Source organism: Acipenser ruthenus, chromosome 23, assembly GCF_902713425.1.
Source record: "Acipenser ruthenus chromosome 23, fAciRut3.2 maternal haplotype, whole genome shotgun sequence".
In the NCBI taxonomy this organism is placed as follows: domain Eukaryota; kingdom Metazoa; phylum Chordata; class Actinopteri; order Acipenseriformes; family Acipenseridae; genus Acipenser; species Acipenser ruthenus.
The window spans coordinates 19,859,570-20,003,748 of record NC_081211.1 but is presented as its reverse complement, the minus strand read 5'-3'; the positions used below and the strand labels follow the sequence as shown (position 1 = coordinate 20,003,748).

Here is a 144,179-nt window from a genome sequence, read left to right as displayed (position 1 = left end):
GTTATAACCTCGTCACTATAGGATGATAAACTCCAGGATGACAACATTGTCAAACCCATTAGCTTTTCCAACAATGCAGACCAGTATAAAGGTCTTGGAAAGGTTACACCATTCAGAGTTGCCACTGTTATATTCCAGGAAAGAAAACTCCAGTCTGGTTTAATTATTTATCCTTCTGTATTACATTGGAATTATTATTACATTTTTGGTTTTGTCTTCAAAGAACAAGGAAACCCATCTGCCGTGGGAGTAACTATAGTGTTTTTTGTTTTTTTTTATCAGCTGCAGATATGGTGGAGGGGAGGAGGATTGCAATTATTTTACCCCCAATTTTCTCCCCAATGTATAATGTCCCTCACCACCGCAATTACCCACAGCTAAAAAAAAATGAAGTTCAGTGGGCGTCCTCTGATCCCACGACCAAGCCAATTGCCTCTTTACACTCAGGAACTCAAGAGCTGATGCTGGTGAGTTACCGGCCTCTGGAAGACAAAGGCCAGTCCTGCAGGTGTCTGCTTGAGATCACCTGGCCAGTAGGTTTTGCTGTATCGTGATGAGGAGAAAGTCTCGCCAGTTTGGTCTCCCTATGGTCGCATTGTACCATTGTGGTGACATGTCTATATTTTGACATTACCAGTGGTATGAACTAAAACACACTGGCAATCTACTGCAGAACCAGTGTGCTACTGTCTCAAAACCACTTTGGTCCACAGTCCAGAATCCATTGTGTCGCCATTACTGATGTTAGCTGATATCATGGGTAGTGTCTTGAGGAGGCTGCATTATGTACACTACAGTCATAATGCTGTGTCCTACCTTTACTCCTGTGGATTCAAACCAGTGTATAATTACTGACTAGTTTTATTAAGCTTTTTAAGGGTACTCAAGTTATTTTCAGTTGGATCAGGAGGAACATGGAAATGGACAATGTCACAGTGAATGATTTTACTGCTGAGGATAATGGTGATAGAGCAGCTGTAACGGTGCATATATAATACAGAGTTTAAGGAATTGTACAAGACAGAATGAATGTTTTAAGAAGTCCATGAGCTGAAGTGAATGCGGTAAAATGCAATTAGCCACATGTACTAAGGGTGGTTCAACATTTTTAACATTTTCAAGAATGTACATACCACTTTTTTTTACCCTCCCCTTTATAGTAATACAGGATTATTCTACTGTCAACATTTTTACATTTTGTGAAAAGCACAAACAGTGACAACCCTGCCCCACCCCTCCACGTTTTATCCGTTTACAGAAATGTAAGATCATCCCTGAAGCTGCCAAGCACAATCAAACAAAGAATATTTTAAAAACTGTGCTGTAATGATTTCAGTGCCCTCACTTGCAAATGTCCTTTTTTTCGCAATAGCTTTGTCATACTCTTCACTGAATTGTCAATGTGTTAGTTCTGTTGTAAATGATTACTTTTGGTGGTGGGAGTATTTTTCCATCATACGTAGTGGACAAACTGGGAATGCAAAATCTAATCTTCTTGACTTTGTAACAGAACTAGCTTGCAGAACTAGTCTGGGTGTTTCCGGAGAATTCATTTTTCCCTAAGCATATTAATAGCAAAGTAGTTATAAATAAACTAACACCTGATTATCTTCTATAAACTCTATAAGGAGGGTGTGTGGTCCAGTGGTTAAAGAAAAGGGCTTGTAACCAGGAGGGCCCCAGTTCAAATCCCACCTGAGCCACTAACTCATTGTGTGACCCTAAGCAAGTCATTTAACCTCCTTGTGCTCCGTCTTTCGGGTGAGACGTAATTGTAAGTGACTCTGCAGCTGATGCATAGTTCACACACCCTAGTCTCTGTAAGTCGCCTTGAATAAAGGCGTCTGCTAAATAAACAAATAATAATTCATATTGAATTCAAATGAAGTAACCAGTTTATTATGATACATTTAATACTCATCTCTCCCATACACCCCCTTCTCACTCACTCTCTCTCTACCTCAAATTAAAACAATCTTTATTGGCATGACATGTCATACATTATTATTTTTATCATTTAGTCATTTAGCAGACTTACAGAGACTAGGGGGTGAACTGTGCATCAACAACTGCTGCTGCAGAGTCACTTACAATAGGATACATGCATTGTAAAAGTGAATGTAGCTAATGTACAGACATTTTTAACATCAGTATATACCGTATTAAACATAACACTGCCCTGCGCTTTGAATGATTTATATTGTCCAATTCTGCGACCTCTTTCTTTTCCCCAAAAAGTTTCTTGCTCTTTCCTCGTGAACCCTCCTTCTCTTTCTGCCAGCTCAAGGCAGTTTTTCTCTACAATGGAGAATTCAATCTTTCCGCTGTCAATCTAGCTCCACAGTCTGCCTCTCTGGGTTTCCAGTTTGATTTGTGTCTGCCAGTTTCAATCTGCAGGTTGTGTACCCGTCTCCCTCCCTCTGCCTCTCATTGAAGTTGGGATGCTCCGATCTGCAGTGTGCACATACCACGAGCCTGCGTCTCCTCTACGTTTAAATGTATTCTCTGACGTCCTTGTGCCTTGTTCAAAGAAAGGTTTTACTTGAAAGCATGTTCTGGTGTGAGAAAACTGTTTAAATGGCTGGCGTCACAATAATCAAACTACAAATCCCCTCCAATGAGACATGCCTCAAGTCTCATTCATTTGGCTGATTTTTAGGCCTCAGTTTTAGCAGTCTCGCTTCAAAAAGAAATAGTAATGCGTATATACAGAGTATATACAGGTACGTGGGTGATCTGACCATGACATCTCTGTACACCAAAAAATGACCTTTAGAAAGTGCAGTAGTATAATTATATGATGGTCTTTGTAAAATAAATAAATAAATAAAAACAAATCTAACTAGCAACTTCAAAAGATTGTTCCCCAGGGAATTCTAAACTTTAGTACAACACTGCCCTCTAGTGGAGTATTCCATACTTCAACACACAAGTGTTTTAGAGTGTAATTTTAAATCTGGACTAATCAACTAAATGATTTGTACTGATGAGATTGGACTAAGAGGTCAGTGGGTCAGACTTCAGTTGATTGATTTGCAGGATACCAATTCATCAGGTGCTGAATGCTCTGAGAGCATCCAGAATTAAATAGATTTTGTTATATAGAGATTAATATTTCATTAGTCCTGCTTGGGGACTGAAGAGCAATTAAATCTGACTGTGACTTTAAGGTTAATATTAAGTTAATGGATACAATTGTGTTTGAAGGTCAGATTATGTAAATGTCTTTATTTTCTTGTTATTTAGGCTAATAATGGTTTGAATTCAAAAGGTTGCTTCATATAAAGCTAAAGGTAATTTCTAATTAGTTAGTTGTTATTAATGAAGGTTTAATATTAATGCTGAAATGTCTGATAGGTTCCAAAGATTTTGTTCAAATGTGTAATAAGTGAAAAGCATAGTGGTAGATCCTCGTTGTTTAACTGTTCACCACTATTTTATATATAAAACAAACTTTATGTAGTTGTATCCTTAACTTCTAAACACTCAATAGTGATGCATTTAGAAAAAGTTCAAAGACAAATGTTTGGCTACAAACTTCTCTCAATGTTATTGTACATATGTTTCTTGTAGTATTTCTAAAACTCTAGACATTGCACAGGAGCAGTGATAGGTACAGTGGCTACCTGCTTTTGCTATAACACCACTGAAAGAAACCACTGTAAAAATCCACCATAACAAACTCTAATTTGAAGTTTCCTAACTGAAGGTCGGTCAATTAGAAAGAGGAATACACATTTATTTTAAAGAGTTCCAGAAGTGTTTTCAGGGACGTAAAACAACTCAAAATGTAGATTCTGTGCTGAAATAACCCATAGCACCACTTCAACTCTTTCATTGCTTTCCCCTAATTAAATAGCTGGCAAATGCATTAGCAGCATAGAATGTTAACCAAAATCTCATATCTGTAATGCCAGTCTATCCTGTACATGTTACACTAAAATATACTTCCCTGGTGTCTGTTTACTGCTTGTAGTAGCCATTCCCTAACCTGCTTGCCAGTATGTTACTCTGTGAGCCAAATAGGCGTAGACTTGAAGTAATGGGAGATTGTAACCAGGCTTTTATTATCCATTATACAATATCGCTATATTATTACTCGACCCCATTTTCTTGAGTTGCTGTTGCTGCTTCCTGGTACCAAATCATGTGTAGTTCAAACTCACTCCAATGGTCTCGCTGAAATCAGACCGTGTGACCAAGTGAAAAGGTACCAAGATGCAGCAGTTTATCTATAGCATTGTATTTGAAATAGCATTTACTGAATTAACTTGTGAAAAGATTCTCAGCACAAGAAAAGGGGTCCAGTAATAATGTTAAAAAAGCTAAAGTAAGAAAACTGATTTTAAAACCGCCTTTTTTATTTTATTTTTTTTTAAATGGTGTCTTGGTTAGAATTAACATTTCTACTGGAAACTTGTACAGAGCTTATCAAAATGTGATTAAACTTGGTTAAATATTTTAAAACCACTCAACGTTCAGGGTTAACAAAAAGGAAAATATAAACTGGGACTGGCATGGATATTGTGAATATGACCAATATTTACAAAGCTTTACTCAAACCTTGATATTTCACTTAGGATCCAATAAACAATTGTAGTGATAAGTGATGCTTTAAAATTTCTATGGAAAACTTGGTTGTGTTTCTGGAAGGAGAATCTGCCCACTAATCAACCCATCATCTCCAAGCGCCATAAAAACTCAATGTGGCTTTCATTCATGTCGCTTCTTTTGTTTAGCCCCTCAGTCACACACGGCGAGGCCAAACAGGGAGACGACCGTCTTTAGAGTTTGGAGGAAGGGCTACCCTCAGCCATGGATTCCCTAAGGATTCCTCCTACCAGCGAGTAGGGTTTTTTTCCTTACCTGAGTGCCGAGTGGTTTGTATTTAGTTTCTGCAGGGTGCGTGCCAGGCTGGAGATGTCAGGTCCATGTTGAGGGGCGGGCCCGTGTTTCAGCTTCTTACTTTTCATTCATCCTTTTCCTGTCTTTTTGGGGTAGGTGGCAGTGTGCCACTGCGGCTGTTGCATTAACCATTCATCCATCTTCATTTTATCCAGTCATGATTTGGAGACTTTGTCTTTTGGGGGTAGGTGTCCCTACGTGCCACTTCCTATCTGAGGCACTAAACTACATGATATTGTTCATGTATTCGCAAGTTGGCCAGCATTGTGGGTAGCTGTTGAGCACCCATGGTCAAGGTCTCCGGACAAATTCATCATCCGTCATTAACTCGTCTGTTGAATTGCAATTTAAATCATCCACATGGCGGATTCTCCATCCTGAAACATTCCCACCCTATTGTCCTGGAGTAACATTAATCAGCGTGTTTGACACAATATTCAAAGGAAATATTTAGCATGTGCAGCAGAAACAATTATCCCCCATCCTTGGAATTGATCTCATAAAAAACAATTCTCCCTCTGGGGCTGAAAATGTTTATTAGAACTGGCAAGCTGCCAACAAGAACAACCAACCGTTGATTATTCTGATAAGAATGTTGTAGTGTGCTAATTGCTTCAATAAGGTATTTTAACCCATTTTTCCTAAATGACATTTCTCGGCTTTAACCCCGATTTGTGCTATGACATTTAAAGTACTAATGACTCGTGTTATGAATTAATAAAATCAAATGTTCTCCCTTTGCGGTTTCCATGGAGGTTGGTCTATTTTCTGTTAGCTATAGAAGCTAATAAAACAAGTTCCTCTGTCAGTTGTAATAAAAAATAAAATAAAATAAAAAAAACATTGTTTTAATTGGTTTACATGAAGGTTGTTCCCATTTGGATCTATTAGCTCTATAATAACTGGCGAGGAATTTTTTTTCAACGGGCTGATCCAGTTGATATTTCCCATAATAACTGGCCAGTTATTACAGGAAACACGAGCTCATTAACACCAGCAATAGAGCGTGACCCCAGTGCAATGTCAAACAGAAAGGAATCCCAACCATACCTCACATAGCTACTGTCTTCTCTCGCCCACTTCTTGAGGGACATAAACTGGACTGCCAACAAGGCATGCTTTCTGATAAAGTATGACAATGACTATGGACACAAAGGAATTCTATGTAAATGTAAACCTGAACAAGATTGTGTGACACTGAAGTTTTCTATGTGCCTGTCTTGTAGTCCTAGCTTTGAAACGGCCAGTTTGTAAAGACTGTGCTGAAAATGCTTGTAATATTTGAGACTACAAAACAATCTTGCATGAAGAAAGATACATAACTCCAGAGTGCCCTAAGGGCACACGCCAGTATCATTAAGTTATCAAACAGCTTAATCTTGCAAAACAAGAAAGAACGTTTTATTAATCAGTTGTGATATATTCCATGTTTAACACTATCTGCGTTTCACAGACACAGTTAACCCTAACCAATACTTTAAGTGCAGCAAAGAAACCAGGACCAGAGGGCACAATTCAAAGTGGAGACTGAAACTACAGCAGAAGACACTTTACACAGAGTGGCGAGGTACAGTATGGAAACGGTTACTTAGCCATGGTGTTGATGCTGAATCATGGGGATTCTTTAAGACCCAACCTTGACAAAGTTTTGAGATCAACCAGCTCAGGACTGGCCTCTTCTTGTTCATACAGTTCTGATGTTCTTAGATGCTGATTGACTAATCATGGACTGCACAGGGTGCTTTACAACCATGGATGACTGCTCCACAATATGGGTCTTTTGGTTTAAGGGTGAAGTCTACCTGTCTACCCAATTGGATCGCCTTGAATAAGAGACACCCTTCCTGTAATGAGGTTTATAAATAGGACAGAGGTAAGATGTATGAAATTGTTTTATCTCACCCAAGAATGCCAATGGTTCCATGTAGATAGAAAAGTACACTTGCAGACACTGTTGTGTCATCAATTCAGGTGACAGATCTTAATACCACCATCACTGAAATCATGAAAATAGAACTACTTCATGACAACTACTCTTAACAGTGCACACATGCTTCTTTAGTGGATTTCTTTGTCACAACAACCACTGGTATTAAGGCGAGGGTATTAAGACTCGCCATTGTTTGGATCAGTTGAATAGACCTGTTTGTTTCTGATGATGTTCCAAAAGTACCTCACTCTAGTTATTTTTAATGCATTTATTTAAACATATTTGTACAGACTAGATCTATGGAAAAGCAGTATCTAAATGAATTGGGTCTTTGTATATTTTGTCTCTGGTTAAAAAAGCAGTAGTCTGTGCAGGAAGCATTTTTATTTGTTTCTGCTATAAACTGTCGCTTATGATTTAAGTTTCTTAAGGACAAGCGCTCCTTAAAGTAATTGTAGCTAATAAAATTATTTTGTAAATCATACCTTTCTATTAGCTACAGGTAGGGCTCAAGTTTTGAAATAAACATGGTATAGCAAACATGTATTTTCATTTTCAAACATGTCTGGTACTAAGGGTACTTCTCAGTTTCTTTGCCTTGTTCTCTGGATATCTGTTACAACACGAACTGAAAGCATGGCCTGCAAACAGATTTCTTAAACCAAGTTTAATGCGCTATCTCATTTGAGACACATTATATATATATATATATATTATATATATATATATATATATATATATATATATATATATATATATATATATTATATAACAAATGGAACTGCACAAGAGGTAAAATTTATGGAATTGCGAGGTCGCTTGTTCGTGCCCAGCCTGTCCTTACAAGCTTAAAAATCACCAAACAGACGGAACTGTATTTGAAATAACTTTATTAGCTATAATAAGTGATTGTTTACAGGTACAATACGGAATTATATATATCTCTTAAGCAAACACAAAGTAAAAATAAACAGTCCAGCCAGACACCAGATAATCTTAAATAACACAAATAAAAAGACTGATGAGAACTGAAGTTTCTTTAAGAAATTGACTTTTTTTTTTTTTTTTTTTTTTTTAGAATGCTTCAATGTAATTTGTCAACATAGAAATATATGAATACACAATTCGGATTGCCCAGTAACATTATCCATTTCTACAACATGCTGGTGTGTTTCATATGTGATCGTGGTTTGTCAGCCTGGTGAACTCATTTATCCTGATACAAAGCATACTACTGATCTACAAACTAGCACAAATATCTTTAAATTAGAAACCACCCCCTGAAGAGAAAACATTACACCTCAGTCATTTCACCAGTGAAACTTTGATTATTATTGGATGTGAAGCTTTTTTTTTTCAATTTTTGTCAGTGTTTAAGTATATAGAAAACTACAAAGCAGTATGCAATTCAATATGTTGTGTAACATTTTTCAGCAGGCTTCACTTGACAATATGCACTGAATTATAAAAATGTCTTGCATCAGAAAGGTGTGAAGATTTTCTGGGTTTTAAGTTTCTTATTTATATATATATATTTGCTTCACATAACTATTTACTTGTGTACCTATACAAGAGTAACACCACTTAAATTAACATTCAAATAAAAAACAAATTCTAAGGAGTCAAAGACCACATACTAAATGGTACATTTATAATACCACCCTACTTAAGAAATAAGGTTACTTTTTTTGTTCTTCAAAACAATAGTAAACTTTTCAATTCACCCAGTATTGGCAGCAATAACAGTGACATGTCTGTAAGTTCAGTCAGTTATGGCTTTTAAAAAATAAGTCACGGTGTAGTCAAACTGAACTTAAGGCAGTTACTTTAAAACAGAATTGACCATCACCATGTTAAGATCAGCACACTTGTTTGGAGTTCCATGTACTAGATACAGAAAGCTGGCAATGCCCAGTTTGTCAATAACTAAAGTTGTTGAAAAGTTTTAGTCATGTTCAAAAACTTGGGGTGCCCGATGGCTCATCTGGTAAAGACACAACCACGCGGTGTGCAAGGCAAGTCATACAGACAGGGGACTGTGCGAAGTTGCCGATCTTCATGGGGATTCGACAGGGAGCGTTAGAGTGGCTATATAAATAGTGCGACAGTGGACCCTGCTGTTTTTTTTTGTTTTTTTTGTCAAAGCAATGTGATCAAATTCCCTTAACTTTTATGCCCTTTGGTCTACAGCAGCAGAAAAAGAACCAAGTTTAGCTTCAAAGAGTACATCTGCTCATCATGCAAAAGGTTTCCAAGACTAATGACTTGGAGTTGTCATTAGATTTTCTTTTGTAAATGTTCCTCCATGAAGAGTAAAAGGCTTTCTTCCATTTTGATTACTCGTGTAATCTGGTTTAATTCAGCTAATGATCTCAGCAAGAAAACACAGCAATTTAGATTAAGCAATGCTGTAAAATGACCAGCAGTTAGTTGGGTGGGTGCACCTGTTGATGCCTGAATTGCTTCAGTGTCATATCATACATTATGGGATAATGCATTTGTCCATTACAAGATTCATGAAAATGTATATTTTTATATAGCACAAGTCTCAATCATCTTTGGAAAATGTCAATTTCTGAGAAAAATGATGTCTCTGAATAGAAGGTCTTAAATCATGTCCCATTTAATTTTCATAAATAGGTTAGAAATCAATCTATACCTTGCCTGAGAAATTGAGAAATGGCATGAAATAAATATCCCATCAGTACATCGGCCTTCTGATTTGCACTAGCATCCCATTAAAAAAAGTACTAAATATTGTACTTTAGGTGATTTATCTGGATTTTAGTTTTTTTCAAAATGGCTATTTACAAAGTGTCCTCTAAGAAAACAATCACTTTACTTTGCTGGTGATTGTCGAGAACAACTGCTTTATCACATTTAAAAGAGGGGACAGTAAACAGACAGAAAAACAGTAGGGGCATGTGTACCAGTGTTAAAAACACCAGATTCACTAAGCAATACTACAGAAATAGTAGTACTTTCCAGAAATACAGTACTTTCCAGCTAAACTTTTCAGTTACTATCAACTGTTTTTCAAATAATCTTCAATATGACATTTTGCCTGTTGCTGGACCAAGTGTCTCAATTTATCATTTTGATTTTGAGTACAAAATGTGAATTGGAGTGAACGTTTAGCGAATCTTTTCTTGTGCAAGTCCAGTTTGTTAACCATGGAAACAACAGCGGATCCAGTCTAGAAGATTACTAGTGCCCAAAAAGGAGCGATGGTTCAGAACTAAGCCACTACAGCAGCTCCCAGTCCCAAACCCGCATTAGTAAATAGCACCGATCTGGGGTTCTGAATTACCCTTCTTTTAGTGTATTATTAGAAGGTGCCAGGAGTTTGAGCTAACAGGCCCCTGTTGAACTGCTCTGAACATGTCACAGCCAGCACAGAAGTGTTAATACAGTCATTTGTCTCACCTGAGTCCATAAATAATTATTTGTTGTCAGTTTTCCAAGCAGCTGCAGTGAAGGATTGATTTCTTTGATCCAGCACAGAGCACAGACAGGAGTCTGAAACTCGTGGCATACACAACTGTTTGGAAAATCAGTAGTGCCGAATTTAGAAATTCTAAAAGAAACTCCAACATTGAAAAAGACTTCTAGTCATTTTTTATTGAATTTAAGGTTCATCCCCTGGCACCTGGTTATTTTAATAATGCACCTGTGGGTAGTTCTGAAACCCAGAACCAAGGACAAACTGCTTCACAGTCTACACACTAAACTGGATGAAGAATATAATAGTAAATACATTCAGAATATATTATGAATGAGTAAGGCCTACTTGAAAAGGAACTGAAACCCAGCTGATATTTCACATCTCAGATTTACAGGTAGCTGTGTATGAGCAGCAGTCCCATCTCAGATTTACAGGTAGCTGTGTATGAGCAGCAGTACCATCTCAGATTTACAGGTAGCTGTGTATGAGCAGCAGTTGAAACCAATCATGAAAGAAATGTAGATTTGAAATATTTACTCTAGTCTGTTCCGAGCCCCCTGGAACTGGAGCTGAGGATTGGGATATAATGAGCTTTACTGCAGTATTGTCAATATAAACAAGCACGGACGACTAACTGAATTCCCTATATAGTCCTTATATAGTCTATTATTCAGATACAGCCATGTAGTTGGATAGCACTACTAAAGTCATATTTTGTTTAGGATTTCAGAACTCCCCTTATTTAGGTATACTATTAAAATGACCCGGTGTCATGAATTTGAGCAACCTGGTTTCTATGCTCTGAAATGGTTACACTTGTCTCTGCATGCATACATCTCACTTGAGTTTTTAGGTTTACAATTAAGAGTTGTTCATGCAGCCAGAGGATAGAATGATCTATTTAACAGGGACCTGATTGCTCAGACTCCTGGCTTCTGAGCATTTCAGCGATACACTGTGGGTAGCTCTGAAACCCTTTTAAACCCTGGGGAAGTAACTAACAATCCCCAAGTGCTAGCTGTGATGAGGATGGTGATGTATGTGTGGATAAGGTCACCGTTGTGTTAGACTAGTATAATAATAATAAAAAAAAAACAAAGGCTTCTAGAAAAAATTAAAGCAAGTGTTCTTGAAGCAAGTGATGTGCAAAATGGCTCAACTGTATCCTCGATTTTAAATGAAGACTTAGTTCTGCGAGAAGAATTCTAGGACGTTGCGGAGATGGCCCAGTCTGTCTTGGAGCAGTGTCAGGGACAGGACTGTGGTCTGGTAGGCAGGGTCCAACTGCAGGACTGACAGTAGCCACCAACACCAGGCTGGACCATCTGGGGAAGCCTGCAGGAGAACAAGAAGACCCTACTCAAGAGATCTGAAGGCTTGGATCTAATACATTACACATATTTAGAAAGCATTTATTTTCTTTCCTGACCTCTTCTTAACCCCATTAACACAGCACATGTTATTAAAGGAATGCTTTTCAAGAAGATGATCTAGACCAGTGGTGGCCAATACACCAAAACATTTTGGTGGATCTCAACGGGCTCTGCGATCCAGCAAGCAATGACCAACAATTATTAGCGGGATTTAATGTAATAGTGTCCAATACGTAAGATAGCAATAATAAAACAAACCAACCACAACACAATAAAAAACATGCAGTCAAAGCATTTTTATATTAAGCATGGGTAGTTATAAAACAGAAACTTACCAGAGTCTTAAAACCTGGTGTAGGCAGAGCTCTATGCTAACTTTTTTTTTTTTAGGCACATGTGTGCCTAAATTAAATTTAGGAGCACACAAAACAAAACACACAATTCTGCTCAAATTTATTGTTGAATATCTACAAATCTTTTTTTCCTTCCTTTCTTACATAACACTTGTGCAGTTTAATATTTTTGCATGAACAAAATTATAAATGGACAACTTTTTTTGCCCAACTTAAATGATTTTTAACTGCCTGGTAGCATCTTCCTCAGAATGTGCTACTTGCCTGTTTATGGTAGCGGGATTGCCTGGCTGACGTTTCTGGATGTATGCCGCTCCGCACATTGCGTGCTGTTTTGAAGTACTGTGTTCATATATTCACATTTGTACTTCTGGCTCCCTGTTAAAAAGGCAGTCTTGTCTGCCATGAGTTCCTGACATCCTGACAAAACGTGCAAAACATGTATTTTTTTTAACATTGTCAAACTTAAGCCAGGGAAAATCTTTTAGCCACTGAAGATGTATGTTCTTTTTCTACTTAGAACTGCGAACATGCTGTAACTAACATAGCCCTTCTCGAAGTTCCCAGTTCGCTTTCATCTTCTGACATACCTTCATTGCTCATTTTCTGTAAAGATGCCATCATATCTGAATTTTGTTCATGGAGGTTTTCTTTTGTTTGAAACCTCTCCAATCACATGAACATAATTTGTTATTTCCTCATCTTGGTTTGACAAGTTTTCAAACTGTCTGGAAACGAGTAGCCATCGCACTGATAAAGCAGTGAAATTGGCGGGGTATGAGATTTGTAGTTTTTAAATGTGTGATAACAGTGGGCAGTGGACACCAATAAACTACATTCCCATAGTACATTACGATTGAGCGATGAGAGTCTAGATCCAACTGAGGTTTTTTTTTTTTGTTTTTTTTTAAATATAACATTTATTTTTTTATAGTCGACCTTTAGGATTTTCTAGTCGCACATGTGCGCCTAAATTAAAATGTACGTTCGCACAAGCATTTCTTTAGTCTCATATGCAGAAACTTGGGATATTTTTATCTATGCTACTGGACGACACAGACGGCTCTCCCCATCAGCCAGAACAAAAACAGTTGTATGCTTATATGTTAGTACCTTTTCTAATTTGTCCCGAGATCCACCAAAAATCTTTTGCGATCCACGTATTGACCACCACTGACCTAGACTGATGTTGGCTTCTTTAACAGTCTAGAACAATTTCAACAGTATACAAACCCTTTTTTTTTAAAAAAAAGGTCCATTTTTTGCTTGTCAATGTGTCAGACTAACAGGCAGAGTGGAAGTGATGGGGAATGGAGCACAGGAAGTGATGGGGGTACAAACAAGCTTTGGTTCAAACTTTCTAGTTAATTAAGAAACCTGCATATTACCAAACTAAAAAAAGCTGAGCCGAGGGGACCAGCTATACTACTGCTATGCTGTTGCTAAGCTGTAACCTTGGTTATCACTGAAAAGCTAGTTGACGAGGACTTTACTAACGACTGTGTCACCTGTATGTCCTCCTCTGTGTCAGGCATCAGGCCATGCTGCATGCTGATCTGTCCCTGGATCCTGCCTGTCAGTCTGTGGAACCAGTCGTGAGCCTGCTGGAACACGCTGTCATGTAAACACTTCAGAACCTCCAAATCTGCTCCTTCCACCTACACCAGAGGAAACAAGAGAGAGGAAAGTGGATCCCGAAGCAGCGTGCTCGCTGGGCCTCTGGATCACTGAGGAACGGGCCTGGCAGACATGGCCACTGGTTATTTAACACAACAGGACATTAGTAAACCTTGGTTTCACCGTTTCTTTACTGGGCATTCCTAGCCCACAGTTCTTCATTATTCACAATTTAATCCTTTCATAAAAAAGTCAGCTCCTCAGTTTGGAATTCAAATGTGGAATTGGGGGCTCAGAAATATAAGAACTCGAAACTGGGATTGAAATATAACACGCAAGCTTGCTGGAAGTTTCCCTGAGCGATGTCTTGCTTATGAAATTATTACTTGTATTATTATTATGCATAAGCATAATTACGAGAAAGGTCAAATGCAATGTGAGTATTGAAGATTACTCTATTGATGTGTGAGCTGCAGAATAACAAACGCCTGTACGTGGCACTTAAGATATTACTTTAAGTTGTGCAGTCATTTGCTAAGAAATTTCCATACCCATTTTTATAAAACTGAATTATCAGTTCTAAATGTATATACAGTAACTAAAGAAATAAGCACATTTACACCATGAGCTAAATTTTGACCACAGTGCATTGTGTAATGCTAAAATACAACACCATAGGACCCTGAAGAACATACAGGATGCGAGCCACGTACCAGTAAAAAAGCCATTTCTATTGAGGTGTATTTAAAAGGGCCAGACCTAAACAAGGTTTTGAAATGAAAACTACTGTACATTACCATACTTTAATTTATTTTATTGTCTGATAAAACCATGTTTTAAAAACATGGTGCTACCATTTTAAAGAATTCAGATTCAGCTTCAACTAGCCTATTTAGGGACTGCTATACACCCATGAAACCAAAAGGCACAGTTTCTTTCTTTCTTTCTCGGACTGTGCAGAATGATAACATTCACGTTTATCCTCAGGTTACAGGGTTGATAATACTAGGCATGCCAGCAATGAAACGAGACAGAGGAGGCTGTGTGGTCCAGTGGTTAAAGAAAAGGGCTTGTAACCAGGAGGTCCCCGGTTCAAATCCCACCTCAACCACTGACTCATTGTGTGACCCTGAGCAAGTCACTTAACCTCCTTATGCTCCGTCTTTCGGGTGAGATGTAATTGTAAGTGACTCTGCAGCTGATGCATAGTTCACACACTGCAGTCTCTGTAAGTCGCCTTGGATAAAGGTGTCTGCTAAATAAACTAATAACAATAATAACAGAACGAATGGCAGCATATAAACGGTATGGGTTACTGGGTATCTGCTCTAACCCAAGACAGGAGGCAGTTAGGAAACCCACCTCCATACTTAAGAATGACCCACATCCATACTTAAGCCATTTCACATTGGCTAATGAGTGGTCACTGTCTTGATGAACCTGGTAGTTTAGTGATCTTGTTAAACTGCTCTGCAATGCGCTTTTCCCAATACATGTGGTCCTCTTACTTTTTGATCCTCCAGGTATTCTATATCCGCGGTGTGGTAGCCGTCTCTATGGCTGCGTTTCAACACCCGGAAACGGCTCCTTCCAATGCAATCAACATAGGACCTGCCGTCAGGAAGCACGTCAAGACCCAGAATCTCCAACATGCAGCCGTAATCTGCAAACCTGCGAGCAACACAGAACAAAAGTCTCTGCAGAAAGTATAATGCTATTCATTGCCGAAAATTGCAACATCCCTGTTTTAATAAAGGGGTCTGTTCCTTTAAGAGAATCCCAACAGGCTGTCCAGGTGAATCGATTAAGGTGAGCTGCTGGGATAAAGGGGTTGAAGGGAGAGTGCTTGTGGCTCAAAGTAATCACTGTAAAATTAAAATAATGCAAGCGTTCTGGAAAACTAAGGGTTTAAGACTGAGACCTCAGTCAGAAGGGTCTTACTGGGAAAATGTATGGGATCTAAAATACCAGGAACATACATTTCCGGGACATGGATTGAACCACAAGAGGAGACTTGTCCACCCAAAGATGTTCACTGAAATTGGAAGCCTTCTGAAGTCAAATGGGTTTTTTTTTGGCATGTTTTGTGTCTTCCCAGTTGGTTTTGCAATGACTATTTTGAGTCAAAATATGGTTAGTTTTGTTTGTGATAATTGAGAAAAGTGTGTGAGGAATTTAAAAATACACATAATGGAACTTTATCTGGAAGTTAGTCATTGAACAAAACACTATTTTTGTTGTTGTTAGTTTTCCCCTTACATTTTGAATGAACAATGAATTACTTGTGTATGTGAAGACTGGGAAGGGATGAAAGCTCAATGCATCTGTTGGGATTAGCCAACATGACAAGGAGCAAACTGATCCTAGTCCAATGATCTGTTACAATGATCCGTTACAAAACTATGTTAAAAATAACATTACGTTTGCAACAGAAACCCACAAAACTAGGGATCCTAACATGACATTTCCCCAAGACTCCTGATAGTAATGTCCCTCAACCTCTCTTTAGTCTTGATGTATCTGACTCACCCTTTTCCGTGCTCATAGGTGCACATTCCAAACTTCTTCGTGCCCGTCTCCATACACCTGCGCATCATCAGGCGGTACCGCGGTTCAAATACGTGGAGCGGGCATGGCACGCCAGGGTAGGCCATGGTGCACACAAAGATGGGGATGTCTTTCGTTAAACTGCAAGAGAAAAATCCATCAAAACACATTTCTATATTGAAGTTAAACGAGCAGAAGTGATACATGTGTTTTGTCTTTTATAATGTTGTCTACCATTATGGATGTAAATTAAACCATTACAAAGAAAATGCTTAATTTAAAAACACTTTTGCATAAGAATGAATGACAGATTTTCCTAAAAGTTTGATTGTGTTTGATTTTATATATAAAACAATGAAAAAAGTTGAATTTGTTTATTTAAAAAAACAACTTTAGCAAGAGGTCTCGTCATTTTACTCTCTCCTATTGTGCAAATAACTTGAGGTCATAAACCTATAGTTAGAATTGTAGGTTTTAACTGTGTGTGCTCCCCATCCCACAAAAAAGGACTTCCCATTTTGATCTAGTTGGAAAGTTTAAGCAACTCATGTCAAACGAGGGCCGGTTTACAGTACTGATGCATTTCTGTAATGCCTCATCTGAGCACGAATATGCAGCGCTTACATTCCCTACTATAGAAATTGTAAGTGTTTGTAAAGCAGTGTTCTTCCGGGCCATCACAGCCTTCTGTCTGGCCTGTCGGATGTCAGTTGTCCTTCATTACAAATGCTAGTTGCAGATACGCAGGGTTGAAAGGTCGCCACTATCTACAGGGCATTTGTGTCCCCTTACAAGTGATATTTATTGGCAAGTCGCCATAAACTTTAGTTTTGGTAACACACTCTGTATGCACATTTATTCCCATTCATGTCAGTACACTCCAGAACCCAACAGTGATTTTTTTTTTTTACAGTTTAATATAATTTTTTAACACTCAGCGCGGACCAGAGAAAACCGTCACAGCGACGGCTTTCCTGTGTTGAACAATCCCAGTCCCTGTTTACATACAAGATGTTCCTGTGAATGCTGGTTTTAAGAAAATAGATCATTACAATTGAACTTTCTTGTTAACCTTTGAGGGTAAAATACATACAGCAGTGTGGAGTAGTGGTTAGGGATCTGGGCTCTGGACTCTTGACCGGAGGGTCGTGGGTTCAATCCCAGGTGGAGGACACTGCTGCTGTACCCTTGAGCAAGGTACTTTACCTAGATTGCTCCAGTAAAAACCCAACTGTATAAATGGGTAATTGTATGTAAAAAATAATGTGATATCTTGTAACAATTGTAAGTCGCCCTGGACAAGGGTGTCTGCTAAGAAATAAATAATACAGCACGCGTTTAAATGTTAGCTGTTCACCCTGGTGAGTGCGTGCCACAAAGTGGGGTGTTGCCCCTCAATGGAGAGAGGAGTGAGAGGAGAGGGGTACTTACTTTGAGAGTTCTGCCATTTCCGAATCATGTACTTGTTTCCTCTCTTCAAGCTGAATGGGAAATAGTTTGGACATGATCTCCTCTAGCAGGAACGTGTGATTGTATTTTCTGTTTTTTAAGAACTGCGAAAAGAGTATTTCAAATGATTTTTTTTTGCTTTTTCACTTGTTACAGAGTACCAAGATATTAGAATCTACACCATGCCTATGTTGATAGTGTCTGTGGTGACCACACACCATGTTGCTATATGGGGGTTGTTGGGATAGGGGTGGGGCGGTATCACATTTTCACAGTATGATAACCTTACGGTTATCATAATATCACAGTATTAACTTTTAAACCTTTTCTTTAAAAAAAAAACAAAAAAAAAACAAAAAAAAAGTGCAAATAAGCACAAATCTGTGGTTAATAATCTGTACTCTATTGTACACCATGACAGTTTCTCTCAGCAATTTTGACCAATTAATAATAATATCCAAAACAGAATTCCAAATTAGCAACACACTCAGAAAAGATATGTTCTTGTGCAAAGTACTTTCATAAAACTGAAACCTCTCTTTTACTTAGTTAGGGCCATGGGTTCATGGAAGTCAATAATAAACAAACAAAAAATGTATACTTTTATAAATGTACATATGGTTATCAGTTTTTGTGTCGATTTGAAAGCAATTCAATTGCATTTTTCTGATAGTTTCATAATTTCATAATCTTAAACCGTGATATACCGTCAAACCGGTTTACCGTCCCACCCCTAGTTGGGACCAATTTTCTCTGCATAGAGAACACCATCACCTGCCACTTTACATAAATGACTCTCGTGGGTGGTGGGCATTATTAAATTGATAATTTGGGGATTTATAACACTATTCAGACTCAAAATATCCCTTGATTGTTTGGTGCTGTGTTGTTTTCAGCAAGGTATTCCAGTTTTGGCACATGAACGCGAGCCAGATTGTGCCCTCCAGCTCTTGAACCCTGCCCTTTCAAGAAGCACCACCAGCAGAAGGTGGGTTTGGCTCACACAGGGCACATGCATTTGCAGCTTTGTAGACAGTAATCCCCAGCAGGGATAGTATAACTGGAGCACTTCCCTGTGAAACGTTTGTGTAGATTCCGTGCTCTGTAGGCAGTCCTACCTCGTGGAGATTCTGTTTGCAGAGCGGGCAGCGCAGGTTGTGGTCCAGGCTTCGTTCCAGACAGTTCTTGCAGAAAGTGTGTCCGCAGGGGGTCGTGACTGGTTGAAAAAACAACCTAAAAAAGTAGGAATGCCAGCAGTGATTTTACCAGTTCAGTTTTACAACCATGTGCACCGGTACATGTAGTGTAGTGGGGGCTGTTTTCATTGCTATTGGTTGATGGGTCAATAACTGTCCCATGTGGCAGTTATTGGAATATATATAAAAGCTTGAGGGTTTAGATAATTCATTTATACTTCAAGGGCTGTGAATTAGTCACTAATCTGAACTATTCAGCGCTTTCAAAAAGGACCTGTTAAACAAACCCTGTGTTCCTTGTGTTCTGTTGTGCTAAACTAACGTCTACAGCTACAGATTTAGCCTGCAGCCTGTTGATAACAGGGAGCTATACAGGCTTTCTGCAACCTACAAAACCTGAAAAGGAGTCAGAAAAACATACCAGTTAAGACCACAAGGTGTCAAAAGACCTATTTCAGCTTTGATGACCATGACTTTGTGGTAATTATTAGACATACCAGAGAATCTTTGAGACTTTGTTTTTACAAAATCATTTAAGTAAAGATTTTTTGTATTGCACTGAACAACTAAACTTTGAATATTTATTTTTGTTTTTAATAACCTGCTTTATGTTCTGTAACAAATTACTACATAAAAAATATATATTTAAAATAAAAACAGAAAAAAATTAATGCTACTTAACTCAATCATATAAAACCATGCAAATACAACATTGGGCCACTAGATGGCCTCAGGCATTTGTAGTTTGTGGAAGTCAAATTTGAAAAGAAGGAATGGGTGAACAAAACCAGTGAAGGAAAGACACTTAAATATTCAGAGCAACTACCCACCCACGATATCATCTTAACAGACTAGAAGTCACATTTTTAAAATACACTACACGGATCACAAATTTGCAAGTAAAATAATTTCCTTGCGCAGAGCGAACACTTTGGAATTAAGGCACAGGACATGCAAGCTGACACAGGTTTGATGGAGACATATCTCATCGCTATCAAGGGGTCCTTACCTAATGCAAAGCGGGCATTCAAAGTCAGACATGCTCAGAACATTGAGAGGGGAGTCTTGCTGTTGGGAACTGCCTCCTGCTTTGTCCTTTGTATCTAAATAAAAAAAATAAAACAAACAATCAAACATTACGATAAGAATATGATGACATACCTCTTCCTTGCCATGTAACTTGTACCAAATAGCTGCATTTTTCAACTTCTAAACAGACACTGGTACTGGCAATTCTTAATTCATAACCATTTAGATGTTTAGCACATCTCTGTTGCTATAGTATTTTCAGTAGTATTTAGTAATCCTAACTATAGATATTTTTGTTCTGTACTTGCATCTCTGAGTTAATGACTGAATATTCAAAATGCTTTAAATATTCTATAATGTGATACCGAATGCCTGTGAACAGGCGCTAGTTGTTTGCTATACCAAGGAAGTGTATAATAAAGCCGCAAAGCGCGACAGGCGGTTGGATTAACATGTGATAATGTGATAAATCTTAACCTTTAAGAGGAGCTGTGCTTAACTTGCTCATAGCAAGCACAGGAAGTTGGATTGACACCCTTGTTGGGAAATAAGGGTTTTTTTTTTGTTTACATTGCAAAGGGGACGCAAAGAGAAGAACATAAAACAATGAATTAACAACGCAAAGTCAATTCACAATAAGTTGCCAAACTTACCTAAACCTTTATGTTTATTTTGCAAAACTAAAATCTGAATTGCTGCATTCTGCCCAACCTTGAATGAGTACAAACCCTTTCGGTACAGAACACTATTAAAGTCAATTACCAGCTTATGAAACCTGGGTTACACCTACAAACATGTTGTTTCATTATCTCAATGCAGTGCCTCGTTGCCATTGATTGTGAAGCTATGCAAGGTTTCAGGCAGGAAACTAAATACACCTTATAATATGATAATTTGATTGACAGGAAAATCTGTGCAACCAGCACCAAAGGTCAAGCAGACACTGGATAAGGAGGTAACACCCGGCTTCAATCAGTGTCAGCTACCAACAGCAATCATGCCAGGTACATTTTAACCTATAGTCAGTGCTGTGCTTTGAGTTTACTTCCTCCACCTCATTTTCGGCCTACTCATTTCTCTATGCCAGTGCTGCCCAAACCCAGTCCTGGAGAGCCGCTATCCAGCAGGTTTTATAGGTAACCTTTAATCATCAATTTCTTAACACCTGGAACAATTTCATTGTGATCAATTAAGCAGGTGATTAATTAAATGAAGTCATTTAGAGATCATTTGATATAAAAAATGAACTACCCTTTTCAGCCCTCAATGGCCTAGATTACATACTGGGACAATGTCATGACTTCTGTCCCCTGTCATGACGTATTTAAGGTGGTACAGCTGAATTATAATTTTAGCTGATTTTGGTTTCTTTAATTTAAAAATTCCTGCTTTGAAACTTCATGTTGTATTTGATTTTTGTATAATGTATTACATTTGTATTCAAACATAAACTAAACAAACCAAAACTAAGTAAAATTGTAACCCAGACCGTACCACCTTAAATAAGTCATGACAGTAAACAAGTCATGACATTTTCCCAGCATGTAAACTGGCCCAATGACCAGAGTTCCCTTAATTGAACAAGTTATTTGCTTAATTGATCAATAACTTCCATGTGTTCCCAGTCTTTAGAAATTAGCGATTTAGGGTGACCTACAAAACTTACTGGATAGAGGCTCTCCAGGGCCGTGTTTGGGCAGCACTGCTCTACGCTGTCGGATAGCTGTCAATCAGTTTCAAGGGAGCTTCAAGTGTCAAAAAGCAAGCAAAATGCTGTTATACAAGCAACTGTTTTTGTTCTTCAATACAAATGTTTAATCACTTCGTTGACTGAAAAAAATGTTCATTATAGCGTTTACCTTTTGTTGCTATAGCAAATGAGAAACAAGGAATGTATACATTTGATTATGCAACTGAGGGGTTTGAATAACCAGTGTGATTGGCTAGCTGCATTCTAGAAGGGAAAATTGTGACTCATAAAAAGCCTTTACGGGTGTGATTATCATGTTATCAAATCATTGTCAAGTCAATGTCGAGGCACATTGTGGACATAATGAAAAAGCTGTACATACCGGCAGCTTCCTGCTCCATTTCCTCTTGCATCTGCTGACCCTGTGTCTCCTCACTCACTGGCAATGAAGACACAGGCTGGCAATCCACTTTATTAGCACTGGAATGCTATTTGGATAAAGTTAAAACAAGTTACTTTACTTTAACAACTCTGCTAAACCAGTGTCTAGTTTAATAGCACAATGGTCTTTTCATATGTGGTCTGTCTGTCTGTAATTCTGAACTGCCCATTTAAAAACAGGAGTTCAGGAGTTACGCCTTGTCAACTTCTCTTCACACCACTATTAAAAAGTGAGTGACACACTAAGGATCCATTGCCACTGTGCTCTGCGCAGCAAGGCTGAGCAATGGCATGCACTGAGCTCGCCCTCAAAGAGACATAAAGCTATTGGTCGCTGGTGCTAGAAGAAAGAACTCCTGCTGCGCATAAATTACTGTGCATTCTGAATGAATATAGGGACATTGTCGGACAGCAAGCACTGCATTCATTGTATATATTGTTTATATCTGGAGATTCAAACATACAGGACATTTTGTTCCAGATGTTTAATTCCCCACCCTTGTGTGTCTTTGTATCCAGGTAAGGAGGTATATTTAACATCTAGCTTGCACTGCCGCTAGCAGATTCCCATATCATGATGCCCCACTAAGGTGTCTCATCACTCCCCAATATCAGGTATTTTAATTTTTATTATTACTTATTTGCTGGATTCTGTCATTTCTCATAATTACTATCAACCATTCAATAACTAAATACAGCACAGCAATATGTCCCTGCCTATAGCAACATTCAATCAGGCATTGAACATTTCAAATGCTTGATACCGTTATGAATGCTGTAGCGCAGGGGTTCCCAACATTATTCAATGAAGGTCCACTTAACTCATATGCTCCTCCCTCAGAGGTCCATGAACATACATCAACACACAGCTAACCACACTGCCATCTGGCTGCAGTGTTTATGTCTTTGGCATCCATTGTGTCTGGACATTTTTTGCCACATGCACACGACAACTCTAATCTTTAGCCACACCAACAACTAATCTTTAGCTGCACCAGCAAAAAGCAAAACAAACGTTGTCAGTGCTTAGAAAGTGTGCCGTCTTCTACTATCGGCTTTATCTGTGTGTTGTGGGTAAACTTCAGACTAATAACTAAAAAGACAAATGGCAGACAAATGGCAGATACACGTGGGGTCCAGAACAAATTGCTTCAGGGTCTGGATCTGGACTGCGGTCCTCTGGTTGGGAAAGCCTAGCGTGTTGAATGTATGTTGTCCTGTGTCTGGAAGCTCGACAGAATAATGTCATTAAATGGGTTATACCCTAAAGTGCATTAGTGATGTAATGCACCACTAAGAGTTGTAACTTGTCCTTACCTGTATGTTGTCTCTTTTCATTGGTGTAGTGTATACAGACACAGCGCTGAGTAAGCCTTCCACAGTGTCAGGGAGGGGCAGAGCATGTCTTTGTAAAATCTGAAAATAAACATGCTGTTCACTTCTAACAGGTAGTACTATAAACTGACAGGTCATGTACATTATCACATAGCACAGCACTAACCACTATAAACAACTTTGGGCTTTTATCACAAAATGTTAAGCACCGTTTTAAAAGCTGAAGTCTGTGGACTAAAATAAAGGCCCTGTGTAGATAAAAGTGCTGCTACAGTACAGCTTACAGCATGGAAGCGGTCTTACCTTTTGTATCTCTTCCCTGGCAGCTGTAAACTCTGGGTCTAGTGTGAGACAACGGTGATACTGGAGCAAGGCATCTGTGTTTCTGCCCATCTCCATGAATATTTTTCCTTTTCTAAAGAATCCCTGGAACAAACCAGTACGATACAGTTGTGCTTACAGAGAATTTGTAGATTCACAATTCAAAATGACAGAAGGTCACATGCTACCAAGAGCTCAACTGAATTTGCGTACAGATCTCACAAATGTGAGATTATGATATAGAAACCCTTAAAAAGCAAGTAGCTCAATTGCTATTATTATTATTATTATTATTATTTTTATTATTATTATTATTATTATTATTATTATTATTATTATTATTATCCTATCTTTTTGGTATTTTACTTTACATGTCTATGATAGGAAAACATAACTGAAGAGCAGATCATAGTCACATCAACAATACAATCTGGCAATTGGCAATACATCTCCATCAGAGTGGCCGAAGACAGAACTGAAGAAAAGAAAGTCCAGCTACACAATTCAGAAGACTGTAAGCTTACTTTTTCTCTTTGCTGCCTTAAAATACACTACATTGTATTGTATCGTAGGTTTCCTTACCTCGGTCCACAAAGGTCTTGTTTGGCACATAGCTTCAAAATCCTCCAGAGCTTCATTAAACTGCTGTAGTCCCAAGTAGGCCTCAGCTCTTGAGCTTCGTAGTCGGAAATCATGAGGTGCTGTATTAATGCAAAACATAGGTTTGGAAAAGCACTCAGAAAGCAGACGCCGCAATCATGACTCTTTTGCTACTTTGAGGTATTTTTATGAACTTGTTTTTTCAATAATAAGGTAACATGGTATGTACTGTAGTAAACTATGCAAGCTCCCTGCTGTCCAACCCATTCAACACTGCAGAACTTTAACTACTAAATACAATAGTATAAGAAAGATGACTATTCAAAACAGCAGACAAGTAAACTTACCTATTATACTAATCTGTATTTTCTTATTTATATATTTTTTAAAAAACATCCTTGCTAATAACTAATAAGAAATTAAGAATGTTTGCCTGTCAATATTCGCTCGTTTCCTAGTTGCTGATTGATCTTAAAAGTTTGTCAAGTCAGGCCGTAAAGGATCCTAATGATTCAGCAGCAACAACATGACTTGGTATCCCATTTCATGCCCTCGCCACTTTGTGTGTAAAGAAGTGTCCCCTGCCCTGTCCTAAAATATTAGTAAGGGTTAACTTTGTCATCTCTGTTTAATATTTTAAAAACCAATCAAGTCCCTAATTCATTTTTGTTCTGAGCTAAATAAATTCAGTTCCCTCTGTCTTCACAGCTCATTCCTCTAAGCCCTGGGATTAATGCATTATACAACCTTCTCATAACCTCCTTTGATTTGTACCTGTTTGACTTTAACCAAGCATTCCATTTGCCTTTTGAATTGCGTCCCCACACTGTCTGGTTGCTCACAGCAATGAGACCATGACGACACCAAGGTCTTTCTTTTGGGTCTAGTTCTGAATACTGATTTGGTATACTACAGTTTTGTGACCATTGAGTTACACTTTACATTTGTTAACATTAAAATGTGCCAATTTTTACCCAGGTTCTGAATACGGTTTAAATCCTTCTGGATTACCTGGTTGACTGACAACATGTCAGCCAGTGAGGCACTGGTTCAAGTCCCTCCCATAATCATTTACCAGCCAGCCTGGTACACTGGGTCCTAGCTGGGGACTGCACGCCATTGAAGTCAAAACCCTGTGCACATAACACTCTGGTCATGGCTGCATTTCTTTAAAACAACTGACTGAAAGGGAAGCTTGACAAAATAAATCTACATAACATAATGTGATGTAACAGTCTATTAATAAAACTGCAGTTCTCCAAGTCTGCTGTTGGTAACGAATCCAAAGGCACTTTCTTAGAGCCATTCCTGGAAGTAACAGGCTGCATCCAACTAGTCCTTAAGATCAGCTGGTTACTTACGCAACTGGATCTGCAAAGAATGATGTGTTGACAGGACGCTTGAAGAAAAACACTAGATACATATGCATTACTCGCTTCGCTGGCTCTTCCAGAAAAAAGTTGTTTGCATAACATGTAATACGAGAATAAATTATACAAGAAATGACCAGCACCCCTGTCCATCTCATATTGAAATTGATTTATTTTCACACTAGGCTCCGTAGAAGTTTCGACAATGAACAGTGACAATTATTTTGTTTTTATTGGAGCTGCTGTTCAATTTTCCCCCCAAATGCAAATAACTGATATTTTACATTTTTATATATACTCTTACCATTTTAAATATCTATATAACTATAAAAAGAGGCTCTGCATCTTTATCATGTCATCAATGTTAAATTACAATTTAACAAGTAGGTTTCATGAAAATAGCTACTTGTTAATAACCGTGACTTGCTACCCCTGTAACAGAAGAACATATTTTTGGTTTTGGTTTTGGTTTTATAATACATATTGCTCATTTTCTGGTTGTATTACATGAAATTATCTTAAGAAAAATGTTTGTTTTTCCCCCAGGATAAAGGTTCATTTTATTTTGGCCTCAAGGTTGTCACTGTCTTGTTTCCTTGCACCAGGTATCAGTTAGTGAAGCATGATTTGAGATGTACTCCTCATGTCGCACTGGCAGTATCTCAGAGTTCATACTGGTACACTAAACCCTCCCAGCTGAAAGAAACTTTTCTCTTTGCATGTATAGAGCACATCTAAAACACTTTCATTGATCAGACATGATACCTTCAGTGAGATACCTTGATCAGTGCAATTAGCCAAATGGTTTGCCACAACTTTTTGGTGGTTTCTGATCGCTTTACCGCAACATTCACTGTAAGTAAAATAAATAATTGAGAAGTCTTGTGTAAACGCTGCTGTAATGTTGTGTGTTGAAGAGATATAAACTATGTGTGTGATGACTAATGAAAGCCTTTTGGGTTAAATGTATTTAACAGTGGTGTGATAAGCCTACATACAGTACAAACGGTGTATGTGTCTAATAAACATGCATGTTTTAATCATAAACAGTTGCGTGATTTGCAACATATTAGCATGGACGGTTGAATTGAAAGGTATGCCTCTGGTCCTATAATAAGCGCTCAGCAACATGGTATCACATTTCTATTTTTTTTATGCGTGCAAACGCTCAAGAAAGATCGTCACACGCAGAAGTGATGATGCGAAGTTAAGCTAACGTAATGGATCTTCAAGGTGCATGTGTTTTTGACTTCCCCCGATTTGCTTGATTTATTTAGATTTATTTCTATTCAGTTGTAGTTTCATTTTGTATGTCTTGATTATAACAGTTTTGATAGTATATAATGCAAATGCAAAACTACCGAAACAATTATGTTATCTAACGACAAATAGGTTAACCTTATAATGCTGCACGAGTGGCAGATAAATAACAAACGGCTTATGTGCTTTGGCAAACGAAGAGCCTTCCCATGCATTACACTGCACTGTACAGCACAGCAAATTACACAACCGGGTGCGCAGTGTACACTTCCTTGTGTTATACAATGTTTGTTTTTGGCATCGTACACCTTCGCGTTACATAATCTGTTACCATATATATATATATATATATATATATATATATATATATATATATATATATATATATATATATGATTCAGTTCTTACCAAGCTGCATCCCTTCGTTGGCCATTTGAAGCGCTTGTTTAAATTCACGGTTTTGAAGGCGCTCTCGTAAATTGCACTTGATTTTTTGCAGTTTTGTCTCTTCAGGGCAGCATTTCTCCATGACAGCAAAAAGCACAACATTGTTTCTTACGCTTTTCACATCCCACAGTTTTAATCTTTCTTTGCATACTGGGCATTGTGGAGGTAAAGTCTTTCCTAAGCACCTTTTACAGAAAGAATGTCCACAGGAAACTGTCACGGACTCGCTTAAAAGACACTGACAACTCGGACAAAGGAGGAGTTCCATTTTCATCACTGGACACGACAGGTTACAACAATTGTGCATTTGGTTTCATTTAAAAATGACTGTTAAGGTCCAAGCTGTATAGCGAATGATCAGGCTCCCATAGAGTCGGTACCTTTATGTCATTTGCAGACAGGAGTATGCGAATAAACGGTCTATGTAAGAAAACAAAGAAGCTTGCGCGGTTTCCCCAACTATGTACTTGCACTGTGTGAAAACCAGTCGTGGTGCGTCTGTCCTCTCACAAAAACGAAGCCTCCATTCGTGACAACAAAGTGTTTGCTAGTGTCCAGTATTTTAACTTTGTTTCAGTTTTTTTTTTTTTAGTAGTCCATTGCATTGCAAAGCATGGAAACAAATCCAGCGCAGTTCGTTTTCAACTAGCTCTTTTTAACTTGCATCCCGGTGCAAATAAATCCCTTCACCATGATATCTACTTTTTGAGACCACTATATTCCTGCAGGACATCATCAGACCACGCATCTAAAACATACAGTAAAGCAAGACTCCTATGTCTGACCCTATGACATTATATAAATTAACGAACCATGTGATCTTTACGGACCGATTTCTATTGGTTAAAATTCCGAGGTCCACCCTGTTGTGAAACGTGTTCCTCGATCGTTTCATAACATCATTTGCATTGGAAAATGCAGTATCTTGTTACGTGATTAATTAGTAACATATCTAGCTAAAAAGTATTTGCAGTTATACAATCATATGCAACGACTCACGACTGAGAACGTATTGAGGATATGGAAAGCCAAATTATCGTTTATAGATATCTTAAATTCATTTATAGATATCTAAATGATTTAGAGATATCTTCAAATATTTACAGATATCTATAAATTAATTTGAGATATCTCTAAATGATAATGTGGCTTGCCATAGGACATAGGAAATGAAAGTAATAACATATATATATATATATATATATATATATATATATATATATATATATATATATATATACACACACACACACACACACACTAGCGTGAGAAAGTGCACGTTTGGAGAGGGAATCAAAAATGTATCTAATACATTTTTAATTTACGTTAACCAAAACCATGCGCACCGTTTTCATCATTCAGTGTTCTATAAATTACAGTTCTCTAATCAGTCCTGGCACTTGGTATTCTCTAGACAAACTGAAAACAAGTTCTAGAGAAATATGATGATAAATTAATACTGGAGCAACATTACCAAGAACAGTGCTTGCAGACATGAAAAGAAATGGCTTTGAAGCTTTTTGATCACCTTTAAAACCAGGATTCAACACCATTGTAACTCAGAATTGTATATGTGTTACAGCTCACCTTTATAATTCAGCCATATTGTAGGTTATTAGTATTTATTTCTTAGCAGACACCCTTATCCAGGGCAACTTACAACTGTTACAAGATATCACATTATTTTTACATACACTTACCCATTTATACAGTTGGGTTTTTACTGGAGCAATCTAGGTATAGTACCTTGCTCAAGGGTACAGCAGCAGTGTCCCCCACCTGGGATTGAACCAATGACCCTCCGAGCAAGAGTGCAGAACCCTAACCACTACTCCACACTGCTAGGTTCTGAAGGCTGATGAAATGGCTTCTACTATGTGTTTCCAGCTGTATTCTTTTTATGCCAAGGAAAAAATAACTGCTTTCCAGGAATCCTCTCAGGCATTGTTCCCTGGGCATGTGTTTCTAAGGAGCATTTCATGAAATGCATTGTAGAGATACTCAGTGTTAATCGCCTATTTGGAAGTTAAAACTGTGAGTTTATTAGCAAGACGTCTGGATCACAATAACTGTAAGGGTTATTTTTTTAAACCTGATTTTATGGTTCATATCCTATTACAATAAGTAGATACTAAATAGATATCTGCAGTATTACCACTGCCTCTCTGAAACTCAGCAGTGCATAGATGACTCAAATTCATTTATTATGTGTACAGCAGAATTATTTGGACATGAATTGCAAATTGTTGAACTTTTACTTCGATAGCCTTGTCTACGTTTTCCAAATTGAAATAGAAAATACAAGCAAAGAGCTGTTTAACAGATGAAAAGGGGAGGCAGTGATAATTGCTAGTGCTAATAAGAAATAAGGAAACAGAGTTCTTTGTTAGAAGTGGTGGGCTTATAGACAATAATTTATAAAATACATACAGGATTATTCTTAATACATTTCTGTTATAGCAGTCTAACTGCACTGGCACTGATATACTACAAACCAGACCTTAAATTCAGTTCTGGATTTATCTTCTGAAACGCTATATTGTTAAATCATAAAGAAAACCACAGGCCATGCTCACAATAGCACACATTTCAAAGGTTTCAAAAAAACAAGGATCTGTAAGATGGGAAATGTGCCTACAAGTGACGACCAAAAATGTAATATTTACTGTGGAAGTTGTTTAACAGTAAACAAGTTCATTTCTACAAATAGACAAGTTCATTCCTGCAAATGTACCCTGTGGTACAGTTAGTGCCACTGCAGTTTGACTGCTATAACATAAACGTAATCAAATTATATGGGTCTCTCATGTGTTTTAAGCCAGGGTTTGTGAAACCTGATTCTGTCACTGCAAGTGACAAATAGGTTAAGCACACAGAGTGAGAATAATCCTCTGTAATATATTGTCCAGGCCTATACATTATATTACATGACTGTTACATTGGCCTATATTGAATTACATAACTAATTACCTAAGCAATATTTTAATTAGATGCAAGAAGTAGGTCAGTGTTTATTTATTTATTATCCCCTACAAGGTTTTAAATCCCCAGCAATGAGGATATAGTGTCACATGTTACAGTGTTATCTGTGTCACAATGTCTGTCTGTACATCCATCCATCTGTATGTCACACTTACATATTTTCATTCCTCTTGAGAACCACAAGTTGTTCCACATGCTGTAAATCAGTCATTTTAATATACTTTACCAGGATAATAACACCTCTTTCCTTACCTAATGACAATTACATTTTCATGTTCATGAAACTCATTGTTATTCTATACATTCTGTTGATATGTTGTGGTCATCAATTATTTAGCTCTTCTTTTGAATGGGCAGCTGTACAAGGCTTTTTGTGCAAGGCCAAAATGCTTTCATTTGTTAAAACTATACAGAAAGTTAATTAATTGAATGGTTCCTTCTGGTATTTCTCAAAAGTGCCCTTCTGGAGTTGTGGCATTTTGAGAAATGTGCAACTCAAATAACCTAAAAACAAAAAGTTAACTGCACTGTGAAAGAAGGGAAGTACTGTAAACAGAGAATGTCTCTGGTGTTGTTTTCTTATTTATAGTATAGCTTTCATTTTTTTTTTGTTTATCAGATGTTCTATCTGTGTTTTTTTTTTTTTTCATTAAATCCTAAATCAGAAAAACCTAGGTAAAAGGAATAAATGATATCCTTTTAGTGTGCTGTATTTTTCAATGTAAGTATCATCCAGGTCATATTTGGCTTTACATAAGTCCAGTTTTGCTGGTGCTTTAGAAATCTCAGTAAAAACCCTCCCTTGCTCACACAGTTCTACTGAATGTAAAAGCCTTTTTACGTAACGCGTGTTGTTTAAGGATATCACCATTCTGACTTGCGACAACCATTCTGGAATCCTACGTACACGTTTTTAGTGAATGTAGGATAGAGTGCCAGGTATAATGTAAACAGAGGCCCCTCTGTCTGTCCTCAAGCGCTGCGTACTAGCGTGTAACGTACTGTTATATAAGCAGAATACTTTATGTACGTTTATGGAGTGCTGTAGTTATTTCACTCATGAGGATGGCTGCAAAATACGCACTCAACCCTTTTGGAAAGTTATTCGGCCAATTCCTTTCAAGAATAACTACAGTGCTCTGTGAACATCCAGTATCCTCTTTGTAAATATCACTTCAATGTTTCATCCATTTCTTTATTTTCAATAGTGGATTTGTTTCTATTATTAAATCTTGTCGTGTTAGCTACATGAATGTCTCCTATTAAGAAACCATACAGACTTGGTGCGATTTATTCATGCTGTGATAAGTGCACCTGGTCATTTCAATAACATACTAAACAAGAGTTTAAACCCAGGCCTGGGTGTAGGATGTGTGTGAGTGTTATGCCCTGACATCTTTTTATGCAATTAAAACTGTTAAGCACTAAATTAAATGTATTGTACGCTTACTATCTGTTAACTGTATTGTTTCAATATTTAAACCATTCTTTTTTTTGTAATGTAATTGAATATAATATTTACACACTTATAAAAGTTCATCATAGTAACTATGATAAAGCAGAAGTAAGTATTGTAAAGCCCACCGAGGTACATGGTAAAGCATATGACAAAAACATGGCAAATGATGGTAAACTATAGTAAATGCATAGTATAGCAATGGGTGAAGCATGGGGAAACTGCTAAATTAGTCTATTTTGATTTTACTTTATCCAATTTGGTTTGGTTTCCATTCATTTTCAGAAGTAGAAATTGGGTTTGTCCTCGCCTCAGCTGAAAAGCATTTAAAGGGTTAATTTTATTTATTTATTTATTTATTTATTTATTTATTTATTTATTTATTTTGCCACATTACATAAGTTCAGTTATAACAGAATATATATGTAACAATCACCCAGAAAGCCAGGTTGCATAAGATAACCTACAAACTTCCATTTCTCTTTCAGTCTCTTCGCAAAGGTCTATGACTTACAATTCATTATTAAAAAAAAAAAAAAAAACAGACTAACGTAAGAAGTGGTACAGACTTGCATAGGGAAGGAAGCACCTGCCAGTCTGGTCAACACTGCTGTCTTGTCCATGGTGGTGGAAACAGACTTTAAACAGGGAGATGCAGCTTCTATATATCACAGAAAACGAGTGAGGGCTTGCCATTTGAATTAAAAAATTAATAAGAGAAGGGCAGACCATTTACAAATAATAAATGTGTGCTAGTGTTTTCAATTTGTTTGTCCAGCCCTTGTACGTAGCGTGTCTTTACGAGCTGCAAGTGCTAAAGAGCTTTTGTGTTATTCATATCATAGGCAGTAGAGGGCACTAATGAAATATGTTAGAAATGTGCACGATAAAGCAGTAACGTGTTGGCTACAATGTCTGTCTTTTAAACACTAAATTGTAGTCCAAAGAAATAAACTTGCTCATGCAATAAGACACATGTTGTTTAATACAGTAATGTGTCAGTGGTAGAGAAACGAGAACAATTTCATGCGTTACCGTATCATAACAAAACTGTAGCTTAATGTATAGCCTTTAACATTCATATTTGTATTTGGATAAGATAAAATTTGAAACTGACTGTTAATTTAATTTAATTTAATTTAATTTAATTTAATTTAATTTAATTTAATTTAATTTAATACCTTTACAGATGCAAAAACACATATCTGCTATCAATAACTGCTTTTGGTGAGTGAAGGAAACTGAGACATGAAGTAAAATATTATTACCTGCAAAATAGTACTAAAAATGTAAACAAAAATATTGGTTAAAATACGTATGGTTGTGTAACGAATATATTAGTATACAGTGATGTGCTGTGATGGCCGAGTGGTTAAGGCGTTGGACTTGAAATCCAATGGGGTCTCCCCGCGCAGGTTCGAACCCTGCTCGCAGCGATATTTTTGCCAGGTTTTCCCACATTGAAATATCGTATGTATTTGTATTATTATTTTATTTAATTTTTTTGTGGTACCACTAAATTCGTTCATCGCACGTTAGAAAAGTGTCAATAAAAGGTTACAAACCTAAAACGCAGAATAGTAAAATGGTGTCAAGCTTTCAATTTTAATATAATCCAGCAGAGGTCACACTTTTCTTTCACAAATTACTCTATCTAATGGGTATCATTTTTGTGACAAATTATAAATAAGATTAGAATATGTATTTATTTGCTTTTCACATGTTACCTTTGAAGTAAAATAATTAATTCAGAATTGTAGTCTGTCTTGCGTGATTTAAAACGATAGTAACAGCAAACCCTTATACTGATTATACAGTGCAGTGTTGCACAGGTATTAGTGTTCATGCATTGTGATTAACACCCTTCTGCCTCTCTCCCTCTACCAGAAAGCACTCCTGTGATGATATCATCCATCCATTTAATGAGTCAAACTCCTCAAGCGTTTCTGAACCGTCGTATACATTTCTGTAAATGGCATGTGGTATAAAATGAAGGGTACTTTTCAGACTATATACAGCCCTTGTTTATCAGTAGTATTTAAGTGAACCAACTGGAAGTGTGATAAACCATTCCCCCCCTTTCTTTTTAAGATTGTTTATTTTGACAATCTGTATTAGAGCTTGGTGAGATGACAGATGCCTGTAGCGGAAACCAGGGGATGCAAACAAATGGGACAGTCAACAAGGTATAGTTTTGGATGAAGTAAAATGCACTGAAGTAAAACTATGACAGAATGATACCCAGAAATCCTATTTTAGTATCAGCTTGAACTATGATTGTGGATTAAGCACAACACACATGCTGTATAAATACAGAACTGTAACAATTGAGAGGTTCATTTTTAATAACCATTGCCAGAAACTACAAACAGATCATTTTGGTTTGTTTGTTTTAAGCCTTGGTCTTAAAGCATGTTGTTTGTATTTTAACTTAATTTGACCAAAATTGACACCACAGAAAATATAGTCTCAAGGGAAATGAAATGAAATGCAGATTTTACATACAAATTCCTGGTTAAAATGAAAAGGAACTACAACCTTAGACAGCAGAAATAACAGCAGGTGGTTGTCTGAAGTACTGAGTCAGTATCCCACTTTGGTAGAAAAAGTATTGCGCGTTCCTGAATTTTTGTAATGTTATGTTTAAGATGCAACCATTCCTCAAGGTAAACAGTAATCATAATAAGCACTGTACTCACACTGTAGAAGGTTCAACATAATTTTTATGTACATTGCATTTCACACATTTTATTAAACAAATTTCATAACAGGAAAATAAACACAAACATAGAACAGAGTTTATATACACAAAAAAAAGACTTCTGAAATGTCTTTAACAAATGATTCTTCATAAAAGCTTTTCTGGAAGAAAATACATTTGATTTTTTTTTACATAGTGATTCTTGGTTGTACAAAATTTTTCCTTTACAAAAACAGTACTGAAAAGTAAATGCATTTGTGGTTCTGAAATAAAGTTTAAGGTCAGAAAACAGCCATAGCATAGTCGACTGAACACATTCACTGCCATATCCTACCATTACGTCATCCTGCCGACTGCTTGAAAAATAGAAAGAAGCATTTTGGTTTATAAGGTTCTGTGCTAGATTTTTTTATTTTTAGGGTGCCAACGCATTAACAATTCCCCCCCTCCCCCCAATGGTCTGAAATCCACACCCACCGCACCTCTGCATATATTTATGTGCTGGGTTTTGAATATGGTGCCAATACAGGGAACACAGTTTATCTACAGTGTATAATGTGCTGTTAATGACTGGGAAATGCTCATGAGGGCCAGTTTCTTTATACCATGCAGGGAAAAAGAGTATAGAACATTATTTGCTATGCCTGACTGACGGGAACCTCAGAATTTCCACAATACAAATACCTGTAGAAGTTTAGCTACTGTTTTTGGTATTTGACACATTAGCACAAATCTTGGACTGCCTAATGTCAAAGGGAAGGTAGTTCAGGAGCCATTTTCTCTGTAGTTAACATTTGTATGGCCTCATGTGGAAACTTAAAATTAATTTTACTAAAGAAAATCTAGACTAAATCAAACCATAATTTATAAGCAGAATTGTTGATGCATTTGTCATCGATCACCTCTCCCGGTCACTGGCAGCACTACACACATACTGGACTGCCTAATGTTAAAGGTAAGGTAGTTACAGATTTGTGCTAATCGGAGCCTGTAAAAAAAGTTAAATAAATACATAAGGGAATGTTTCTTGAACAGCATTTTGACTGCATGTTCTATGTTCCAAAGTAAAACTGTATCTTGCTTATCTGCACGACACTAGCTTTCCTCTCCCTTTCTTCTCTCGTAACATCAGATTTAAATGTCCTTTAACTGGCAGTAAAGTTGTTTTTATTTGAAAGAAATCCGTTGATGGGAACGTGAAGTATTTCCCTTTCGAATTGCATGGGAAGAGATTGTTTTTACAGGCTAGCTTAAGAGCACAAAACTGTTCCCATGCAGTTATGTCATCTCATCAATGATGCTACACATGGCTGCATCCTTGTCACAAAGTTGATCCTTTTTTGCAGAGACCGTTTCCTTCTCTTTGTCCATCTGTCCAATCACTTCATCCACATCCATGGGTTCGCTTTTCAGTTTCACTGCTCCCCCGTCTGCACCCTCCGACTGGGGCAAGTCATCCGGAAGAGACGCTAGACAGCCCTGGATCATTTCTAGCACCCTTTCTAAATGCTTCTGGAAGCGTTCAGCCGTCTCCCGCCGCTGCCGTTTCTGTACCTCCATCATGACCCGCAACGTCTCTCTGGCTTGGTGAGGCCGGTACTCGTTTATGAGATGATGCATGTGGACAAAGAGCAGTTTCAGGTCTTCCAGCTTCTCTTCTCTTTTGATGCTTCCTGGGCTTTTAATAAGGATGTCTAAGAGGTCCAGAAAGTTGACCAGGATGGACATGTTCAGTTTCTTCAGTTCTTTCTTGTGATCAAACTGCATAGGGTAAAGACGCTCAATGCCTTGGCTCTCTAAGGGGCGGATAATAAGTTCGTCACACTGAAACTGGTTGCCAAACATCATGTAACTGTCCTTGACGGGAGGAGGGGGCGGAGGCGCAAGGCACTTGCGAATATTCTCCTCTGTATATTCCTTGATGTACTGCATCGGCGGCAGGGGAAGGGCGCTGACCTGCTGTGGCTCACCCATACTTGCAACTGCAGAGGGAAAGAAAAGACAACTTTATCATACACATACACATTATATATATATATATATATATATATATATATATATATATATATATATATATATACACATATATACATATATATACATATACATACATATACATATATATATATATATATATATATACACACATATATACATATATATACATATACATATATATATATATATATATATATATATATATATATATGAGAGAGAGAGAATATAATCTCTGTAGGTGTACATGCTATAACATCACAGTGAGCTGGGATTAAAGTAAGACTCTTTTATAGCAGTTTGAGCTTCAGTCATGCTTGAGTTTAGCAGACAAACCTACAGAGTAAAAGTGACAATAAAACCTTGACTGTCTAAAATAGCTATGCAATACACCCCGTTTCTATTTCTGGTTTTAGGCTTGTCAGTACTAGTACAGAAGAACTCTGCTGCCTTTCCAGTTTGTTTGCATCGCCTTGTGCTTTTAGCCAATCATACTTCCTCTATTCTTGAACTAAATGCTCCAGCAAATCTTTGATAACATTACACGCTCGCTAAACACAGCTTGTCAGCGCCGATAAAAAAAATGCATCATGTTTACGTAGTACAATATATTTAGTGAGTAGACTTCTGTGGAAAATATTTTTTAAACCTATGTGGGCCAGACAAGGAAGGCAAAACGTATTTTACATAAGCATGTAACAATTTCACCAAGAAGAAATAATAAAATGCTTCAGGCCACAATTTACGTAACTTAAAAAAAAATCAAATAAAAAGCCCTTTTCTCATCAGTACCATTTGTATAGCCTTGTGTGGAAAACAAAAACAAACTAAAAAAAACAAAAAGAAAAACAAGTTGGTTTCACACATATCCCAGTAGCACTAATCTTGGACTGCCTTACAGTAACATGGGATAGTCCAGTAGTGCTAAGCGAGGTTTGTGAAACCATTTCAAAATGAATTTTACTTTTTAAAAATCTACACTAAATCAAACCAGATATTAAACCTATACCGGTACGCAGGCTCGTTGACTCATTTTGTCATCAATCACCTCTCTCGCAGTCTCCGGCGAGACAACACACACACCGTCAGCACGCCGAAGTGCTCTAGATATTATTATCGAAAAAAAGCTCATACCTTTTTGTTCCTTATTTTATAACTTTTCTTCAGGTTCCTTCCAAATATAATTTAACTTAGTCACATATATCGGAACAAAACACAACCCTACTCCTCCTTTCGGGTTACCAGCTAAGCACATTCGGCGGACCAACTGATCCATGCACTTTAAACGGAAATACATTTTAATTGGATGCTTTCTCTCAATTTTTAATCTTATTGGTTTTTGTTGGAAGGCGGACTTTATTTTGCAAGTGCTTATTGGCTACCGTACGTGTTCATTACGGTGATGTACTGAAAGGAGAAATCTGATTGGTTCTACCCGCTGATGGCAGGAATGTGTATGTCTACTTTCTGGGATTGAGTTCTTCATAGGAGTGATCAGAGTTGACAACTCTGTTTATAGTACGTGCTTTGCGCTGTTTTGGTCTTGTTTGGGCTTGTTTTTGAATAAAGAGGTCGCTATTTTTCTGTCATAAATCTGGCAACTCTTGTAGTGATGTGCAGTTCTATTCTTTTCACTGATTCGATTCGTTTGATTCAGTTCAGTTTAGTGAATCAGTTCAAAGGTTTCGTTCGTTTGATTCACTGATTCACTGACGCGAAACAAACACGTCTTGGCTGAATTACTTGGTTTTGAAAATGTATTTAAACGGAAAATGTCCAGAAGTGATGTACCCTTGAGCAAGGTACTTTACCTAGATTGCTCCAGTAAAAACCCAACTGATAAATGGGTAATTATATGTAAAAAAAATAATTTGTAAAAAAATAATGTAATTGTATGTAAAAATAATGTGATATCTTGTAACAATTGTAAGTCGCCCTGGATAAGGGCGTCTGCTAATTATTATTATTAATAATAATAATAATAATAATAATAATAATAATAATAATAATAATTGATTATATGTGTAGTTGAGCTTACAGATGGAATAGTGTTATAGTTGTTTTTTTTAAATCATTATATTTTCGTAAAAATCTTAAGGAGAGTATAACTATTTATTTTAAACTGTGTAATTCAGCTTCAACTGCAACCTATTTATTGTTAACCTGACATTTTACAAAAATGAAAAAGTAACAGCCGAATGAAAAGCCCTACCATTAACTGTTATATAACACTCGTATTTGTTATCGATGTAATTATAACAAGAACTACAGCCTCAGTGGTGGATTATTAGAAAACTGACGCCATTGTGGATCCAAAGTAGAGTCAGCGTCATGAAGTAGAGCATTTAGAGCCAACATGGCAGACATAGGATTCAGTTTCAACTATACCATCTCAACCCATCCGGTTGCCTGGTTACGACGAATTAGTAAGAAACCTTAAACAAATAGCAGACATGTACATTTAAATAAATACAACTTTTCTGGAAAAACCAAAGCATTTGTCTGGTGATAAGAGCCGAGTTTATTTGTACTCATGTGTATAACAATTATAACGAAAGTGTTATTTATTTATTTAGCTATTTGTTTGTTTATTTATTTATGTGGGCTTTGTGCAGATTTTTTAGAAATTTCAGAATGCGTACAGTAGGGTACAGGTGTGGTGTTATTTTGTGATACGCGTTAAAAACGTGGTACACCGTGTACTGCGCTTGCCCGGGCATGCGCAAATGATTTTAGCTCAGAAACAAAGACAATCTGAAAGTGGTACTATGTACTGAGTTTGGCCCTTAAAGTTATTGGCATAGGTGGAGAATAAGGGGCAGCAGTGTGGAGTAGTGGTTAGGGCTCTGGACACTTGACCGGAGGGTTGTGGGTTCAATCCCCAGTGGGGGACACTGCTGCTGTACCCTTGAGCAAGGTATTTTACCTAGATTGCTCCAGTAAAAACCCAACTGTATAAATGGGTAATTGTATGTAAAATAATGTGACATCTGTATAATGTGAAATAATGTATAATGTGATATCTTGTAACAATTGTAAGTCGCCCTGGATAAGGGCGTCTGCTAAGAAATAAATATTATTATTATAAGGGGCCAAGCAACTTATCTGGTGGAGAATTGGTAATGGAACTTGTCTGTGTCGGTTGGTAATGGAACGTTCAGCCTGTGTTGGTTACTGCTTCAAAAACATAGAGATGCATTTAAATACAGATGAACCCTAGGAGGAGTGCTGCCATAGACAGCATCATGAGGGGGAAGCAGCAGCAAACCCACCAAAGGCTCTTTTAAGAGCCACCCAAATCTTTTCTAAAAGAGCTAAATGTTTTATTTAATTATATATATATTTTTTAAAACTACTTATTTTCAGAATCTGATAGTGAAATGCTGTAATGAGTTCAAGGGGAAGGGGCGGAGCGATCAGAACCGCGAATTTTGACCTGATTTAAATTGATTCCATCAGAATTCTCCGTTATGAATGGGCCCCTTTATCATTTCTCTTGGCCCCTTAATCTCCACCTATGCCAAGTTATTTTTAATATCAGCTTTTCATAATTCAGCAAATGTATGTGACTTTAACATATTGTTGTTGGGCTGGTAACTCGACTCATGTCATGTAGTTTGTTTGATATCCTTCACGAACTGCACATCACTAAGTTGCAGTAATATTTCCTGTGTACTGTTTTAAAATTGTACATGCTGCACATAGTCTGCTTTTTAAATGAGTAAGCATAGAGGTTGCAAAAATAAAAATAATGTTGCTTAAAAAAAGAGCAGCTTTGTTGGAAAATGTGGTTCTAAAACCACTGTGGTACAACAACATGTCAAGTATATATATTCATGATTTAGCTAGCTGATTTCACTGCCCACAGTTGCTGCACAAAGCATTTTAACAGAACCCATTTCATTGAACTCCAAAAGCCAATAATAAATACGTTTCTCTCTCTTCAGCCCTGATGTCTTTTTTGGGGGTTCTTACTGGGAGTTTTGTGGTGGTATATAAAGAACCCCCAAAACCCTGCTGCCAATACATTTTCTACTGATTTTAATGTAGTTATTTGTCTGTGCACTTATCCATTTTGGTCCGCATGTATAAAAGTCCCCCAAGCTTTCTTTGTTCAGTAGAGTTTTCAAGTTAGATCTCTTCCCGTGCCATCCTGGAGGCAGACATATTATAATATGTATGTCTATATTCAGTATTTCAGAATTTTGAATGAGGGATTGAGACAGTAAACCACGAGTTGCTCTAGAAATGCTGATTTGAAGGCTATGATAATACAAATATGCTAATATTATTTAAATAAATAGTAACTTTTTTGAAACTCAAACATTCAATCTGTGGAAAAAATGATCTTACCACCTTCTGACCTCCTCCGCCCCCCTGTCACCTCCTTCTCCACTCCTTCATTCTGCATCCTTCTTTCCTCCCCCTCTTCCCTACTTCTCCCTCCACCCCCTCAACCTCACCTCCTTCACTTTCTCACCCTTACTCTTCCACATTCACCAGTGTTACTTTGAAAACTGCTGCTACATATTTTATCTTCAAAGGGAGGACTGCCCTTTTATTTTTTGGCTGAATCTGGTTGAATCCCATTATAAGTCCCTAGTGGAATCTATTAGCAGCAGCTACTCTTATGATTTTAATGAGAGTGTAGATCTTGCATTCAGAACCACAATAGGTCATGTATAAACAGATTAAATGTGTTACAGTATATCAGCTTCGCTTGCAGACCTAACACTGCACAGAGTGTGTGAGAAATACATTTTCAAACTGATACAAGGTAGCCACCAAACACTTAACATGCAATACAAGTCTGTTAATGTGGAATGGACAGCCCTGTTGATGTTGCTTCTTAGTGTATCAAACAGCATTAATATCTAAATATCTTTTTTTTTTCATTTTCTCTTATTACTGCAAACTGCGTTTTATTTGATTTATTCTATTTGCATGCCACCTCTAACAGGAAAGATGTATGGTAGCTACAATGGCAGTTCAATAGTTTTATTTGTACACCTTCACCTTGTATTTTTATGATGTTCCATTGCTCAAATGCTAAAATATATATTTTAAATCACGTTTTCTTGCATCTTGGCTGTTCAGAAATGAAGAGCCAAGAAATGAAGTGATATTGTGAATTTCAACTCTGGTGTCACATAGAAGTAAACAGACCTCAGGATAATTGCAAGCATCATAAAAAGTACCTAATATCAGGCTGGGCCCTCATTTGCTCTGATCACAGCCTTCACACAAAGTGGCATAGAGTAGACTCCATGAGGTGCTAGAAGGTGTCTCCAGAGATGCTAATACATTCAGTCACTAGGATTTCAGACTTAATATCTTGTCCCTCTGTCCATCACTTACTGTTTTCAGCAACATCTGTCTCTCTTGGTATATCTCTCTCTACGTATTTCATCTCTAATTGTATATTTTTATTCAGTTGAATAAATGTGATTGATATTAACCAGAGTGTGACAATAACCAAAGCCATATTGTCAGGACCACCATTATATTGCCTCTGGGGCATGTCAGTGTGGTGTTGATGAGCTGTGTAGAAAATGCACATTATTCGTCTGACAACCCAGCCTGTACTGTATAAAACAATACATATTATTTAAGGGAAACTGTCTTCAGAATTTGTAGCTGTATCAAGACAGGCGTGGATGAAGATATAACCACAAGGTTAATACGATTTGAGTGGGGCTGGCAAATTGACTTGTGGGTGGATGTTCCCTACTATAGCGACAGGTATGAACCTACAATGTAGACTGTCCAGTCACTTACTGAACACTGTACTGTATTCTCCATCTTAGTGCTGCTTTGAATAACCTTTTAACATATTTAAATGCACAATCTGAGGAATTTGCTTTCAAATGACATTTCAGTTTATTTTTGGAAAGGTGTCTTTTTAATGTAAAAAACGATGTTTTCATAAGGAAGTGGTTTAGCTGTGCCGGAAAGCCTAGAGCGCCTCAGACCTTCTGATTGTTTGTAAGATAACACACGTCACCTACATTGTGTAATTGCTATTCTAGATACTCTCATAATACGAGAGTTTACCTTTTTGTTTCTGACTTCAATTATAGATTTCTTCATGACGGATACTTTTTATTTAGGATGAATAGTATCATTTTGGAAGAGTTCTTTTTCAAAAAGTCTCAGCAAAAGCGAAGAACCTCTCCCTGCAATTATAAAGAAAGATATTTCGTTTTAAGTAAGGCTGAATTGGCGTACTTTGAGCATCGTCCTGGGGTAGGTACAGCTGGTACTCTTGTGTTGCCGCAGACAGTGTAGACTACTCCATTGAAATGTATTAAATGTACATACTACAATTACATGTGTAAAACAACTGTAAGGAAAGTTACCATGCAGTGTAGATGTTAAACTGTACAACTGTGGCAATGTAGATGTAATACGTTTAAAATGGCTCTTTTGTTTAATATATTTCTGATACTGGTAAAGACTTAAATCTGTGAGACTTGATTATTTAAAGGCTAATGTCTTTTTAGCATCTACATGTTTGTGCAATAGTGTATGCAGTCCTGTTGTATTAAAATCCTTCATATATATTTCAAATCCTATAACGCAATGTGTATGTTTTATACTTTTGGTGCAGTATAGGCATTTGGTTAAATTTTAATATCTTAACATACAGATACTAAAATCTACTTGCTCTGTTTATTGGCATACTTGATTGAATTTGCTGTTTATCATATACTGTTAATATAAAAAAAAAAATGGTATATATGAGGCTTAATAATTTGTGTACTGTACAGATCTGTACTGTATAGTAAAAAAAAAAAAAACAGACATTTATTACTGTACATAAGCTTTAGTTACCTTGAATCAGGTGCCTTTGTAGGGCCCTTGAGACACATTGCGATAGTCTGTTGGAACTTTTGTTTTCTATTTTGCTAATATAATATTTCATATAAAAGTGCACTTTAATGCATTTTTCCTTTTTTGTGAATCCTGTTTGCTGTCCCGGCCATCAGCTGCGCTGTCACTCTATGAGCCAAAATGGGGAGGCTTTATTGTAATCTGATGTGATGGCCAGAGTTGAGTGTGAAGATTAAACAGAAAGGGATGTATACTGCATATATTCATCAAAATAAAAATGAAGTCACTATTTAAAAAAAGAGGTAATAACAATGTAAGAAATATTGACTACATGAATTGACTGGTAGTAGTTGAGGTGTTATTTTATATTCCTACTCAGGATCCCTGAGCAGCTTTCCAGGCTACTTGATTGGACTTAGTGATAGTGCTGGTTATAGTGCTCACCTCCCCGCTTAGACCACAGTCTCAGGGGGGTTTGTTAAAGAAATCACCCTGGAGCTCAAGGCCAGATTCACCATCCATATTCTATCTCTACCTGGGCTATGAGGATTTGAACCTGGCTATGCATTGCTGTAAGAGATCATTCTTGTTTCTTTCAGAAAAAGCCAAATTTGAAAGGCGCCATTGATCTATCAAGAATCAAATGTGTGGAAATTGTAAGAAGTGACATCTTGATTCCATGCAACTTCAAATACCCCTTCCAGGTGAGTCTTATATATATATATATAACTTCAAATACCCCTTCCAGGTGAGTCTTATATATATATATATCCTCCAGTGGAAAACCACAGCGAAGGAGAACAAAGACAGCAACTCCCGCTAAAATTCAAGTCCATATCCACATAAAGTTCTCAATAAAAGCAGTAGTCATTATTTCATATTTTTAAAAACTTCACAGCAAACATAGCTAACACGTTTCGACCCATAAGACCTAAAAATATGAAATAAAGACTGCTGCTTTTATTGAGAACTCTATGTGGATACGGACTTGATTTTTTTGTTCTTCTTCGCTGTGGTTTTCCACTGGAGGAAATTCTTGTATGCAGTTGTCCCAAGACTGCATGCAGTTTGGTTAAAAGTCATTTGAACTCCTGATTTAATACAGTCATGTTTGTTTCCAGGTTGTCCATGACAATTATTGCTTGTACGTGTTTGCCCCAGATAAAGATATCCGACAGAAATGGGTGTGCGCACTGAAGGAAGGTAAAAATCAAATTTAGATTTATATTGTTACATTTATAATCATGTGAAGCTTTTGGTGTTGTTGTTTGATGAAGATAAAATAAAACCAGGTTAAAATAATCCACAATCCAATTTCTAACCTAATTTTTAACCCAAGATAGTAAAAATGAGAACTCCACATGTGGGGAAAAATAATCAATATCTCTTTGAGCCCACAGTACACCTCGGCCTATATTTTACAGTAATTTGTTAAGCTTATCATTTACAAGAATGCTGTTTGAAAAAAGTTTTTGACGTTGATGTTGACAGTGCCAATGTGTGGGTGAGAATGATTAGCACAGCAGTGGCTCAGATCTCTACTTTTTAATATATCAATCAGTCATTTCTAACTATGATAATCATGGGGGTATTTGTTATCACATTTCTGCAAGTGGCTGCCAAGCCCTCTTAAGATCTCATTTGCTATGATAAAATTGAATCTGTATCAGAATGCACTGTCAACTCTGTAATCCCACATGACCTAGTTTGGAAAGCATGTGTGTATTTTTTGTTCTTAAATGTTTAACCATTATCAAAGTAATTCATGTCAAATATAGAGGTCAGCTTTATATAGCAGGATGTGTCCAGTGTAAGGTTATTGATCTAATATTTATTCACATTGCTGTTTTCTATGAACATGTAAATGCTGCGCGCATGTAGTTCCCATTTCCTATTAATATTGCAGTGCGTCATGAAAAAGTAACAGCACTCTAATGAAGGTGTTCGTCTGATGGCTTTTTTCATTGGTTACAAAAATGCCAATCTGTTGAAGTTTAAACGGAATCTAACATCCCTGTTAAGAAATATAAGTGAAGAAGATTGTTTGGCTGGTGCGCTGACAAAATGTGTGTCTACTTGACATTGTGCCATTTAAAAGGTTTTGAGTCAGTTTAGGTGGTGTTAGTTATTGGTAGGGCTGGAAGTTTTCGGTTTTAACCGATTGTAACAAGACGATGTTACCTATGTGGGTCATCATAAACCTCGATTCGGCAATATATTTGTAATAATGTCAATCATTCACTACCTGTTCTACATAAAGAATACGTCTTTCAGAAGGCGGGCAGTGTGCAAAGACATTGCTACTGACCAATAGGCAATTCGTGTGGAACTGCGTTCGACTGACTTGTGACAGGTAGGCTGAAAAAAAAAAAAAAAAACAACTCACACCTGAAACAAACTCTTGTAGTGTACGATTATTTTTGTTATTGTTTAGTACCAATAAATTCAGGACCAGTAATTATTTTTAAGTTAGGTTAACATTTATATTTAAAAAATAATAATAATTTGTGTAAAATAAAATGATTAAACAACATCAGTATTAGGACCAACGATTAGTAAAATAATAATTATAATAAATAAAACAAACTTACTGTCACTATTAAAAGGCTAATAAGTCAATTAGTTAAACTCTCCTGTTAACTTTAAGCTTGCTTTGCAGTAGCGTATTAGTGTTTGCCTTCTAATTGTGTGTATAATTTATGTTATTTAAAGGTCTTGTATTCAATAAGCTTTCTTGATAAATCAGGCAGTGAGTTGAGAAGTTGGAAGCAATGTGTAACGTGTGAGTTGCAGTAATAAAACTGTAAGATTGTAATATGTCTGCTCTGCATTCAGCTGAATTATTGATATGAGAGTTATTTCTTCACCACATCCGAACCCCAGCATTACAGTGTGATAAATCCGCAGGCAGTATGGGGCGTAAAATGAAATACTTCTCTGATTCAAAATGGATGCAGAGTTCTAAATTGCCTGTCCTAATGTGAACATGCTCACTTCAACACAGTAAGTTAACGTTTCTATATATGTATTACTGAAACCTACATACAATTTATTATAGAAACGGAATACTGATGTGTTTGAGTGTTTATGTTTAATAACTGAAAATAAACGATTTTGACAAATAATAATAAAAACCGAAAAAACACCCCTCAAAAAATGAAACCTGAAAAATTCTAGCCCTGGTTATTGACAATAAATCACCTTATATTTTCCAGCCATTGATGTATTGCTCTCTTTTAGGATTTGACATATTTCTCACCCAACCTTTCTGTATTCTTGTCTGTATCAGATCAACTACAGTATATTTTGATCATTAAAAAAGGGTGACAAATGAAGGTGATTTCCCATGTGGATATCCAAGCAATTTTCAAATGTAGATTTGAATTAAACATTTACAGAGTCTCTTTCCACAGTAATATGTGGCAATATTGTTCATGTGTTCTCATCATGTCATTTGGAATGTCTTTTAAAGAAACGAAGAACAACAACACTTTAGTTCCGAAGTACCATCCGAATTTCTGGGTGGACGGCAGGTGGAGGTGCTGCTTTCAAACAGATAAACTGGCTGCAGGATGCCTTGAATACAACCCCAATCAGAACGGTGTGTTACCAGATATAATTACCATAACTTATACAATTCAACATGACTGTTCCTTCTATACCAGTACTTTATGAATAAATATGAATAAAGTACTGGCTGCTATTCTTGACACTGTTCTTCACTGTCAAAAGAACAAGCGTCCTACCTGAATAAGAAATCTGACTTTGAAAGAAAGCATTATTTAAATATGTCAATACATCGCCCACCATACTGAGCTGTCAGTATGATACATTTGACAACCATGACATATCAACAGTATGCACAGAATAATCCAGAAATGGCAATAGTTTAATGAAAATTGGAAGTGGTATTTAAGACCTGGGAGTCATTAGGTAGGCAAATGGGGTGTTAGTCATACATGTGTATTAAAATGAAATTGTGACATTTACAGGTAGACAAATGTACGTTCACACGGACAACCCCCATATATCCACAGACTCTAAATGACGAAAGCACAACTGCCTGCACTATATCCATATAACTCTTACTTGTGAATTGGGCCCATAAACAGTAGCCCATTTTGTGCACCACGCTGTAGACAAGTGTGATGAAATGAGACCTGATAACTTCTATCAGGTTTAAATGATTTAAACTCTAAAGAGATTATATTACATTTAAAAAATCTATGTTTACCATATTAAACCCTAAAATCTTTTGGTGTAAGGGGTTTACCATTTAAACATACACATTTTCAATATAAAAGTAGATTTTATTTAGGGTTAAGTTTAAAATGGGCCATTTCCAGTTTTTAGTAAAATACAATGCTGTTTAGGATCTTTATCGTTGTAATGTTTCTGCCTTTATAGCTTTCATTTATATGGGTGTTTTGTTTACCCCCTTATTAACATAACCACCTATAACAGAATTACAGTGAAGTCCACAATACAACTGGAAAGGCAGAGATATTTAAATGCCACCATTTTACGTCATTAAAAACTATTTTTGTTGTCCAACAGCCTCCAAAAAGCCACTCCCTCCCACTCCAAAAGACACCAGGGTGAGTACCGCTTTTAACTCACATGATCTGTGACGTGTGGTAGGGTGTATTTTGGTCTAACATTACACTACCTGGTAGTTGTTTGAGTGACTCAGTGGTACTGCAGTTTGTAGTTTCAGGGACTCCGGTATTGCTGTTAAGCAAAGTGTATTCCATGCCTGGGATGAAATCTGCACACAGGATAATTTATACTGGGATGTTTGACAAATCTCTATGTATCATTTAATTGATTTCTTATGTGATTAATAATAAAACCTGCAATTGTAATAACAACCTGAATACCCATGGCAACCAACTCTTACAGTGTACTTTTAAAGTAATTGACCTGTTCATTCTTTTAAATATCCCAATTTGTATTATAATGATGTGTCACTTAAGATGTAGACTGTTTTTCTTCATGTATTTTGGTAACAGTTGCTTTCGCACATCAACTCGACTTTAACAGTTTAAACGGTATTACTTGATGTAGTCTACCACGTCAAGGTGTTTTATATAAAGAGGGACCTGTTGAATGAGGGGCTGGTTGCTTAAGTTGCAGTCTTTTATTTCTTTGTTTTTAAAAAGGTGCTTTTGTGACTGTTCCGGAATATTTTAAAATGAATTTAAAATGAAGAAACCGGCTTCTTTGTGTGTGTGTGTGTGCGTGCGTGCGCGCACGTGTGTGTGTGTGTGTGTGTGTGTGTGTGTGTGTGTGTGTGTGTGTGTGTGTGCAGTATATACAATGTGTGTAATGATGATCATTCAGTTTTTACAACTCAGGAATCTATCCTGGAGTAAACATGTACACAATAATAAAATACATGTCTGAAATACATGTTTTCTGCTTGTTTACTGTCATTATGTATAGCATTTTCTGTTGCAGCCATTACATGCTGGTTTCTTTTTAAAACTCTGAAGTTTAAAGCACCTGTGTGCTGGTTCTCAGAATGTGTACCCTCCTAGTGAATCTGGTACACCAGAGTGGAACCATTAAACCCTCCCCCATGCAACACTCTTCCCCTAGTGGTTGTAAATGATACCACAAAGAACAAATTAGGTTCAATCCAATGGGGTCAGGGTGTTGCAGCGTGAGAAGTTGATAGCTACACTGAGTTTGTGATTACTGCAACAGAAAATGATACAGAAAGTGAATCTAAACAAGAATACATTAAGTTAAAAAAATAAGATAACTTTGAAATGTCACTTTTTGGTTTAAGTTGCGTCTTAAATCACTTGCCATTTCTATCTTGATTTTGAAGGATTTTACACCTCTTTTCTGATGAAATGTCACCTTGCTTGAGGTGCTTGATTGGCAGCACTAGACTTGACTGACATTGAGTTTTCTGTTTTGCAGAGGCTGTTTTCTGATCCGGGAGAGCTGGTGGTAGTTGCTCTTCATGATTTCATCCCCCAGAGTGCCCAGGACCTGATGTTGTACAAACAGGAGGAGTACATTATTACAGACCAGTCCGATCCAAACTGGTGGACTGCTCAAGATAAAAACGGGTAATTTTAAATTTCATGCAATTACTGTATAGAGAATAATCCTGTTTTATAACCTATACAAATTTACCAGATTTAGGTCAAATAACAGTCTGGTATAATAAAGTTTCAATTTCACAATATAAATGACAGCAACAAGTTGTGTCAGGGTGCAGCAGTTAAAGATCTCCTTCCTGTCATTGTTTTAATTCCCTATCAATTCTCTAGAGCTGTTGTATAGAAACCCCCTATATCTGATATCCTCAATAACTTATTCTAAATAATGTTACCAAGGTTCATGACACCTGAATAAGCAGTTATCCAAATACTGTATTGTGATTGTGCATGTTTTCATGTAATATTAAGCAAAGTGAGGTGAGTCTGAAATTGTGGGTAATCCAGATTTTCCAGGGCACCATGCTGTAAATGCTGTGATTATTCAGATTGCAGAATGAGCTGTACGGGAGGAAGCCTGTGGGACACTGCAGCTTTAAAACCTGTTTAATTCTGGTGTGGAGGATGTGGCTTATCGGATTAGCACCTCCAGAATTACATAAAGTGCTTCCTTGCAGTTAATGAAAAGATATATTCACTGTGTGTGTTGCAAATGGAGAGAGATCCTTTTATTAAGAGGATAAAAACGGTTGAATGACAACTGAAACATCCAGTGTATTTTTCCATATTTTGAGTTGTCTTAAAATTACGAATGTAGCTAAAACGCATTCAAAATATCGGAAAAGTTAGCAAATAGGTGGATTTGACTGCTGTATATGTCTTGATGCCAGTTTGTTAGACTAATCCACAGTTTCTTTTGATTTGTAGATTTAATCAATTGGCAGATACGAGTATACTGAAATTAGATTAGTTTCTGTTTAGTTTTGTTTCTTTTTGCCAGATTTACACAGGTTTGCTTTCCAGACATTATGGTAGTGTTTTGATTAAGTGTTTTTTGTCAAAGTCATAGTCAAAGTTTAAACTGCGTGGTATGGTGGTAGTGAAAGTGTAGGTGGAGAATTGCTATTTTTATCTGGTGGGAGGGAGTCTGGTGTTTGAATTGATAGTGGGGGATGTGGGGAAATTTGTGCCTGAGGTTTAGACATTCCTTCAACTGGAAACAAAAAAAAAAATAATAATAAAAAAAATCCCCAATTGTGTTGGAGAAGGAAATGATCTTACCATTAATCGTATATCTGGTTTTTCTGTTCTGAAGCTTTCATGATTTGTTTAAATAAGATATTTTTTTATAGCAGTTCATTTTGAACTAACTAAACAACTTATTTTTTCAACAGAGACACAGGGTATATCCCAAGCAGCTACGTTATTGAGAAGTCACCTGACAATTTAGAGGCACACGAGTAAGTTCAATGTCATTTGATTGTTAGACGGCTGTTTGTAGCCATGAAACCTGCCACCTTCCAAGAAAACACTGCATACCCCCAAACGTTCCAACCCAAAGGAAATAAATGTAGTATGAAAAATACATTTAATAAGCAAGACATCTACTGTAATGGTGCCCCAAACTGTTTACATACTACCACAACTGGGTGGGGCTTTTGTTTTTGACAACACTAAATAGCTTGGCACCATTTCAGAAACCAATTTATTGGGGTTAAAATGACCAACCAAATCATACTGTGGCAGTAAACAGATTGGGGTAACACTGCTTCTATGAGTCCTCTGGTTCATTAAAATCCTTTGCATACATTTGAAAAGGGGACTGTTGTCTCATCAGTGATATCATGTGTGTCTACAGTGCAATAGTTGTGAGCGAGGTAAAAACACATGTTTGGTTTCAGTAGGACTTGTGTCATATTTTCCATATGTGGCTCCACCATGACCCTGTCAAGATGTGGTTTCCAACAATATACCATAGGTCCAAATGGCAGTTCAGAAAAGAGAAACAGACCTTCTTCTGTGAAACTGCTCATTCAAAATGGTCATAGCATCACTATACCTATGGAGCACCTAGACTTATTCCAGGCTTGATCTAAGCCAACATGACACAAACATATAATATGCAGGTACTAGGGATTGCGAGAAAAAGATTGAGACCAAGTTGGTTGTGCACCAACACTCCATCATGATATACCACTCAATGCAGTCTGATATATACCACTCAATGCAGTCTGATATATACCACTCAATGCAGTCTGATATATACCACTCTATGCAGTCTGATATATACCACTCAAAGGCTATATTAATTGCCATTACAGTATAATATGATACACCGTGTAAATACAGTATGTCTGGCTCAGGGAAGAAAAATCAACTGCAAGATTAAGAAAACCTAAAAGATTAAGGATAATATTGGCCTTGTACTGGTACTGAGTAATGTGATTTTTGTTCAGAGATTTACTAACTAACATACTGACAAAAGGCTTTTCCTATTAAGAAAATGTTTCTTTTGAGGCTGTTCCTATGAAAAGAAAAAAGAAAATCTAAAATATCAAAACAAGAGATCTTACCTAGTGCCAAAAAATAATGTTCTGAGCTTTGGAGCAAGGTAAGAAAATAGTCCTTGATTCAATATTATTTAAGAACATTATTATTCCTTATTATAGGAAAAACAGTCTTGTAAGACATTTTTATAATTGTGAAAAGAATGTTTGCCAGTGTATCTGTCACGAAAGTAAAGGGGGCAGAAATTAAAGTTGAGAAATGTAGAAATGTAGCTCTTAGGAGTTTTTATAGAAGAAAAACTAACTAGTATGTTAGCTAAATAATGATCTAAGCAGAAATGGAGACTTACAGTAAACACTCATATAGTAAACGTTAATCTGATAAACATGTAAACTGATTAAGTTTCTCTGTTCCACTTTCACCTCACTGAGTTTCTTAACTGCGCAATTTACAGTGAAGCCTGTTTCACAGACCCTGATTAGCACTAATCTTGGACTATTCAATGTTATTTTAGGTAACGTAGTCTGAGATGAATACTAATTGGGGTGTGTGAAACCAACTGTTAGTCTTAGAAGTTACGGATATAGTGTATGCTGTCAGAAACTAATAAATGTTTTTTTTTTATTATTATTTTCTCATTCAGGTGGTACAACAAAAACATTACCAGAGCAAAAGCTGAACAACTGTTATTTAATGAGGTATTGAAAATGAGTTAATACATTTTAGATTTTGTTTGTTTTTAAATGTAAAGTAACTTTCTGCCACTCCCCTTCCTCAATTGTGTAGATGTTATTATGACATGTTTTTGAAAGATAATAAAAAAAGACTCCCAACAGGTAGGCGCACACACACACACACACACACACACACACACACACACACACACACACACACACACAAAACCAGGACAGGCAGCATGCTGCAGACGTGAAACCACACTTGCAAAATGTGAGGCTGCAAGATGCTAAGCTTCTAGATTTCAAGCACGAAACCCACAGCTATGGTTGGGGATTTCCTGTCTTGGGTATGTTGCCTGTTTTAAAATGTACTGTATGTGAGTTTATCAATAGTAAGATCATTTTAAATGTATCCAGGTACTATGGTAAGCTTTGCAAGTAGGTGCTGAAGCTACACATGAATAAAGTATAGAGTACATTTTAATTACATTTTCTATATCCTTTGAATGATACTTGATACAGCAGTAACTATTTTTTTTTCCAGAAGTCTGAGTTCAGTAACTGTTTGACTCTTTGGCTGCTCTATGGTCAATGTGTCTATGGTAACGAGAACTGAAGAGCAGCTCCTGAGCTCATTGTCAAAATATTTGAACACATCACTAACACCACTCAGAATGATGACAAACATAAAACAATTAAATGGAAAATAAAAAAGAAGTATTTTGAAGCTACTTATTCCTTAGATGTATCCTAAATCTGCAGTGCCCTGCTCGTTAATTTCATAGACATCCTTGGTATCTGTTTAGTGCATTCTTTTCTTGTCCTTTGTGCAGTTTTCATTATATTAAAGCAGATGTTCGGTGGTAATTATTTACAGTACATTCTTTGAAGAAACAGCAATTGACCCTGATTTATATCTCTCTCTACTATATATAAATGTGCTCTATTATTCTGTAGGACAAAGAAGGTGCTTTCATGGTGAGGGATTCCCGGCACGCTGGACTGTACACAGTGTCTGTGTTCACTAAAGCACACGGGTAGGTTTTTAAAGGAACAGCAATAGCATCTCATGTATACATTATGTAACAATATGGATTCTTTTTTCAATCGTCAAGGGCTGTCTTCCTTTGTCATACTAGTTGTGGTGCCTCCTGTCTACGTTTTCTCATTTCCATTTCTGTGTTTTAGTTCTAATGGCGAAAACAACCCCAGAGTGAAGCATTACCAGATCAGAGTGACCACGTGTGGGGAAACAAAGTTTTACTTGGCAGAAAAATATACCTTCAACTCCATCCCAGAACTGATACATTACCACCAGCACAATGCAGCAGGTGAGCATCAATGACCTGGCTTACTGAACGTGCATTTTTAGAGAGGAAATGGAGGTGTTTCTCAACTTCATTTTAAAACACGTATGAGGATTCAAGCACCATTTACGATTTGTCAAAATACCAGTCCTTCTTGTGTATGTTATGCCGTGTATAGAACATATGACAGAATTGTAAAGTTAAAACAACATTTGTTTGTTTTTTGTTTTGCACAAGACGGCATCTCTTAAACCGAAACAAGACTGCCACAGAGACACAGGATGCATTAACTTATACTATATAGCAGACCCTTCCTTCAATGTGATACAGCCATCTGAATTGTCTTTGTATGAGATAGTTTGGCTTGTATCAGGTGAAAGTGATGTACAGCGTTCGAGCGAGGTAGCCACTAACTCAACCCATTTCAGTGTGTCTGCAAGAAAGATGGAGAGGAGAATACCAACCTAATTCTCTGAGGCTTAGTAGGCAGTAAAGAGAGAGATTTTGCAGCCCTCATTTTCAAAAGTGGCAAGTTTATTCAAATAACTGATCTGGACCAAGTTGAATAAATCTGAAAGTTAATATTTTACTTTTGAAGGTGAATGTCTTTGTTTTAAAGTGGATAATAATTAATGAACATACATGTACATCATGATTCAAACATTGTTTATTTGTACAGGACTCATAACAAGGCTAAGGCATGTGGTGTCGTCGGGGAGGGAGAAGGCCCCAATGACGGCTGGCTTTAGCTATGGTAAGCATATTTGTTTAATAAAAAATCCAAAGGCCTCACACGTCAATATAAATTATTTTTATCTTGTTTTTCTTTATTATCCAGGAATGGAAACAAGACTCCTATCGTATAGCAGTTTGACCCATTCCAGGTTTTAATATGATTGATTAGCCCCCAATGTATAGGTAACAAGTTCAGGTGATTCTTATTAAACTCATAGTAAAACCAGGAATGGATCAAACTGCTATGCAGTGGGAGTCTTATTTCCATCCCTGTTATCTATTTTAGTATAAAATTGAGCAGGGGTGTGAAATATTGAGGCTTTAAAGAGTTACTTGGTATCGGTATGACATCACACTTAACTATTGTATTCTTCTTAAGATGTGCTTTCTATATAATTTTCTATTTCAATCATCACATCCTGGTAACCTAGTAAAGTAAAACACGCCTGTGGCCTCAAATGGACTTTTCAAGCATGTCTTCTCTTAAGTTCAGCTGGTAAACCGGATTGTAACCATAAAGCTGCAACACACCGCATTCCTTTTAATGATATAGTGAAACCTGAATTAACTTAAAACACGCACTTACATAGCAGTAATTAAATTAGACATACAAGCGTGACAAGAAACCTCAAAGCTTTCACGTTGATGTGCTTGTCATCTTTCATTGCTTAGTGCTTCAATGCTAAGTGCTTAGTGCTACTGAGACCTAAATGAACCAGTGGCTGCTTATTCAAGGGGCCTCACTTACAAAAGGGCACTAAACATGGTGCACTATAATTGCAATTAGTGTGCACGTTCATGATTTCCGTATTTACTATTGCAATTTTATCTATTATGGCACAAAACAGTGGGCATATTATGTCGCATGCTGATTTTATTGTGCCACACTATGGTAATCAGAATGAATATGTGATTTGTATGGTAATGTATTTAAGCACCTGCTCTGAATAATGAGATGAGCTTTATTCGAACTGTATTTAATAAAGGGTGATAAACATAGCGATAATTAGTTTGTTTGGAAAGCAGGCTTTAAGAACAGGTCGATTTTTAAACACAGGTACCATGATAACTATAACAATATAATAATAATAAAAAGTTATGTTCACATCATACTCCTAAAATATCACTTTAGAATTAAGCACCAGAATGCAGCAACAATTTTCATCTTTGGTGTTGTCTTTGAAATACTAGAACAAAAATATTTACATATTCCAAATCGAAGTATAAAATACAGGCAAAGAACCAAAACATCTTTGGCAAAAGAAAAGGGGTCCAATGATTAATATTGCAAGTGCTGAAGTTCAAAGTAACACTGCTCTCTAAATCATGCAATCAACAATATGAATAAATAACATGTTGTATTATGCCATAAATGTTGCCCTTTAGGAACTAATATGAAAGCATCTGTTTTGATGGTAACAATCTTTCTGTGGATAATTTGATGGACTAACATGGTCATGTAAACTGCCAGAACAATTTAAACACCTTGCACATTTTTGGCCAGGCTTGTATATAACAGAGTTATCCCTAGAACCCATGTCATTGAAGCAGTGTTGCAAAGTCTACAAAATAACCCAACCCTGTCAATCAGGTTCCCAACCTGTTTGGCTAAAAGCCATACTGAATATAAATAAATAAATAAACACTACTAACCTAAACAAGGTTACCTTACTATAGCTAAGAAATCGAAATGCACTGTGCCACAGCTTCAGTAGTTTATTCATTACACATATTGCATATTTAAAGACAGTGTTTATGTATTTTAACTATAATTGACTTGTATAAATCTAACAATTTGTCTTTGCTGTCTTTTCAAAGCCTAATAGCTTAAAATCCAAAGAGCTGTATTGTGGAGCTCAGTGAATCATGTTGGCTAGGCTGCTGTAAAGCTTTGTGATCTTTCTTTGGAAATGTATTTATTTATCGAAGTTCTTCCAAGAAGTATTAAGCTGTTTGATCTGACTGCAGTTGTACAGCTGTCTAGATGGGTCTTTGTGAGCTGTGTGACATAGCTGAGCTGCAAGCAGAGGGCTCTGCATAGTTGTGCAAGCACAGTGGTTTCTGCAGGGTGGGAATTAAACACCATAAAGTCAGCCTGTGGTTTTATAACATGTATTAGGTGACTTTAAAAATGTTTTACTCAAAAGGGAAATTCACAACTTTTTTTTTTTTTTTACCTATTCATGGGTCGTAGTCACACAGCTTCAACTTGTGTCGGATGCTTTATGGCAAATCTATTTTGAAATACTTCATAAACCAAATATGTTTTTTCAGGACTGTGCAAAATAGTCAAGGAAATTATTTACATATAAATCGTATTAAGTTAAAATACAAAATAGGTGGCCAGTAATGCATTTTAAATATAAAATAGTAAATATTATTTAGCAAATAATATATTTTTAAATAGCTAATTGCATCTGCTGGTTTTGAGCTACACACAAATTGTAAGTTTTATAAGTATTATTAATAAGCTTATTATGAAAGTTATTTTAGCGCTTTTGTGTGTTTATTGCCAGGTGTGTGGGAGATCGAGCCCTCTGAATTGAGTTTCATACAGGAGGTGGGAAGCGGCCAGTTTGGATTGGTTCACTTAGGCTACTGGCGCAATGTTAATCACAAAGTGGCCATCAAGATGATACGGGAAGGAGCCATGTCAGAAGAGGATTTTAAAGAGGAAGCCCAAGTTATGACGTGAGTGCTTTTCTTAAGGCTTTTATTATCCAGCTGTGATACTAGATATGTTCATTAGAGGGCAGTATTGCTATCTGATTTCACTATAGCTGTTGTCTCTGAGGTTATGAAATACATTTTTATTGGATTCAGTACCATGTTCCCTGCTTATCATCATGCAGTTTTTATCTCTAATGAATTCTAAAACAGTCCCAAACTCTGGGCCAGGACCAGAAGGTGGACTGCAGCAGCAACGTGGTCTCAACAGAAAACTAAGTCTAGAAATGAGATCGCGGATGCAGGTAAATAACAAGGAACCAGTAAAAGCTACTGTGAAACGGGTGGCAATACAGAAAAGAGCAGTATGTTTTGATAGAAGAATGTTATTTTCGAATTATGTTTGTTAATAATTATATTGCAATGTACTGGTAATATGCACACTCATGTTTTGAGTTATATGTGAAGGCTTTTCTGCAGTCTTTGCTTTGTTTTTTTTTCACTTCTTGCTTTTGAACAGTAGTGTTCTTAATTCTTTCATAATTGTAGATTATTACCTGTCTAATATTCAGTTAGGAAAGTGGTTGCTGAATGCAGCACTATGAGATTGTCATATGAATTAGAGTAGAGGCTTTCGTTTGAAGCGAGTCCAAAGGCATATAAAACAATATATGCAATATAAAACTAGTAAGAAACTACTCTGAGCAATAGCTTATCTGCTTCTTCCTTTAGGTAAACTATTCCTTACTATATTTATACTGCCTTTTTGTGCATTTCTCAAAATAGGCTACCGATGTGAACAAATTGGATCTAGAATCAGTTGATTTTTGAATATCGTGGTAAAGACTTTGTTTGACTCTCTTTCTCTGAACAGTAAGCTGTCTCACCCCAAGCTGGTCCAGCTGTATGGAGTGTGCACCCAGCAAGCCCCCATGTGCCTGGTGTTTGAGTACATGGAGTCCGGCTGCCTGTCTGACTTCCTGCGCAGCCAGCGAGGCAGCTTCTCCAGGGAGACTCTGCTGGGCATGTGCTTGGATGTGTGCGAGGGGATGGTCTACCTGGAGAGTGCCAACTTCATTCACAGAGATCTGGTGATTCGAGATGCCTATGACTTTGTACACTTAATATGTCTTGTGTAGGGTGTCTCTTATTGTATTATGCATTCTGGAATGACGTCTCGTATGACAAGGCTTATAAATCACAAACACTAGATTGTACCTAAAGAGCTGTTTTTTTAACAGTAGAAAGGTGTACACAGGATAAGATGTAATGGAATTTTGACAAATTCTTAATGTTGATGACTTCTCATACGTGATTTATAATGGAATGTATACCAGTTCCCAACAGACGGCAAATCTAACAGTCTGAAAGAATGGGCACATATCACTCTGCACCAATTTAAACTCTTGTCAGAGGAACATAAGGGTTACCAAGTTTGTCTGTGCTTCTGTATGCCTGCATTGCCATTGAATATCACCTGGTAAAGTTTATTCACTGGTTAGTTAATCAATATGTATTGACTGACTTGCAGGCTGCAAGAAATTGTTTGGTAGGAGAAAATCAAACGGTGAAGGTGTCAGACTTTGGGATGACTAGGTAAGTGATTTTAAACATTACCTTTTATTAAAAAAAAGGATTGTAAATGTCTTGACTGTGTATTGATTGTTTCTGTTATTATTGTGTTGCATGCTGCACAAAACTGCCAATATTATTATTTTTTTTTCAAAAAGGGTCACATTGTATTTGTTATGTTTTCTTAAAGGAGTAAACAAATTCTTACTTCATGAGCATAATGACTTTCTTGCAAGTCACACAGACTTTATTTTCTCTTGGACTCTGAAGTCCGTGTAACCTGCCACCACACTGCAGATTCACCCACTGTGCATCGGCTATTTGGACCCCACCTAAAGCTTGAAACCTCTTTTTCATGCACATAGGACCGAGCTAACTTAGGGGCCACATGTGCGCCCCTCAAACACTCTTGAGGATTGCATGCACCATACAGCTTGGTTACAAAGTTTAATTCTTGGAGTTACAGTATATTTGCTTTTGTAATAACCAATATCAATGGCCAAATATATTTACTCACCTCAATACTGTAATTAGCAGTTCTGACCTGATATGCCCACTTGTTGTTTAAAACAAACGTTGCTTCCATGCATAATAAGCTTCCCTCTAGGGTAATAAGCTTCCCTCTAGGGTGGGCTTACATTTATGGGGGGTGCTGAAGTGGTTCACCCCTGACAGGGCTCTATCTGGTGTCAGGAGGGAACCTAATACCTGTTGCACTGGGAGTGAATCTGCAGTAATGTGGCAGGATAAATGGGCGTCGCCCAATTCAAAGTCTGAAAAAACTAAACCATCTACAGAAAAAAAATAAGCAGAGCTTATTACACCAACTCTTTAACATGAAACTGGTAAGCACACCAAAACAAATGCATGCATTCTGTCTTTGTAAGGTTCGTCCTGGACGATCAATACACCAGCTCCCTTGGGTCGAAGTTCCCAGTGAAGTGGTCTGCGCCTGAGGTCATCCATTACTCCAAATTCAGCAGCAAGTCTGACGTCTGGTCCTTTGGTACGGAATGATTTCTAGTGCATTTAAAATAATGAAGCAAGCAGGTATCATACTTCTATGTGGGGTGAACCATCATGCTGCTTACTATTCTAATAACATCCTGTGGATTGGAACGAATTCAGCATTCCGAACCAACTGGAGGGTCTTTTCTGTCGTGTTCGAGTACCTTGATGGACCACGAGACCCTGAGAGTCTCATCAGTAAACAGGACTACTAAAAAAGAAATGCCATGTAAAAAAATAAAGCACACGCAACTGGAATAAATAATAATACTAGACAGTGGGGAAAGCAGTAGGGGTGAAGTATAGCATCACATTATTAAACCATCTCTCTCTTGCTTTACTGTGGAATGTTTTTCTTGGTCCAGTTTTTTAGCCATTTTCAAATATGTAGTTTGACCCACCCCTAGCTTACTGCCCACCTTCACTTGTGGGTCAGGTTATGTTTTACAGCCACCAGGGTAAGATTAAGCCATTTGTAAAAAGCTGTTTGGGAAAATGATGCTATACCTTCTGTGTGGATGAATAGATGTCTTCATTGCAGAGTTGCAGCTATATTGTTTACTTCATTGCGTTTTAGGGTCTCTTACTAGCCAGGCACCCGACGAATCCTATGCTTAGGTTACTGGGAATCAGGTCTTGGTGGAAGGGTGTTGGATTTCTATGGAAATTTCTAGTGAAAGTTGAGAGTGACATTGCATTTTTTTCAGGTGTTCTCATGTGGGAAGTGTACAATGAGGGTAAAATGCCTTATGAGAACCAAACGAATGGAGAAGTGGTGAAGGCCCTCTCATCAGGGCTCAGGCTGCTGAAACCCAAACTGGCATCCAATTTAATTTACCAGCTGATGGAGTGGAGCTGGAAAGAGGTCAGTGCTAAAGGAACGCGAAAGCGGGACAAACTTGGATTTCAAATCCTGTATATACAGGACTGCCATAGTGGCTCTTGGGTATAGCCACACGTTCTGTGGCTTATATAACCGAAGCACAGCGCTGAAAATTTGGTACTGGCAAAAAATACAAGCCATTGGGAACATAATGATGCAATAAAATCTAATTTCACTAGGGGGTACTGTTGAATCCCATATTAATGTACATGGTCAATTAAGGACTTTTAACCTCACAGAGCTGAACTTAATACAGTGGTGCACATTTAGAACATAAGAACATAAGAAAGTTTACAAACGAGAGGAGGCCAGTCAGCTTATCTTGCTCGTTTGGTTGTTAGTAGCTTATTGATCCCAGAATCTCATCAAGCAGCTTCTTGAAGGATCTCAGGATGTCAGCTTCAACAACATTACTGGGGAGTTGGTTCCAGACCCTCACAATTCTCTGTGTAGAAAAGTGCCTCCTATTTTCTGTTCTGAATGCCCCTTTACCTATTATTATTATTATTATTATTTATTTCTTAGCAGACGCCCTTATCCAGGGCGACTTACAATCGCAAGCAAATACAAATACATTCAAGTGTTACAATATAAGTCATACAATAAGAACAAGAAATACAATAATTCTCAAGTGTGACAAACCACAATTCAACAACATTACTGGGGAGTTGGTTCCAGACTCCCACGCCTCTCTATGTCAAAATGTGCCTCCTATTTTCTGTTCTGAATGCCCCTTTACCTAATCTACATTTGTGACCCCTGGTCCTTGTTTCTTTTTTCAGGTCGAAAAAGCCCCTTGGGTCGACATTGTCAATACATTTTAGAATTTTTAATGCTTGAATCAGATCGCCACGTAGTCTTCTTTGTTCAAGACTGAATAAATTCAATTCTTTTAGATGCCTGCATATGTCATGCCTTTTAAAGGCAGCAATATCCTTTTTGTAGCGTGGTGACCAGAACTGAACATAGTATTCTAGATGAGGTCTTACTAATGCATTGTAAAGTTTTAACATTACTTCCCTTGATTTCAATTCAACACTTCTCACTATATAGCCGAGCATTTTGTTGGCCTTTTTTTTATAGCTTCCCCACATTGTCTAGATGAAGACATTTCTGAGTCAACATAAATGCCTAGGTCTTTTTCATAGATTCCTTCTTCAATTTCAGTACCTCCCATATGGTATTTATAATGCACAAATAAAACTGGTTATGTATCCAATAGTCAAACAATCTGGAAGGTTGATAAAAGCATTTGTAGCATCAACAGTTTTATTTTCCATTCATAAACAAAATGGTGTAAATTGCAGTTTGGCCGGATAAATCTGACCCTTATTGTCAAATCAGCATGTTTTTGGAGAATGCAAATGACTTTGAGACTAGATTTGAAAATGTTGACAGATTCTGAATCTTCAAGCAGGGTATTCCTCAGTTTAGGTGGATTGGATGCTACAAGTCTCGTCTCCACGACAACGCAGCTCAGGGTTCTTTGCTTTGCATAACAGTTGGGGCATGTCCATTTACAGCTTTATAGGCAAACAATAAAAGCACACTCTGAATTGCACTGGCAATCAAGCTTGGGAGTGGTGATTTCCTTTTGTTCTCTATTTCTTAATGATAGTTTGGCCTTCATCGACAATTTTAATTAATTAGAACTAGCATGGGTACAGTTTACAGGGCCACACAAAACCTTAAGGAGTGTTTTGTTGAGGACTGATTTTTAAAGCCCGTTTTGATTAAAAAATGTTGACAGGGTTAAAAGTTTATTTTTCTAAGCACTGTCATGCTTAAAAAATATCCTTTTAAATTGAGAGACAGAGAGAAATTAGACTTTATTGATGCAAAGTCTAATTTAAGCAATTTTTCTGTTTCTTCTCCAGAGACCAGAAGATAGACCATCCTTTACACTTCTCTTCCATGAGCTGGCAGAACTGGCTGAGCTTTGAAAAAGTGAAAGTCCTTTCTACAGTAGGCGTCCGAAGCAGCGAGGCATCGTTGACACAATCCCTGTGTCCTGATTGAAAGTCACCCGTTTTGCTCAATTATCAACTCTGTCTGCATTTATTTCTGAACGGGTGCAAAAGAAAAAAATAATCAAGTGCAAAGTTTGCTGGGGATTCCACAGACAGCGTTGCATTGACTCTGGGTATCCGCAGGTTAAGGAGGCAAAATCAGCAGACACTATTTCACCTCACTGAGCTACAGCGGCCCCTACTGGTGAGCTCAAAACAGACGCCTGCAGGTCTGGCCTTTGTCATTCAGGGGCTGGTAGCTCACTGACATCCTCTGTGGAGCTCCTGGGTGTAAAGAGACAATTCATTGCCCGGTGGGATTGGAAAACACCCACCGACCTTCAATTCTCCTAAGCTTTTGTGGGGCTAGCTACATTAAGGGAATATACTTGGACATTCTAAATTTGTAGGTTTAAAACATGAATTCTGAAGATTTCTAATGCAGATTTAATAATATATTTCTGAACTTTTTTCATACCTGACTACTCCCTGGTAGATCATTAGAGACACGGACAGAAAGATAACAAACAGTTCACCAAATTGAAATTCACTAACTTTGTTTCTTTTTATACACACCGCATTATTAATAATAATAATAATAATAATAATAATAATAATAATAATAATAATAATAATAATGATACAACTCTCAACTCTCACTAACTGTGACTTAATTCTAAAATTAATAATAAATGACAGTCTGTCAAAAGATTACATTATGAAAGCAAAAATGCAAAAAAAAAGTCACTGTTGATGCAATATAATGTCAATATTCTAACAGCTTGCCTGTGTCCTTGATTTTGCATTATTCATGTTGCTCAATACACCCCTGCCTAAGTTCTCAAAGCTGCAGGCAGTTCAATCTGTCAGGCAGGCCCACTTCGTTCTGTAAAGCTCAGTAATTGCACCCCGGGCTCTGCCCCCGTTTCATATCCATGCTCACTGCAGGGGGTACGTGCCATACTAGAGGTAGGCGTGGATTTTTTAATTTGTGGAGCTGCTGGGTGGTGCTTTAGGCAACTGATTTATTTGTGACCCAGAATTCTTTCATGCAAAAAACACATGCAAAACATGTCATGCCCACTGCAAAATGACTGCAACGTTATGCATGATCCAAAAGAGAACAAGGAACTGGGGCTTTCAGCAGTGGCTCTAATACATAATTAAGTTGAGTGTATCTTTGTAATTAAAAAGAGATGAGCTTTATCATAACAAGACTAGTATAACAGCAAAATAATTACTTTGTTCTGTTGTAATGAAAATCCAAGAGTGAAAAAAGCAAGGCAAGGGTGTATTGTCAGGTTTGGAGCTTCATCGGCTAGTTTCACAGACCCTGATGAGATACTATATCTTAATTTAGATAAAGTAATCCAAGCACATTCTTCTTGCATCAGCCTGCATCTCTATTTTAAACTTAAAAAGGAAACAGTGAAGAGGTGCAAGTCATTGCTTGCATTCATTTCTTACTATGAAACAAGTTAAACAAGTTTGAATGGTTCATAATTTGCATACAAGCTTGTAAAACCGCCTTGAATTTAGAAATTAGGTAGACAAATGTCATTTATTTTAATACTTCATTTTGAGCACTTAATGTATAAACTGTTGAAATCTTGACTTCTAACTTGGGGCATATTAATATTGCAAGTTTCTGTCTGGCAATAGTTTCAGTTCTATAACTGATATGCAATACTAGTACACTGCCTAGAAAAGGAAGTATGGCATGTTATGTACAATGTCAGACCCTAAAATATACTTCTGTGGTTAAGTTCTTGCCTTGTTTTGTAGATAACCTGTTATTTATATATTATACGTGTATATACAATACAATATATTATCTTTTTGTTATATTATTAAAGTTTATTATATGGTATTTATGCAACATATGCATTTTGTTTGACAGATTAACTTGAATCAATCAGGGATGTTGTTTAAAAGATTGTGCAGTCCTATGCATTTACTGGCACGCTATTGCTTTCTGTATACCAAGTATAGGTTATGCATGCAATGCCTTGGCTTACATTTAACAAGAGAGATTGGTTTGGTGACACTGATCTCCATGAAGTCTTATTCTAAAAATGTTAATATTTTTATATGTGATGGGCCCAGAACAGTGGTGGTTTAGTAACACAAGGGTTCAGTTTTGCCCCTTGTTGTATTGAGCAGTGAGTTGGCATGTTTGCTGAAGCATATTGTGTAACATGACCTGAATTAACAAGTGAAGAACTGAAAGATTTGCTGCCCAGTAATAATGAGTGCTCTTCAGTTCCCTGCCATAGATGCAGGTCAGATCAGCCAAAGTGTCTTTTATGTTAGTAAGCGCCATCTAGTGCAAAAGTGATCCAAAGTGGCAAACTAGATGGCGCTGTCTCTTTCTTCTGTAAAATACTTTGGCTGATCTAGCCTACATGACAAATATCTATGGCAGACAGCAAGAACTGAAGAGCAGCCCTTGAATTTGGGTGAAAGCACCTTGACACAGCCTTGGCCAAAAAAATAAAAAATATATAAAGAATAATCAGAAAAAAACGCTATTTGAGTAATTGTAATAACCAATCAAAATGATTGAAAAAACATCATAAAAAGGTAAGAGGACTGTTTAAAATAAATAAGTAAGCTTGCATTAAGTTACTTACTGAAGTATGAAAATGAAAGTATGAAAATTGATTCATTCACCCGTGTGCAATGCACTCCCCGGAGACTGCTGTGGATCCAACCACTCCCCTGTTCTGGGCCCGTATGTTACCAGCAATGAAAGTGCTTGCATGTTAAATTCTCTAATTTCATAAATAACTGTAAAACAAAATATTAACCATGTTTTCATATTTGCTTGTATGTAAGGACGATCTGTTTGAAAGTGTGTAGTGCAGTATTTTGTAGTGCAGTACTGCTGTATATTGTATTTTCTATATTAAAATGTCATGATGCTATTGTTGCCCATTGTCATTATGATAGTTTCAAAGAAACATGCACATTATTTCAAACTAATTTAAATATTACAGTTTTAACACATGAAATGTAATTAAAAATCACAACTGCAGCTAGAAAGCCTTTCTTCCACAAAATGTTTTCATCAGATGTTATCAGATAGTTATTCTGGTCTTTTTTCAGCCCAAGTAAGACCAATGTAAATCTTGATGTCACCTGCTCCATGAAGCTCTGCTGTAGCTCACAAATAAAGGCATATCATTGTTCTACCTGCTGTGTGTTCATTATAACTTTTTACAGGAAACATCTTGGAGGATATGATACAAAAAGATATTTGTCATATACAGGTAACAGGATTGCATGTTATGGCTTTTTTGCACAATCAAAAGGTCATGTTTAAAAGGAAAAGAAAAGATTAAACTAATTTGATGTTGTCGTTACGAACGGGGTATACCGAGCAAACTGTGAGAGTCTGGCCCTGGTTTGTCCTCACATCACCTGTTGTAAGTGATAAATGACTGTAGCCTGGTCTACTGTATGCTACAATTAAACGTGCCTGCATATTAATTATGTTATATGTTTCTGCGTGTTACAATAATTTCCATTTGGCAAAATAATATATAGTAACAGTTTTAAAATCGGCATTTATTTTTACATATACCAAACGTTTTAAAATATAACAAATGTTAATATCTGCCAGTTATCACCACGCCCATCTAGAAACATATTTAAGCGAATGTCTATTAGAACAGCTGTGTTTCTGTAATGAATCGCAGGTAACCGAGTGCAGTATTTCGTTACAGAGAGACCCATGCCCGTTACAATTAATAAGTATTTGGGAATACCGACTTAGTGCAGATACATTGTTCCCAGTGGGTTGCAGTGAACAACATAAAATGTATGGGGGTGGGAAATGGCATTTTTATATACATTTTAAAATCAGTAGGATACATTGTTATAAATGTGTCTATGGGTGACCATGCAATATTTTATATAGTAGTATTACAATATCTAGGCCATGTGGTAATCGCTATGCAAAATGTGTATATACTTTAGGAGGTTTAGCAAATTAAACGGGGTTGTAAAAACGACATATTTTGACACAAACAAACCACGCGTTCACACGTGCATGTAGTGAATGAAGCCTGTGCATCTGCCTCGCATTCGAGCAGCACCGCGGAGCAGTGCACTGTAACTTTAAGGAAATGCACTTGCAGCCATTTTCTGCTCTTTGTGTTACAGGGATTAGTGTACAGCAGGCATTGTGGCTAGACTAGAGCATCACTTGAACAAGCCTAATTTAAAATACTAACCAGGGAACATAAGGAAGCCACTGCATTTCACCAGCTTCCATATCGGGCATGCAAAAAGCAGGTAAGCAGATTTAATCATCAATTTTTTTATATGATCGGGGAAGATGTACACAAAACTGTGCTGCTGCTGCTGGGGCAGCGCTATACCAATAGAATCATTGCATGTGCATGATGCTATCTATACCGGTGTTCATATTATTTAACATTATAGCACAAATGTGAGACATAATTGGGAATACCCGTTTTAATTATCTTGTAAAAAGTAAAGATATAAATCTGCAATTGGTTCATTATAAAAGATAAAAAATAAACATGTATGAAATTAACAGATCTATAATTTGAACGAGAATTGTGGTTGCTACAGTAGCATCCGTTTTTTTTTTTTTTTTTTTAACTGACTGGGTGGGGTAATTCTTGCTGCTTTTACATCGCAGGGTTTATCTGTTATATTGAATGTGTTAAATATTTATTTTAACAAACTGAATTCGTCGAGCCAGCTGATGAACAGTGTTTTCATGAAGATCTTAAGCCAAATAGTACCTTTTTTTTTTTTTTTAAACAAAGACGTTATTTAAATCAAACATGTTTTGAATGCTAATGCTGTACTACAGCATAGTGTATTTATTTAACTTTCCACTGTCCCCCAAAATGCTTTGTACAAAAGAAATGCAAATTGTAATTATAAGGTTCGTTTCGTACCGTTATGTCCCTTTAAATTCTCCAGACCAGATCTGGAAATGGCATTTGGGTCTCTGCAGAGAAAGCATCTCTACAGCAACCTGCAATAGGCCTGGTAATAAACACTACTGATCCGGCGAGCCTCTTGACTTCATTGAGAGAAAAAACAAACATGTTTGGTGATGTCGATTTTTACAAACATATGTTTTCTATATCTAAAAGAGTTAAATATTACAGAGAGTATAGCGGTTTTAAATAGCTGCTAGAATACTGAGATCGGCATGTCGGTAAAATAATTGTGAACATCTATTAAAACGAACATAAACCAGAAACCCGACATTCGATATGATACCTATTCTTGTCTTTTTTGTGCTTTAGGCGTAGTTGGTTTTTATCGTCTTAAACTCCCTAGCTTGCAGTCAGGCACAAGTTGTAAATATATGCTCATTATCGTGATGATTTAAAATAATATTTTAATGCAAACTGACCATTATTTCAGTATAATAAACGGGAAATACCTGCAATGTTTAGAAAACACTTTTATATGAATGGGCTGTCCTTCACACAACTGAATATTATCTATATGATTGCTATGTCTGATGTGTATTATCTGTTTTGAGTCGGTTACTGGCATACAGGGCAAGTCAGCTAATCTGATATACCCTAGGCCGGATAATGAATGGTGTATTGCCAGGTGCTGCTGTATTACAAGAACAAATTAGTTATGTTTCACTAGGAACAATCTAAAGAATTTTGACTTTTGACTCAAAAACTGAATTTTGATTCAGTTTTTGCTTCAGGTTTCCACCCCTAACTTCCCCAAAGGAAATCGAGTCAGTCATCATTGGGGAACAATTTAAATATCTTGCAGACCTATTACAGTGTTACAAGTGCATGCTGACTGCCCCTGACTGTTCACTCAAGTCCAAACCCGTACCAGGATAAAATGTGTTATATAGAAATGGTAAAATCTAGCTTTTACCATTTCTATATAAGCATCTTTAAATGTTATTTTTACATAGCACCATCCTGACCTGAATACCATGCAAATAACAATACTAGTTTTTTTTAGGTTGTATTTAAACACAAGCAAAAATGGAGAATGAAGAGAATATGTGCATTTTTTGAATGGTTTAAAAATAGCACTTTGCCTTAAAGAGATTAACTGGATGCTACAAGCTTTGGTAATTATATGGATTGTTTAGGAGCTTGGTACTGTACCTTCTGCAGGCTGATACCCTACAACAGTGCTCTCCTAGCCAAACACGCCCTTAAAGAATGCTTAGACAGGATAAGACATACTGTTGCTACATGGTCTGTATCTCAGTGCACGTTAACGTGTGAGGAAACACCCCGCTGTGTCAGAAGCACAGTTCTGTTTCCTGTTGTGCTGATCTGCTACCTACCTTATCAGTGAAGATTTTGCTCTGCTTAAGTTCCTATCAGACTTTTAAATGGGGATGGCGAAAGATACATTTTCAAAATGGAAGTTCAAACTTTGAAGTGTTGAGGAAGAAAGACAAACCTGAAATAGCGTATGAGCTTTCATTTAAAATAGGAAAAAAACAAGGGCAGGAGGCCACATAGTCAAATGACTGCTTGAAAGGTTTACTATGGGCTGGATTTTCAACATGTTAACTAGTCAGCAAACTTGTAAAGACTCGCTACACTACAGCTGGCCTCTATTTGACATGCATGTCTTTGACCATGGTTAAATGTTTAAGAAAAATAGTCACCCTCCGCTTATGATGACCACATTGAAATGCCAGAATATAATGGGAGTCAATGTGGATGAGCTCCTGATAATGGGAGTCAATGTGGATGAGCTCCTGATAATGGGAGTCAATGGGAACAAGCTCCTGATAATGGAAGTCAATGGGAACAAGCTCCTGATAATATCACTTTGCTTACACTCTGTGTAATATCACTGACATTTATTAGCACTGATTTCCACCCCACCCAATATCACCTTGGTAAGTCAAAGCATATTAGAAGTTTTACGTTATCATTTTTATTTTTTGGGGGTGTAAAATGTAAAAATATGTTTTTATGAAATATACAAAAACAATGCATATGAATTTTATAAGCAGGAACTTTAAACTAAGGTTGTTAAAGTTTAACTGCTAAACAGCATTTTTAGTTTCTGAAAATGACCTGTTATGAGGATCTTGCATTGATTTACACAATCATTCTTAAGCCCCTTTCACATTGGCACTTCTACTGGGTCCGGACCTGGGATCTGGCTTCCCGAGTCACAATCCCACGTAGTGTAAAACCATGTACCCGGGTCATACCCGGGTTAACCCGGGTCCCAGCAACCCACCTCAGGATGTGGGTCGTCACGCTTTGACCCGGGTTGAGCAATACAAAATGCATGACGGCCAACGAAATAACACCTGCGTGAAAGTTTCACTTCCGCAAGGAACATTTCTGTTTATTGTGTTTAGCCATATTTGTATTGCCTGAGACACACCATGAGCCAGATTGCAGCAATGATGAAGAAACATTTGCTGTATTCAACATTTGGGCCAACGGTTCAATCCAGAGAAGCTTGGATGGAAGCATCAGTAACAAGCTTCTTCCAGGGCATTGATACATTGTGTACTTGCATCTGTCACCCAGGTCAACCCTTCTTTATCAAAAGCAGTGTGAAATGACACCAGGTCCTGACCCGGGTAGATTCCGACCCGGGTAGAGCATGACAGTGTGAAAGGGGCTTTAATTTCAGCATTTATAGTTTTTTGATGCATTTCACTGTAATTGTAAACACAAAGGTAAAATGAAAACACTTAATAAAGCTTATTTTTTCACTGAAAATTTCAGTTTAAATAAGAAAGGACAGTTACACAAACATTCTACAAATACAGCCCTTCAGATGCTTTTATAAAGCCGCAATATAAAATAAGAATATGAATCCTAGAACTTATACATTTCTTGATGTTTTCCTACCCCCAGTGATGATAAATCTCCATGTTATCTGTGTTGAACTTCAAAGCCGGCATTTAATGTCACTGGTCTGATTATGGGCACGTCTAACTTAACTGTCCTCAAAATAAGATGCAGCAGTTTCTAGCCAAAACGAAGGATTTCCATTTTTTTCTGTGAAGAAATGGATTTAGAATGCATCAAATTACATACAGCTTGTGTTCTGATTTTCTCAAAGAAAAATTAATTAGGTACTTAATGGGTTAATACAAATGATAACTCAATGCATGATATTGGGAAAATAAATTGTTAGCTGTCCTATACCTCGTTCTACCACTGGAACTATCTTGATTGGAAATTAGACTGGACCATTACATTTCAACTGAGACTCATTTAGCCTTAGTTGTGATTGTGGGCTGGCAGAACTCAATATCTCTCGATTGTGGAAGTTATCTAATTGTGTTTTTAATTTCCGATTGCACACAAAAAAATATGTAGGCAGAAAATGAAAGCTACCAGGGACTATATTGAAGCTTGGTGAATTATTTATAAATAGCAATGTTACAAAAATGTGCAACAGCTGTATGTAACAGGTGATCTTTGAATGTCCGTTTGCATATTGGATTGTAGACTGCAGATGAAACTGGAGACAGACCCAGTTTGATATTGGAACGAGATGAGCTTTCCAGACTGGTTTTGTGGTGCAGGTGGAAATGGGTGTGTTTCGGTAGGGTCAGCTACAGATACACAGAGTAGTTAAAGAGTGAAGAACAGGACTGAAACCCCTGACAGCTTCCATGATTCCTGGAGGTATCCATGGTGCTGAGCACTCCTGCAGGTTTGCAGATACAGAACCTTACAAACTCCTGACAACTTCCACGATTCCTGGAGGTATCCATGGTGCTGAGCACTCCTGCAGGTTTGCAGAGACAGAACAGGGCTGAAACTCCTGACAGCTTCCATGATTCCTGGAGGTATCCATGGTGCTGAGCACTCCTGCAGGGTTGCAGATACAGAACCGTACAAACTCGTGACAGCTTCCACGATTCCTGGAGGTATCCATGGTGCTGAGCACTCCTGCAGGTTTGTAGAGACAGAACAGGGCTGAAACTCCTGACAGCTTCCACGATTCTTGGAGGTATCCATGGTGCTGAGCACTCCTGCAGGTTTGCAGAGGCTGTTGACACAGATGTGTTGTATTGTTAAATGTGAGCAGGGGACCAGTTTGGAAGTCAAGGCCACAAGTAAAATTAATTTGGAGCTCGCAACATTAGTTCACATTGCTAAACCACCACACAATTTGTCTGCAGTTTGTAGAACCCTGAGGGGAAATTCTCAAGGCACCTGGCTGCACCGTGCTTGGCTGTAGACCAGAGGGGACTACATTCACAAAAATAAATATACATATAAAACACCAAAGACATAAAAAAAGAGTAATAAGGTTTAACCAGATTGTGTGCACAGTAAATTGTGTTATTATGAAACAGAATAAACATGTTAGTTTTAGTATTCTCAAACCCGTTAAGAGCCTTGAATAAGATACTTCATAAATCAAAGGAGTATTATGTGGCTCAGTGAGAAGATATACAGCTCACGAGCCATCTGTTAGACAGCCCTAGACTGGTATATGATGTTTTCAGCCCTTTTAATGATAAATGAAAAACCAAAACTTTTTTGAAACAGCACGTCAGTCACTATTGCAGAAATTGTCTAGGTGTGGTTTGTTACTGTTAACAGGAAGACTTGCCCCGCTATAGTATGCAAAACTTAAGGGTAAGAGCTGGGGTTTTGTTTTGTATGACTATGTAGAGTTAATGAGAAATGTGAAATAATTTTAGATTTCCGTCTTGCAGTGTGCATGACCTCTAAACCCACCCTACTGCTAAAAAGGGAGGTTAGAAAATAACAGAATACATGCCGTTATCCGTGTCTTTAGAGGGCAGTGTACCGTACACACGTACACAAGGGGACGCTTATGGCAAAATAAGATGTTCTGAAATCTGACTAGTTAATCGCCTGAGAGTGGGCTCATGATTTATAATTAAATTTATATATATATATATATATATATATATATATATATATATATATATATATATATATATATATATATTTTAGTAAGTCAGCGTGTATATTTGAACTTAAAAGAAGATAATGCTTACTGTAGGAGAACTTGTTGAATTGCAAAAAAATCTGTAATTTTAGATGTCGGACAAAAATGTGTGAGATATACAGTAGCCCACACTTTTGTGTGAATGGGTGTCTGTCACTTGACTGATTTAATTTATTCTGGAAATAACTCTGACATGTCAGTTTTAGTCCCAAAACAGAAGATCTAATAGACTCAGAAAGAGGGCTAGCTGTGTGCTCGGTTCTCATGTGCTTCCTCATCATCTCAAAAGCGATGGCCATTCTGCACTGTAGGCTTGCACCCCAACTTCCCTGCAGGGAGATATGGTGGTAATCAGTGAAGAAAGGTAAAATAGCCAACACATAACATAAGAACATAATACAAGTTATATAGCTATGTGTCCTAGTGAGGTTCAGAAAGGCTAATCCCAGAACAACAGCCAGACAGCCAGTGAACCAGCAAAACATGCCTTGGGAACCCACTCCATTCACCCATAATGACAGTTTGAATACAAGTCATTCTGGCTGCCCACGTTGTCCCTATATGCTATTGAAGTGTGGCTGGTGTTTCTAAGCTGTCCAATATTGTATAGTATTATGTCTTAAATAGATGATGTCTTTAGCCATACAGCTGGTTGTTCGGCCAAGCAACTACTGCAGTCTCATGAGCAGTTTCACATTTGAGTGGTTAGCAGCCAAACTGTCGCTTGAAATGATTGAAGAAAGGATGCATTTCAGTTAAAATAATTAGGAATGATTACCTGAATAAAATTTTGCCTGAACATAAAGTCAAATCGTGCTTCTTCCATGCAAAAGTATATGTTTAAACTTGAATTCAAATCTAATTAGTTCCTGTGCCTAGGCAATCAATTTCACTGTCTGCAGTACAAAAGAGATTATCAGCATGTGTCAGGATGCAGCAGTCAGAAAGTGCCATTACTTTTAATTTGGTTTTCATGCTAAAGGTTGGAAATAAAAGGAAGAGATCAGTTTTGACTGCTGCACCATGATATGTATACTGTGTATGGAAGGCCATAACAGAAATAAAAAAAACATTTCATTAAATAAATTACCAGGCAACCACAGCGAAAAACTCTTAACCCATTGCTGAGCAGATTTAGCACTTTATTCATTTTGTTACAAATGTCAGCAATGTAGTTAAGAAACTAGGACAAGGTTCAAGGCAGTTGGCAATTTGTGCAGAGCCCTGTTTACACAGTAGCAGAGTTTGCCCTTTATTCATGCGATACTGACTAAAGGGAATGTGGGGACTGTCTGTGGAAAGCTGTGTACACAACAGCAATGAGGTGAAATAGGAGCCCTGCTGCAATTCAAACCAGGCACTGTTCAGAGCAGCTGCCTGCATCCACATGGTACAAAATGTTATGCTGTTTAACAACAAAAAAAAGGTACAGTGCTGTTGAACACTTTACTGTCTCTTTAGTTTGCTTTACGTCTGTTCATTTAAGGCTATGTTTACATTTCTTTAATGTTTAAACCTTTCGTGTAAACAGTTGTTTACTCTTTCAACCATTAGATAATGTAAATTGATGTCATAATTGTAGTAATCTTTATATTTTACATAAATATTTGTTATAGTTTATACTGATTTTCACTTTGTGATTTACCAAGCACTAAAATGTGCAAGTTGATACAAGAGCCTAATAAAACAGGACATTTTCTGTTGAAGGTTTTGTAAAATAGTATGCGGTTTAGAATTAATTTTAATTTCTCATTTAAAACTGTACAGTTTCATTAATGCATGCATAATTGTGATTAATTGATATATAAATTAAACATTTTTTTTGCATGTGCACCCAAGGTTTAAATGATTAAAAAATCATTTGTTTCAGGACGTTTCGGAAAAAAAGCTCTTCTTCAGCTGAGTAAAAAGAAAAGTAACTTTACATTTTTTTCATTCTTGTACACTGCAGTTATACCTCCTTTCCCACATTGATGTTTTTCCAGGTACTAATTATTGTAAAAGTCAGTATTAGAACATAAGAACATAAGAAAGTTTACAAACGAGAGGAGGCCATTCAGCCCATCTTGCTCGTTTGGTTGTTAGTAGCTTATTGATCCCAGAATCTCATCAAGCAGCTTCTTGAAGGATCCCAGGGTTTCAGCTTCAACAACATTACTGGGGAGTTGGTTCCAGACCCTCACAATTCTATGTGTAAAAAAGTGCCCCCTGTTTTCTGTTCTGAATGCCCCTTCATCTAATCTCCATTTGTGACCCCTGGTCCTTGTTTCTTTTTTCAGGTCAAAGAAGTCCCCTGGGTCGACATTGTCTATACCTTTTAGGATTTTGAATGTTTGAATCAGATCGCTGTGTAGTCTTCTTTGTTCAAGACTGAATAGATTCAATTCTTTTAGCCTGTCTGCATACGACATGCCTTTTAAACCCGGGATAATTCTGGTTGCTCTTCTTTGCACTCTTTCCAGAGCAGCAATATCCTTTTTGTAACGAGGTGACCAGAACTAAACACAATATTCTAGCTGAGGTCTTACTAATGCATTGTAAAGTTTTAACATTACTTCCCTTGATTTAAATTCAACACTTCTCACAATATATCCAAGCATCTTGTTGGCTTTTTTTATAGCTTCCTTACATTGTCTAAATGAAGACATTTCTGAGTCAACATAAACTCCTAGGTCTTTTTCATAGTGCCCTTCTTCAATTTCAGTATCTCCCATATGATAGTTATAATGCACATTTTTATTGCCTGCATGCAATACTTTACACTTTTCTCTATTAAATTTCATTTGCCATGTGTCTGCCCAGTTCTGAATGCTGTCTAGATCATTTTGAATGACCTTTGCTGCTGCAACAGTGTTTGCCTCTCCTCCTATTTTTGTGTCGTCTGCAAATTTAACGAGTTTGCTTACTATACCAGAATCTAAATCATTAATGTAGATCAGTAATAGCAGAGGACCTAATACTGATCCCTGTGGTACACCACTGGTTACCTCGCTCCATTTTGAGGTTTCTCCTCTGATCAGTACTTTCTGTTTTCTAGATGTTAACCACTCCCTAATCCATGTGCATGCATTTCCTTGAATCCCAACTGCATTCAGTTTGAGAATTAATCTTTTATGCGGGACTTTGTCAAAAGCTTTCTGGAAATCTAAATAAACCATGTTGTATGCTTTGCAATTATCCATTTTCAATGTTGCATCCTCAAAAAAGTCAAGTAGGTTAGTTAGACATGATCTCCCTTTCCTAAAACCATGCTGACTGTCTCCCAGGATATTGTTACCATATAGGCAATTTTCCATATTGGATCTTATTATAGTTTCCATAAGTTTACATATAATAGAAGTCAGGCTTTTTGGTCTATAGTTACCTTGTTCGGTTTTGTCTCCCTTTTTGTGGATCGGTAACACAATATGTTGTCCTCCACCTCAGGAAAACAAACACAGCAGGTTTATAATCTGACCTTGTGTACAGTACAGCTAAATGAGAGAAAAGGCATGTTGGTGTTCATTCTCTTGTTTAGCATTTTGCTTTTTGACCAATGCATTGCTCTGCAGGGAGCTATAGCGACAGGGATTGCTCTGCTCAAGGCTATGTCTTGTTACTAGCTTCCTCGGAATACTGTCACTCTGCGGTACTACAGCATGGTTATCTTTACCATGGTAATCAGAAAAAGGGATTCTTTAGGGCCTAACTCCTTGTGTTTTCTTTCCTAGATTAAGAGTCCTATGTTGCTAAGCTGTCACCATGACGACCCACGTGACCCTGGAAGATGCCCTGTCGAACGTGGACTTGTTGGAGGAGCTGCCTCTTCCAGACCAGCAGCCATGTATCGAGCCCCCTCCCTCATCCATCATGTACCAGGTCAGCTGATTTCTCCCTGCTTAACAAGTTCATATGTTCAGCTGCTTTAGCTCGGCTGGTTTTTACAGGCGCATGAGGCTGTCAAGTATGGCAAGACAGTGATGATTTTGACAGTAATGCATGTATCATGGAATTATAAAACTCTATGTTATTTTGTTTGGCTTGTGAATTGTGAATGGCTTGTTGGAGGAGGCTGTGTGGTCCAGTGGTTAACGAAAAGGTCTTGTAACCAGGAGGTCCCCGGTTCAAATCCCACCTCAGCCACTGCCTCATTGTGTGACCCTGAGCAAGTCACTTAACCTCCTTGTGCTCCGTCTTTCGGGTGAGACGTAATTGTAAGTGACTCTGCAGCTGATGCATAGTTCACACACCCTAGTCTCTGTAAGTTGCCTTGGATAAAGGCATCTGCTAAATAAACAAATAATAATAATAATTGATTTGAAGATTAGTGTACTTCATAATGGTGGAGGAACAAAACAAGAAGCACAATGGAAGATTGTTACTGCAAAGAGGCCCCCAAAAACACTGACCACACACTATTATAGATATGAGCTTTTACAAGCTTGCATTGCCATGATTTGTCTTGAGCTGTGAATTTCCCGTATGTTGTGACCTTTAATGCTTTGAGTTTCTACTGTGTATTAAAAACAGTGGTCACTATTGAGTAACACGACATGGTTAGTCGTAGGACTAAGTGTATGCTAATGAACAGTGGCTGGGTCTTCCAAAGTTCCCTACTCATTAAATTTGATATTTCTTAAAGTACAGTCTGATGTATTTCTGTATAAATCTCAATCATTTAATTGCATTTCTGTAAAATGTAATTTAATTTCCGACTGTCGAGATTGATGATAAAGCCCCTCTTGTTGCGATTTTGCCTGGGTTAATTGTACTGTATATATATTAAAAACTCTGCAGCCATGTCTTCTGGACAAGTTAGACTGCAATCTAAAACTAAGGGGGTGTATTTATAACTATCTCTACAAAAGCATTTTTTTTTATTTTTTTTTTGTGGTCCCAGTAGTGCAAACCTACAGTGTTACTTCTCAGGTATGCAAATGCAAGGGGAAATTGTAGTTTTACATTTTGAACCATCAATTTAACAAGTAGACTCAACTGCTGCTGCAGCTGCCTGTTCGCATGTCAGCCCAATGGCTTACCATTTCAAATGCCTTTGCAGCCTTGTATTACAAAAAGAGCATAACAAGCCGTCTCCATTTGTAACAGCTTTTAATAATTGATGGAAATACCCTAGCAGCGCACATTTATTATGATAAATGTTTAATCAACTATTTATTCCTGCGTTTTGATTGGAGAGCTGCTACCTTGACTGCCAGCTTGTCTTTCTCTGCTTATGGAACTTATATTGTTAACACAAACGTTTGTGAAATCTCGAATTCAGAAGGTTGTTTTTACCTACGATTGAATGAATATATCTGTATGGGTACAGCTTTGCTTTACAGGACTGATCCAGACTTTAGACATATGATCCTAAAGGAAAGAAGTATGACAGATGTTGGGGGGGGGGTGTTAGACAGATTTAAACTGCAGGGTCCATAACACAGCCATTTATTTTTTCAACAGGAAGGTTTTTACTCACAAACTTTTGCCAGGCCAAAGATTTTATCCAGTTCATGTTCTTAATGCTGGTGCGCTGATTGAAATGAGTGGTGTATTGTGGGAACAGAAAACCAGCACTGTAGTGTGGTCTGGATACACTGCAGTCCTTAGAAGACTTTTGTTTTACTCTGGGCCAACACTCCAGAGTTAATGTTGAGAGATTTATTGTCCAGTTGATTTATGACCCATGGTGTGTGATTAAAAATTCCAAAAGAATCGTCAGTATGTTTAGAAATATAGTGCTGCGCTGCGGACACCGTGGGACATGTAAACTCTGACTTTAACACATTTGGAATGTTGTTAACCACTCAGATAACTCAGAACATAGTACTGCAGTAGAGTTTAAAATAAGACTACAATATTAATATGCTTAAGACTAGATGTGTACAACAGTAACCTATATGGAATAGACACTGGATATGAAATAAATAACTTTACAAGAAGCTGTACTTGAACATCACACGATTAAAACATTTCTGGGGAAATGTCAAGCTTGCCGTGACCCTTTTCCACACTCATCCTTCCCCATCCAGACTTGTAACACATTGAGAGCAATTATATCCAATTTAAGGACGGTTATGAGATAACGCAACAGGAAGGTTGACAAGATTAGGTCACGTTTCCTATGTTTATTGCAGCAAGAAGGCTTTTGCCAACAAACCTGCCAAGAAATGACAAAATGACTTCACACACAGGCGTAAGTGTAACCTTGACCCGTCATACAGAAGCTGTTTGCAGAAACTCTATTTACATGGTATTTGAGTGGTCAGTAGAGATCATTTGTCTGCAGGGATGAAACTACAGATGCAGATGATTGTAAAACTATTTTTACATAATGTAACCACTTAAGAACCAATGGCAAGCCTTCTCATCTGTCCCATTGCTTTTGTATGATGTTTGTAATAATTCTGAGTGGTTCTAACTGCAACTAATCAATTATTATTTTGTATGTGTGTGTTAAGATGCCTTCACCTTGGGAGCCGCTCTTTAGTTCTTGTTATCATTGATATATGCTGCACAAGATCAGCTAGTATGGTTTATAGAATTAGGATCCTGTGCCATTTACTGATCTGCTGCATTGGAAACAAGTTTCCTTGAGTTTATCTGGCAATACAGTGCTGTGCAGAGGATGCTCTCTAATATAGAGACACTTTGGCTGAGCTAGCCTACATGTGTCTATGGCAGGCAACTGGACCTGTTGAGCAGCTCCAGATCCGCTAGGTAAAGCAGCTTAACACATTATCAAAAAATAAATCAACACAATATGATTTAAAGTGATTGTAAATATCATAAAAGGGTAAGGGAACAGTAACGAAAAAAAGTGTTTGAAGCTACTTACTCTTTAAAAATAAATGTTCTTAACATTATGAGCAGTAGTAATGCGTTGGCCAGCCTGTATTCTGCTAAAGATGGTTTGATTCTTTGCTTGTGTTTTACACTTTAATTTGGGACATGCAGATATTTCTGAGACAGCTCTATTGATGTGAAAGTTGCTGCTGCTGCTTGTTACTAAACCACTTCCTGTGCTGTAGGTGAGTTTCACTCCAGTTTCACCCCTCTGGCACAGGACGTGATTAGATAAATATTGTGCTTGAAATATATATATATATATATATATATATATACAGCATTAGAAGCAAGCAAAGTACAGAACACAAGAAATAGGCGGACCGTTGATAATGCAGCTACTTAAAATGGATTTTAAAGCCTGGGTTCGCCCTCCTTTAATGGTTTAGGGATACTGTTACCTATCACATGTTAAAAAGATATTAGTTTTTGCCCACAGTTTCCTATAATATCTGAAGTAAAAATTGGACTTCAGCTTTAACCTCATTGCTGGGCTGTGAACTGTCCTGCCAGTCAATATCAGATGGTTTCACAGACCCTTATTAACACTAATCTTGGATTTACCTGAGTTAACGTTGGGTTGGTTAGTTCTAATCTGAAAGTAGCTGGAAATATTTCTGTTGTTCATGTTATGTCATATTTCTGGTGTTCATGTTATGTCATATTTCTGGTGTTCATGTTATGTCATATTTCTGGTGTTCATGTTATATCATATTTCTTTCAAGGCTAACTTCGATACCAACTTTGAAGACAGAAATGCATTTGTTACAGGGATTGCCAGATACATTGAGCAGGCCACTGTTCACTCCAGCATGGTGAGTAACTGACTTGTAAACAACGCATCAAAGGAACAAGCAGTGCACGCTGCACAGCCTCACAGGGCCCAGACAAGCACAACATTGTCAGGGGAAGACATTTTAAATCATTCATACTGTAGCTGTTGTCTCAGATCAAATCCTGCTAGACAGCTCAGTGTTCCTTTTTAGTCTTCAAATTGAAATCTTATTACCTGAAAGACTAAAGAGTCATTTTAATTGTTGTTTAATTGTTCCTTACTAATTTATGATGTTTGCTATCATTTGAAGTGCCTGTAGACTTTATTCTTATAATTTTCCTCTGCCTTTACCTGGCTTTGTACTTACGTTGAGCTTGTCTGGAGACGTTGAAATGCGACCTTTCACCCCCTCACCTGCTATCTTATATACACATTGTTGAAAAGTCACATGTGCAAGTTAATTCACTCCTGGCACTAACAACACTAACTAACAGTTCAAAGCCAAAACATCCAAATGCTTTACCAGCTGAATGTGGTTGAACTGTTACAAAGATACCTTGAAAGCTCAATGAAACACTCAAAACATTGTGTTGTTTGTTTGACTGAGTGAAAAGTTTTGTGTTGCTCGTTGTGTAAACCTAAGAAACAATTAGCCAAGACAGGTTAAACAGCATAGACAGAAATCTAAACCAACAGTAAGAGACTGTGAATTTTGTATGTAGGAAGGCCTCATGTCTGACTGTGTTTGATTGACAGAATGAGATGCTGGAGGAGGGTCATGTCTAACTGTGTTTGATTGACAGAATGAGATGCTGGAGGAGGGTCATATCTAACTGGGTTTGATTGACAGAATGAGATGCTGGAGGAGGGTCATGTCTAACTGTGTTTGATTAACAGAATGAGATGCTGGAGGAGGGTCATGAGTACGCAGTCATGTTGTACACGTGGAGAAGCTGTTCAAGGGCCATTCCTCAGGTAACACTGAACACGTCTTTCTGGCAGTGGGTATTACACATTAGACACCTCAGAACAATGGAACTGCATCTGTCCAATAGCAGTCTCCAGGTCCGTTACTGGATGATGATGGACCTGAAAGTGTTACAATAAAACACACTACTTACCGTGGCTGCCTGCTGTGTTTATTCACATGTCCTAGGTCAGTAACACTATAATGCAGGGCAGTTATAGGGAACAATCATCCCAATAAACCATGGATTCGATTACCTACAAATTGTGTGTGTCTCCTAATTATGAACCCCCGACAACCACATTATAACGGGTAGCACTGTGTAACTCATAGAAAATGCCATCTTGCTCATATAGTGAAGCCTGAAAAATCTTTACAGGTGTTACGAACAGCTGTTTTAATCTTTCTTAATCCATATTGATGTATAATTTATTTGTTTACCTCAGGCAGCCTCATTTATTCTCAACTATCTCATTATACACAGAAGGGCTTTATCTTACAGCAAAAGAAAATACCTTATATAAACAGGTATGCAGTTCAGTAGTTTATACTAAACATTGTGGCACGAATCCATGATGATTTGGGGGTATTTGTTTTTTTATTGCTTGAACTGGTGGTATGGTGCTTCTAAACAGGGAAGTCCAGTTAAAATTAAAATCAGGCTTAGAAATATTACCATCAGAAGAATAAAAAATGACTTTACCAGCTCTCCGCGTAGCGAAGCATCAGCTGAACCATTTTGATACTGTAGTCTTTCCACTTCAATTCAGTGTCAAGACCGATCTGACACCTGCATGCTTTGTTACTGATTCACCAGGTGAAGTGCAACGAACAGCCCAACCGTGTGGAGATCTATGAGAAGACAGTGGAAGTGCTGGAACCGGAGGTTAATAAACTGATGAAGTTCATGTACTTCCAGGTAATACCTTTTCATCCAACTGCTCCAATACTGCAGTGGTGTGTAGTCCCAAACCTTTTAATAGACATAGCGCTTACAAACTAATTCCAGTCACTCTTACCTACTATATGTAAAGGCAATTTTTTTTATGGTATTGTTTGCAAATATTTCAATGCTACACTTGTGAATTTACCTGATTCTATTTCAAGGAATTCCATAAAGGAACGCAGTCAACATTGAAAAAATGTCAGTCATAGGAAAAGCAGCAATTACCTTAGAAGCTCACAGTAGTCCTAAACTATATTATTACTTGGTCAGGAGGCAGGAGTTTGCACAGTCACAAACCTGTTAAATAATTCCCTATAGCTGCACGAACAACTCCTAATAGTACATCTGCAGACTCAGGTGTGACATTTATGCTGTAATGAGTGCAATCAGAATAGATTTAGCAGGGGTCTGATTGCTCAAATTGCTGTCCAGCACTTTAAGTTTATAGTCCTCATGACATAATGCACTTTACAGGACTTTTATTCTCAATGTTTTTCAGCATACTGTTTTAATCAATGAGATTGTATGACATCATTTGTCAGAAATGCTAGATTTCTTCAAAGCTAATACTATTACTTTTGGGGTTTCTTTTACAGCGCAAAGCCATTGAGCGGTTCTGCAACGAGGTGAAGCGTTTGTGCCATGCCGAGAGGAGGAAGGATTTTGTGTCCGAGGCCTACCTCCTGACCCTGGGGAAGTTCATTAACATGTTTGCAGTGCTCGATGAACTGAAAAACATGAAGTGCAGCGTGAAGAACGACCACTCTGCTTATAAGAGGTGGGCATGGGTGCTGTTGTACTCGCAGTGACAGACTTACTGTAGCAGTAGTTTACATAGTTTATACACAGCTCATGTATTTAGTCATTTAAACAGGTGTCTGGTTTAGATGTGATTCTCAGATGTCAGACAGTGACAAAGATTACTCATTGTAGTTATCTACCTTAGTATCCCCCCTGGGCTGTATGTCACACTGCGTATTACAAATACTGTATCTAAAGAAGCACAGAATTGTGATGAAACAAATCACTGAGGGAATCAGAATCTGGGGTTATATGGAGACAGCAGTCCACCTGTCGAATCCTGGAAACGTTTAGGAAAAGAAGGGTCAAGTCACAAAGCTTTAACTCATGGGTTATTTAAACATTTTAAATACATTAAATACAGTTTGGTCATGCTTTGTCAATAGGGCCCATTGAGATGTATGGAAGGACAATCTTCGCCATGTTGTAATGTAGCCTGACCAGAATCTTAGCTCTACAGTGGCTTAAATCTATTAAAAATAGAACCGTTGATTGCTTATTTTTTATCATTAAAAAGTGTTGTGATTCTCGAGTGGTTTGACATTATCCATGAGATCTTTGACACAAACTGCAAAATGTTTGTAATTTTAGAACTCTTGGTGGTGCCAAGTTTAAATGTGTAAACGCTTCTGTTTAGTTTACTACTGCTAAACATTTCACCAAACATTTAAGCTGAAGTAATTCATTGGGCTGTTTACTGTATTTACTTACTCAGTATTAGAATGCACTGTTTAGGCAAATGACACAACATATGAATGTTTAGTTTAGTGTACGTGTTTACAAATACTTGACTGATCGCTTTTAAAAACATCTTTTTAATGTTGCCATTTGCAGAGCGGCCCAGTTTTTAAGAAAGATGGCTGACCCCCAGTCCATTCAGGAATCTCAAAATCTCTCCATGTTTCTGGCTAACCATAACAGAATAACACAGGTAACCCACCTTATAAACTACCCTGATAGAGCCCGTCCATTGTTCAAGTAATTATGAAAAAAATCTAGGATCTGCCACTTGGGATCAAGTTCACACTGCTATGCACAGGTGCTGGCAGATACTGATAAAACAGGACTGTCTGATCTAGCCTATCTGACATGTGTATATGACAGGCAACTAGAACAGAAGGGCAGCTCCTGAAAGAAAAGTATTTGAGTATTGCAATAAGAAGCACTCAGAGTGACTGCAAGTATGATAAACAGATAAACAATATATTTGCTATACATCTTGTGTGTGAACCTCCATGGCTACTGTAGATGGTAGTACATGTTTAATGTTTCATATTGGATCTTATGAGAAGTAGCCAGACATTAGCTTTTGCTTTGTGTTGTATAAATAGCCATGTTGTGGCCGGTGTGCCTGGTTTCACAGTAGGTTCACACTATTCTTGGTCTTTCACAGTGTCTTCACCAGCAGCTTGAGGTGATCCCAGGCTATGAAGAGCTGCTAGCTGACATTGTGAATATCTGTGTGGATTACTATGAAAACAAGATGTACCTGACGCCCAGCGAGAAACACATGCTTCTGAAAGTAAGACTCTAAGAACGGGGGAAAACGATAACAAAGATAGGACCTTTTGTAATATATATTGTAATGAGATGGTTATTTCACGTGGTTTATTCAGTGCAGAAGTCCTAATTATTTCAATCTTTAACTGATACATAGCGTGAACCAAATTAATAGCTCTGTCTTTGTGTTCTATTTCAGTCATTTATAGGAAGTAGTGAAGTGAGGCTTTTATTTATAAAAATGTAATTCCCATTTTTCATTGTGTCAGACACATTTACTGAAATTCATTTAATAGGCAATACTGCTAGGAATAATGTACAGTTGTATGTGATTTTACTTTCAGATACAGGTATTGGACAAAAAAATGGAAACACCAATGTAAAGTCACTTAATAGGGCGTTGGGCCACTATGGTATCCCGCTCTGTGGAGTTCTCGGCAGACCCCTCTTTCAAAGTCACTGAGGTCTCCTCTTGCAGCCATGCTAGCCATAATTATAAGCAACCAGGCCTGTCCAGCATTTTTATACATGACCCTAAGCATGCTGGGATGCTATTTGCTTAATTAACGCATGAGCCATTCCTGTGTGGAAGCCCTTGCTTTCAATATACTTGGTGTCCCTTATTTACCCAGGTGAATCCATTTTTTTGACCACTACCTGTACATTATCCTGCTATTATGTTATTTGACTAACTGACTCTGTTTGATTTATCTTTAATTGTTTTAATGCCAGCTCAGGTATACTAATATATTGAATAAACAAATGGGGGATGAATACTTTTTTGAGACACTGTACATCTGACCGCCTCTTAAAGGCTGCTGCTTTTCAAACAGACATTACCTGCTGTGTGCAAAGTAAATTAACGGCCAAATGATCATTTTACACAACCATATCTTCTGAATTAGGTGTTGGTACAGGTGTAGCAGAGCAGTGGATCAGAAACACTATCTCAAATGATGAAAAATAAATGATGTATCTGAACTGAAAGCAAACACCGGAACAGCAATACAAATGTGTTTTTGTAGGTTACGAACTGAACCAGAAGTTATATGAATTTGGTGGGTCTTGGTTTCCCTGTAATATGAGCTATTTAGGACCAGCATAGCAGGCTGGCAGTTAGAGGTCAGAAAGCAAGTCTGTTGCTTTGATAAAACTTAGATCCAGGATTGAGAGTGTTATTCACACCCATTGTCTAGTAAATCTAAAGTAAGAACTGTGCTAGACTTTAAAACAATTGGGAATGTAAGAGCATGGAGCAAAGGTGGCAGTGTTCTTTTAAAACACGACACCGAAGGACAGGTCTGTGCCTTGATTGAAACAATTAGACATGGAGAAGAACTGTAGAGCCTAGATTCATAGTTCTGCTTCATTTTAGGGGAAGTTTTGTTTATTTTCATAAATGTTTGCTGTGATAAACCATTCTAAAAGCCAAGCAAAGTGCTCTCAAGATGCAGAAGTAAGATAATCCATGGTACAAACACGATTAGCTATGGTAAATATATAGTATTGCAAGCTGTACCTTAAAGTTGCTGTAGCTTACAAAAGAATCCCATGTTGCAGTTTTGAAAGCTGAGCATGTTCATCTTGTTATAGCAGACATGAACTTGCAATTGAAGACAATATCTCTGGGACTACATTAGGTTAAAGAAAGTTATGTTTCCAAGCCATGCTTTCAGATACTGTTGCACTTCCTTGGTTATTTCACCAGGAGAGTGGAGTTAATATTTTCTTTGCTGTCATTAACCAGCCCCATGCATATTTTTAAAATGAAAAGACATGTGTGTTATAACATGTCTCTTTCAGTTATGTACAATATGTATGTAGGCACCTTGTCTTCTATCCCTTGACTGCATTGTCTCGTGCAATTCTGTTGATGATGAAAGGAACTGCAGTGTAACGTGGTTGTTTGATTTAGGTCATGGGGTTTGGACTATACCTGATGGATGGCAACGTGAGCAATATTTACAAACTGGATGCCAAAAAGAGGATCAATCTTGGTAAAATTGACAAGTTTTTCAAGGTACGTTTTTGGTTTGGTAGGCATTGTGAAGTGTTTGATAACATTATGAAATGATGTTTGTGATAATAAGCGACAGAATAAAACTGAACTGCTGCTCCCTGGTACATCCTGTGCTGCATTTGATGGGAACAGACTTACAGAACATGACTTGATTTAATTCCCGGAAGCAGTAGCACCTGCATAGTGCAGTAGACTCTGGAAAAAGAAATGCATGATGAGTGTATGTGAACATACTGTTTTCTAACACTTTGCTGTTTGTGCACCATTTTGTGAAACTGCATGGATATTTTTAAAAGCAGTTTGTTATTGTTCTAAAATGTAATTTAAGTTAACAGATTGCACCTGCACTTCCGTCCATCTGAAACCACATGCTTCCCAATTACTTCCTGTTTTAATTCAAACAGCTGAATACAATTAAATACCAACATGCCTAGTTTGCTACTAGTATAAACTTTAAATACACAAAAAACTGTGTTAACCGCTTTTGCATTAAACATTAAAAGTTCTTACTAGTGTGATGCAATCATGAAACACAATGAATACAGGGCTGTCAAATTTGCAATTACCTTTAGCCTGGTGTAAACAAAATGAAAGCTAAGTGATATGTGGTTTGCAGTTGTAATCGACTAGTCAGTGCTACCCCTAGCTGATGGCATGTTAAACTTCAGTATCCTAATTCTATGATAATTGAAGACTAGGCATTTTTATAAGGTGCAGATTGTGAACAAAAAACAAATCTGAACAGGGTCCTGTTCCCCGAATTGAAGCAGGCGTTACTGTAGAAGACAAGCAAAGAACTAACTATAGAAAAGGGGGGGCAGTGTTAGTGCTGCTTTTGTTAATAATAAGAGGAAGTAAAATGCATTGTAAAGCCTTTGCTGGAACACTTTTAAATAACTTTGCTTGTTACTATATTTATTTAAAATTACCGTTATTATTTCCCTGTCACGCAGAGCTGGATATAGTGTACTTTGGGGTCCAAGGCATCCTTCAGGACAATTCTGGTCACATTGCTAAATGTTTTTGACACACGTGTGACATAAGTTAATGTTGGAGCCCATGGCTTTTTCATTCATAACGTGGGAAAAAGGCAGCAGGATTGCTATTTTGCGTGTTCAGCAGCTTGCAGCCAATTATCAGTTCTAAAAAGTCCTGCCAAAGAGCTAGTGCTTTGTATCATTTTCCCATTTTAACCAGAAAGAAGAAGAATTGCCTGCTATTGCTGTGTAGAATTGGATTGTGGTCTCCCATGTGTAATGTGCAGGCAGTAATGAGCAATGACAGGATGTAAATTCAATTGCAGTTTCCAAAATCCTGTACTTCTGTGTTCTGCAATCGTCATCTTCGAAAATGAAATTCTTGGATCAGTAAATAATTTGAAGCAGACAGTCCTACACCACTGAAAACAGTCATAACGTTGGTGTACGTTGGTATTCACCTGAAATTCAGTATAAAGTCCTGAACCCTGTTAAAAATCAGATGGACTGCAAGTCGATCAATTTTACCTTAAATTTTTTTTTTTAAAAACAGCCAAGTTCATGAAACTGTGATTTGAATAGAAATGTGTGTTAGGGGATGCTATTGACATACTTGTTGTTACTGGGTTGTTTTACAGCAGTTACAGGTGGTCCCTCTGTTTGGTGACATGCAGATCGAGCTTGCCAGATACATTGAGACCAGCGCTCACTATGAGGAGAACAAATCCAAGTGAGTGCCTGTTTTACAATGGTCCAGAGTGGCACTAAATACAATGGGCACCATGTTCTACTGCACTGTAATGATATCACTGAGTAATTAGTAATGTCAGCAATGATTCTATAATCACACCTTCTGCAATTACACCTGTTTCATATTTCCCCTAGTCTTAAATTATTTATATTTTCACATAGTTTGTATTAAACTTGACTAATTCCAGCGCTTCAAGAAATTAGCTATGAATATAGGGTGAGATAACTGAATATATTTAATTCGGAACAAAAAAGAATTAGGGGGGGCATGATTGAAGTCTTTAAAATCTTAAAAGGAGTTGACAGTCAGCCCGAACCATTACCTTAAATGCAGTACAGAAACCAGGACAAGAGGACACATTTGGAAATTAAGTGGCGATAGACTGAAGAACGAGGAAAGGAGACTCTTCTTCACACAGAGAGTGGTGAGGGTATGGAATGGGTGACTTAGCCATGCTGGACAAAATATGGCATCAATCAGCTATTAGGAACTTGTTTGTAAATGTTCTTATGTTCTTATATATCTCAAAGGCCAGTGACACTACAATGACAATGGTTCTGTATTCCACACATATAGGAGGGGAATGCTGGAACAAATCTAACTACAGTAGCTTGGGACATTGGTAAAATAGTGGGAACATTTTCATATTGTTGCTGTATGTTTTGTGTTGCTCTATGTTCTGAGCAAAGAAGCTTTGATCAAGGGGATTGGACGACACAAGTTTAGTACTGAAGCTCTTAGCTTGAGCTGGTTGTGCTCCAGTGACTGAAGTGCTTCTTTTCCACTCCAGGTGGACCTGCACACAGAGCAGCGTCAGCCCTCAGTACAACCTCTGTGAGCAGATGGTCCAGATTCGGGACGATCACATCCGCTTCATCTCAGAACTGGCCCGCTACAGCAACAGCGAGGTGAGTGCTCAGTTAAAATGCATTGAACTGAACGTCATTGGAAATACCTGCTTGAAAAAGAACACCAATCAAGCAGGACCAGTTCAGTTTAATGCTGAATAATTATACCGGGCATAGGAAAAATACTTCAGACTATGGTGGGAGAGAAGCCAACAAGTGAAGTGCAGATGGTGAAAGAAAGAGAGAGAGAGAGAGAGAGAGAGAGAGAGAGAGAGAATTTCTCTCGTACTATAATAAAGATGTTTTTTTTTTAATCGTGATTCATTGTGATAATTTTTAGATGATAATCTCTAATTGAAAATGCAATTATTGTCCAGCCCATCTACTATTGCACATCAAGAATTCAAGTTTATTAGAAGCCTGATGTTCCAATTGTTTTCTTAGTTCATAATTTTCGCCTGTCCTCAAGATTGGCTACATAAATAACACGCTGCAGCACATGTGCTGTGTTAAGATTGTTCTTCACGCTATTGATTTTGTTCTGCATCAGACTACAGATTGATAATTACATCGTGACGGCAGAGTTGTGCAAAAAATAAAAATTGATCCTGGTGACAGCCAGACAGATCAATATATGAAATGATTGTGGAACTTTTGGAGTGCATTCAAGTTAGACTGTAGATGTTTCCATTTCAGTACTTGGAGGTAGCTTATTTATATACAATCCTACAGTACTGGCCACTGAGGTGTAACGTGTCAAGTTCTGTTTGCTGACATCAGCGTTGACAAAACGATGAAGAATACGCCAATGGGGCAGCTGCTTGTTCAAAAATCAGTTTGAAATCTGGTACAAAACAGCTATGAGATTAATACAAGGGCTCCACATGCATTTCTTATTGGACCCTATTTACACTGCATAAATAATTGTGTGTTCTTCAGGTTTTGAAAACATGAACAAAGTTAATGGCAACCACATGCTTTCAACAAGTGTGGATTGTGCATTATTTAGGTAATGTGGATAAGGCATTACATTTTGTATAATTTCTAGTATGTTTTCTTTTCACAAAAATATGCACCCTCCAATAAACAGGTTTGATATGGGACCTTGTGTGAATACTGTGCATGTGTATGTGTGCAGGTTGTGACTGGATCAGGACTGGACAGTCAGAAATCGGATGAAGAATACAGAGAACTCTTTGACCTGGCCCTTAGGGGGCTCCAGCTGCTTTCCAAATGGAGTACCCATGTCATGGAGGTGGTAAGTAGCAGGGCCTGGAACATGACTGTGCTTTTAGATTTGTAAAGCGCCTTTCATCTGCCATGGAGGGGGGAGGATTCTGAGCAGCCCTGAAGTGCAGCCACCACTGGGGTGGGAGAGTGCGTGTTGAGCACCAGGAAATAGCTTATTTTTGGTTGTTGTTGTTTTTAATCTGGGAAGTGGATGAGGTGTAAATCCATACACTTAAGTCTGAGACCACCAGAAGTAATTTCACACAGGCTGCCCAGGTTGAAATGTATTGTCTGTGTAAAAAATGAGTGTTAGCTGGGTGCTGGAGCTGTCAGATCTTTTTACTTTTGCTTGGGGAATTCACTTTGAAATGTTGTAGTTATTTGATCTTGTGCCATTACGGGAATGTGAGCAAATAATGATATTGAATTCCAATAAAGTAATCCCAAAAATAAAAAAGATAAACAATGCCGATAGCAGAACATTTCCTATAACTATGCGTTAACGATATCTCATCTCTCAAACCTGTTTGAACCAGGGTTACATAATGTATTAACACTCTTAATGTTGTAGAAAATAATATATATACTGTACAGGTATCCTTTTTTATATATAACACCAGAAACTGATAGTTAGAATATATACATTGATGTGGCAAATGGTAGCAAAGCATTTGATCATGTATATCAATCTTCTTAACATCAATTATTTTCATTCATTTGTAGTTACATGGTACACATGCCTATCAGATGTATGCGTTTGTAATGCCAATGCAAATTAGTGTTGAACCAGTCAACAGCAATCATTCTCACGTCAGACTGCAGCACCTCCATGGTACTCATGCAGTTTCTCACCCCTCTTTGTCTTTCAGTACTCATGGAAATTGGTGCACCCCACTGATAAATTCTGTAACAAAGACTGCCCAGGCACAGCAGAGGAGTATGAGAGAGCCACCCGGTACAACTACACCAGCGAGGAGAAGTTTGCTCTTGTGGAGGTAAGGAAAGTGTATCGCCTGGACAGTCCTTGAGAAGTCAAAACAATTGGGGTCTATTCAAAAGATTATTTGAATGTTCGTCAAAAGTTACAAATAAGTATCTCTGAACAAAAATACAGTTAAAAAAGCAAGCATAAAACCCCCTTTCCTGTGTGTGTCGTGTCCAGGTGATTGCCATGATAAAGGGGCTCCAGGTCCTGATGGGGAGGATGGAGAGTGTTTTCAACCAGGCCATTCGGAACACCATCTACTCTGCGCTGCAGGACTTTGCACAGATGGCCCTGAGGGAGCCCCTGAGACAGGCTGTGAGAAAAAAGAAAAACGTCCTCATAAGGTACATGTGGTATTTCTTCCACTTGAGTGTGTTACAGGGTTACAGGTCAGTGTTTCCCATTCTGTTGTACCTGATGTATGTCCGGTTTTGACATGATTCTGAGAGATCTGTTGAGGCCACAGGGTGCTTTAAACTTCTTTCAAAAGTCAACAGGATGCCTGAAACAGAACGTGATATACAAAGTTAGTTAAGATAACTCTGATATTTCATACCCGTACTAAGTTGCTCTTCAAAGTGACGTTTTCATGTTTGTGACACTTAAGTTATTAAAACCTATATTTTAGTTTGTACCACTGCTATGAGATTCTGCTGGCGTTCTAGTCAAACAGATTTTTACAGATTTACACAGGGCTGTAAAGAAAATAAAAACTCCAAAGTTACCCTTAGTCATGACAGCTTATATATTTTTAATCTGATTAAATATACTGACAAGTGGTTCACATATTGTCTTCATGTTTATGCATATTTTTGCACAACATGCAAACGCAGAAAGTGACTTACGAGAGGAATATGTAAAAAAAAGAAGGGAGGGTAGGCTGGTTTTAAACACCTGCAGTACAGTGTTGAGGACCTTGTTGTCAATGTACCTCTTAGTGACCTACTTTTTCACCAGTAATGTGTCATTTGAAATGTATATGTTAGTAACTTATCTTGTTGTTTTGTTGCAGTGTTCTTCAGGCAATTAGAAAGACAATCTGTGACTGGGAGGGTGCCCGGGAGCCCCCCAATGACCCCTGTTTGAGAGGAGAGAAGGACCCCAAAGGCGGCTTTGACATTAAAGTTCCCCGGCGTGCTGTTGGGCCTTCAAGCACACAGGTAGGTTTGACATGGATGGTAGGTCCATCCTGTGACCAGTACTGGAGACATTCCTCACAACATATTCTACCAGTCACAATACCTGACCCAACCTTGCTTGTGACAAGAGGTATCACCAGGCTCCAAGGCTGCAGACAATTTTGTTAAGATGGAGTTTTGCATGTAGTGCAATGACATATTTTGCATTTGTGGGCACCTGTGATTTATATTCTTTACAGGGATGTCAATTTTACTTCGGTGGCCAGTTATATATTCTCAGCAACAATTGTATGTCAAATTTAAGTGCAAGCAAATTATCTTCAACGTAAGAAAATGGGGACCAGTTACCATATTTCTAGTGCAAATAATTGCAGAGCATTGCTTTATAGACTTTTATATGTACAAACAACTGGATCTGTTGTTTTATTTTTTTTTTAAGTGGAATGCTAAAAAATCAAACTGTTCCTTCCTGTTATCTAATCACTTCCTGTGCGGCATGTCACATGGTCTGCAGCATCTAAATCATTGGAGGAAACTAAACTACACCAATGGATGTTATTTGGTGCCAGAAAGCAGCAGTAACTTTTTTTTAAGGACATGAGAAAGTGCTTTAAGTTGTGGGATTATCTAGTTGCTCTTCTTTCCACCGGAATTGGACACAGTATTCAAAGTACAGTCTCACCAGTGTATTATACAACCTCATCATATCCTCCCAACGCTAATTCAATAGCTGCCTATCTGAAGATCTTCAACAGAAAAAGCCAGATCAGGCCTGATTCAAACGAGACCTCTAAAGACTGTTTTAAGGAATGCTTTTAAGGACTGATTTTTGTAGAGTGTTTATGCATTCTCTTAGATTAAATCGTACAAACAAAAAACCCTCTTTAAAAGAACTGAAAAAGGTTTCATGAATTGCAAACATAATTCGAATAATCAAAATGGGCTTTAAAAAACACCTTAAAACAGTCCCTTGTAACCAATGTTTGTGAGCTAAAATGGATTAGAAAACCTCCTTTAAGTGGTGCCTGAGGGGCTGAGCTGCGTTACCGATTACAAGCTCTCTGATTCCTTCCAGCTGTACATGGTGAGGACCATGCTGGAGTCTCTCATTGCGGATAAGAGTGGCTCCAAGAAGACCCTGAGAAGCAGCCTGGATGGGCCCATAGTCCAGGCTATTGAAGAGTTCCACAAACACTCCTTTTTCTTCACCCATCTGCTCAATTTCAGCGGTAAGTGATCCAGTCATGAGGAACTGCAGTCAGGCAAGCTCATAGTGATACAGGAATGTAGGTCTTTCTCTTCTTGTCATCTTTAAAAGTTATTATGGTTAGGGATGAGTCGCCTCAAAAATACTGAAAACGCCCATCCACTGACTATTTACCATGTTAGGCAAACCTTCTTTTCAAAAAGCAAATATTTATAGCATATTGATTCATTGTGCTCAACTGACTGTACTTTATAATTTGTAAGAAAATGAATGAATGTGGAAATATACACACGGAAAGTTAAAATACTACTCAAATACTTATTTTGTTACAGTTTAATTAGACAAATAACACATGGTTTAATATATGAAATAGAGCCGTTGTTATTAAGCCCACAATGCAATGCATGTATATGTGACTGGGGATCCCCTCTGTGATGCAATTCATGTGTATGTGACTGGGGATCCCCTCTGTGATGCAATACATGTGTATGTGACTGGGGATCCCCTCTGTGTGTGCAGAAGCCCTGCAGCAGTGCTGTGACCTCTCCCAGCTCTGGTTCCGAGAGTTCTTCCTGGAGCTGACGATGGGGCGTAGAATCCAGTTCCCAATCGAGATGTCCATGCCTTGGATTCTGACAGACCACATTCTCGAGACCAAAGAGCCTTCCATGATGGAGTAAGGCATTCACAACTAATGCAGAGCACTCAATCAAATATCACAGCACTGATTTCTGATGTTGGTTTCCTGTCCTATTGAATGAGCTTGCCACACTATGTGGTTTCAGGTTAGAACCCCTGAAACAGGGTTCCAGTGATGTTTGTAATAGTGATGTGATCCGTTTGCTTGGCAAATAACAGATATTGAGAGCTGAATAATGCTTTTTCTTTGACAACAAAGCAGAAGAAGAATGAAAACAACAAGACAGGTTGCCATGTTAATAATATTCGTCCCCATGTACAGTAGTACTGTGGAAGTTAAATGCTTTGTACCTTTAGCTAGCTATGGTATGGTGTGCTGTTGCTTTATGTGCAGGATTGTCCTATATAATAAAACTTCAGGCAATGCACACATGATTTCTGCAACGATATTGGCATTCATGTTGTTTTAGGTTATAAGCAAATGCCAACATTTTTAATTAACGTAATAGCTTACTGTGAAAGCATGACCCCACTGTGAATGCCATATTATGTCACAGCTTGACACACTGTTAAAAAAAGCTGTTAATTAATTAATGCATGGGCTATCCTGGGCAAGGTGAAGTTACACAGATTTTAAAGTGGCGTCTCTTATAAATGCCAAACTAATCATCTTTGTTTTTATTATTATTGCATTGTCTAATGCCCCATACCCCCAATACATATACCATTTTAAATGTCTGTTTTCTCTGTCCATTTTTAGGTATGTTCTGTATCCCTTGGATCTTTACAATGACAGTGGATACTACGCTTTGACAAAATTTAAAAAGCAGTTTCTCTATGACGAAATTGAAGCCGAGGTAAGTAATGACATGTTTTGTGTATGAAATATTTTCACTGTATAACCCCAAGTTCATTTACATTCAACACCACTATGTAGCCTTTGAAAATGTATACTGCAGTCATTTTAGTGATGCAATGTGTTGGTTAAACTGAACTGTTATCAGATGTGCACATGTATTTATATCATCATTTTTAATGCTTTGTCCTAAGAAATAGAAGTGTTTTAGAGAATGTTGTCAAACCTTTTCTTTGCTACTCATGGCCTCATTTCAATTTCTCATTTTTCAGGTGAATCTGTGTTTTGACCAGTTTGTTTACAAGTTGGCAGATCAAATATTTGCTTACTATAAGGCCATGGCTGGCAGGTACAGTATGCTTTTGTCTTTTTTGGGTACCCTATGAAATGGCAGCTACAATAATATGAGACTTTTGTTGAATGTTACTGCAGTGGTAACATTTTCATATCTGCTGTTAAGCAATACTGACTTTTTAGATCACTACTGACCTGAAGGTACCAGCTTCAAAATACCCCTCCATGATGTTTTTCTTTCTGAAGTGCTTACCCAATCACGGGCCCAGAAAGGCACTTCAGTATGATCGTGTTTACATGGTCACAGTCCTTAAAGGGTTAAGCTTATTACCCAGGGTAGGCGTGTGGAGATCTAACTTCTCTTTTATGAAGCTATTGTGGAGGGGAAACCACAGACAGGTTACAAACCACACACAGTAAACTCAATTCATTTAAATTATCATCAGTGGAGATCATATATATACTGTACATTGTACAAGGTTTCTGCAGTAGAGATTTTAGTTGGTTTTTAAAATCATTAAGACCCCTTTCATTTTTAACATCACTTGGCCATCTGTTCCAGTTGGATGGTACCCTTTTTAAATCATTAAGCAAGAGAAGATCAGTAAGGTTCAGGAAGATATTAAAACCCACAGGGAAATGAAGTTGTCCTAACAAAGACATGCTTCTAGTTATTTTGAGCATTTTTACAGCGTTACATGATTCCTGTCTGGCAGAGTAAGTCCTGCTACAAAAACACAATTTTTCAATGAGGTATATGAAAGACTTCCAGAGCTTCTTTTGAATAAAATGGACCCAACTGCAATATTTTTTATCACTAAGGTTAACAGCATGGGTGACTGGTTTCCGATTCGAATCTGATTTCAGACTTGCTCTTTTTCTCTTTACAAAATACTTTTAAGAAATGTTTCTTTTAAGAACTTTTTTGGAAGGTTTTATAAACATTCCCTTGGATTAAGCTTTGCTTGGATCCACACAAAAACAGTAGAAAAAAGGCTGTCATGAACTGTAAGTTTGTTTTAAGTAAGCAGCATAAGTGACTATGGCCTGATAATGTGGACTGCTGTATGCTTGATTTTCTGTGTTTATTAGCAGACTCAACACATTTTGTAACAGGTCATACAATCATTAAGAAACTGCAAACCCTGAATATTTATTACATTGTGAATATAATGAAAATATACAAATGAAGGATGACATCTCATTCTGTGCTTCTTTTCAACAACAGGGACCCGACTGCTTTTGTAAAGCATGTAGGCACTTTGTTATTGTGACCAATTTATTTTCTGACGCATCTTGCATACCATTTACTCAACAATAAGACTGCTCTGCTCCTAAGAAAAGACATTGTAAAAATGGCAACAAGCTTAAAAAATTGCAACTTGTGGCTACATTTAATCTCTGTGATTCATTCTAGCATGAGAATTGGTTCCTAATGTAGAGATTAGTACAGCATTAGAAGGCAGAGAGCAGAGGTAGAAAATGCAATGGTTGTGGAAATGGTTAGTTTAATTCTAGTTTGTCACGGAATCACAGGTTTTGAATCTCTGCCACAGAGCAAACTTACCAGTCTCAATCGGTACATTACAATGAGCTGTATCTATATTCACAGTTTAGAGCTGAAGTACCTGGGCAGTGATAACTGGAGTAAGTGACCTCTTTATGAACACACCCATAACTAACAATATAACCCTAACCAAACAAAAGCAGCGGCAATACAATGGCGAAGCAATGAGCTGCTAAGGACAGCTACAATGGTTGCACAGAGGCACAGTGAGTAGAGGTATAGCGATTCATTGTGTATGAACAGAATGCACAACTTCCTTACATTATATATTGCATTGTGAAACACAGGCGTGTATTATTATTGTAATTGAAAGATGAATACATGTGATTTAATCTCGGTGGTTGTAGTTTACAAAATGATTACATTAACCTTACCTATTGTGAACTTACTTTCCGGTGTCTGTTACTGCTTCACTTCCTAGGGCATTCCACCTCAGCAGTGTCATCAGCTCCAGTGTGCTAATGTGTGAAGAATAATCTGCTATTTATTCCCAATCCATTGTGTTGCCATTGCTTGTAATGCTGTGGTCGGTTGAACGTTATCTGCTTGGGTTTCTTCAGGGTGATGGACTGGGATTGTATTAGACTTGTGTGTGTAATGGTCCTTGCACCTTGCAATAGATCACATGCCTTGGTCGTGGGTTATTGGTTTCTCTTTGTAGGACACAGAGAAACACTTTTGCTATGATGTTGAATGGGGATTGTAAATGAGCCTCTAAATACACTGGTTATATCATTCCTTTACACATAGGGGTCACTGGAAAGGGAACATGATTTCTTGAGGTGCTGAAGTTGTATAGCTATTGCAAAATGAAAACCATGATAGTTTCTGAACACATCCCGCAAGCTTTTTTAAAAACTGCCTGGGATCCTTTTCTGCACTCAGCAATGCGTACCCCAAAGTGCAGTTAATTTTACAACTTGCAAATCTAGTAACAAGTAACTCAAGTATTTATTTTTATTATTATTATTATTATTATTATTATTATTATTATTATTATTATTATTATTATTATTATTATCATGATTTGTTTATTTAGCACATGCCTTTATCCAAGGCAACTTATGTCTGCTAAGAAATAAATAATAATAATAATACAGAGACTGGGGTGTGTGAACTATGCCTCTGCTGCAGAGTCACTTATAACAACGTGTGACCCGAAAGACGGAGCACAAGGAGATTAAGTGACTTGCTCAAGGTCACAGAGCAAGTCAGTGAGTGAGCCGGGATTTGAACCGGAGATCTCCTGGTTACAAGCCTTTTTCTTTAACCACTGGACCACACAGCCTCTACACAGGGTATTCTTGAGTTGTTTGTTACTAGTTTTAAAATTGCTGTTTACAATAAAAGCCTTGAGAAGTCTGGCTAAAATAAATTAATGTACATTTAGACTTTTAGCCTTGAATGTTTTATTGTTGTGGTGGAAGCTTATTTGTAAGAATATGTTTGAGTTCCAGTTGTGGGTACAGCCACAGACACAGGCTTTCTTGTTTTACAGTGTTCTCCTTGATAAACGATTCAGAGCTGAATGCAAGAACTACGGCGTGATCATTCCCTATCCACCATCCAACCGATACGAGACGCTACTAAAACAGAGACATGTACAGGTACTGTCTCTTTGAAAACAGAATACAAGGCTATTTAAAGTGTTCCTTCATGTGACACAGTACTGGAGCGACTGACCCAGACACAGGCTATGTTTTGTAGATTTCTTTTTTTACATTTTTAAAGTGGTACATTAGGAGTAAAAGTCTGCAAGGGCACTGATTGCAGGAATACATTATTTACTCTGTTAGGCTTCCATAAATGTATTTGGCCTTGACTCACAGCACACTAATTTGTTTTTCTACAAAATATATTAAAGCAGTTAGTTTTAATAATATACCTGTGGCAGGCAGTCAGCAGCAGAAATAACACACCCAGACTCAGAAACTCAAGTTTGAAGCGCCTTGGCGCACTTTAATTATACACCAATAACAAAACACACAAAACACAGGAACAAAACCCTAGAAACTCTTCATAATAAACTGAAAACCACACCCAAGCTACGCCTATCATAGTGCTTCCCTCTCCCTCTCCTCAACAAACACTCTTTTGTTCCCTTTTACACCATGTGGCCAGGGGCTTGATTGATTCAATCAATCATCCATCACCACTTGGCCACATTCCACACTTTCCCATTCAAACTTCAATCACTCAGTTAATCAAACAGACAAACAATTAAAGCGCTGCCATGTGGCTATGCAAGGGTGGCAACCTAGGTTCCAGCCTCCTTCACCAAGATGGCCGCCAGCCACCAAACTCACACCCATGTGCAGGGCCTCTCCTCTGTCACAATACCTTACAACATATTTCCTGCCTGATTCTGCCCTGTAATTATTCTGTTATGAGTAATATTTTCAAACCCCAAATCAGACCTCTCAAAGTGAGGTCTGTACATTATCTAGTTATTATGTACTAGTTACATAAATGTATGTTCTGTTAATTCTATACAAAAATAAACATTAAGCAACAGATTCTTTTTTTTTTACTTCTAAAGTCTTAAATGAAAAAGAAACCATTTAAAACTGCTTACAATGCCTTCAATTAAATCATTTTTTTTCTGGCTTGGTATCTTTATTGGGTGCATTATTCCTTTCAGAAATAAAATGTGCAAATGACAGTTTGGAAAAATGAGCTTTGAGAATCTAGGCCAGGTTTGTGCTATAAATACTGCGTTTATCTTATTCAAGGGTAACAGACATCGTTTTATGTTTTTTGTTCCAATGTTTCCAGCTTCTGGGCCGCTCTATTGATCTGAACAGATTAATTACACAAAGAATATCGGCTGCAGTGTACAAGTCTCTAGACCAGGCCATCAGCCGCTTTGAGAGTGAAGACCTGACCTCCATTGTGGTAAGCACAACAACGTGAGGGTGGGAGAGAGATTCTTACCACTGCTGAAACAAACCCTCATACACGTTTCCTATCGGGAAAGCATTGTAAGCCCAGAGAGGTACAGTAAAGCATAATCAAAAACATGGCAAACCAAGGTAAACTGTGGTAAATGCAAACTATAATCACAAGAAAAGCATGGGGAATTAAACATTGGCATGCAAATTTACTGTGGTGAACTTTTAAAGGGGTGCATTGGGGCTGCCAACATGGCGGAACAACACAAGCTTGCAAGGTTTTTCTTTTGTTCCTAAAACTTGTGTGGATGCTTGAATTCAGCCAGTTAAAACAGTGCATCGTTACTTCCCCTTTAAGAATATTAAAGTTAGCGCAACAGAACCAGATACAATGATTGAAAACATCATAAAAAGATAAGGGAGGGGTAGGCTGGTTATATGCAAGTATTGTAGTTTTTAATATTAAATGTGTTTGGGGTTTTCTACTCATTTGAAAAGGGACAGGTCCCACTGGGTGTGTTTTTGATGTGTGTCTCTCTCAGGAACTGGAGTGGCTGATGGAAATCAATCGTCTGACTCACCGCCTGCTCTCGAAGCACATGACCCTGGACAGCTTTGATGCCATGTTCAGGGAGGCCAATCACAACGTCTCGGCTCCCTACGGGCGCATCACTCTCCACGTCTTCTGGGAGCTGAACTTCGACTTCCTGCCCAACTACTGCTACAATGGCTCCACCAACAGGTGAGCGCTCCTTTAGAACTCCCCAGGAAACCCTGTTGAAATTCAGCACTGCCCTTTACACTTTCATCTGATAAGCATTCTCAGAGAGTACCAAAACTATCATCTATAACTATCAAGAAACAACTTAGTTGCAGGAAGGATCAGCTGTTCTGAGCAGTTTCTGTCTTGCTTTATAGCACTAAAATGGTTTTATTCCTGTCTGAAAATGATTATTTGTTTATTTAGCAGACACCTTTATCCAAGGCAACTTACAGAGACTAGGGTGCGTGAACTATGCATCAGCTGCAGAGTCACTTACAACTACGTCTTACCCGAAAGACGGAGCACAAGGAGGTTAAGTGACTTGCTCAGGGTCACACAATGAGTCAGTGGCTGAGATGGGATTTGAACCGGGGACCTCCTGGTTACAAGCCCATTTATTTAACCACTGGACCACACAGCCTCAAAATGATCCTATGCCTTTGCACTCAAAACAGGCTTATTTGATTGTTAGTTCAGTTTATCCCTAAATTATACAGCTGAATTTGGAAATGACTTTCTTAGTTCAAGCTCCTCATCAGCTTAGTACGCCATTCTGTCATTTGAATGGATTTGAATGAATGCTCAGCAGATTCCAAAAAAATGTTTGATCGGTAGCATTAAATACAAAAAAGTTATTCAATGTTAGAACACTGGCCCTGTTGTATAAAACTGTATATGTTTATGATATTTATGGCAAATATAAAGTGTGTTTAGCAACTTTATTCTTCATATTTTGCCGCAGATAAACAAATACTAAGCAAATGGCCATGGCGATTTCACTTAAAGGTCGATGAGGGATGTGTCAAAGCAGCTACATTGAATTCATGTTTTTATTTGCTTTAAAATTGAAGCAATTGTTTTTGGTTAAAAACGAGAGTGGTTTAAAGCACAGGTAATTAATAATACTAATTATTATAATACTGTATATAAATAATACATTTGTGGTTAGCTGACTTACAAATGTGAAAAATTATATTTTTTAAAAAACTTTTTTAAAAAACAAAATCCTTTAAATTGGCAAATGGAATGTAGATAGACACCAGTGTGTTTTTGTGTTTTTGTTCAGGTTTGTGCGAACAGCAATCCCCTTCACTCAAGAACCACAGCGAGACAAACCTGCCAATGTGCAGCCATACTACCTGTATGGGTCTAAGGTGAGTGCAATGAGGCAGAATATTTTTTGTTGAGCATAACCTTGCCCAGTAGCCATTTTCTCATTGATTTGTAACAAGTATGGACTTTTATTTCCCTCAGACTACAGTACACAAGTAATTTTGCTATTACTCTTATTCAGGGGGAATATATATATGTATATATATATATATATATATATATATAAAATGATCAGCATTTTCTGAAGGCGTACAAAGCGTGCGCCAGGAGTCGGGGGGGGGGAGGGGAGGGGGGGGGGGGGGAGGGGGGGGGGTCGTGGTGTCATGGTTTTTTATTACTAATGATGACGTTTATAGAGCTGGAAATATTCCCATACCTTCCTTTAACATCACTGCAGACAATAGCGATGTCACTTTTGTCATGTATTTTACTTTTGGTTAAGGGAGAGGATCCTGTTAGAACACGTTTCATTCACACAGCATACGAGGAGTAAAGAATTTAAAAGGCAATACAGAGTCAACAAGCTTAGGCTATTTGGTCTCCACTTCAATTGTATACATCAATCACCACCCCCTTACAGACATCCTGTGACAGGGTATGCACTCTCCTCATGTGTGTGCAGCGCCTCTCTCTGCGGCATGGCGTTGCAGTCGCCCCAAGCCATCTCCACCGGATGTTTTTAAATTGACGGACACTCTGTCAAGACCCACCCATCTGCTGATTTGAGGGCCGGCAAAGCCAATCACTCGCTGCCCCTCCTCTCAACTAATCCCAGCAGGCAGCACAGTCTTAATCGAATCTTAATCTGTCTACAATCAATTAATCAAGCAAATCAACTCCAAAATTCACACACAATAACCCCCTTTCCCCATATAAAATTACACCAACACTAATTTCCACATGTGCAGGGTAGTTGACCTGCTACACATCCCATATAATTTGATAATAAAAAATAATAAACCTTGCGCAACAATAACTTAAATGACACATTAGGACTTAGAAACGATCAAAATCCTTGTTAAATAAACATTAAACCACGTTTTGCATTTAGCGTCACTTCTGGTTTTAACCCCGCCCACTTCCAATGACATCACCTGTGTAAAATCTGAGTACGAGTATTGGTTTCCGAGTTTGAGTAATGGGTTCATGCACACCACGGATTAATATTTCAATACAAATTGCCTTTCATTATGACCAGCAGGCCCGCTCACCTTAAAACCAATCTCTGTCATCCTTTTCAGTTCCTTAATTAGAAGACAATAAAAAACAAATGCGGTGGTCAGAATAGAGAGCTCTTATTACTGTATATACTGTATGCATGGTCAAATATTTTTCAATAAGAACGAGAGGAGTCTATTCCTCCCATTTGTGCTCATCCAGTTCCTTGTATCTTTTTAATCTCAGAACTGTCAAGTAGGGTCTGAAAGGATCCCAGTGATTCAGCATCAACAACACCACGCCACTTTCTGTGTAAAAGAAACTCTTGTCCAGTCAGTCTCCACTTAAATTCCAACTGTGGTCCTGGTTTCTGAGCTGCCTAAATCATAAACGTAACATGGTTTTAAAAGAATAAACAGATTTTGTATAATTGATATCAGTAGTTTATTAGCAGAATGAAATGACAGAAATACAAAAATGCAAACATCTTCATTTGTCTGTAGTCACATTAGTTATATTTACCACTTTGGGTTGTGGATGCTGTAAAAATTAAAAGACTTGGGCTAGGAACCACAAATACTTTTAGGGCAGAAGTTTGATACGTTGATGCATAAAACATCATATGTAAATTTAATTTGCAGTATTTTTCTTGTTATATTTCACACAAAACAGATATGCAGATAATTCAAGTAAAATAACCCCCCATATACCTAGTAAAGAAAGGAGAGACACGCCTTTCTCAACAGCAGAATGTATGTTATTTATTTCAGGCATCACTTACGCATTATCTTTAGTACAGAACGTTTAGCGAATACATTTCAAGCAAAGCTAATATTCAAATATTTGCACCTGCACTGTTTTTCTCTGATCAGTATAGAGAACTATACTCATCGGAGTCCGAAGAAGCCAGTTCAGAGCCTGCCAAAGCTGTTAGCATAGGGATATTATTCTGGTTCTCCTTCAGAAGACCTATGGAGCAGGCTTGCTGATCCAGGGATCCCTGAAGGTCTGGGTTGGTAAACTTTGCTGAGTGATTCACGCAACAGGAGTAGAGACAGCGGGCCCAGAAGAAAATCAAGGCAAGGTTAAGCAGGGTAATCAAGATGGTGAAGACCAGTTCGCTAACTGGAATGGGGAGGATGATGGGGTTGTTCCCCAGAGTGTGAAAGGTGGTGCAGGGGTCACTAGAGGAGGAGACATCCTTACAGGTCACACATAAGTTGTAGTTGGTAGAGGGGAACAGGTGGTAGAGAAAGAGGGACGATGTGTTTCTTGGCACCATTATCTTGTGGCCGACGCTTTTTCCGGAAACACTGGGAAAGTGGAAGTATCCGTTGGAAGCGTACGATACGCTGTGAGAATTTTCCACGCAGGGACCGGTGGCCGACCAGGTCGCGATAGCCGTCGTGTAGGTGATATTTTGAACAGCAATGGTCATTTTCACTGCTGCCAGAACGAAAGAAAAATATTTTTATTTCTGCTGTTTGTTTTTAAATGTTACATTCCCAGTACCTTATAATTCTGATATTTAACCACTAGTGAAAAGAAAAGTAGCATCAAAAGTCATATGAATGTCTTTAAAAACAATGTATTTACTATTTTTATGGTGCATGCATTTATTCTGTGTTTTTATTTATGACCATGCGTATACCAACAGTTACATTATGAAGCAATTTCTTGCCAAAATGACCCATTCTAAAAATATGTGTAGTGAAGCATAGTTAACAAGACTGAGGACAGGTAAAGCATGGTAAATAAACAAAAACACAGAAAACATTGTAAACTGCAAACTCACTGTACAAATTGATCCAGGCACATTTCTTAGGGCAACATAATAGCTTATACATGTTGTTTTGAAATACATGGATTATTTTTATAAAACGCAGATAAACATCATATTGGTACGATTAGAACCGACTATATGTTACAAAGTATGGTTGTCAGCTCATTTTTGTTTTATTTGATGCTTTCATATTTCTGCTAAGGATTCTGTTGGGTTTTATTTACAAATATTGGTACTTAGTGTTACTTAATTTTCTAATTACGAAAGAGTTTTTAAACTCTTACAAATAATAATTACAATTATACATATACAGCAGTGTGCAAATGTATTAGAATACCTCAAGATGTATTATTTACATCCTTTATATACCTACCTCAGTGTTAGAATTTCAGTTTTCGGTCAGCAGTGATATAGAAACAATAGGCACTTCTATGAAAGTGTTAGACCACTTTGTGCTTTAATTAGGCATATTAAACAACTTCAAAAAGTCTCCTGCATTTTACCATTTGTGGCTATGTGTTCATTTTCTCTTACTATTTTAAATTAATTGCATGTGTGGCCTAATAACGTCATCAATTAAATTACACAATCACTAATCATTGCCTATTTTGACAATTTTCCAAGATTTTCAAATACAGTGGATTGATTTCATATCAAAATTACGGAAGCAATGGGTGCTGTAATACAGTTGCACACTACTGTACATTTTTCCATGAATATAATTCCAAAATTATAAATATAACATACATCACATTTGAATGGCTATTCTTATAGATTTATAGTCAAAATAAAAATTTACAGAATATTACCTGTAATGATCCTCAATAAATCGTGAATGCAGTCTCTGCAAATTTAAATATAATGTACTTGTTTTTCTTCCAAATGTCCTTGTATCGGTAATACCTCTGATTGAATCCAGGTGAAGGCTTCTTCTGCTTTTAAACTGAGGCAAAAGTGCGACACCATTACCATAGCAACAGATGTGATGCCGTTGCTAGGGATCAGGGCATCTTGAAGTAGCTCAAAACAGATCAAAAATATCTTATGAAGAACAGCATTTAAATAATTTGTGCTCTGTTAGATTTGTTTCCCATAGTAGTCTGTGGAATGGGTACAGTCTGTGAAAGATTTGAACCTTTTTAACAAAACAGAAAATCGAAATAGCCAAGGTTGCAGCGTGTGCAGTGTTCTACAATACCAGCAGCAGGAACAGTAGCTATTGTTTGTAGCTTTGTATCTTTGTTTTTGATTTCAGTTTGAGAGTTTATTCTCAACATTTTTGAATATTATGCAAAAATGTATTTTCTTTCAAAGTAAACATGTGCAAAATGTCTTTGGCTCACCTCACTATTGTTCCTGTAGGGAGTACTGCAGCTGACAGTAATGCTTCTACACAAATAAACTGAAACAGTAATATTCAGATGCATAAAGACCCTGGAACCAGAAGAAATAAACCAAGAAAGGGTGTACCGTAGGAGGACTGATGAAAGACTACACAGAACAACTAACATATATATTTTTTTTTTTCACGCTGCGTCATTTTTTGATTTTAGCCATTATAGTTCTAAGTTCTAGGTTCGAAGTACATCAGGTAGACCAGAGTGAAAACATTAACCTGTCCCCTGTAACACTCTTTCCCTATTGGAAACACATTTGCTCTAAGCCAGGTTAAGGGCTCTTAGTATTCTTAAATCCACCTTGACAGTGTTGCAGGGGAATGGGTAAATGGTTACACTGATATATTCATAAGCTGATGTTTAAAGATCTGCTTAAGGCATGATAACTGCATGCATAATTGTAAAACAACTGATGGATGAAACAATACTGAAATAAAGGCTCTGAAGAATGAAAGCTTTTTTATATCACTCCGTGCACGTCTCAAACATCATGAAGACCCTGCTATTGGCTCGTGAAATCTCTAGAGCATTACCTGCTTGTTATAACATGATCTTGTCTCTCTTGTTGTTTACAGCCCTTGAACATTGCCTACTCCCACATCTACAGCTCCTATCGGAACTTTGTGGGTCCTCCTCACTTTAAGACGATCTGCCGTCTTTTGGGGTACCAGGGGATTGCGGTGGTGATGGAAGAGCTGCTGAAGATTGTCAAGAGCCTGGTAATAATGCATGACTTTACTGTAGGAGGCCATGATGGAAATTCCAGCAATGACTAGCACTGGTGTGTGCTGGGCGGAGCTGGTGGTTTGCTGGAGACTTGGTGCTGGTTAAGCTGGTCCAAGAAAATAGGTCATTTTTTAAATCTGTTCGCACATTACACACTGTTTGTTGTCTGCACCCTGAATTATTCTATTTGCTGTAACCCTTGTTGGTGATTGTATATACATTCAGGGGCCCAGGAAGTGGCTAGTTAATATGTATTCCCACTCTGGTCACCAGCTCACCAGAAGTTGCTGGAATTTTTACCAGTGGGGTACCATTGACAAAGGGAATGCCTCGCCACTTTGCTTTACATTTAGTTTTAAATATTCAGCTGCGACAAAACATTCTGTGAAAAGGCATATTTTCATTTTAAAAACTGAACGAAAAAAAACTAGTAAGGCACCACTAACAATAATTGAACTGCTTCTTCCTTCGACTTGTCGCTGTTCCTTGCTAGTTTTGTACCGTTACAGCTGATTCATTCTCTGAAATATTGTCTTTGCTTTTGCTTCAGAAGAGGTCCCTCTCTCTTTAATGTGACAGTCTTTTTTTGTATGTTTATAAGTGCTTGTGGCAACCTCTAATCAAGTTGAGAGTGTGTTTCTCAGGCCCTCTGCTGTGTCAGAAGGCACTCTCAGATTCATTGGAAGTAGCCACCAAACATATTATCATAGTCATTAAATCTTCACATGTTTAACATCCTGAACTGCAAATGGCAGTTTTAATAGTTTCTTCTTCTATATTGAATCTTCATATGGCGTGATTTTCCAACCATAACCGTGTAAAATTTGTTCTGTATTGTTTTCTAGTCTATGCCTTTACAATTGATCAATTGTCATACCAATACAATGATGTCACCCTTAAAAAAAGTGTTCCATTGTACAAGCATAGCAAAGTGTAATAAAGTATAGGTAAGCATTGTGAAGCAAGGTATAGCAAAGCACATAAAAAAAAAAACATGCTTCCATTGTAACCTGTGTTCCTTGTAATGCTTCCATTGTAACCTGTGTTCCTTGTAATGCTTCCATTGTAACCTGTGTTCCTTGTAATGCTTCCATTGTAACCTGTGTTCCTTGTAATGCTTCCATTGTAACCTGTGTTCCTTGTAATGCTTCCATTGTAACCTGTGTTCCTTGTAATGCTTCCATTGTAACCTGTGTTCCTTGTAATGCTTCCATTGTAACCTGTGCTCCTTGTAATGCTTCCATTGTAACCTGTGTTCCTTGTAATGCTTCCATTGTAACCTGTGCTCCTTGTAATGCTTCCATTGTAAACATGTATTCATTGTAATGCTTCCATTGTAACCCTGTGTTTTCTGTTATATTGCAGCTGCAGGGAACAATCCTTCAGTATGTGAAAACACTGATAGAAGTAATGCCCAAAATCTGTCGCCTTCCAAGACATGAATATGGATCTCCAGGTAAACCCTCTCCATCCAACCAATTCATATGAAAAATAACTAAGTGTTAAGATAATAGCCTTTCAATTTGGGGAAGTCCATTGCATACAAATCTTGTATACCACAGTGGTTTAAATGTATTGCAATGTGTTTGAGGTCACTATGGCCCTAATTCACTGTTTAGATTTAAATCATATTGCCTGGTTACTAGCTTATAGTGCAGTTAGAAAAAAAATATATGAATCTGTCTTACTGGAGTGTTTTTTAACAACCAAAATTACATTTCAGTTTTCTCTTCCATGTTGGTATTAGAGCCCCCCAATCTGTGCTTGACAGGGAACTCATCATTCCACGAATGAAACTGTATTCGAAACAAACATTTCTGACAATGGAAGCAGTGTATTGTAAATTGTTACTGGAGCTATAATAGTGTGTCTTTTCAAGTCTTCAAAGCTAATCATTATGAAACCGCCCCAAAGACATTCGCTTTGAAGTAAAGTGTATAGGTAGGTACACGGATTACGTGAGCACAGTTTTTACATCATCAAAGCAATTAGCAACGCAGTTTTTTTTTTATTTTTTAAATAGAATATGAACCAACAATATCTGTATTCACTCAGCACATTAGCATTTGAAATGCACATGTTCCTGAGGCAGACTCCATGTGAATAACCCTGCTGAGGTAGAGCATGTGATGTTTCATTACAGTAAGAGCCTGTGCTGAAGCTGCAGCAGTCTGTTAAGAGCAGTGGGTTTCTTCAATGAGACACTATTATAGAAGCCATTTCTCCCAACAAGGGACAAGGCAAGAGTTGCTCAGAACACCTGCTCTTAGCTGCGACTAAGTTGTTTCTTCCTAGTTTAAAACTAATAAAATGGTTTAATTGCTTTCAGAAACTGTAAAAATTGCAAAAATATGGTCTGTTGGACTGAAAGATACTTGAGGGCAATACAACGTAGACAGAACGTTACACGAGTCTGTCATACCTTTCACTTCCGGAAGCCTGGGTTTGAACCGGGTTCAGGTGACAAGAAAAAACAGTTTAGTTCTCAGTACTTCCTCTAGTGGGACAGTAGTAACCACAACACAAAAACATCAGTGAAAAAGTGGAATCTTTTGGATTCTGGTAACAAACAAAAATATAGGAACACCTTTATGATAGACGGTTTCGTGTTTATCTTCCGTCTGTACCCGAGGTGTTTTCCCCACATTTGCCAGTGCTCAGTTTCATTTTGAAACCTTTTCCCAGGCTGTTACTTTCCGTTTCTGCACTTCACTCATCATAAGGAAGCACGATCTTCTCGTCAATTCCATCTCCACTCCCGTGTCTTCTAGGTATTCTGGAGTTTTTCCATCACCAACTCAAAGACATCATAGAGTACGCAGAGCTGAAAACCGATGTGTTCCAAAGTCTTCGAGAAGTGGGGAACGCCATCCTGTTCTGTCTCCTCATCGAGCAAGCTTTGGTAAGAACATGTATTTATTATGTACAGTGGTGCTCAGAAATATTAATTACAGAACACGCAAAACAGCCAGTGCTGTCGAACTGCTCTGCTTGTGTGCAGCCAAAATCCCCAGGGAAATTCAAAGAATGTATAGTCAATGTATTTGATGTGCCAATTTGTGACACACTTCTGCTGGTGAGACAATATGAAGGGATTTACTGAGTAATCTCAAAAATCCTTTTACATACAGTGATTACAAGACCAGGTGAGCACACTGCCTCCATCCGTTTCATGAACATGATGGGAATACCGAGTTTAACTCAAGTCTGATGCAGCATGTAATTGCACAATAAAGGGTTCATTTGTGTATTAAACATAACTGTTTAATCATTGAAACAGTGGAGTCTGTTTCAATGATCTAAACAACATTGGACCCAAAATGTATGCATCTGATTTTTATTTTTTTATCAACCCCATTTCCGTGTATGTTTTGTATATGGTCAAGCTAATAAGCATTAATATAACTCATTACTATGAAGAATAGCAGTATTTAGATCATTAAAATAGTATTTTTACGTGTATTTGGACAGTTGCTGTAACTATTCCTGCTACCTTTACAGAAGTCAAATAAGACAAATAAGACCTGTTTTCTGAAACATGTATTGTGAGACTAAACACCAACAGGAAACTGCTGGAGACCATTTTAAATATGATTTATGAATACTAATTTCACTTCAGTAGAAGAATAATCTGTCCCTGAATAAAAAAGACCATAAGAGATAATTCAAGACTTTAGAAAGTGTGTTTTCATAGTTCTTACTGTTACTTTGTTGTGCAATCTGATTCCTCATTGTAGTTTTCATAGCATAGCATACTGTTCCAGCTTGTTCAGGTTAATAATTTTGTTCTGCTATTTTTGGTGAAAAGTAAACAGGTGTTTAGAAAATGCAAAAACCTAACTTGAATGTTATTTTATTTGAAAATGAGAGCACAACAGAAAGTAAAAAGGATTTAATATGTTTAAGATGAGTTATGGCTGCATAACCCTTTATAACTTTGTAATATACACTGTAATAATGTTTGTTACTGTAATCCTGCTAAAAATATATTATTTAATAAATCAAGAAGTACAGTAAAAGCATTTTATGGCTATCAGTCACAGCCACACCCGTGATGCTGAATTTTCAATCCCAGAACTTGTTATGAATGCTATGTCATAATCTGAAAGATTATGCAGGTAGTATTATGAAACCCTCATTACAGTGTTAGGAATGCTGTCCAATTCTGTTATGAAAAAAACTAACTATACTTCCGCAGTTGAAAAGATGTCCATTTCCATGCATTGCAAACTACATGGTTCCAGATCTGCCAGGGTTTACCTTTTCATTTTGATACTGTTCATTGTAATATAGAGGTGTTTATTTTTATTTGTACCCCCCCCCCCCCCCCCCAAACGTTTCAGCCTCTTGAAGTGCTTCAAACGGAAAACCCACCCCTTTAACCCTTTTAATATTTTTTTCACACAGTGCACGTAAGTGATCTAGTCCACTAGCAGCACAATCAGTCCTTATCGTTAAAGGCACAGTAGCATCTGCAAAACGTGCGGCTCGAAGTTTTTCAGCTGGGCGGTGACAGCCACTTAGCCAGGCAGCCCCCCACCAGCTGAAAAGGTCTGGGGAGAACCCTGAGTGCTGGCGCTTTCTATTAAAAAAACACTCATTCTATATGAGTGCTGGCGCTTTCTATTAAAAAACCACTCATTCTGTATGAGTGCTGGTGCTTTCTATTAAAAAAACACTCATTCTATGAGAGTGCTGGCGCTTTCTATTAAAAAAACACTCATTCTATATGAGTGCTGGCGCTTTCTATTAAAAAACCACTCATTCTATATGAGTGCTGGCGCTTTTTATTAAAAAAACACTCATTCTATATGAGTGCTGGCGCTTTCTATTAAAAAAACACTCATTCTATATGAGTGCTGGCACTTTCTATTAAAAAAACACTCACTCTATATGAGTGCTGGCACTTTCTATTAAAAAACCACTCATTCTATATGAGTGCTGGCGCTTTCTATTAAAAAACCACTCATTCTATATGAGTGCTGGCGCTTTCTATTAAAAAAAACACTCATTCTATATGAGTGCTGGCACTTTCTATTAAAAAAAACACTCATTCTATATGTCCATGGCAGACAAGAAGAACCAAAGAGTCCTGAACTCCTAGTCAAAGCTCATTGATTGCAAAAAATCATAAAACATGAAGTAATTGATAAAGTAGTTCATCTTGTGCTTGTTTGTTATGTACAATGTTAAGTATTTATACAGGAAAGCAACGTTTAGAAAAACAAATGCATACAGGAAACAGCCTCTTGTCTGAGTGCCTTGTTTAGTTGCTGTTATTAAATGTGCAAGTACACTCGGGTATGTCTGAAGTGTTCAGTGGGAATGATATTTATTGTAGTGCGTACTATATGCTGAACCTAGATTACCATACAGGTAGTAGAAAAGTAATCATTCTGATCTGGTGTATACAATTCTCACTTTTTTTTTTTCCCTGCAACTAAACCTTCTCTTTTTTTTTTTTTTTTTTTTACATGCTGGCAACATCAAAGGTGGTAAGGTATTAGTTAATTTCCATGGTAACAAAAAGCACTTGTAGCTTCTTTTTTTTTCATTTATTTTTCAGTACTGTATTGAATTTGGGTTGTCACGGAAACAGTGTTTTTGTTTGGAGCCCCTTTTACACTGATTTACTGATTAACTACAAGTAGACTACATTGTGAAATAATTTGGCCGTTTACTTTGATTAATATGCAATATTATTCGATTCTAAATATAGAGTCTTTATACTTGATAAAGCTGAATTATAGAATTGTCATAAGTCAATTTGGGTGATGCATTAGTATGCTGTAAAGCTGTTTTTCAAGGCTTCAAATTAACATTGGCCCTAAAATTGGTACTGTAAAAACTACATGATAATAATTCAAATGTCTTGAGGGCACTGCATGCACTACATGTTTTTGTTTTCATAGATAGACATTTGTCTATCAGTCATTTCTGAATTTGTTTATTACTAACATTTGGCTGTATTAACAAAATGTTAAGGACTGTTTTGAAGAGTGTTTAATGTACTCTTAGAATAAACTGGGCTTTTAAAATTGAGAATAACTAGGGCTTCTGATTTTTGGTCTTAACTGATAAAAAACGATACCCCCCCAATACAAAAAAAATAAATCGGTGTATAGCCAATAAACACTGGAAACCATGGGAAAAACAGTGGAAATGGTTAATCAATGCACACTGACCACCCCTTTTCCATTAAAAACCTACTACTACTACTACATTTCCCAGTGAAGCTGGGCACTGTCCCGCCTTCCTGACTTGTATCTATCATTGATTCGTTCTGAATACTTTAAACCCACCCCAGCTACTGAGTGACAGCACATTCCTACATTGCTATTGGAGACTCTGCTTACGAGATTTAAAACAAAATTGCAATTTGGAATTGAGGCTTGTTTGCAAGATTTAGAGCTGTATTACAGTTAAGATATGGAGGATTTAAAACAGAAATGTAAAAAAAAAAGTGCCTACACACAAAAACCTCAGAAGAATGTGCCCGTGACCATGAGGATTTCGTTGTGGAAGACAGCAAAGGAAAGAAGGTACAACTTAAGTGTGCAAGTACTGTCAAGTTACTACTATACACATTTTGACGCTCAAGCATTTTGGAAAGTAACCGAAAACACTAATTTCATACAGTATATAAAAAGCGAAAGCCCCGAGAAAAACGATTTACATAAAACATGAAAATAGCTAAAACAAACAAAAAAAAGAAACACAGAAAAATAAAATGAAAAAACACAGAAAAACAGGAGCCCTAAAAATAACCTAATAGCATATCTCTAAAACAGAACAAGGTTTTATGAACTGCTAGCTTAATTGAATTGATCAAAAGGTGCTTTAAAAAATACTTTCCTTAAATCAGTCCTTGCAGTTTTGTGATTAAGGCCCTTGAACCTATAGCATTAATTTCCACTTTACCAAATAGAATAACAATTGACTGCATGTTCTTTGTGTAGAGCAATAAGTATTGGTAGATTGATGTAAGACATGAAATGTCTGTCTGCATCCATCTTCAGTATTAGGTATTAACAAAAGGTATTAACAAAAGCACCTTGCTGTACAAATTAATTTAACCGATTTTGAACACTGAATATTTTGTCTCTTCAAACATTTCTTGTATTACAGGCTGTATCTTCTTTGCTTTTATTTTGTCTTGCAGTGGTTTATTGTGTACAAAAGGTTCTTAAAAAATGACACATTATTAATACCCCTAATATTCTGCAGATAGCATTCATAAAAAAAATAAAATAAATAAAATTAAGAAAATTTAAAAAACAATGCAACCCTGAAAGGAAGTTTTCTGGGTCATCTCGTCTATATATTAAATTGTCTCATTTTATCAAAGCTCTCCAGTGTACAGTTTGTACCATTTTATGAAAAGAAGTGGAACTGTTACAAAATAAAATGTTCTGGGAGGGACTCCTGCCCATCTCAGTTTGAGTCCCGAGCTGACGGCGAGGCAGCTCTATAGCCATTAGAAAATTATTTTTCTCATTATTTTCTTTAAAACTTTGGAAATTGACAATTAGAATTGTATCGATAAAAAGGATTGTAATGAATTAAGTTTCTCATTTTACATTTTAAACCCTCCTCCACATCGTTTATTCCTTTGTTTAGGTTTGTTTTATTTTGTTTAACAAATAACTCTACTGATAATCATGTAGACTGAGAACTCATTACTCTCTTTTATTATTGAAATATTACAACCAATGTAATATCTGTATTAGACAAAGGTTTCAAATCTGCTTCCCTTGCCTCTCAATAGATGGTGACTTTACGCACTGCAGCGCCACCTAGTGCTGAGTTTTGCCAGACAGTTTCTGACTCTTATCAGTCAAGCTGTTCTCACAAACTTTCAGAACACGAATTCAAACAGTTTACATGTTTCTATATCCATAAAAAAAACAACTATTGAGTAAAATTGTTACATGAAATGAATACCAATTTTATAAACATTCATACCTACATATTTTGAAATGTTGGCCCATTCCGAATAATGGAGTTAAGTTTGTAGCTTGTGAACAGTTTTTGGAAGTGAATTATCGTGTTTCGGAGAGCAGTTGTTTGGATTTCTCTTACTATTTCATGGTGTTTGCAATAATTGTTGTTGTTTGGAGTTCTGTTGCTCGAATATTGAGTTTTTACCAGTTTTCTCTTCATCTCCCTTTACCTGGTTATAAGCTTGCCTGGAGAATTCTAAATGTTGGGACTAACGGCTTTCCTCATCCCATTTAAATCATGTGCCAATGTAACCTTTCAACTCAAAGCAAGCTCTAAACCAGGTAGAGGCAGATTTAGAGAAAATATTTGTAATTATTGTAATATCTCAGTAAGGGAGCGACCGAACACAGAACCTGCCTGAATGATTGCAAACGCCATAAAATAATAAGGGGAATGTAAGAAAAAAAAGCACTTGAATGACATTTGAAGCTTCTGACCCAAGAGAATGTTTACAAAGACTCTTTAGAAAGCAATCCTTAAAACAGTCCTCAAAGTAAACAGCGTTACAACATGTTAAAAGAGCAATGGGGCGTGCTGGTGTGTTGGAGACATTCAAACATGGCAAAATTGCTGAGCCATTTAACTTGAACACGTAATGGAAATTATTGTAAACTATTTGAAAAAGTCTAATTGATTGGATTAGGCGTTGTTATGGGCTACTATATCCACTAAGAAATGCAGTCTTAAAATGTGTCCTTTTAATGTTTATGACTAACTCCACTTGGAATAATTAATATCTGGTGAATGTAGAGGGTATTTTTGCTTTCTCCAGATGTTTGGGCTGTAGTGGAAGGTTATATTGGTGTGTTGAAGGTGCTTGCGTTTTTAAAGAAGTAGCTTTGAATTACATTTTAACATGTTTTACTGCCCTTTTACTTGAGTGGGTATGGGTGTTGATATTTTTGTATAGCTGGCTTTTTTTTTACGTTGTTAGATGTTGCAGACTCTGTTAAAAACTGTTAAGATGTAAAGCTACATGCTGTAAAAGATTTTTTTTTGTTTGTTTCATTTTTTTCCTTTAAATAGATGTGTTTTTTCTTGGCGTGCAATTCTTGGAAGTCATTGGGGTCTCATTTTAATAAACCACCCTAAAATTTACAACCTTGATTTTCTGTGAACCTCATTTCATTGTATACTGTATATTGATTGTAGATTTTATTAAGTGGATCAAAAAATCACCCCTGTGAAAACCTTAGCTGGCTTAATATAGAGGTGAAGGGTGGTGGTATTTGATCTGCCATTATTGAGATAGACCCCATTGACGAAGACAGTAAGTAGTAATAGTGATGGTGCAGTTTAAATACAGTCTTCTTTTTCTAGTCCCAGGAAGAAGTTTGTGATTTACTTCACGCAGCACCATTTCAAAACATCCTGCCCAGAGTCTACATTAAAGGTAAATTTAATGTGTTTCATTTTTTACTTCTCTCTTTATTTTTTTTAACCGTTTATAACTAAAAGGCATTGATCAACTTGCAGGTATTGAGGTTATTAATAAACCCCACCATGCCATTCAATATTGACTAAGCTTTATAAAGTAGAAAAACTGTTTTTAATAGAAATTTATATTCGGCTAAAATGATTGGTCAACTGCAAGTAAGGCTCCTATCTAAATAACTATAACTGTTTGACATGCCGACTTTCTGTTTTCAATGTTATGGAAACTACAGTACTCTTCACTTTGACCTGTGACCTGATATGAATCAAATGTAGTGTTCATGTGAATACTGTATTCTGTGATTCTCTCGGTCAAGTTTGATTGTGGTTGTCGTACATGAAAAATGAACCCTTTTATGGCAGTACATTTTCCCCATAGGCCCTGAAGAGCTATATAATATGCAATTGTGTAAATAACTTTGTATTTAATATAAATGGGTTAGTGCTCAAGCAAAGGATTCATAAGAAGTGATTCAATTATACATGCATGAGTGTACAGAATACTGTAAAGGCACACCTTTCCCTATAACTGAGGAAAACAGCTTGACACTGTTCTGTTTGACTGGGGGTAAAATGAGTGTGGGAATACTCCTTTTTGATGAATGTCTCTTTCTTTTCTTTGAACAGAGGGAGAGCGTTTAGAAGTCCGGATGAAAAGACTAGAGGCCAAGTATGCACCACTTCATCTGGTTCCTCTGATTGAGAGGCTCGGGACCCCTCAGGTAAGGAGTCTGCAGTAGCTGTAGTAAAGTAATGTTGCCAGTAGGGGCAGTAGTGATTATAAACTCCCTTTCAGATGCTGTGGGTGATGGCTTCTTTGGCATGTCACTGTTTTGGTAGATTAACCTTAGTTTATATAGAGTTACCTGTTATTGTTACAGTTCACAACATGTGCAAAGCTTGATTTAATCCCTACAAGTCCTGTTTTCACAAAATAAGTTGAATCCGCTACACCCCAGGGTTAGATCATCATCCTGCACCCAGTCCTGAGTTTCAAAACCCTCCCTATTTAGATGTATTATTGAAACAACCAAGAGAGATCAGATCCCTGCTAAAACCTCTTTCACACTGGCATGCTCTACCCGGGTCCGAACCTACTCGGGTCAGGATCCGGTGTCATGCGGGTTGGGTACGTCATTTCACACTGCTTTTGATAAAGCAGGGTTGACCTGGGTGACAGATGCAGGTACACAATGTATCAATGCCCTGGAAGAAGCTTGTTACTGATGCTTCCATCCAAGCTTCTCTGGATTGAACCGTTGGCCCAAATGTTGATTAGAGCAAATGTAAACCTTCAATCAGGCATGGCTGTTTGTTATTACGTCGGCTCACAAACGGCCATCGTGCATTTTGTCTCACTCAACCCAGGTTAAAGCGTGTCGACCCACACACTGAGGTGGGTCGCTGGGACCCGGGTTAACCGGACCGGGGAGGGAGAGAAAGGGGCTTAAATCTACTATGACCTGGATGCACTTACATATCACAATAAGAGAAAACAGTCTCACCTGAGTTTGTCCATTTTGAGTTGTTTCTGCAGCTAATGGGAAGGAACTATTTATTAAGCAGATTTCATATTTGAATCCTGTAGAATACAGAGCACTGCACAATACATTACCTGCTAACTGTGACTCATACATTACATCATAACCCGCCCCTTTGTACCTGTAATATCAGATGTATTGTGTTATAAGTGCAGTTGAATTAAGTTTCTGTTTGGCATCCTCTGCTGAAACTTGATGCCCTGTTTATCATACCCTAGCATTCCTGTTTCACTTGACTTGATGCCCGCAGGACGTTTGGAGAATGTGGAATAGCGTGTTTATTCTTCCAGTTACAAACCCAGCAACTGCTAAGCCGTGAGGGAGTGAGGCTTTATCATACTGACTACTCCTCCATGAGTAAATATAGAAACGCTAACCCCACACTCAGTTTTGTTTACAAGAAACGCATTGCACTTGCTGTATCCAGTGTTGTATGTGCTGCAGTGATACAATGAGAGTTGCTGTGTTGTCACAGGAGAGAGCATGATCTGGATACATTAAGAGCCGCCTCGGACAAATCCTCTTCATTAAGTTAAATGGTTTTATTCCCCAGCTGGTTTGTGACTAGGGTTTCTGTTTTATGCTTAAACTGGTAAACACAGATAAATCACCTCCAAAACAAAATAGCTTATACCATTGTTTATCCTATAAACACTGAAAGAGCATAGCAGACTACTGCTCATAATAAAGACAGAAATTCAAAGTCAAATTCATGGCCCATGATGTATGAAAACAAATTGTGATTTTATTGAAAAACATATTGCTGTGTTACACACAACACGGGATACGGTAAACTAATGCATGTCTTGTAAACACTGCAGGGTGTTCCGCAACACTTTAATTCCAATGATGTTACAATTCTAAAATACAGGAGGCTCCCCTCACCTGCAACCAGTAATCTTAAAGAGCAACTAGGTATACTGTCATATAGTGTTTCAGTCCTCATATCAGAATTTTAAAACCTCAGATGCAACCTTAATAGATCTGGCAGAAACGTGTCTAATCTCTTGCCCCCCTGCATCATTCTGCCCATAGTGGATTTAATAAATACTACATTTGTCCAATTACATCTTCTCCAGTTTTCATTTGAAATCAATGGTGGGGTAGTAAACTCTTCCTTGGTGTACTGGATATGAATAATAATCATTCATAGATTTTTTTGAAGTAGTATATATTATAAATGATGAGAGATCACTGTTTCTTCTATTGCTAGGGGAATAATGATATGACAACAAGGTGCTAAGCTTATAATGGCCCTGAGAGACTCCTATTGTTCAAGGGTATCATGTAGGTTTCGTGAATTATATATTGTAGCTGTTCCTGGTCAACACTAGAGTGGGAAAAGGTTTTGTATTTCACTGTTTGTTGATTCAATGGGCTGCCTGTCGTCAGTTATATAATAAGTTATGTGATGTGTAAGCGGTACAGGGGTGGAGATGCTGAGAGATGGGAAAAACAACAGAGTCCAGGTATTCCTTCACTCGTCCGGTGGACGTTTGATTTATTCACAATGATTCGCTTTCCTACGAGAGACTGAATTAAAACACAAAGCAAAATACAATGCACAAAAACAAAAGCAAAAAGTGTTTGTTTGCCAAAGACAAGAGACCACACTTCACCCCTTTTACACACCTTCACTGTGTCACATGATGATGCATGAGTTGTTCAGGCTTGTGCTTGATATATTTCAAGCCATCTACTCCATTCATTATTATCCCTCACAGGTGATGCATAATATATACCAGGCTAAAGAGATATAGTGGAGGCACCCGTGTGTGCGTATGTGCATCTGTATGTATGTCATGGTTTAACATATACCTAGAGATCTGCTTATCCAATTATCCAGTACAAAAATACATACAAAATTGTATTTTTACATGGTGGATGATGTAAGATTATTATTATTATTATTATTATTATTATTATTATTATTATTATTATTATTATTATTATTATTATTATAAGAAGATGAGAATACTCTGGCTTTAAATACTTTAACAACCTGTAATTTTAAAGAAAATACAACGTCTTTGCCGCAACTGTCACCAGAAATCACTGGCGGGTTGTCTCTGAGAATGTACTGGAACTCTTTTACAACGAAGCAGTGTTCTTCTTGGCTTTTATTGCCAGTCTCAGGAATGTCCTGAGTTTGTACAGTCTGATACAGATAAAGGGCTTAGAGTGTATCTGAGAGAGACACACATTTACGCTTACAGGACAAGGCTAGGTTTGGGAAGTAGCAAAAAGGATGTACGTTGATTTTCAAGGTTGTGTTGCGGTCTGAGGTACATACTAGTCTAGCACTCACTATAAAACCCATTTCAAACCAAATTAATCTTTCCTTCGACTGTTTTATGACCTTCTTGATACTGAGACATGATGCAGCTTCTTTGCATATTTTACTGTCTGATTAATTCCCATATAAAGGGAGAAACAACCTATTGTGGCCTGTATTGTGACGATCTGATTAAAAAATGACACTGTGGCATATCAAGCTGTATAGAGTTGGTACATTATGTACAGTGACTCAAAAAGCTATTCAACTGACCCTGCTGAGTTTCTTACAAAATATTGCTGGTGTCCCTGAATAGTCAATTAACGAGATAGCTTATTCACAGAAGAGGTCATATGCAAAATGATGTTCTAGGAGTGTGATGGACTGGGGGAGGGATATTGCCTGTTCACTCCATTAGTGCCAATTGGTGGGAAAATTGCTTTTCTGCAATAATGACTGCAATGGTTCGGCGTTCAGTGCAACACCGGTCAGTCGCAGGGGGCCCGACACCCTATTGGCTATGCTGCGGCAGGTGTTTCTAATAGTTTGTCCAAACCCTGCGTTTTATTTTTGGTTTATTTTAGCAAATCGCCATTGCTAGGGAAGGGGACCTGCTGACCAAGGAGCGCCTCTGCTGCGGCCTCTCGATGTTCGAGGTGATCCTGACCCGAATCCGCAGTTACCTGCAGGATGCAGTGTGGAGAGGGCCTCCTCCCACCAACGGAGTGATGCACGTGGATGAGTGTGTGGAGTTCCATCGGCTCTGGAGCGCAATGCAGTTTGTCTACTGCATCCCAGTGGGGACCAATGAGTTTACTGCTGAGTGAGTATTGTCCGCATTTCAAATCATTCATTCATGTACACTCGTTTACACTTCATTTTTATTCATTATAATACAGTATCTGTCTGTTTACAGTGTTTGCTAAGTAGAACTTGTCATGTCACACCTTGCCTCCCAAACACTCATTAATTGCGATTTAAAACTATAGAAACTAAATCTAGTAGACAAACCCCATTGGTACACTTGAGCTGGAATGACAGTTTTTTAAACTTTATTTAGTATTACCTCCATTTTCCTGCTTTGACCTACTGTATATGACCTCCCCTTCAAGTATGGACAAGTTCCCAGAACAGTGGGGGTCAAGTGCCACCTGTTCATCTGTTGTGAAAACGTGACATTTGCAAAGCAATTACACCTGTGAAGACCTAAAACAATTGTCTACTAAATGTAGTTTCTATAGTTCTATATAGTGAGTGTTTGGGATGTTTTGACACTGCAAAATCCAATCAACACAAAAACAGATATGAATGCAGCCTATCAATTTAAACACAGAAGGCATTAGCCAAAACATTTGCCAGCTGGACTTCACGTTTATTTTGCTGGTAAAAAAAAAATCCAACACTACCAAAAATACTTAGAAAGTCAGAGTGGGAGAAATGACTCATGTACTCAAGGATTTATCTCATGTGCTCCTGTTTATTCCTAAATTGTACATTTCTTCTTTAAGAGAAAAAAAAAAAAAATTTGTGAAATTCCCCTAATAAATGTTTAGACATTTCTCTTTTTATTTACCTATACTGAAGTGGCAACACAAATGTCTGTACAAAGACTGCTACAAGGGGATTAATAGTTTACCTTGCTCATTTACCAGTGCATGTACTCAGTGTTTACTCCATTCACTAAGTCTTTAAAAGTCAATATTTAGGATGGATAGTATAACATATTTTCATATTTCGACCTACCAATGGTATCACAATAAAATAAATATTGAAAGCACATCCACTGCATTCCTGTATAATTAGCAGACAGGCCTTGCTGGTAATGCTGTGATCTGCTAAGGGTTGTACCATGTTCTGATACACTGGTATTACACTGGTATCACTCTGTATCGCACTGCTTCCACTCTCATGCCTGTGCTGATGCTGTGTGATTGTGTGTTTCCTCACAGGCAGTGTTTTGGGGATGGGTTGAACTGGGCTGGCTGTTCCATCATTGTCTTGCTGGGACAGCAGCGTCGCTTTGACCTCTTTGATTTCTGCTACCACCTCCTGAAAGTCCAGAGGCAGGATGGGAAAGATGAGATAATCAAGAATGTGGTATGTGGAGAAACTGACTCTCGGATAGGATCCTAACCTAATCAGGTTCATGTGTCAGAGAGAATGGCATGTTGTTTCCAAAAGTCATTGTACTTCTTTTCTCCTTGTTGCTTGTAACGCCTGTTATCACCCACTGAGATAAGAATGCTGCTTGAAGTATAGAAAAAAATCAACCATTCAGATTAGTTCTTCAAACAACAATTATAAATGGCTGTTTTGAGTCCAGTTTTGAAATTATTATTATTATTATTATTATTATTATTATTATTATTATTATTATTGTTATTATTACTACTACTTCTCAACTGCATTTTCTTCCTGTTTTTTTATTTGTTTTCATCATGTAGCCCCTGAAGAAAATGGCTGACAGGATCCGAAAGTACCAGATTTTAAACAACGAGATCTTTGCCATTTTAAACAAGTACATGAAGGCAGTGGAAACGGACAGTTCAACCGTGGAGCATGTGCGCTGCTTCCAACCCCCTATACACCAATCCCTGGCCACCACCTGTTGAAAGCGGCACACGACTGGCCTGTGAGATAGTAACCTGTGCGCCTGGCCTCCTGCAAGCTGGTATTAAGAGTGTTATACATGCCCTGTACATGCTGTTCAAAATGAACAACCTGTTTGCCTTGTGTGATAGACTGAGAACGTTCAACTGACCTTAGCATGCTCCTTATGAATTCTTTCAAAAGTTCAAGTGCACCATGTCCAAAGTCGCCGTGGTATATAAAACAATACCTCGCTGGTGTTTACAAGCAGTTTATTATCGATACGGTCTCTGAAGAGATCAAGTATTTTCAAACTCATTAATCCTAGAATCCTGTTTAGCAACTTGAGGCATCATATTTCTTTGTTCATATAAATATCTAAATGATAAGAAATGCTATTCTACTGAATATAATAAGGCGTGTAGAAAATGTGACTTGACAGAAAATAAGGCATTGTGCAGTTACAATCCCCGGTCCCCAAATGTAAGAATCCCTCTAGAATTAAAGGTAGACAGTAATGGGGAAGAGGTTTTGGCCATACTATCCATGATATAAATACACAACTCTTGTAAATACCGTACAAACAGTGCCGGTCAGGGCAGTCAGCTCCATAGTATCAATTGAAATCCTGTTTGAAGTTTTTGACAGGCTGTTTTAATAGGAGTTAATGTCATCTCACTTCAGGTAACATAAACTGCTTTTAAGCTGTATCCACACTGGGCGCGAGTGATGCGAGCGAATAATTTAGAAGTCACTGCAGTCAAATGGGAGTATCCACACCAGCAGCGAGCGATGCGAGCGACGTTGCTTTGAGAAAATTTTGCGTTGCTAAAATAGAACCTGTTTCTATTTTTTTTTTTCGTCATGTGACTGGAATGAAACTGACCAATCAGAAGCAAAGTTAACACCCTTGACACACGTCAAACACACGCCTCAAAACAAGTTAATAATGGACGACAAAAAGTTAATTTATGAGGTGCAGCTGTATCAATTATTATATGATTGCAAATTGAATGACTACAAAGACATCTAGAAGAAAGACAATGCCTGGGTGGCTTGCAGGTGGTGTATTTAGCAGCACAAGATTTTCCAATTATGCAGGTTGCATAAAAATAGGTTTATTAATAAGCAAAAATAAACCAGACAATACATGCAGTCTACATATCCAGCATTTAAATAAAAAATGTGCACTTTTTTTGCTGGGTTTTAAAAATGACAGTGTGGTAACCAAACAAGACCTGTTTTGTAATGGGACAGCCCATCTCTAGTATGTCCAATAGGAATGCATGGGCAGGGTCATGTATTTATTTCAAGTCTTTTGGATCGTTTCCAAGTCGCGTCTGGTGTGGATTGACATTCAGCGAGTTCACTTGCGTCGCTCTGTCCAGTGTGGATGCAGCTTTACTTTACTGAATGGCATCAGATGATATTAGTTGCCCTCTGTGAATGAAGTGATGACCAAACCAGGGTTAGAAATTAGCAGTAACCTGGCACACTCGTAGCTCGTGGGTTCAGAACGGCCCTCATTGAGGGTCACAATAAAATGATCGGTTCACAAAATGAGAGCATAATAGCATAGCTAGAGTTCACACTTAAGTCTTTAGGTCAATAATTGGTTACCCAGCAGGAGTGTCCCAGTTAGGAGCAGATCTGATTGCTCACCTGTTCTCAAGTCTACAACAACACTTTATACCACAGAGGTAGCATTTTCTTATTTTTTATTGCTGTGTGAAATTAAAATTATAATTGTATGTTTGACACACAAATAGTTCAGCATCTTCAGCACATCAATTTTGATATTCCCATACATTGGGTAAGGTTAGACACTGAAAGGTCAGGGGCTCTGGACCACCATTATAAGTACATTTAAGTTTCACGTACATACAAAACATTAGCAAAGAAAAAAAAAAACAGATCTATCAACTTTACTAAGATATGGTTTTAATTATTAATCATAAGGATCTCTGGGAGGGGGTTTCCATGAGAGAGTCATCCTGGAGCATTACCTCAAAGCAACTCCCTTTTGTGTTTTATTGCTAATCTGTTTCGTTTAAAATGACAAAAGAGTTGCTTTACCACACCCTTTTCAGCACATCTGCATTAGAGACAGAGAGAGGTAGCTGTGACTGACGCCTGAACCACCTAGAATGTCTATCTATCTATTGAGAGAACCAAAGGAGGGGGAAGATGGCTGTATGATTCTACCACCAACCGCTGTTGACTGCTGTTTGTTTTTAATTCTTTTGAGTTCGTTGTCAGTGTAGGTAAACAGAAATCAACAACGGTAAATAGAGAAGTGTTACACGTTCAATTAAATGTGTTCTGCTGATGAAAAAGGGGGTTTTAATTAGGCATAATAATTAATCACTGAAAGACTTATCGTTCACATTGCTTTCTGAACTCATTACAGCTGTATCTTTCATATACCTTTCTGCCTAAAAAACGGTACCAGTATATGAAATGTAAACATTTTCCTCTTTAATGTGTGTGCGGTCATTCATGAAAACAAGAACAAAGGTATTCATTTTAACTCTTGTTAGCTTTTTTAAATTAAAATGGTAAAATTTACAAATAAACGGTTGCAAAGTAACTCTTCAGTTGTGTAGATGTGCTAAAGTTTACACTTGTTAAGAGAGAAAGCCAGCTGGGGCATTGTTGTGAAGCAAAGGATTAAGGCAACATCAAATTAGAATGACAATTGGAAAACCAAACAGAAATGTCCTTTTAAATAGATGCAGGTAAGAGAAAGCAAAAGGCAAATGTACAGGGAAGGGGTCCAAAATCCCATTTTATTAGGTACCATTGACATTTAATTGATCATGTTTGTTCCTATTGTAATTTCAATTTAACTGTGTACATTTCACACATCTCTAAACGTTACTGATTTGTTTTAGTTTCACAAAACAATGTTGACCAAGAAGTGTAACCATCTAACAGCTTTGCTGAGTTTGTTTTTACCAACCAACTGTGGTACCATGGTAAATACATATGGTGTGTCACATTACCTCAATACCATTCCTGTTGCGTACTGTGGCAACTATTCAAACAATCCTCTTCCTCGTGGTCTACCATTGCTCCAGATTTCAAAGCAAACATTTTTATCCTGACCTGTTCATAAACTGAATCATTTACATCTGCATTCATAGCTTTTGAAAAATCATTTTTCACAGGGTATATTTGATATAGTAAGAATTCCAGGCCCTTCAAGTGGATGTCAGAATATTTTAAAAAAAATGAGACAGTGCTGTACAGCCACTGGAGTACTAAATGAACCAGTGGAATTGAAGAATAAAATAATGTGTTATTCCTTGCTGTTGAATTGTTTTTTTTGTGATTCAATCATGTATAAATATTTATTCATCTGGATAAACAGTTGGTTTATACAGCGGTATTATTAACAATCCTTTACTTTGTATTTTAGCAGTGCCACATAAATCTATATTTTTTCATGTTAAGTTTCAAAAAGGCAAATGCATTTTGACAACTGGTTAAAAAAGTGACGGAATGCATGGCTTTTGATGTAAAATATTTTGTTTATTTTGTTTATTTTTCTCTACCTTTTAACTTTTTTTTCAGTTTAATTTTATTTATGTGTATTTTGAATTGCTTAACTGGTTTATTACGTTGAAATAAATAGTTGTTAAAAATGTTTGATAAACTGTATTTGTTGATACCGGTACATGAATCCATTGTACTTTTACAGAAAGACTGAACATGTTATTTAATTTTAAATTTTCATACGATAGCATGGCAGGTGTAACTTATTGTTCTTATGATTGTAAGTGTGGCATACAGTTTTGTTCTTTATAATGTTGTATGAGTGGTAATGTTCTTAAGAAACTCCTACTGAAGGATAAATACAAAGCAATGTTGTATCTCCATTAAATAAAATATAATTTAAACAAAGAGAAAGATTTTCTGTTACAAATATTGTGACATTATTATTGTTAATATCATCCATTAAATGGGTTGTCGTTCCTGGTTGCGTTGTTGCCTTTGCTTTCCTTTTGTGTAGCAAGTCTCAAGTGTCTAGCCTCAATCTCTGAAATCCTGTAAGCGACAACATACAAAAATGCAATTTGGCCTGATTTAGATTCACAATGTACAGTGATGGCCAAAGGTTTTGCATCACCTACAATTTTAGGATTGAGACGGCATTAAAAAAAAAAAAAAAAAAACTATCTGAACATAAAGCTGTGTCAGCATTGAACACTCTCTGTCCCAAATAGTACGAATGATGCTACTTGATAGGTTATAAATTAAAAAAGAAAAACATATTTTATTCATTTGTGAAAAAAAAAAAAAACTTTGACTGTCTTACATGTGATTATATTATGTGTCTTTGGGGGGGGGGGGCACAAAGTGGAAGACATAATGTTATATAGATTGTCTGGGTGGGACGATGAATACCCCCCCCCCCCCCATTCTACAGCAAATGACACCCCAGGTGTCAAGTTTTAAAAATTAAGCCCTTAATGTATATTTATGAGGTCACATGACCTATATAAGCAAGACGAGAGTTGTGTGCAACTACTCAGCAACAAGCATGGGAAAGCATAAAGGTCTCTGTGACTTGGCATAAGGCATGATTATTATTATTATTATTATTTATTTCTTAGCAGACGCCCTTATCCAGGGCGACTTACAATCGTAAGCAAATACATTTCAAATGCATGATGTAGTGGGTGCCCTCGCAGCCTGCTTGTCCCTGCGCTCTGAAGCTACATTGACCAATGTGTCTATCAAGATAGTCTCCTGGGTGATACCAAAATGGCAACACCTGCAGAAATCCATCCCAGGAGAAAAAATGGATGTCAAGCCGGTCATGACAGATAAAGGCCACAGACGTGTGCAAGTATTGTCATATGCATGCTGGCAGGTGTGCTAAAGTGGCCCATATCACTGAAATCTTCAACAGGAGACAAGAAATACCAGTTTCCTCTCAAACAGTGCTCCGGGATCTGTGTGAGCTCACCTACAAAGGCTGTTTATTCAAAGTCATTTACAGACGTGCTCAAATTTGTTGGTACCCCTCCACAAAAAACGAAGAATGCACAATTTTCTCTGAAATAACTTGAAACTGACAAAAGTAATTGGCATCCACCATTCTTTATTCCATATTTAATAGAAATCAGACTTTGCGTTTGATTTTGTATTCCACATAATATTGTAAATAATAAAACAAATGAAAATGGCATGGACAAAAATGATGGGACCGCTAACCTAATATTTTGTTGCACAACCTTTAGAGGCAATCACTGCAATCAAACGTTTTCTGTAGTTCTCAGTGAGACTTCTGCACCTGTTAACAGGTAGTTTGGCCCACTCTTCCTGAGCAAACTGCTCCAGCTGTCTCAGGTTTGATGGGTGCCTTCTCCAGACTGCAAGTTTCAGCTCTTTCCATAGATGTTCGATAGGATTCAGATCAGGACTCATAGAAGGCCACTTCAGAATAGTCCAATGTTTTGTTCTTATCCATTCTTGGGTGCTTTTAGTTGTGTGTTTTGGGTCATTATCCTGTTGGAGGACCCATGACCTGCGACTGAGACAGAGCTTTCTGACACTGGGCAGTACGTTTCGCTCCAGAATGCCTTGATAGTCTTGAGATTTCATTGTGCCCTGCACAGATTCAAGGCACCCTGTGCCAGGCGCAGCAAAGCAGCCCCAAAACATAACCGAGCCTCCTCCATGTTTCACTGTAGGCATGGTGTTCTTTTCTTTGAAAGCTTCATTTTTTTGTCTGTGAACATAGAGCTGATGTGACTTGCCAAAAAGCTCCAGTTTTGACTCATCTGTACAAAGGACATTCTCCCAGAAGGATTGTGGCTTGTCAATATGCATTTTAGCAAATTCCAGACTGGCTTTTTTATGTTTTTCTTTCAAAACTGGAGTCCTCCTGGGTCTTCTTCCATGGAGCCCACTTTCGCTCAAAAAGCGACGGATGGTGCGATCAGAAACTGACGTACCTTCACCTTGGAGTTCAGCTTGTATCTCTTTGGCAGTTATCCTTGGTTCTTTTTCTACCATTCGCACTATCCTTCTGTTCAATCTGGGGTCGATTTTCCTCTTGCGGCCGCGCCCAGGGAGGTTGGCTACAGTTCCATGGACCTTAAACTTCTTAATAACATTTGCAACTGTTGTCACAGGAACATCAAGCTGCTTGGAGATGGTCTTGTAGCCTTTACCTTTACCACGCTTGTCTATTATTTTCTTTCTGATCTCCTCAGACAACTCTCTCCTTTGCTTTCTCTGGTCCATGTTCAGTGTGGTGCACACAATGATACCAAACAGCACAGTGACTACTTTTCTCCATTTAAATAGGCTGAATGACTGATTACAAGATTGGAGACGTGTGATACTAATTAAAGAAACTAATTAGTTTGAAATATCACTATAATCCAATTATTTATTATCTTTTCTAAGGGGTACCAACAAATGTGTCCAGGCTATTTTAGAATATCTTTGTAGAATAAGCAATAATTCATCTCTTTTCACAGCTTCTTTGCTTTATTCTATGACATACCAAAGGCATGCAAGTATACATGATAAAATAGCTTTAAATTTCATCACTTTTCAGGAGGAATGAAGCATTATTTCAATAAGCTGTAAGGGTACCAACAAATTTGAGCACGTCTGTATTTGTATTGGGGTTAACTAGCTGCTATGTAGAACATTTTTGTTTTCCACATAAGAAAGCAGGACGTAACCCATGATCAGCTCTATAATTCTTATGAAACTACATCTATATATATATATATATATATATATATATATATATATATATGATGAATACAGCCTGCAATCTGTAAATGACTTGGGTTATACATTTATAAATAGGTCCTTTGATTATAGAAAGATGATTCAGCAATTTTGGTCTCTTCAGCAGTGTGAGTTTTTCATGACTAGTTTTGCAACTATTTATTTTTTTAGTCTAGTCCAAACAGGGTGTGGAAATGTCCTGAGACACCTGAAGCAGCATTGTATTGACAATGCAAGCAAGTCAAGGTTAATACAGTATAGATTTAGAAGATCTTGCAACAGGGAGATGCAGGTTTTATGAATTACACAGTATTGGACCAGGATTCAAAATGAAGTCTTTATGTACAGTGTCACACTTGAGCACAGATTTCACACAATGTATGTTTTTGCTTATACCTTAAGCTCTGCTTATCCAATATAATTGTGTATGTATATTGAGGCTGTGTCCATCCATATGTGTGTGGCGTGTTATGTTTTTGTTACATTTTTACATTCGATGGATGTTAGTTATGGTGATCTACTTTTTCATGCTACTTTGTGTTTACAGTCGTGGCAGAGAATACTGAAATACATGGTTTACAGGGGAACAATGATGTCATAAAAACACAAGGTAAATGAACATGGGTTATGAACGAGGCTATTTTATTAGAGTGAAGGTGTGGCCTGCCATGTCTATACCAGGATGCCAATCAAGGTCTTCAGGGCAGGGTGATATGACATTGCATTGCTCCTCGTACCTAGTACACACTCAGTTGTATCTAGTTATACTGTCTAACAATTGAAGTACATGAAAGAAATCAATATGGGCACATTAAATATTGAAGTAAAGTAGCATCACACTCTAAATAATAGTAAAACGCTTGCCCCCAAATCAGTTGTATGCAGTTTTGTTACATGAAACATGGGTATTAGCCATGGATCTCTGTAAAGCTTCAGGTGGGGTCTCAGTGCTTGCAGCACAGGGAGTGAATCTATAGTGTGGTGGCAGGTTATAGGGACCTCACTGGAACCAACAAGTTTTTTATTAGGTCATAATAACAATATTATCTAATATTTTCTAAAATAAAAAGCTGTTATAAAGCTTTCTTTTCTGCTTGCAGAATATTGTGCATGATAAACAGGTATAGCCTGGGAATTGTAAAGTAGAAGCCTTGCAAAAACGTCATCTAGGTACATTTGTATTGGATGCATGATTTCCTACTGGTAAACAGGATGAACATTGTGTCCATTTTCTTTATTAAATACCACTAAAAAATATTATGCAGAAACTTTAAAAAGGAGATGTTTGGGTACAGGTGTTGCAATTCTTACAAGTAACAACTGTTTAGAGATCGAGAACAAATCTGATTGTATGTAAAGCTGTCTTTCAGGTTTAGCTGCACTCTGAGGTGAGGATCACCTGACTCTAAACACTGAACCACTTGATTTTAGGGTTGGTCTCTTAAAGCTAGAGGCATTCCCTTTTGTAATAGAATAAACAGTACATGTGAATGGAGATCACAGCCACACAAAACACACCCCAGGCGGGGAAACGGGTATCGTTACAGATAACGCAGTTTCTATGAAATTGAATGTTTGACAAGTGTTTGTTAACTTAACAATGTGGAATTTATAGGAAACTAAGCCAACAAGACAAACGCACCTTCAATTAAACCAAAGCAGTAATTTTAACTGATGAAAGTAGCTCAAACGTTTGTGTACGTGACTTGGTGCAACTGACGATTTGGCATACTTTGAGAATACTGCCGTTAATGTCTTATACATTTGACCGTACATTGTATTCTGGAGTGGCCTACGTTTCGGGAGAGCCTCAAAATCGATTTGTTCCACCGCCACTGGAAACAAACTTTATTCACATTATAGAAATTACACTGTGAAATCGGCTTTGTATTGTGGCTTATGACTCATTAAAACAAACGCTTTGATAATAAGAAATGTTAACAGAATGACTTTGGAAGTGTTTGATTTGAAAGGTAGTTATAGGGATTTATTTAAATAGTTTGCAACAACTTTAAAAAAAAAACAACAACATGGGTCTCGACAAGCCAAAAAATATTATCTCTAATAAGTAATGGACCATTTATTTTTCATTTTACCCAATCAGACCCTGTATATTCACACCTTTACAAGAAAATTAGCATATAGACTGATTCACGGCACTATAGACATTTTTACACTATTTGCATTTTAGCATGATGGCCAATGGATGCGCTGTGGGGGTGGGCGGGGTTAAGGTTATCAGGTACAGCTAAACAAATTCACCTGGTTTGGATGATTATGTCAGTAGACTAGAGATTGAGCCGGTTGCAGCGCTCATACACAAAGGAAAAGGATATCATTATTATTTGTATTATTATTTTTTTAAATTGAATTGCTTTCGATTGTTTATTTTGTGTGTTTTTTGGACGTTCAACTGTTGGCGATTATTTTGTTTAGTTGAAAAAAATACTATATATATATATATATATATATATATATATATATATATATATATATATGTTTTCAAAAACGACCACCCGTGTTTATATTGTGTTTTTAGTTTTGATTTGGAAACGTTTTTAGGGAGTATTGGAAGTCTATTTTCCGAAGATGACAGAAGCTACTCAAGTCTCGAATCACAGTTGTACGAATGGTAAGTTTTCATTTGAACCTATGTATTTTGTTTAATATTTTATTAACATTTCAAACCAAAGTCGCTTTGAAAATGTTGCACTTGTGAGGTTTGATGTAACAAAATGCGGGGCGAGGCTGTTTGCCCAGGGAAGTATAGTGCGATATAGTGAAACAATATTGTTTTTCTGAATCGGTCAAAAGTCCTGGAGAAGTCAACGTTTACATACTGTACTCCTGGAAACTACAGAAACAGTTTGATATTCATTTAATAATAATGTAAGTAAAACGATTTAAACGAATACATCTTTGCAAAACACAATACAACATTTTTATATCATGCGTAGGCTAGGCAACAAATAATTAGTTAATATACGAGATGTATGATAGAAATAGAATTCATGTCGTAAGTGTTGCATTCAATCAAAATACAAGAACCCCAAACACCTAAGACAGTGTTCAACATGCCAAGGCATTCATATATTGGAGCATATTGTAACACCCTCCAGTGTGTTATTGCACTTATAAAATGGTGACCCCCTCTGGGACCCCTCCCAAAGTGAACTGGTTGCTAAGGGAATGAGGCAGAGTGGTTTAGAAAGTTCAATTCGGACGAGAATGCCCTCAGTTTGGGAACAACCGTTTTTCTTTTCTTACTTTTTTTTCTTTTTCTTTCTCTGTTTTTTAAATCATTTATATATTTCTTTGACTTCTAGTTTATTTCGTATGACCAGGAGGACACACATTTATTACCTGTGGCACAACATTGCGTTTGCTTGACAGCTTTGCACACAGTACTCTCGTTTCTGTAAAATGTAAATGAGCTGAAAGGTGTGTCGCTCAGAACATTCTTACCTGTATTGTTGCGTTAGTCGGGTTTTTCTAGTTATAGCCTTGCATATGGTTTATTACCCAAGACCATTTGTATAGTCGTTTTCTCTTAGGGGTGCCGTTAGCTACACTTTTTTTGTCACCTGTGCCTCTAGTAAACGTTGTTATTTTTATATGTATATAAAAGTACTTGTATCCACTGATAGTGTACCATGTAGTAGTCTGTTATGTTCTACATATTGAGGCATGCATTCTGTTAGACACCAGTAAGGAGGCTGTCTTGAAATTGCCATGTGAAACTGGGCCTGTTTAATGCTGCATTAAGGAGTAGTTGTTAGGAGGACCAATTTAATAACTGGCTGAGGTGTTAAAGTGCCATTATTATGTACCACTATTGTTATTTAGACATGGGAACCACAATATTCCCCTTTGTAGAATACAGTACAGTGCTTTTATTTCTAAGGGAGGCTCCCAGCAGGTACAAAGTGCCTTCATACATTTCACTTTGTATGCAAGTTGCTTAACCAGTACCACTGAGAAGCAGTTTTGTTTCACCCTAAACAAAGCAGCACCCATAGCATCTGGGACTGATTGGGTTCTATGACTACAGCCGCTAGTTAAAGGGTGCATTTCTCTATTTACCTATAGATTTTTAAAAAAGGCATAGGGGTGCCTGTACAACTTAATGTGGCAAAAAATGTACATTGCCTTGCTTTCAGGTCAAGTATAGTGCACTGATGTCTAATGTAGTAAACAGATAGCAGACAGGCATGTTTTGCTGTGAATTGTAACACGATTCAGGGTATTGAAAATCTTGTGTGTTTTTTTTTTTTTATACACGTCTGTATTAAGGGGGTTTCACAGGATTTCCAGAGCTGCTTTTCAGGTCTACTTTCCTGACATAATATATGTAACATAGCCTAATTTTAAATGTCTTGATATAAGCAAGATGACCAATCATTTTGGTCTGACCCAGGACATGCTAGTCAATTTTAACAAGTGACCTCAGTAACACTGACATGCCTCATCCAGACAGTATTAAATCACCACAGGATATGTGGAGATAACTGGAATAAGTGGTATGAAATTTCTCAGGAATAAATCGACTGTCTTTGTCCACATACAATATCTAAGGAGATTGCCAGTGACACAGAGGGGTCTTTTGTATGTGTTGAGTTGGGGCTCCAGCAGGCTTTACAGCTGTATTTTTCCTATAGCCCAGTCTGGCTGGATTAGTAAGCTTTCTTGCCAAGACACTTGAGATAATAGCCGCCTTTTTATATAACTTGCTGCAACTTGCCTGTAAGATCTGCCTGCAAAAACTGCTTGCTGATTAATATACCAGTGAAACTTTGAAGTGTGTCATTAAGGAGTTGCTTTTGAGACCTGTCATAAATATAGATTGCCATTACAGAAGTAAGAGCCAATGCCATCTAGTGATCTGCTAGTTTGAGTTAAGTTTCCATTTGTTTTTCTGTCGATACACTGCTGAACACTAGATGGTGCTGGCGCTTACTCATATTAAGGCACTAGCTGATCCCACATGTTTATGGCAGGTAGTTGAACTGAAGAGCAGTAGACTGGTCTGCTGGACCTGGGTCCTATCTTGGGTCTTAACTGATAGCATAGTGGTTAGCATTGCTGGAAGGTGGGACCAAGACTGAATGGCAATAGAACCCCACAACAGAGTTTCAGAAATCTTCACTAACTATACACATGAAACCTTGAATCTCTGATCAGGAATTGGCATAGTTAAACAAATTTAACATCACCTGATGGAATTGAACTTCCCTGTATTTGTTTTGGCAAAGTTGCTGAATAAACAAATCTGTTATGTTCTTTAGTACCTGTAGTTCATTTTTTTCTGGTAGCAGGAAGGATTTGTGTTCCTTTTAATGAGCCAGGGGGATTTTTTTTTTTTTATCTGACTGACTTCTGTTTTTGTGTTATTATTTTTTCTGTTACTTGGATCATTAGCAAAGAAAATATGCAATATACAATCAAACTCTGACTGAGCAAAAAGGGCGACAATAAGTTGACTATCAGGAGTTCAGAAATGACCTGGCAAATTAAACTATAAACCACAGAACTGCTGATTTACAGCAAATGTTTTGCTATGGAAATATAATAGTGTATTGCATTGATTTTACTGTAGTGTTCATTTATAACATGTATTTAGTCTGCTATACTGTACTGGTGGACTGGAATAATTCAACATAAAGAATGCTGTAAACACACACACTGGAGTTCTGTATGGTAGTGTTACTTTATGGTAGAACATTTACAGTATCGTGCTTGCAGTACAGGTCCATGCACATTTTCTCATCTAATGTGTTTCATTTCCACAAGTGATGCATGTTATTTATATTAACTGGAGTGAGAATCATCAAACTGCTTTGTCCTTAATGACTCCTGTTATGTTCTGGCATGGACATTTCAACATGGTTTTCATAAGCAGGGCGTAAGGTTACCAGGTATTAAGCAGGTTTGACTCTATAGTTCTAGTTTTGTCATGAGTATATTTTACGTGTTGGCAACAGCGTAATAGATTTAGGAGAAAGAAAATTAACTATTAAATGACTGATCTTTTCACTGTAGTTGTGTGATTTCTTATACGTTAAGTGTGTTTTGGTGGGGAAATCATTGATTTTTTTACTTTACTGAACACCTCCCAGAAAGCAACAAACCAGTAAGCAAGAGGACCTTTACATAAGCCCTATTCTAAATGAACTGCAAACCCAGCGCACCGCTTAATGAAATTATTACCACTGCTACTGTCTCTTGTCTTTGAATTATTGAACTGGTTATTAAAGGATCAGAAAAAAAACCCCAACAAGTTTATAACATCCAGATCCTGGTAAGAAGGGCTTATTTCAATGCTATGCAAACACTGTTCCCTGTGTGTACATTTGAACATTTTTCAGGTGTGTATTTGTATAGTATTCGGTTTCAGCAGATGTATTTTCAAATGAGCTTTCCCATGAGATGTACTTGCACGGCAGCAGCAAGGGTCGATGTTCTTTCAGGTTGTTTCCATTGTATTCACTTTTATGAGCAGTACTTGAACTAAGGGAGTAGTGGCACAGATGTATATGGAATTAAACTGTTTTTATTGTAAAAACAGACAGATGAACGTGAATGTAAAACAGGATTTAAATCCGGTTGACGGCCTCATGTTGCACTCAAATTATTTATCATTTACAATGCATCGATATATCTATCAAATGTAAAGGCATACATTTTTTTGTGGTCTAGATTGGTATTTCCACAAGCTTATTTGAGACCAGTTGTTTAAAAAAAAAAAACACACACTATGGCTTTTATAGAAATACAACATTTTTTTCTTTACACATCAATAATCCTAAAGCTTACCAATTTGAGCTACTGAAGGTCTTTTTTTTATAGGGAAGGTCAATGTAGATTAGTTTCTCTTGTAGCAATAATTGTTTTGAGGGCAGTTCTTATCAGCCTTGAGGTCTCATTACTGATAATTTTGTTGAATATGAATATCACCTCATAAAGAAATCTGTCTATCTTTTTGAGGTGTTCGTTGGCACACGGTTGCAGACGACGGATGGGTTATTGCAACAGCATACAAAGCAAGGAAATCGATATTCTCCAAGTTCAGACTGAACTAACTTCTACAATTATCTGATGTTTTTCAACAGCTGCCAAGCTTATACAAATAGTACAACATAACAATCAACCAATCATATATGTGCCTTTCATAGTGGACCACCATCACAAAGCGCTTTACAAGATGCAGTAACAACAAGAAAATCCATAATACTTTAAATACAGAGATATGCATAATACATGCTATACAGTAAAAAAAAAAAAAGTACTACATTAAATACAGTGGAAAGTGCATAATGCATGATAGTAACATAATACATGAAATAGTAGCAGCAACACAGCAGCTAATAGCAGATATCGGGCTTAAAGAGCATGGAAAGCAAGAGAGAACAGGTGGGTCTTGATTTTTAAAGCATCACGCACCATGAAACAAGATATTTTATATGTACGTGATTATGTAGCTATATACCGTGCTGGTGTGCTCCGGTAAAGGAGGAGAATACCTTCACTGTGATCTAATGTTTTTTCTTTATTTTCAGGTTCCCTTGTTACTTTGTCTTGCCTGTCACGGCAAGTTGTGTGCAGAGTTGTGAATGAGATTGATCTAACCATCTCTCTCAGCAACTTGTCGTTGAACATGTCTGCTTCAGAGCAGAAGTGGCGGAATTACGAGTTCTACATTGGCTTGACCATGGCCATCTTCTCCTCTTTTCTAATCGGAGGCAGCGTCATCCTGAAGAAGAGAGCTCTGCTCAGACTGGCTCAGACAGGAGGCACCCGAGCAGGTAAACCAACATGTTCATTCAGCCAGTTTGTAGCGTGCTCTTTCCTCTAGCAAACATTCCTGATCTTCTCAAATATTGCCCGGTCCCCATTCCGAGTCAACCCACCAGCTTTGGGTGCAGACGTCTGTGGGGATATAACTTGGATGATAAACTTTGACATACCAAATCCATTTTAACAAAATGACAGGCCTATGTAGAAATGTTCTGCTGTTCTTTGTCATCGTTTGCTGCATTCTAAACATTTCTACTTTCTCCCCAAGGTGAGGGAGGTCATGGATACTTGAAGGACTGGATGTGGTGGGCAGGTTTACTGACAAGTAAGTTCCAAATCTGAATAACCAGACTCAGTCAACCCAACTCGGTCGTTAACTATGGTTCTCCCTGGACACCATGTCAAATAAACCCCACTCCCCTTTTCTGATTTCAAACAACCCCATGTCAGGTGTAACTGTAGCTGCTGTAATTATCACACCTCAGGTTACTGTACTTCCTGATTTGGGACTGTTTGTGCAACAGCAAGGGAATGCATTAGAGATGCATTTGTATAACCTGTAATCCATTGTATTGTAGTCTATTAATAATTGTAAGACTCTTTTTAGTGCACTATACTGTATTGGTAATTAAGATCATCCAGAGCCAGTCGTAAAAAGTGCTAATTTCTTGGCTTGTCTTTGTTTTCCAGTGGGTGGTGGTGAAGTTTCAAATTTTGCAGCTTATATCTTTGCACCTGCAACAGTAGTGACTCCGCTAGGGGCTCTAAGTGTACTTATAGGGTATGTATTGTCATTTTATATCCATTTTCGTTTGTATTTGAATACGTTTCCTAGAGTGGACATTGATTCAAGCTGGTTCACAACTCATAGGAGGTTTCTTTCAAAACTACACAAGGTTAATGAAATAAATGTTAGCTACAACCAGAATAATCAGCATTATCAACTACAGATTGCATTGCTGTCATAGCACCTGTGTGCAGCCCCTATGTATTTAAAAATTGAACTGTTTTGTTAGCTTTGAAGGTTTAGGGAATGTCTGTTTGTTTTGTACTTAACGACAGCATGTACATGTTTAAATGTAGGACTTTTTACCAATGATCCTCCCCCCCCCCCCTCACAGTGCAATACTGTCTTCCTACTTCCTAAATGAGAAGCTTAACATGCTGGGGAAAATGGGGTGCGTGCTGAGCATTCTGGGAAGCACAGTTATGGTGATTCACGCTCCAGAAGAGGAGGAAGTGAAAACTTTGGATGAAATGGCTCAAAAAATTCTGCATCCAGGTGGGTCATTTTCTAAAAGAGCAAGTAGTTTTGGGTTCTGTTGCGCCAGTTTTTTCTCATTTCTCTACCTGGCTTACACCTACTTTGTCCTGTGTTAGCACTGAACAGACTTCATTTACAGTCAATAGAACAGACTCAGTTCAAATCATGTGACAATGCTGCCTGCAAACTGGCTAGCCCACATTCCAAGAATTACTGCCCTCTGATGTCACTCAACAGTGAAGTCAAAACACTACTGCCCTCTGACATCACAGGTGTATACTTATACTTCTAGTGGAAAACTGTTCCTCTTGAATTGAAAAAGAAAGGTAGTGCTGGGGCAACAGTTTCCACTATAACCCTCAAAAGAATCACAACAACTGAGTTACATCCTTGCGATAGGGCAATTGAAGGCTGTATGTTAATTATGCATGCCATGATACTGGCAGTTTTAATTTGCTATCCATAACCGTGGAAGGGGGAGCTGCCTCTTACTAACAGATCCTTTTGTTTGTTTTCTACAGGATTCCTCGTATTTGCCAGCCTCCTGTTAGCCGCAAGTTTGGTGCTGATATTTTATTTTTCCCCGCGCTATGGACATACCAACGTCTTGATCTACATCGCTATCTGCTCCTTGATTGGAGCGTTCTCTGTGTCATCTGTCAAAGGACTGGGCATCGCCATAAAGGGCCTGTTTGACAGCAAGCCTGTGTGGAAACACCCTCTTTCCTACATCCTCATCGTCACGCTGGTGGCGTCCATCGTCACTCAGGTCAACTACCTCAACAAGGCCTTGGATGTCTTTAACACTTCAGTGGTCTATCCTATCTACTATGTCTTTTTTACCACAGTGGTCCTTTCAACCTCTGTAATTCTCTTCAAAGAGTGGTATTCCATGTTCCCCATTGACATCGTGGGAACGCTATGCGGTTTCCTGACTATTATCACAGGGGTGTTCATGTTGCATGCGTTTAAAGACATGAAGCTCAATATAGATACCCTTCCACAGGTCATTCAGCCAAAACAAGAGGAGCATCCTGTGACTGAAATCATCAGATTTGACGACAAGCAGATTCTTATCAACAGTATGGAGAACTCTGTGTTTTCTGAACAGAAGCCGAAACTGTTTGTGATCTGCAGTTAAGTGATTGAATGTGTGTATATACTGTATATATTTTAATATAGTGATGTATTTATTAAAGGTTGTTTTTTTTTTTTTTTTTTTTTTGCCGGATAGAGCGTTAGATGAAGTGGCTTGTACTATTGCAGTATTGAATTAAAATGAAAAGTAAATATCATGAAATGGAAGATCCGGTTAGGATCTACCCTGCTTTTTTTGTTTTTTGTTTTTTAAAGTTCGGGCACTGTTTTGATAGAGTTCTACATACTGGGGGTTAGGCCATCAAGCATCTTGATGTGCGAGAGGAAAAATACTGCACATCTCTGTAAAACCAGTATAGTAGACAACTTCAGTATTGCCAGGCCTGTATTGTTTTAATCTTTCTAGGACTATTGTGTCCCTTGTTCTGTACAATATTCCCACACAGATAATTTTCATGTTTGATAAAAAAAGGCTTGTTTCCTGTTTTTTGACTGGGAGTAGCCCTTGTTTGCTCATTCCAGTCACCCAGGACACTGAAATCAGTTCTGAATAATGACTTTGTTTTCTGTCGAATGATGCGAGAGGATGGTCTTGGTGCCCAGTTAGTAGGGCAGTGGGCTCTGTATCATGTTTCTTGCCTTGTGATGTATAACAGTAAAACGAGAATAAAAATCTATTTTGTTTGTGAACAAAAATGATGCCTACCCCTTCTTTTGAGCCTTACCAATGGCAGTGGACAACTCGCATGCAAAACACATCCTAACATCTCATGAAACCTAATCTAAAGATATGGTTAAGAGCACCTATAGAAACCTTAGTACTCTACTTCTGTAAGCGAATCTGGTACTTTGCAAGGGATGTGAATTTGAGAATTCTTTCTTTTTGATCGAATTGATTTCTCTTGAAGTTTTTTTTTTTTTAAGATCATTGTAAAAAGATTCTGTTCAGCCCTTTTGGTGTTCAAACTAGTGTTGCAATGAGCTGAGCTCAAACTAGTGTGGCTTGAATTTGAAGGGGAACAATGATGAAATCTGTCCCACAACTGAGAATAATTTTACAGCAAGGTGTAATTCCTTTGTTTCCAATGTTAATCCACAGTTTAGCCTTCTGCGCACTGTACTGTCTGGTTACAGTCTAGTTTATTTTTTACTGTAGTCCTGCTACGTTGTGCAGCAGGGGGCTCTAGTGAGTGATACTCCAGACAATGAAAAAGTACAATGATTTTTTGTTTGCTTGTGAATTGTAATATTTAAATTTTCTTGACTATATATACGCAATCTAAGTTGCTGTATAATTTATTTTTTAAGGTATTTTGACAAGAGCTTTTTTCTAGCTTGTTTTTACATTCCTGAATGCTATGAATCGTCTGTCTAATAAAGATTATTTTTGATCAACTACTGTGTTCTAAGACCTGTTTTTGACTGAATGACTTTGTTCTACTCTTGCCGTGTAAACTCGCAGTATACAGTACTGTGCAAAAGTTTTAGGCAGGTGTGAAAAAATGCTGTAAAGTAAGAATGCTTTCAAAAATAGACATGTTAATAGATTATATTTATCAGTTAACTAAATGCAAAGTGAGTGAACAGAAGAAAAATCTAAATCAAATCCATATTTGGTGTGACCACCCTTTGCCTTCAAAACAGCATCAATTCTTCTAGGTACACTTGCACAAAGTCAGGGATTTTGTAGGCATATAGTCAGGTGTATGATTAAACAGTTATACCAAACAGGTGCTAATGATCATCAATTCAATATGTAGGTTGAAACACAATCATTAACTGAAACAGAAACAGCTGTGTAGGAGGAATAAAACTGGGTGAGGAACAGCCAAACTCAGCTAACAAGGTGAGGTTGCTGAAGACAGTTTACTGTCAAAAGTCATACACCATGGCAAGACTGAGCACAGCAACAAGACACAAGGTAGTTATACTGCATCAGCAAGGTCTCTCCCAGGCAGAAATTTCAAGGCAGACAGGGGTTTCCAGATGTGCTGTCCAAGCTCTTTTGAAGAAGCACAAAGAAACGGGCAACGTTTAGGACCGTAGACGCAGTGGTCGGCCAAGGAAACTTACTGCAGCAGATGAAAGACACATCATGCTTACTTCCCTTCACAATCGGAAGATGTCCAGCAGTGCCATCAGCTCAAAATTGGCAGAAAACAGTGGGACCCTGGTACACCCATCTACTGTCCGGAGAAGTCTGGTCAGAAGTGGCCTTCATGGAAGACTTGCGGCCAAAAAGCCATACCTCCGACGTGGAAACAAGGCCAAGCGACTCAACTATGCACGAAAACACAGGAACTGGGGTGCAGAAAAATGGCAGCAGGTGCTCTGGACTGATGAGTCAAAATTTGAAATATTTGGCTGTAGCAGAAGGCAGTTTGTTCGCCGAAGGGCTGGAGAGCGGTACACAAATGAGTGTCTGCAGGCAACAGTGAAGCATGGTGGAGGTTCCTTGCAAGTTTGGGGCTGCATTTCTGCAAATGGAGTTGGGGATTTGGTCAGAATTAATGGTCTCCTCAATGCTGAGAAGTACAGGCAGATACTTATCCATCATGCAATACCATCAGGGAGGCATCTGATTGGCCCCAAATTTATTCTGCAGCATGACAACGACCCCAAACATACAGCGAAAGTCATTAAGAACGATCTTCAGCATAAAGAAGAACAAGGAGTCCTGGAAGTGATGGTATGGCCCCCACAGAGCCCTGATCTCAACATCATCGAGTCTGTCTGGGATTACATGAAGAGAGAGAAGCAACTGAGGCTGCCTAACTCCACAGAAGAACTGTGGTTAGTTCTCCAAGATGTTTGGGCCAACCTACCTGCCGAGTTCCTTCAAAAACTGTGTGCAAGTGTACCTAGAAGAATTGATGCTGTTTTGAAGGCAAAGGGTGGTCACACCAAATATTGATTTGATGTAGATTTTTCTTCTGTTCACTCACTTTGCATTTTGTTAATTGATAAATATAAACTATTAAAATGTCTATTTTTGAAAGCATTCTTACTTTACAGCATTTTTTCACACCTGCCTAAAACTTTTGCACAGTACTGTATATTTCTACAGTTGCTAAAGAAAATAAATGGATTTTAATGTATTCTCATTTGGAATTAAAATAGGGTTAAATATCCATAAAATTAGGCAGCGCTCCTATAATGCCGAAACATACAAGTACATGTTAGCAACGTGTTCCAAGTACACGGCTTCGATGGTAAGCATAACTTGCAAGTTTCATGTGTCAACACCTCCCATCATTTTAATAGAACCAGTTGGAAAAATTATATTGCCCAAGGACAGTACATACCATTTTGTTACAGGGTAACAGGTACAATAAGAGAAGGTTTTATCTCTTCCTGTATCTTTTAGAAATAAACCTTTTTTTTTTGCCTGCCTTTCACGTCCTGCTTTTTAGATTTGCATTTAATCTGAAGAGTTCCTGTAAGGTATCCCTGAAATGTAAAATGCATGGCCTGTCCGTATGCATACCAACAGTAGTTTAAGCTAACATTAGAATGTTGTCTGTCTCGTTTTACCTATTTAACTAATTTTATACTGTAGTGCCCTCTAGTGGAACTCGCTAACAGTGTACCAATAAACCTTACTTTGCCACAGCTGCTATAACAAAATATAACAAAAAACTGAACCCAGTTGTGAACTGGTCCACAGTAACTGCTCCTCTGTCATTAAATCAGTTCTTCACATTGCCTGAAATGACATTCCCAGCAACTGAAGTGGGAATTGGAAATAATATTGACTGGTTTTCAAGAACCCAGCAGGTATACAAAAAGGTACATACACATAGCAATTACATGAATATAGGAGTGCAAATAACAATTCTGAATCCTGACTTGAATCCTGAAGGCGGCAATGAGATATTTACAATGGCAGACATTTAATACAACTTCAACAGGGTTCTGTTTTCAGAAATGAACTTGTCTATTTCCACATTTATTGTCTCCATGTTTATGGAATCCTCTGTAAGCCCACTTGTTCAGTTTTGCTAATTTAAAGGTAATTTATGCATCCATTAAAAAAAAAAAAAAGTTCAGTATGCTGTTTAGCATTATAAGATGTGATCAATATTAAAAACATGATATTGTTTAAGATAGTACTCACATTCATTTGAGAAATATGATTTTAAAATGAGCATTCATGTACTGGAAATATTAAAAACCAGACCTGCACTGCAACATTTTAAGTGTCAATAGAAGCTAGAAGTTGTATCTTGTTGCACAATTAAAATGTTGGTCTATTTTTATGTATCGGTTGATGTTTATTTCAATATTGTAAAACTAAAATGCGCATAAACAAAAACCTTGTGAATTATTGTTGCTGCTTAAGTATAGATATTAAATTACAAAAACAGCAAAGGTCAATATTAGCTCAACAGTTTTTTGTTGATATTGACTCATGGGGTTGGGTTGTTGTCTGTGACTATGAGAACATTTCAAATGAGTGATGATGTAAGAGATCCTGTGCTAGTTTAAGACACTGCATTTTTGTTAAGGTAATTGTCTGAATAAAAGTCTGTCTGCTTCAAGCTGTAACTGTCCCACAATACATCTACACTACAGTCTAATGTAGTGGTGTCTTTAGCCTCCTATCATATTTATAAGAAATCAGACTGCTGTCAGTCCACTTTATTTACATTCCCATTATGAATGTTTAAATCCAGACACTACAACTTTAACTGTAATACGTTATAATGTGCT

At 37.5% G+C, this 144,179-nt stretch overlaps 6 protein-coding genes and 1 non-coding gene across 8 annotated transcripts; 4 read left to right on the top strand and 3 right to left on the bottom strand.

Annotated features, from left to right (window-relative positions):
* Positions 1-7,708: 7,708 nt before the first annotated feature.
* LOC117413312 (LON peptidase N-terminal domain and RING finger protein 1-like) lies at positions 7,709-28,097 on the bottom strand. Its single transcript, XM_034022307.3, has 12 exons — positions 27,270-28,097; positions 24,214-24,332; positions 23,614-23,736; positions 23,293-23,391; positions 21,917-22,022; positions 19,825-19,918; positions 18,738-18,852; positions 17,602-17,723; positions 16,153-16,311; positions 15,132-15,294; positions 13,515-13,664; positions 7,709-11,615 (listed from the first exon to the last, which is right to left on the bottom strand). The coding sequence occupies exons 1-12, from the start codon at positions 27,613-27,615 to the stop codon at positions 11,466-11,468; spliced, it is 1,746 nt and encodes a 581-aa protein (XP_033878198.3). The 5' UTR covers positions 27,616-28,097; the 3' UTR covers positions 7,709-11,465.
* Positions 28,098-33,100: 5,003 nt separating this feature from the next.
* Positions 33,101-33,182, top strand: trnas-uga (transfer RNA serine (anticodon UGA)). The gene has a single exon. It is a non-coding gene; the product is annotated as a tRNA-Ser (tRNA).
* An 885-nt stretch (positions 33,183-34,067) lies between these two features.
* On the bottom strand, positions 34,068-37,728 carry LOC117413124 (mediator of RNA polymerase II transcription subunit 7-like). Its single transcript, XM_034021877.3, has 2 exons — positions 37,577-37,728; positions 34,068-36,429 (listed from the first exon to the last, which is right to left on the bottom strand). Exon 2 carries the CDS (start codon positions 36,419-36,421, stop codon positions 35,726-35,728), a length of 696 nt encoding a protein of 231 aa, XP_033877768.1. The 5' UTR covers positions 36,422-36,429; positions 37,577-37,728; the 3' UTR covers positions 34,068-35,725.
* A 4,710-nt stretch (positions 37,729-42,438) lies between these two features.
* LOC117412870 (tyrosine-protein kinase ITK/TSK-like) lies at positions 42,439-65,784 on the top strand. Its single transcript, XM_034021480.3, has 17 exons — positions 42,439-42,688; positions 43,876-43,980; positions 44,398-44,479; positions 46,749-46,877; positions 47,834-47,874; positions 49,208-49,359; positions 50,625-50,690; positions 52,382-52,436; positions 53,373-53,452; positions 53,604-53,746; positions 54,402-54,476; positions 56,974-57,148; positions 57,999-58,215; positions 58,656-58,720; positions 59,584-59,702; positions 60,412-60,569; positions 62,465-65,784. The coding sequence occupies exons 1-17, from the start codon at positions 42,554-42,556 to the stop codon at positions 62,528-62,530; spliced, it is 1,863 nt and encodes a 620-aa protein (XP_033877371.3). The 5' UTR covers positions 42,439-42,553; the 3' UTR covers positions 62,531-65,784.
* An 878-nt stretch (positions 65,785-66,662) lies between these two features.
* On the top strand, positions 66,663-126,533 carry LOC117973809 (cytoplasmic FMR1-interacting protein 2). Of its 2 annotated transcripts, XM_058996775.1 has the most exons (31): positions 66,666-66,895; positions 76,261-76,408; positions 80,101-80,190; positions 81,048-81,125; positions 81,935-82,036; positions 82,660-82,841; positions 83,699-83,795; positions 84,258-84,386; positions 86,280-86,384; positions 88,000-88,091; positions 88,903-89,020; positions 90,099-90,218; positions 91,060-91,185; positions 91,353-91,519; positions 92,188-92,335; positions 93,390-93,543; positions 94,041-94,197; positions 94,921-95,017; positions 95,289-95,365; positions 98,376-98,484; positions 99,653-99,772; positions 100,311-100,510; positions 101,598-101,685; positions 106,558-106,701; positions 108,074-108,164; positions 109,480-109,610; positions 116,033-116,105; positions 116,774-116,868; positions 120,547-120,785; positions 121,912-122,059; positions 122,407-126,533. In XM_058996775.1, exons 2-31 carry the CDS (start codon positions 76,292-76,294, stop codon positions 122,572-122,574), a joined length of 3,762 nt encoding a protein of 1,253 aa, XP_058852758.1. In that variant the 5' UTR covers positions 66,666-66,895; positions 76,261-76,291; the 3' UTR covers positions 122,575-126,533. The 2 variants fall into 2 exon arrangements, with proteins under 2 accessions (XP_058852759.1, XP_058852758.1); XM_058996776.1 differs by lacking the exons at positions 116,033-116,105; positions 116,774-116,868; positions 120,547-120,785; positions 121,912-122,059; positions 122,407-126,533 and adding an exon at positions 112,201-116,025 and having other exon boundaries at positions 66,663-66,895.
* LOC117413204 (fibronectin type III domain-containing protein 9-like) lies at positions 103,234-105,651 on the bottom strand. The gene is made up of 2 exons (XM_034022026.3): positions 105,395-105,651; positions 103,234-104,248 (listed from the first exon to the last, which is right to left on the bottom strand). The coding sequence occupies exon 2, from the start codon at positions 104,238-104,240 to the stop codon at positions 103,671-103,673; it is 570 nt and encodes a 189-aa protein (XP_033877917.3). The 5' UTR covers positions 104,241-104,248; positions 105,395-105,651; the 3' UTR covers positions 103,234-103,670.
* A 5,261-nt stretch (positions 126,534-131,794) lies between the features above and the next one.
* Positions 131,795-140,861, top strand: LOC131699626 (magnesium transporter NIPA4-like). The gene is made up of 6 exons (XM_058996774.1): positions 131,795-131,942; positions 136,867-137,112; positions 137,373-137,429; positions 137,795-137,885; positions 138,226-138,386; positions 138,890-140,861. Exons 1-6 carry the CDS (start codon positions 131,900-131,902, stop codon positions 139,507-139,509), a joined length of 1,218 nt encoding a protein of 405 aa, XP_058852757.1. The 5' UTR covers positions 131,795-131,899; the 3' UTR covers positions 139,510-140,861.
* The last annotated feature ends 3,318 nt before the right edge of the window (positions 140,862-144,179 follow it).

What these genes read in the sequence shown, in the direction of transcription:
- LOC117413312 (XM_034022307.3), bottom strand. Translation starts at nt 27,615, where the DNA reads ATGCACAATTGTTGTAACCTGTCGTGTCCAGTGATGAAAATGGAACTC. An exon ending in CAAGACCTTTGTGGACCGAG is followed by an intron (nt 23,737 to 24,213) that starts GTAAGGAAACCT and finishes GGTTTGTTCCAG; the next exon opens with GGATTCTTTAGAAAAGGAAA. An exon ending in AATACCTGGAGGATCAAAAA is followed by an intron (nt 13,665 to 15,131) that starts GTAAGAGGACCA and finishes CCTCTGGTGTAG; the next exon opens with GTGGAAGGAGCAGATTTGGA.
- LOC117413124 (XM_034021877.3), bottom strand. Translation starts at nt 36,421, where the DNA reads ATGGGTGAGCCACAGCAGGTCAGCGCCCTTCCCCTGCCGCCGATGCAG.
- LOC117412870 (XM_034021480.3), top strand. Translation starts at nt 42,554, where the DNA reads ATGAATAGTATCATTTTGGAAGAGTTCTTTTTCAAAAAGTCTCAGCAA. An exon ending in GTGTTCACTAAAGCACACGG is followed by an intron (nt 53,453 to 53,603) that starts GTAGGTTTTTAA and finishes TCTGTGTTTTAG; the next exon opens with TTCTAATGGCGAAAACAACC. An exon ending in TGGAGTGGAGCTGGAAAGAG is followed by an intron (nt 60,570 to 62,464) that starts GTCAGTGCTAAA and finishes TTTCTTCTCCAG; the next exon opens with AGACCAGAAGATAGACCATC.
- LOC117973809 (XM_058996775.1), top strand. Translation starts at nt 76,292, where the DNA reads ATGACGACCCACGTGACCCTGGAAGATGCCCTGTCGAACGTGGACTTG. An exon ending in TAAAACAGAGACATGTACAG is followed by an intron (nt 98,485 to 99,652) that starts GTACTGTCTCTT and finishes CAATGTTTCCAG; the next exon opens with CTTCTGGGCCGCTCTATTGA. An exon ending in AGAGGCTCGGGACCCCTCAG is followed by an intron (nt 116,869 to 120,546) that starts GTAAGGAGTCTG and finishes GGTTTATTTTAG; the next exon opens with CAAATCGCCATTGCTAGGGA.
- LOC117413204 (XM_034022026.3), bottom strand. Translation starts at nt 104,240, where the DNA reads ATGACCATTGCTGTTCAAAATATCACCTACACGACGGCTATCGCGACC.
- LOC131699626 (XM_058996774.1), top strand. Translation starts at nt 131,900, where the DNA reads ATGACAGAAGCTACTCAAGTCTCGAATCACAGTTGTACGAATG. An exon ending in GAATCACAGTTGTACGAATG is followed by an intron (nt 131,943 to 136,866) that starts GTAAGTTTTCAT and finishes CTTTATTTTCAG; the next exon opens with GTTCCCTTGTTACTTTGTCT. An exon ending in GCTCTAAGTGTACTTATAGG is followed by an intron (nt 137,886 to 138,225) that starts GTATGTATTGTC and finishes CCCCCCTCACAG; the next exon opens with TGCAATACTGTCTTCCTACT.